At 48.3% G+C, this 123,783-nt stretch overlaps 4 protein-coding genes across 4 annotated transcripts; all 4 read left to right on the forward strand.

Moving 5' to 3' along the window:
- The first annotated feature begins 8,695 nt into the window (after window positions 1-8,695).
- Window positions 8,696-57,123, forward strand: F11R (F11 receptor). The gene is made up of 10 exons (XM_074938740.1): window positions 8,696-8,854; window positions 35,346-35,405; window positions 44,310-44,423; window positions 47,592-47,747; window positions 49,876-50,078; window positions 50,164-50,266; window positions 51,456-51,563; window positions 52,294-52,303; window positions 53,583-53,631; window positions 55,929-57,123. Exons 1-10 carry the CDS (start codon window positions 8,797-8,799, stop codon window positions 55,962-55,964), a joined length of 897 nt encoding a protein of 298 aa, XP_074794841.1. The 5' UTR covers window positions 8,696-8,796; the 3' UTR covers window positions 55,965-57,123.
- A 4,644-nt stretch (window positions 57,124-61,767) lies between these two features.
- LOC141977211 (interferon-inducible GTPase 5-like) lies at window positions 61,768-63,075 on the forward strand. Its single transcript, XM_074938579.1, has one exon. The coding sequence runs from the start codon at window positions 61,768-61,770 to the stop codon at window positions 63,073-63,075; it is 1,308 nt and encodes a 435-aa protein (XP_074794680.1).
- A 12,626-nt stretch (window positions 63,076-75,701) lies between these two features.
- On the forward strand, window positions 75,702-90,543 carry LOC141977038 (intelectin-like protein). The gene is made up of 8 exons (XM_074938247.1): window positions 75,702-76,049; window positions 77,326-77,389; window positions 78,154-78,312; window positions 81,125-81,372; window positions 81,774-81,932; window positions 82,695-82,815; window positions 86,786-86,889; window positions 90,054-90,543. Exons 2-8 carry the CDS (start codon window positions 77,332-77,334, stop codon window positions 90,204-90,206), a joined length of 1,002 nt encoding a protein of 333 aa, XP_074794348.1. The 5' UTR covers window positions 75,702-76,049; window positions 77,326-77,331; the 3' UTR covers window positions 90,207-90,543.
- An 8,940-nt stretch (window positions 90,544-99,483) lies between these two features.
- On the forward strand, window positions 99,484-114,336 carry LOC141977028 (intelectin-like protein). Its single transcript, XM_074938236.1, has 8 exons — window positions 99,484-99,831; window positions 101,109-101,172; window positions 101,938-102,096; window positions 104,909-105,156; window positions 105,558-105,716; window positions 106,479-106,599; window positions 110,579-110,682; window positions 113,847-114,336. Exons 2-8 carry the CDS (start codon window positions 101,115-101,117, stop codon window positions 113,997-113,999), a joined length of 1,002 nt encoding a protein of 333 aa, XP_074794337.1. The 5' UTR covers window positions 99,484-99,831; window positions 101,109-101,114; the 3' UTR covers window positions 114,000-114,336.
- Window positions 114,337-123,783: the final 9,447 nt, after the last annotated feature.

A 123,783-nucleotide genomic window follows, 5' to 3' on the forward strand; every position in this document is an offset into this window, starting at 1 on the left:
ACCCTCGTCTAGAGCATGACAAGCATCCCCCGGAGTTGTTCTGAATAATCCACGTGTGTTGTCACATCCTGGCAAAAGTGTCTCCCCTCTGCCAGTGGGAAGTGGAACACAACCATCGTGTGGCACCTGGCAGCTGATCGCAGCAACTCGAAGGCTCTGCTCCAGAGAGCCGGGGGGAACAGGCACCTCCAGAACACAGGGAAGTTTGGTTCTTTTTAAGCTATGATCTAAGGTCTTGTCTACACAAGAAAACTGCAGTGGTTTAACTTAAGGTGTTGTCTGAAACTGATTCAGTTAAATTGCTGCAGACCTCTCTCTGGACGCTTTTATTTCAGTTTAAGAGCAACTTATTTTGCTTTGGCTTAAGTCAGGTTTAAGTTAAGTGCAAAAAGGCATTAAACAGAACTAAAGCCTAGACTACACAGTAAAGTTATAGTGGCAGGGGTGTGACATCCCCCCTCCCCCCCCCTCCGGCAACATAGGGTATGTCTACGCTACGAAATTAGGTAGAATTTATAGAAGTCGGTTTTTTAGAAATCGGTTTTATATATTCGAGTGTGTGTGTCCCCACAGAAAATGCTCTAAGTGCATTAACTCGGCGGAGTGCTTCCACAGTACCGAGGCTAGAGTCGACTTCCGGAGCGTTGCACTGTGGGTAGCTATCCCACAGTTCCCGCAGTCTCCGCTGCCCATTGGAATTCTGGGTTGAGATCCCAATGCCTGATGGGGCTAAAACATTGTCGGGGGTAGTTCTGGGTTACATATCGTCAGGCCCCCGTTCCCTCCCTCCCTCCATGAAAGCAAGGGCAGACAATCGTTTCGCGCCTTTTTTCCTGAGTTACCTGTGCAGATGCCATACCATGGCAAGCATGGAGCCCGCTCAGCTCACTTGGACAATTAGGAGCACATTAAACACCACACGCATTATCCAGCAGTATATGCAGCACCAGAACCTGGCAGAGTGATACCGGGCGAGGAGGCAACGTCAGCGCGGTCACGTGAGTGATCAGGACATGGACACAGATTTCTCTGAAAGCATAGGCCCTGCCCATGCATGCATCATGGTGCTAATGGGGCAGGTTCATGCTGTGAAACACCGATTCTGGGCTCGGGAAACAAGCACAGACTGGTGGGACCGCATAGTGTTGCAGGTCTGGGACGATTCCCAGTGGCTGCGAAACTTTCGCATGCGTAAGGGCACTTTCATGGAACTTTGTGACTTGCTTTCCCCTGCCCTGAAGCGCATGAATACCAAGATGAGAGCAGCCCTCACAGTTGAGAAGCGAGTGGCGATAGCCCTGTGGAAGCTTGCAATGCCAGACAGCTACCGGTCAGTTGGGAATCAATTTGGAGTGGGCAAATCTACTGTGGGGGCTGCTGTGATGCAAGTAACCCACGCAATCAAAGATCTGCTGATATCAAGGGTAGTGACCCTGGGAAATGTGCAGGTCATAGTGGATGGCTTAACTGTGGTGGGGCCATAGATGGAACCCATATCCCTATCTTGGCACCGGAGCACCAAGCCGGCGAGTACATAAACAGTGCTGCAAGCTCTGGTGGATCACAAGGGACGTTTCACCAACATCAACGTGGGATGGCCAGGAAAGGTACATGACGCTCGCATCTTCAGGAACTCTGGTCTGTTTCAAAAGCTGCAGGAAGGGACTTTATTCCCAGACCAGAAAATAACTGTTGGGGATGTTGAAATGCCTATATGTATCCTTGGGGACCCAGCCTACCCCTTAATGCCATGGCTCATGAAGCCGTACACAGGCAGCCTGGACAGTAGTCAGGAGCTGTTCAACTACAGGCTGAGCAAGTGCAGAATGGTGGTAGAATGTGCATCTGGACGTTTAAAGGCGCACTGGCGCAGTTTACTGACTCGCTTAGACCTCAGCGAAACCAATATTCCCACTGTTATTACTGCTTGCTGTGTGCTCCACAATATCTGTGAGAGTAAGGGGGAGATGTTTATGGCAGGGTGGGAGGTTGAGGCAAATCGCCTGGTTGCTGGTTACGTGCAGCCAGACACCAGGGCGGTTAGAAGAGCACAGGAGGGCATGGTACGCATCAGAGAAGCTTTGAAAACCAGTTTCATGACTGGCCAGGCTATGGTGTGAAAGTTCTGTCTGTTTCTCCTTGATGGAAACCCCCCGCCCCTTGGTTCACTCTACTTCCCTGCAAGCTAACCACCTTCCCCTCCTCCCTTCGATCACCGCTTGCAGAGGCAATAAAGTCATTGTTGCTTCACATTCATGCATTCTTTATTCATTCATCACACAAATAGGGGGATGACTACCAAGGTAGCCCAGGAGGGGTGGTGGAGGAGGGAAGGAAAATGCCACACAGCACTTTAAAAGTTTACAACTTTAAAATTTATTGAATGCCAGCCTTCTGTTGCTTGGGCAATCCTCTGGGGTGGAGTCGCTGGTTGGCCGGTGGCCCCCCCACCGCGTTCTTGGGCGTCTGGGTGTGGAGGCTATGGAACTTGGGGAGGAGGGCGGTTGGTTACACAGGGGCTGTAGTGGCAGTCTGTGCTCCAGCTGCCTTTGCTGCAGCTCAACCATACACTGGAGCATACTGGTTTGGTCCTCCAGCAGCCTCAGCATTGAATCCTGCCTCCTCTCATCACGCTGCCGCCACCTTTCAGCTTCAGCCCTCTCTTCAGCCCGCCACCTCTCCTCCCGGTCATTTTATGCTTTCCTGCACTCTGACATTATTTGCCTCCACGCATTCGTCTGTGCTCTGTCAGTGTGGGAGGACAGCATGAGCTCGGAGAACATTTCATCTCGAGTGCGTTTTTTTTTCTTTCTAATCTTCACTAGCCTCTGGGAAGGAGAAGATCCTGTGATCATTGAAACACATGCAGCTGGTGGAGAAAAAAAAAGGGACAGCGGTATTTAAAAAGACACATTTTATAAAACCATGGCTACACTCTTTCAGGGTAAACCTTGCTGTTAACATTACATACATAGCACATGTGCTTTCGTTACAAGGTCGCATTTTGCCTCCCCCCACCGCGTGGCTACCCCCTCAACCCTCCCCCCTCCCCGTGGCTAACAGCGGGGAACATTTCTGTTCAGCCGCAGGCAAACAGCCCAGCAGGAACGGGCTCCTCTGAGTGTCCCCTGAAGAAAAGCACCCTATTTCAACCAGGTGACCATGAATGATATCTCACTCTCCTGAGGATAACACAGGGTATGTCTACACTACGGAATAAGGTCGAATTTATAGAAGTCGGTTTTTTAGAAATTGGTGTGTGGCTCCCCAGAAGCGGCCACCTGTCCCTAGACAGAGGCATGGCTAGGCGGCTTTGCGCATTGCCTCTGCCCACGGGTGCCGCCCCCACAACTCCCACTGGCCTGGCATTCCAGGTTGGGCGGGGCAGCGTGGAGACCCACCTGCCGTGCTTCCGCCTAGGAGCAGCAGGGACAGGTCGCTGCTTGCAGGGAGCCGCACAAGCTGATCACCCCCAGATCTGGCACCCCAAAACCCCTCCCGTGCCCCAATCCCATGCCCCTAGGCCCCTCCTGCACCCAACCTCCCCCCAATCCCCAGCCCCGCATCCCCTCGCACACCCAAACTCCCTCCCTCTCAGTTAACCGGAATTTTTCACTTACCGGCATCCCCATTCCCCCAACATGCCAGACAAAAAAGCTTTTACTGTAAATATGTATAGGCTAATAGTTCTAAGTCTACAACAGTAAACTGTTTATTCAAATGAAAAGTTTTATTTGGGGATTAGAGATATATTGTCTTCTTAAACTCAGAGGTGGCAATGTGTTCTAGTTCTGCAGCAAACCACATTGATGAACAGAATTCAAAGCATTAATCTACTGAATACTTTTTTCCCCCCGGTCTTTCAGACCACCAAAATAAACCCTGATATTTACCCAGAAAAATGATTAGAAGTTTTTTGCACTGAGTTTCACCTGTTTTGTGGTTGTGGTAATAAACACTGATCAATTCCCATGAAAAAATAACAATGTCCACAGTACCTGGGAGGTGAGCCCCACTGTCCCCCTCACCACAAGTAATACTGTAGCAATCAACACATCCTGTAGGGGGACACAGAGTACCAGAGAAGAAAAACAGTATCTGAACTTTTGCAACCCCTCACTCCCTCCACCTTTCTCTGAATCAGGCTGACGGGCGCTGGCTAATGGAAACCAGTGGGATAACACAAGGCATATGTAACATGGGTAGTACCTGGGGCAGGCGAGAGGTGCAATATTGTGTCATTGGGTGGGAAGCTAGATCAGCACAGCAACATCAGTCTGGAGTGTGGGTTCTTCTGCAAAGTTGAGGAAAAGCCCTTTTTTGAATTAGTTGTGGGGGAGGAGAGACCAGGAAAGGGCTTTTCCATTGTAAATAAAAATTATGGACCTATTTTCATGATGCTGCTTAATCAAAACCAGCCGAATTATAATGCCACAGCCTTTGGTAGCGAAGCTAAAAGGCGGTGGACAGAGGGAGCACAGAGAAAGAAAGACAGGAATATGGAAAATGGAAGGTGGGGATAGAGAGAGAAAGAAGGGAAGAGACATGCAAAATTGTATTGTTTTAACAAAAGGTGTAATGAAAAATATGTTTTGTTAACCCAGTGCATGAGGGTGGGTGGACACCCTTAAACCCATATATTCCTCAGATCGATTTAACTGCAGTCAATTAGACCTGGGGGTAACATTTTCAAAAGCACTTAAATGATTTAGGAGCCTAAGGCTGGGTCTACACTAAACAGTTTTGCCGGCATAGCTATGAGTGTGAAAAAAATTCACATCCCAATTGACGTAGCCATGCTGGCAACCCATCCCATGTAGACGACTCTTTTGCTGGTATAGCTCATGTCATTTGGGGGCTTAACGATAGCAGCAAAGGAACACCTTTTGCTGGTATACACTGCAGATCCACTAGGGGACTTAGACTGCACAGCTCTGCTGGTACAGCTCTACCGTCCAGCAGAGCTTTTGTAGTGTAGCCTCCAGATTGCCTGGTGTATGCACCGCTCACCTAAGTGGAGAAGCTATACTGGTATAAGCACCTGTACCCTGGTATAACTGCATCTATTCTAGGGGGCATTTGCCACTTTAACTATGCTGACCTAGATAAAGTCGCAAAGCTTTTAAGTGTAGACAAGGCTGGTGGCACTTAGGAGCCTATATCTCACTGAAAGCTAATTTTGAAAATGGGACTTAGGACTTCTCCATCCAGGGAGGTATTCCAGAATAGCTATTCCTCTTTAAATGTACACTCGACCTCAGTCCAGAATAACTTGAATGTGCAGACAAGCCCTAAGTCACTTAGGAGGTTTTAAAAATGTTAGTCCCGGCTACATACCATGTTGTACCAGTTTAGCTAAACCTTATTATTAATGATGTTTATTGTGGTGGTGGCTAAGAACAACCAAGAATGGGGCCCTATTGTGGTAGGTGCTGCGCAACCAGAGAGAAGTAGACAATCCCCACCCCCAAAGAGCTTACAATCTAACTCAGTGGTTCTCAAACTTTTGTACTGGTGACCCCCTTCACATAGCCTGCCTCTGAGTTTGACCCTCCTCATAAATTAAAAATACTTTTTTATATATTTAACACCATTATAAATGCTGGAGGCAAAGCAAGGTTTGCAGTGAAGGCTGACAGCTCACAATCCGCCATGTAATAATCTCGTGACCCCCTGAGGGGTCCTGACCCCCAGTTTGAGAACCCCTGATCTAACTAGACCAGACACAGAATAGGGGAAGGGGTAGAACACATCAGCAGTGTGTTTGCACAGCACCTAGCACCATGTGAAGTGATAAGATTCCCCTGTATGATGTTATTAGAACATGCTCCAAACCCACATCTCTGCCCAGGCAGAAGTCGGCAAATAGGTTTGTCCTAAACAAAGGTGTGTTTGCCTTAATTTGCATTTAAGCTGTAAAGAGTTATCAAGCAGAAAGGGGCAAGAGAGGAAACAAAAGGAAACCTGCATGTCAAACACAGGTGACAAAACCCAGCAGGGAATATCCTTCGACACAGACTCTTTGTCTCCAGTTTCTTAGCTGGAAATGTTTTTCAAGAGAGGGACTGAAACTATTAAAAGGAGAGACAAACACCCCAAGGGACCCCCGTCTCTCCCATCCATCTCACTCTTTGTGCCTAACAAAACAAAAGAAGCAGCTGTTAGACTTCAGGGGAGGGGTCCCGACCTTGAAGAGTTTGGTCAGTAATGCTGTTGGAAGCATGTGGTGAGAAACTTTGCTTTAGATCTAATACAGTTTGTTTAGTTAAGCACTAGAAAGCATTTGATTATTGTTTTTCTTGGAACCATTTCTGACTCTTATGCCTTATTGCTTGCACTCAAAATCTCTCTCTTTGTAGCTAATAAACTTGTTTTATTGTTTTATCTAATCCAGTGTGTTTAAGTGAAAGTGTCTGGGTAGCTCCATTTAAGGTGGTAAACTGGTCTATATTATTCCCTTAAAGCAGGGGTGGGCAAACAATGGCCCGCGAGCTGCCTCCGGCCCACCAGCCATTTTAATCCGGCCCTCGAGCTCTTGCTGGGGAGCGGGGTCTGGGGCTTGCGCTGCTCCGGTGCTCCAGCTGAGGGGCAGGGTCAGGGGCCACTCCACACACTTCTGAAAGTAGCGGCATGTCCCTCCTCTGGCTCTTATGCAGAGGCACGGCCAGGCGGTTCTACTACACACTTCCTAGTCCACAGGCGCCGCCCCTGCAGCTCCCATTGGCCGTGGTCCCTCTGAGGTAGAGCAGTGCTGTCATCCCCACTGTACAGAGGGGAACTGAGGCTCAGAGCGGCTAAGTGACTGGCACAAGGTCACACAGGAAGCCTTTGGGGCAGGGAATTGAAATTGTGTCTTCCAAGTCCCGGGTTAGGACCCTAAACATGACATCATTGTTTTGACTTCTCGTTTTGTTCTGAGAACATTGAAATGTTTCATTTTGATAGGGTAAAAACATTTTGTTTTCATTTTGACTTTCATATTATAACATTAATTTGAATATAATATTGATAGGGTATTTCAGTTGAAGTTTATATAGAACAACATAATAATAATAAACCCAAACACTATAGCAGAAGTTACCCTACAGAGGATAACACGATCAAACATAGTAATTATTACACACATTATTATTCAGCCCAGACCTGAAGAAGAGCTCTGTGTAAGCACCAAAGCTTGTCTCTCTCACCCACAGAAATTGGTCCAACAAAAGATATTACGTCCCCCACCTTGTCTCTGTAACAGGCAACAAAAATTGGGGCCTCATCTATATTACAAGGTTTTGCCAGCCTGGCTAAGTTGGCCGGGAGTGTGAAAAAAATCACACACCCTACTTAACAGCTATGCTGGCAGAACCCCCGGTACAGATGCAACGATATCGACAGAAGAGCGCTTCCATTGGAATAGTGACTGCAGTTTGGTGAGGTGGTGCAGCTACGGCCCAAGAAGAATTCATTCTGTTGGCGAATGCTGCGTCTAGACTAAAAACCGGCCAAGGAGCTGTAGTGTAGATGGCCAGAAAGGAGAGAAACAGAGGGAAAGAAACAACAAAGAAAGGCAGAAGGGAGGGGGCAGGGCACACTCAGGAAGGAGTTACAACCCAACCTGTCAATTTATTCCCCCACGCCTATAAAGTCTGCCCATAAATCCATGACCTGATTGCAATGGTCTATATAGCATCTGTGCATATGAGGTACTGTATTTCATTTGTTACATTACATGATGATGGCTCGGCAGGATCAAAACGTTTCGAGGTCCCCGAATGGAATGTGTTCGGACTTTCCGTTCCACGGAGAACATTTCCCAAATGTCTGGATTCCCCTGTGGGAGGGAAATGCTGTTTCTCCGGCTGGCTCAGACCCGCCCGCGGGGCCCCGAATGGAGACAGGGCCAGAGCCTGAGGGGGAGGAGCCTCTCCCCAGCACCCAGCCTCAGGCCGCCCTGTCACACTAAGACCAGGCGGCAGGGCGGGGCGCTGGGCCACCAGGGGCAGGGAGAGGGGCTGGGCTTGGGTCCGGGGAACCATGGGGTGGGGAGTGAGCTGGGCCGGGGCTGGGCCGCAGGGGCTGGGGAGGAGGGCTGGCTTGGGCGGGGCAGGAGGGAGAGATGACCTGGCCAGAGGGGCTCCTGGCCACGGGGCGGTGGGGAGGTAAAGCCTGGGTGCAGGGACGGGGGAAGGGGGGGACCTTGGGCCACAGGGAGGTGCAGGGAGGGGGGTGAGCTGGGCCGGGCGCTAGGCCAGTGGGAGGAGGCTGCGTGCAGGACACGGGTGGGGGATGAGCTAGGCTGGGGGCAGCGCGGGGGGGGCAGCTTTCTCCCAGCGGCCTCTCTGATTTGGGGGGGCCCCAGTCCCTGGGTGCAGCCCCGCCCCCATCAGCGCCGAGCGGGGTCGCGTTCTTTGGCACAGTCCGGGCCAGTGGAGCGGGCTGAGGCCTCCGTCACCATGACAACCTGAGCCGCCTGGCGGCGGGAGGGCAGGGCCTTGGGGCGGGGACTAAGTTCACGGGGGCCTGGTGAAGGGCCCTACTGGTAACCAATCAGGGCGGAGCTGTAGGTGTGATAGCCAGTCAGGGCACAGGGCTGACGCCATCAACGACACCGTACCGGAATCCAATCAACACCTGGGGGCGGGGTGCACGGGGCGGTGAGCGTTGGCCGGGATCCAATGGGGGCACAGAGGGCGGGGCCTCACCTGGCGGAAGGGCGGGGCCTCACCTGCGGGCCGTGAGCCGGGCCGGGTGGGGCTCAGTCAGGCAGCGGCGGGCGTCGCCTCTCGGAGTTCCGTGGGTCGCGGGGCGATGGCTGGGCCCGGGGCGTGGGGCCGGCTCCGCTTCGTGCTCCTCAGCGTCAGCTCCTGTGAGTGCCGCGCCGGGGGCAGGAGTGAGGGGGCTGGGCGGTGAGGCGGGCAGGCAGGCAGGCAGGCAGGCGGGCGGGCGGGCGGGGGGAAGGGGGCGTTGGGCCGGGAGGCGGGCGGGCGGGCGGGGGGGAGGGTAGAGGAGGGGGCGTTGGGCCCGGAGGGTAGAGGAGGGGGCGTTGGGCCGGGAGGCGGGCGGGGGGGAGGGTAGAGGAGGGGGCAGGGGCAATGGGGCGGGCGGGGGGGAGGGTAGAAGAGGGGGCGTTGGGCCCGGAGGCGGGCGGGGGGGAGGGTAGAGGAGGGGGCAGGGGCAATGGGGCGGGCGGGGGGGAGGGTAGAGGAGGGGGCGTTGGGCCGGGAGGCGGGCGGGGGGAGGGTAGGGGAAGGTGTGGGGGCAGTGAGGAAGGGGGCAGGATGGCAGTTCAGGAGCTTCACCACCCAACGTGATAAAAAGTGATGTTACATGGGGCTGTGTCTGTCTCTCTCTCTTTGAGGTGTTGAGACCCCCGCACCTTGGGGCTGCCTATGGCTGCCTTTGCTCCCGGGTCTTGCTCCTTGCTTCACAGGTTGCTCGTTTTGTTGCTGAGCCTCCTTTTCTCAGCTGAGTCCCCACCCTGCATTGGCCCATATTGCCTTTGGGGTTTGAGGATTGTGCTAAACATTTGGTGCTTTGAGTTTGAACCTCTGTAAAGCCCTCACCAGGCCCCTTCTGGGCAGATAAAAGGCCTGGGAGGGTGGAGGTGGATTTTTAGCGATGCTTCATTCTGAATTTTTGCTTGGTCTGAAATGGGGGAAGTTGTTTCTTTCCTTGTGAGTTAAACGCTGTTTGTAAAATGCTGTTGATTCCTTATCAGAGGCATGCAGAGGGGCCTGTGCAGACATACTGATTGCAGGAGGCTCTGTTTTCACAATGCTCACAGTTGGAGACCTGTTAAGTCACAAATCCTAGATGCCGCTAAACAAATGTCCTTTCCTGTATTGACAAGAACACCTCAAATTCTGGAAACTGGAATCACTCTAGAAATCCAGTTCGGTCTTCACCATTGAGGCTATTCACTTCTTGCACTTAAACAATGAAAATTAGTTGTATTTTTTTGGGTAGTCTTTCTGCCATTGTTCCAGTGTTTTCATGCACTTGGCATGTTTGGATTGCAAATACTGCTGGGAAAGCTTTGTTTGTTTAAAGCTGCTGTTCCCTTTGTGCTGCTTTTATGATGTATAAGAGCAGCCTGAATGTCGTAAAGTTTCAAAGTCTTGTCTTCCTTGTCCTTGCTGGAGGATGAGAGAGCTGGAGTTTTCTCAACCAAAAGGGTGTCTGAATCTTCTAGAAAGAGCTATTAACTCAAATCTATCAGGATTTGCTTTAAATAGGTGTTTTAATTTTGAAAGTTCTCAAGCTATTACTATTATCCAAGCATCTAGGAGCCTTAGTCACAGACCAGTTTTCAGAGTAACAGCCGTGTTAGTCTGTATTCGTAAAAAGAAAAAAGAAAAGGAGTACTTGTGGCACCTTAGAGACTAACCAGTTTATTTGAGCATGAGCTTTCGTGAGCTACAGCTCACTTCATCGGATGCATAGCATCAGGATGCTATGATAGAGATCCTGGTCTGTGCATCCGATGAAGTGAGCTACAGCTCACTTCATCGGATGCACAGACCAGGATCTCTATTGTGCTAAGCCGTGTACAAACACAGAACCAAAAGACGGCTTGAGCTGATACTGGCTAGACATCCACAAGGCAATATCAGAGAGAGAGGCTGAGATTTGGACAGAAGGCAACTGATCTGAAATAGACCTAGGTCTGAGCTGTCAGTGTAGAGATGGTAGTTGGCAACTTGTGTTTGCAAATAATATCAGTTATAAGGTTTCAGAGTAGCAGCTGTGTTAGTCTGTATTCTCAAAAAGAAAGAGTACTTGTGGCACCTTAGAGACCAACAAATTTATTTGAGCATTTGATGCATCCGATGAAGTGAGCTGTAGCTCATGGAAGCTTATGCTCAAATAAATTTGTTAGTCTCTAAGATGCCACAAGCACTCCTTTTCTTTTGGCCAGTTATAAGGTATAGAAGAAGAGAAGGGGACTAAGGACAGAGCCCTGTAGAACTCCCCAAAAAGCTTGGGGGGAGGGGGACCTACTGAAGGAGTGATTAGAGAGGTAGGAGGAGAACCAGGAGAGGACAGTCAGGGAAGCCTAGGAGGGACAAGATTTCAAGAAGAGGAGCGTGGTCAGCTATGTCAAAGGTGGCTGATAGGTCAAGGAGAGGATGAGGATGGAGTACTGATTCTGAGCTTTGGCTAAGAGGAGGTTATTAGAGACTTTGGCGGGAGCAGCTGAGTGCAAGGGGTGGAAGCTGGATTGGATAGGGTCTAGGACAGGTGGTGCCAGCCTCTTTCGAGGCCTCGCCCCTGCTCACTCCATTCCCCCCTCCCTCTGTCGCTCACTCTCCACCACCACCTTCACTCACTGGTTCATTTTCACTGGGCTGGTGCAGAGGGTTGGGGTGTGGGCTCTGGGGTGGGGCCGGGGATGAGGGGTTTGGAGTGCAGAAGGGTGCTCTGGGCTGGGGCCAAGGTGTTCGGCGTGTTGGAGGAGGCTCCAGGCTGGCTTCGGAGTGTAGGAGATAGTGGCTCTGGGCTGAGGCAGGGGGTTGGAGTGTGGGAGGGGGTATGGACTCTGGGTTGGGGCCAGAAATGAGAGGTTCAGGGTGCGGGAGGCAGGTGAGGTTTGAGGGCGGGGCTCTGGGGTGGGGCCAGGGATTAGGGGTTTGGCGTGTAGGAGGAGGTTCCGATCTGGGGCAGGGGGTTGGGGCACAGGAGGGGCTTCGGGAGGGAGTTTGGGTGTGGGACGGCGCTCAGGGTTGGGGCGTGGTGAGGGGTGTGGGCTCCAGGCAGCACTTACCTTGGGCAGCTCCCTGGAAGCAGTGACATGTCCCTCGCCTCCTAGGTGGAGGCGCAGCCAGGAGCTGCAGAGCCGGTGCTCAGGGCGGGGGCTGCACATAGAACCCCCCTTGGCCATTCCTCTGCCTAGGAGCCAAGAGACATGTCGCTGCTTCTGGTGAGCCACATGGAGCCAGGTAGTGAGCCTGCCAGCCCCGCACCAACCGGACTTTTAATGGTGCTGACCGGAGCTGCCAGTCTCTCTCTTCAACCAGGCTTTCTGGTCGAAAACTGGACACCTGGCAACCCTAGCCTCTTCCTGGTGGGGCGGGGGTGGGGAGGAGGGGCTGAGGTGGGCCAGACAGAAAATTGGGGAGCTGTGCCCCCGCTCGCCATGAGGCCCTACCTCCAGCCAGGTCCGAAGCTGGAGCTGGGCAATATGGGGCACTGGCTGCTTGCAGCTGGCAGGAGCTGCCTGGGTGTGGGGACCTGGCTCCAGGGCCAGCAGAGCCCTCGGGGAGCAGTGATTGGGGGGGGTCAGGGTCCAGGAGCCTGGGCCGGAGTGGGTCAGTCCAGGCCGCTGTGAAGAGCTCCAGCCTTTCACCTGCCTTGGGCATCATGTCCCAGCGAGCGGGGACACAGGCCGGGGGCTACTGTCAGGCGCGCACCCCCCTTCACCCCGCTTGGCCTTACTTCTCCAATGCTGCTGGAGCGGGATGCCCAGCCAGCAGCCTCTGCTCTGCCTTCAGAGCTGGGTGGCTGGAGAATGGCAGCTGCTGGGGAGGGCTAAGACAAATTTTAGGATGGCTATAGGCCCTGCAAGCCCTTCTCCCCTCCCTGCCAGTACTGGCCCTGGTCTAGGATGGAATTGGAGGAGAGGAATTCCAGCCAGGGATTGTAGATCATGTATTCAATGAGATTAGAGATAAAAGGGAGAGAGGAGATGGGATGGTAATGGGTGTGTGGGATGGAGTCAATGAGGCAAGTGGAGGTGTTGGAGAAGGAAAGAAGATGAGACACTTCTGTCTGTGATCAGGGAGAAGGAGGAGAGAGTTGTGAGGTGGAGGGGTAGGTGAAGAAAAGGCAAGCAGATGGGAGAGGGAAGGTCATGTCAGATTTTTGTTTTTTGTTTTCCTGGGAAGAAATTGATAAGATCCTGTGTCAAGAGAGAAGCAGAGATGCGGGAGGAGGGGAAGGTTTGAGAAGTGAGTCAAAGGGTAGGCTACACTGCTGGAAAAAGTGTATTAATTCAGGTTCACTAATTTGGGTTAAAATAATAATGAAGACACTTGTCTTTTAGCTTGGATTAGCAGTGCATCTGAGGCTGCCCTATAGACTTTAACTCAAGATGCTAACATGATGCCGAGTAGTAGTGTTTTCGCTGCTTTTTTATCGTAAATTAGCTAACCTGAGTTAAGAATACACCTCTAGTTTGTAGTGTAAACATACCCGAAAGTGGTGAAAAGGCAGCTGGGATTAGAGGCATGGGATTCATTTAAGATGGAGTAGTAGAGTGGTTCATGTAGGAAGATGGTAGAACAGGAGAGAATTAATTTGTAGTGCATGCAATTAGCCTGGTCATAGCCAGGGCCGGATTAAGACCTTTAGAGGCCCTAAACACTGAAAAGATTATGGTGCCCCCTCATAAGTAATTCAAAATAAAAACAATACTATTCCGTAAAATATTTTATTTTTTGAAATGACACAAAACGTACATGTATGCTGGAATTAAAATAGCTTCTTTCTAGATTTTCTGGTTGCAAAATTCTGGATAGGTTCACTGAAGCTGACTCAATGAAGCATGTCCACTTCCATACACAATAGGGAAAGTGAACCAAGTCTGTCCTGACACATTGTTGTTCTCTGAGGGTTTTTTATTCTTTTCAGCTGAGAAAGTGTGTTCTGCAGAGCAGTTAGTAATCATCAATGTTAGAAAAATACGTAGTGTAATCTGTACATTTGGAAATACACATCGTATTCAGTCTTTCAATATTGTGTCATGAAGATCAACGTGACTGAATTTCATTTTTCCTGTTTCATTAAACTTTGCGCGCATATAACAGTGGAACGGCCATACTTCTCCACAGAGATTCATGTTCAAGTAAACAGGGTATGAGTCAACTAGCTTTTGGGAACCTTGTGAATATTGTTCGTCAGATAAGTCCATATCGTTTAGAAAAGAAAATCTACTTGATACTTCTTTGTACACTTCACCTCTCCTCTTCATATGAGCTTCAAGTGTATCGATTATAGTGTAGTAAGTAGATACGCGAAATTTGTCTCTAGGATTCAATGCCGTTTCTGTTGCAGTGCTATCATTTGGTTGTTTTTTCCTGATTCGCTTGTGGGACTGGGCTTCTTTGTAGTTAGTATCAGGCAAGATATCTTTTGCTAGGTCTTCAGATCTTTCAAAATCTTTCCTCAAAGTGTGTAAGTGGTCTGCTAATGATTGACAGAGGTCTGCACATGTTTTCAAATCCAATTCTTTTTCTTGGAGAGCCTGACTTGTGTGGTAAAAGGGTTGTAAAATTTCATTCCACATGGTCAACATGAATACAAACTCTATTTCTTGCATCTTGTTCGCAATGTTTGTATAGTTTCTCCCTTTTGTGATTGGTCCTCAGCTATAATTTCTAATGCATCCACAGCCTTTGAGTAGGACTCCAGAATTGCACTTGTTGCCACTGCATGTGCCTCCCAGTGAGTATTAGAAAGAGATTTCAACACACGATCATTGCCCAAATGTTTTAAGAACTGCTTTTTTTGAAATATCAAATCAAATTTAAAAAAAAAATTTTTTTTTTTTGGTGCCCCCTGCTTTGCTGGTGCCCTAAGCATGTGCTTAGTCTGCCTATTTGGGTAATCCAGCCCTGGTCATGGTGGTTTTGCCAGGAACGCACCACAATGCAAGAACAGGAGTGGAGGAAGCAGAAGTTGGGGGTGAGCATGGGTGGGGTGTGTGTGTGTGTGTGGGGGGAGCAGCGATAAATTGGCAGGGAGGACTTTCAGATGGAAGGGGGTGAAAAAAGTCAAAGTGGATAAGTGAAGAATGGAGGGAATCAACAACCATTCTAGAGGAGAGGGATGAGAAGTCATGGAAAACAATCAGTTTCCTTTAAATAGTTCTGGTTAATGTCAAAATCCGGTTAATTCTCTAGTGAGTCAGTGAGTGTGTTAAGCTCTAATCTCTCATGTAAAAAAAGCAAAAAACAAAGCCTATTATTAAAACACACATCAATTAAGGCCTTTTTTGTGCATTGTTTCTTCTTTACAATCAAACACATATTTGACCCTTTTGTAGGTCACTTAAAAAACATTAAACCCTGCCCGTTTCCACTGAATTTCTAAAAAATCAATGGAAATTTGTGATTTTAGTTTTTAAAACGTACTTTTTAAAGAAAAACAATTTGTACTTGTTTAATTTCCTGGGTCAAAGCTGACCTGCCAGCCTCCTTTTTAAGGTAGCCTCTATTTCCATTAAAAAAAAACAAAACCTCTTTTCAGTCTTACGTAATGCATGTTGCATGTGTGTAAACTTAACTTTGAATTAAAACTTCAAATAATTCCAGAATGCATGTGTAGCTCCTGCAATCAGGTTTGGCTTTTGCCCCCCTTTTCAACTTCTGGATGGTATTCTTGATGAAGTCAGACAAATTGACCACTTCTCTGTTCTAAAACCTCCCAGTTGCTTGTAACCATCCATTTTGATTAAATCATGGGGGCTTGCAGTCTCCTTTGCACATGATGCTGTTTTAATGACATTCTTATGATGTGTGAGCACTGGCTCCTTCTCTCCATTAATGACATGCTAGTGATAATGGGTTAATAAACCTGTGTGTCTGTTTTTCCTATCATGCTTTCTCCCATGTTTGCCCTTTACTTGTGAGAACAAATCCTCATTAAAATTTGAAAAGTCACCACCTTATTTCTTTTAAATCCATCCTTAATCTATCTTTGTGAAACCTATTGATCACTACCATGTGATGCTGGCTAGAAATAGTGATCGCTCGTGAGTACTAAGATTGCTGTTACCACTAACCTAACATCCCTTCATTCTCCCTCCTGTCTTGTTTACAAGTCAAATCTTTTGTCTTAGACTAAGCGTTCTGGGAAAGGGACTGTCTGATTTGTAAAAAGAAAAGGAGCACTTGTGGCACCTTAAAGACTAACACATGTATTTGAGCATAAGCTTTCGTGAGCTACAGCTCACTTCATCGGATGTCCGATTTGTTTGTACCTTGCCTAGGACAATGAGTGGGGCTCTAATTCCTGATAGAGGTGCTTATAACAAATGCTGACTGCAGAAGGCTCCAGTCTGTCCACACACAGAATCAATACTTTTGTAAAGTTGGCTCCAAATTAAAATTAAGAACTGCCATACTGGGTCAGACCAAAGGTCCATCAAGACCAGTATCCTGTCCTCTGACAGTGGCCAATGGCAGGTGCCCCAAAGGGAATGAACAGACAGGTTATCCTCAAGTGATCCATGCCCTGTCACCCAATCCCTTCTTGCTCATCCTGTCTAATAGCCGTTGATGGACCTATCTTCCATGATAAAGATGTTTCTTAAGTGCGTTAAAAAGCACTTAAAGTAATTTTTCCTGTTTTCCTATAATGTATTTACAGATTTAATCTCTTTAAAACATTAGTAATAAGGGCAAAATGCTTGACTGTTAATGGTAGAGGTATCAGCAGGGTTGTCTCAATAGTGCAGACAGAGGGCAGGAGTTTCAAAAGGATGTAAGAACCTCTGGAGAAACTGGTGGTCTAGGCTGAACAAGTATTGATGGGGTCCTGTTAGGACAGAGATCTTGCCTTTCGCTCCCTGAGCCTTTAAAATCCCCAGAGGGAGCATGCCTCTCTTTCATAAACCTGAACTTTTCATCTGCTGGGGACATAGTGACACAGAGATTGCTGACCCAGATGTTGGAGGGGATCAATAGGTTTCCCAAAGATAGATTAAGGATGGATTTAAAAGAAATAAGGTGGTGACTTTTCAAATTTTAATGAGAATTTGTTCTCACAAGTAAAGGGCAAACATGGGAGAAAGCATGATGGGAAAAACTTCCTTTGGAAGTGCAAAGATCTCAGTAGTTAGTCTCATGCAGGGTGGAAGGATAGCTTATTAGATAAGGCTCTGGACTGGGAATCAGGAGACTTGGGGTCAGTTTCTTACTCTGCCACAGGCTTCTGGTGTGACCTTGGCAAATCACTTAATCTACCCTGTGCCTCAGTTCGCCATCTGTAAAATGAGGATAATAGAGCAGTGTGAGGTTAAAATCCACTGGTGGTTGTGAGGAGCTCAGATATAACTACCTAGATCTGCTTTTGCTCTATGGATGTTGGTGTTCCGGGGTGTGGATTTTGGAAAAAATCTTTTTATAGCCAATCTGGGTTCATCATACATGAAAGCAAACCTCTGTAGCTCAGACTGGAGAAATGAGCACCACACTGCTGCTTCCAGTGCCTGGGTGGAAACGGTGTGGCTGAGAGCCAATCCTACATCCCAGTTTGCCTTCGGAAACTGTAAACTCAGTTATATCTCACTTATATTAAACCTGGCGCAACCGTGCAGGTAAAAATCTATTAATGGATTTTAACCTGCTGCTGAACGTAGCCAGAGGTGTGGTACAGACACAGGTTGGTGTTGGAAAAGAGGTGATCAGTCCCAGGGACTATTCCTGTGGGATTTGCCTTCCCCAGTGTAAGGGGAGTGAGGTATGCTGATATGAAAAAGCAAACTGAGTCCCTTGTTGCTCTCAATTCCATAAACTAGTCCTTCCATAACCCCTCATCATCATCTGTGGCTCTTCTCTGAGCACCCTGCAATTTGAAAAGTGTAAGTTACTATGGAGAGGCCTCCTGTGTGAAAGGCTTCTTGCCCCAGCAGAGCAAAGAACAGCCTGTCTTGTTTACGCAGGTTCCCAAATGACTCAGTCTCGTCTGCCAAACAAATTCAGAAACCATTCATGCTGCTTTGCAACTCCTGAGCTATTCTGAGCTCTGCCTATTGCTGTCCAGAAGAGGTATCACCCTGTGCTACTTTCCAGCCAGGTCTGGGTATTGTAATGATCACTGGAATCTCATTACAATCCAGCAAAGTCAGGCACTCCATGGCCCTGCTTGACTTGTGCTCTAGCCAGTCCCCTCCCCACCATGCTCTGGCCCTGTGTTGTGGCTGTACCCCACCCTTGCTTAGGAGTTCTCCATGTGTGTGACCCATGCTAGTGGCTTCCCCCAGAGCAGTGAGTGCCTGGGGTGCACTAGTGGTGAGTGTGGGGCCTATGGCTTAATAGCTGCTGCTCCTGCTGAAGGCTGTCTGCAGACTCAGGTAGAAGTTGCAGCATTGCTTACACTTGGGTTGTATTTTCTGGGTCTTCTAGAGGGCTAGCACCATTAAATAGAAGCTGAGGCCCATGGCATGTAGCTGGGGGTCTGTGCCTCAATTCCTTCACATGCTCTTGTATAAATAGAAACCACAGGAAGTGTCTTGCAAGTGGAGCGCATCATGGGCTGTGACAGATTCAGCAAACATGGCACTGCTCTGAGGGGAGAGGTGGGGCAGAGGCGACCCCGACAAATCGGCAAGCCAGCCATAGCCAGATAAGATGTCCTGCTGGCGCTTGCAGAGCGGGTGGATGGGTTTTGGGTGGGTGCGGAAGGAGGCTCTAAACTTCTTGGAAGTGCCTGAGTGTCAGTTTTAAAGAGTTTCAGAGTTACTGCTCTGTCGCTATGGGTGGGAGGGGATCTGAGCTCCTCTTATTCCAGGCTCTGTTAGCTGTAGCAGGAAGGCAGCACAGTATCAGGGCCCTTTTTGGAAAGTTTAGTTTGCAGCTCTGAGGGATAGAAACCTAATTTTCTTAAGAACTAAAGAGTAGCTTCTGCAAACATGACTGGACTGGCCCCTCCCATAGTAGGGATGCTACTCGTTGTAGGTGAGAGCATTTTTCTAAAATGGACACGTTGGCGCATGGGGAAGGACCAGTTCTGTTAGCTCGGGGCACATAGGAGAGGCTATAATCTGCTCTGCTTTGGCCAGGTCTAAGCATAAAAGGCTTTGCCAGCGTAGCTATGTCGGTGTACTCTGCTGGCAAGCGCACCTTGTGTTCATACAGCTTATACTGGCACAACTGTGCTTTTGCTGGCATAGCTGCTTCTAGCCTCCCTGAGTGAAATAAGCTGTACCAATAAAGGGCACTTTTACCAGTATAGCTGCTTTTGCTGACCCACCTGTGTTGGTCACAAATCACACCTATTCACGCCCCTGCCTGACGGCTTGTTGTGTAACTCTGGCCAGGGTCTGGTACGTGGCTCCAGGCAGTGGCCAGGACATGACGCTGAAAAGGGAGGATAAAGCTTCTTAATGCATCTCACTAGTTGTGCAATGCTATTTATGTACATGGGAGGGGAGAACAGGAGAGTTTGCTTCCATAAGCTTCAGGGGAGCAACCTGAGTCTGCTTGAACAGTTGAGAAGACCTTGATGAGTCACCCAGCAAAAGACCTGGTAGTTCCCGGGACAAGTCCGGTGTTTGAGTGGCTCTGAGTCGATCTCAGCTCTGTTCATGTTCATGTTCTTCTTGTATGCTGCTTTTATGGGTTTATTTTCAGCACCATGCTACTTACTGTTTATGGTGCAGCTAGGTGGAGCGCTCTCCACTGGCTACGAGAAACATTTCATTGAGCCAAACACTTCCATATTGCTCCCAGCCTCTGTCATATTTATATACAACTGGTAGGTATTAATGATTTACAAAACACCTGCTGGTGTAGCAACTAGGTACTAATGTATGCTTTTGTAAATAAGCCAACCTATCAAGTGTATTGGCAGCTTTCTTCCTAGGAATGAACAAGTGGCCCAAATGCCAAACCAAATAAATGCATCTTCACTTGTGCCCTGAAGGATGCTGCGCTCTGGCTGGTTGCCAGGGGCCATGTGTTTGGAAAGAGATCTCCCTCCTTTTCTGGGAAGAGCAGTCCCAGAAACTGACAGCAAAAGAGCTGAGGGAGGATCATGATCTGAGTCCCAACATGTTCCACAGTCAGGTCATGGAGTGTGACCATCATCTTGGCCATGAATAAAAAGCTGATGCAGAGATTTGAACAGAGAAGTTACATGCTCAGAGCCATGCGTTGGTGTTGATGACTAGCCTTTGATTGCACTTCTGGAAAGGTTTTGAGAAGCTGGTGGCTATTCAATCCCAAATGCACAGAAACATCCCTGCCATGCTGGGCAGGAGTTGGCTCAATTACTTATACCCTTCCACTTAACCCTGGTGGAACTACTTAACTCATCTAGTTGAACCAGTGCAAACCCCACGGTAAATACTCAAACTAAAATTAGAGTGGCTTATATCAATTTAGCTGAAGTCGATTCCTTCCTAACTCCAGCTAAACTGAGTTAAAGCAATTCTTAAATCCGAATAAGTGTGTCTACATGGGGTTTTGCACTGGTTTAATTACATCTGTTTGTAAACCAGTGTGGCTATCTCATACAGGCAAGCCCTTGGTCTGGAGCTGAGCTGAAAACCCATAGCTGAAGCAACAGTGATACAGGATTTAAAATGCCTTTTTGCTAATACATGCCAGACATCTATTTCACTTGGGCAGGGTAAGCATGGATTAAGGGCTGTTTAGGGTACCTTAATGGGTAATTTCTGTGTTTAAAAACAAGTTCCTGGCTTTCAAATCTGTATCAGCAGCATCTTGCCCAGTTTTTCTTTCCTAGAGTTACTGCTGTTTTTATAGACTGAGGGCTCTGCACTTCACCATTCAACACAGTCCTTATGCAGAACACCTAAAAGGCAAAAAAGACTGTCTACTTCAGGGGTTCTCAAATTGGGGGTCGGGACCCCTCAAGGGGTTGCTAGGTTATTATGGGGGGGGGGTTGTGAGCTGGCAGCCTCCATCCCAAACCCCACTTTGCCTCCAGCATTTATAATGGTGTTTAATACATAAGTGTTTTTAATTCGGGGGGGGGGGGGGGTTGCATTCAGAGACTTGCTATGTGAAAGGGGTCACCAGTACGAAAGTTTGAGAACCACTGGTCTAGTTGTGCCTTCCCCTCCCTCCACACACACTGTCCTTAGTGGGACTATCCTAGAGCTGCAGGAAGCAGTGACATTTAGTAAGCTGCTTATCCCAGCATCTCTGGTTAATATGTAGCTGCCCCTTACCTCACTAGGCCAAAGTTAAATTGTTCCTCTGAGGGCTTTAAACACTGCTTTATCATCAGGCTCCAGAGAATGAGCTAGAGCAGCTGTTGTCAAACTGGGTCACAACCCAGTTTTAATGGGGTCACCAGGGCCCACGTTAGATGCCAAAACCCCGCCACCCAGGCCGAAGCCAAAACCCAAGGGTTTCAGCCCTGGGCGGTGGGGTTCAGACTACAGCCCGGCTGCCCAGGAATGAAGCCCTTGGGCTTTGGCTTCATCTCCCACACCCAGGGCAGCGGTGCTCAGGCTACTACTTCAGCCTTGCATGGGGGGCTGTGTTTTTGTTGTTAGGAAGGGGTTGTGCTGCAATGAAGTTGAGAACCACTGAACTAAAGCAAAGGATGGATGGGCCCTGTCTACACTAATTAAAAACATCAAAAACATTTTCCAATACTGGTGGTAGCACTGGGAGTTTTAGTGTAGACAGGTTGCTGAGGCTTTTAATACCATATTGGTTGGACTTGCTCTGAGTGGATCTGCAAAAACCAGATGTGCTGTACCAGTGTTAGCAATGAGAAGCAATCTGGTAAAAAAAAAATCCCTAATGTAGACAGGGCAAGCAGGGCAGTAGCTGCTGCTGAGCAGAGTGAAACTGAGGACTCTAGTGGGCAGAGGCAGCTTGGCTGTATCTTGAAATCCTGGCTGTTGGCAGAAGGTAAGAGTGGGAATGGATAGTTATTTGATCAGTGACCCTTCCCCCAGTACAGTGACACTAACCATAAATGTCCGGGGAAGGAATTTTCTGCTGAAGGGGAGGAGGGTTTATAAATTTGCTCTGGGTACTGATCAAGGGAGCCTAGGTTATTAAGTATTTTTGGGCTACTAAATTCCCTTAAACTCATGAAAGTCCCAGGCTATGGTTGAAAACTGAAGGCTGCCTTTGAAAGGGTAAATCATTCCAGGTGGGCCCCTCTCACTCTGGGCCCCTTTCACTCACCTTCAGTAACAAAGGGATCTTCTGCTGAGTTTCAGTTGTTTTTTTGTGTTAGACAAAAACCAGCCAATGTTAGCTGGGGTAGTAAAACCCATCTGGAGAAGCAATAAACAGCAACCTGTCTACACTAAAACTCCCAGTGCTACTACCAGCACTGCCCCTCCCAGGCTGGCCAGCTGAACTGGACAGATGACAGCCTGGCTGAGTACACCATATGCCCCAGGGTATTTTCCATCAGGCCGGTGGCATATTGGCACTGTCACCTTCTTCCCCTGCCCTCTGAGGCCTCCCTTTGAGCCTCACTGCAGTCCACACCCAAGAGGGGTATGAGTTCCGTTTTCTGTCCCCCCTCTCCTCTGGCATATACTTCTGGGCCACACCAAAATGTTTCCTGTGGGGCCCCTCCCTTGTTTTGTTTCCCTCTTTGACAATCTGGCCACCCAGAGCAAGGCCTGCTAAAAGCATTGCCCATCTACTGTTCAGCAGCCATGTCTTAGGATTGTCTGCAGGCAGGGCAGCATGAGAGGCAGTTGCTAGGGTTCAGGTCTGTTGAAAATGGCTTGGTTTAAATGATTACCTCTTGCACTGTGGACAAGACTTAAACCTGTTCTGGAAACTGAGTGATGTTGCATATAGACCATTGCAAGGAGATCAGCTGGGAGGGAGTTGCTCACTGGTAGTAAAGTACAGTCCTTGTGACTAACTCACCCCACCCTTGCATGTTAAACAATGTGCATCAGTTATGAAAAATCACATTCTTCCTTGTTGTTGCTGCTCTGGAGGAGGTGGCTGGGAGATGAAAATGGCTTAGTATTTTGTGTGTGTGTGTGAGAGCGTGCAGAAGAAATGTATTGGTGTCTTCCAGGATGCAAAAATAATCCCAGAACGTGCTGCTTCTGTCTGCAAAGACACAACACAACCATGGTGCAACATGCTCTGGCCACTAACACATTTAATCAGGGTTAGTGGTGAAAACTGAGCTTGAAGCGAATGCAGAGAGGCAGAGAATCCTGAGCCCAGGCACTGTGATAGGAAACATCTTCCTGAGGGCTGTGACTATGTTGGCAAAAATGAGGGTCACCACTGGTGCAACTCCAGTGGTGATAGCAGTAGCAGGAATTGTAGTGTAGGTATATGATCTACAATACAGCTGCCATCACTTCTCCAACGGTGTGAACTAGGAGGTCCCAGGGCTTGATTGTGCCTCTGACAATTTATTTTGTACACTCCTTTGCTAACATAGAATTTAACTGGGCCATCTGGCCATTCAGTTGAACACCTTACTGAGGGTGGGAAAGGTGGGTTCACACTTTGGCTGCTATTTGGCTGGAGGCAGGGCAGGGCTAGATATCAGTGTGCATTGTGCTGCTTTTCTGTTGCAAAGATGCAGCCTTCATGCTCCTTTTTGAATGTGCATGAAGTTAATTGCAGAGAAACCCTAAAATCACAGGATCTGACTTGTTCCACTGGTGGGATGTTCTGGCCTGCTTAGCTAAGGGTATATCTGGAAATTTCTCCCTCCTCCTCCCACAATTCTTCGGTGGAGAGCGTGAAAGAGAATTCTCTCCCTGGTAGAAACGGCTCACCTCTTCTTCCTGCTGAGATCTTTCTCAAAGGAAAACCCACTGGTTTCCTTTTAGAAAACAGGAGGTAGGAAGAGGGGCTGGACAAAACTGCCTCCCTGAAGAAGAGCTCTGTGTAAGCTCCGAAGCCTGTCTCTCTCACCAACAGAAATTGGTCCCGTAAAAGATACTACCTCCCCCACCTGTGTCTGGCTTCTAAAAGGAAGCATTTCTCCTGACAAATCTACTGTCAGGGGAGCAATTTGTTGCCCTTTGTCATGTGATTTGAACTGAGTTGCTAAGTTCCTTGGGGTTTTTCTCCTCACTGTTGTGATTTGACCAAGGCAAATCGAGTAGTGAGTCATTCACTCTCTGCTGGCTCCATGGCTTCAAGCTAGGAGTTATCAGCCAGTTGAATCTGTGCCATGCCCCATCCATCTCACCTGACTGGTAAATTCAATCAAACACTGAGTAAAGCATGTCAGGGCAGGATGAGTCATTACCAGTGAAGAGCAAAACAGCCAGATGCCAGGCCGCTCTGTGACTAGGGTCACAGGATTAAACGGAGAAAGTATCGGGACACATGGGGGAAGCCAAAAAAAAAAAATATCAGGACAAACGGCGTCCTGACCGTGCATTGGTTGGGATGCGGGACAAAGACCTAAAAATCGGGACAGTCCCGATTTTTATCGGTACTTCTGGTCACCCTATCTGTGACATATAAGCAGAAATACCTCCTCTCTGAATTAACCAGATGCGTATTCCTTTAGACTCTGCACGTTTGAATAGAGCCCCATCATCATGGGACAGATAAGGGGGTCCCTTGTCGGTGGATCCGCAAAGGGGAGCATGAAGAGCTATAGCTCTTCAGCTGCTATTAGGGCACTGGACAAAGCTGTCTCCCTTATCTTCTGGACTGGAAGTCAACATTCCTGGGTTCTAATCCTGGCTCTGCTACTGGTCCGCTGTGTAATCTTGGGCAAATCTTTTACTGTGTCTGTAAATGGGGAAGATAATGACCTCCCCACCCCATCTTTATAAAGTGTCTTAATGTCTACAGATAAAGTGGTTTTAAGTGCTAAATTGCTGGTCCCCAGAGAAGGTAAGGGGAGTCCCTAATTCAGATCTGAATTGTACACCAATCCGCCAACACTCTTCAGAATCCTTTGGTTAGTGTCCTGAATGAAATATGGCTATTGAATGACACGTGTTGATGCTCTGATGTGTCAGATCCACATGCTCAAGCCCTGGGAATGTGCAGCCTGACAGGTTTTGGTATGGAGGGTTTCCAGTTTGACTCTGTACTGGGAACAGAATGAGTGACAACTGCAGGAGGGTTTGGGAGTCTTTCCATGGTGTGCTGTTAATCCAGTCCAAGATGAGTGGAGACTATGCAGTCATGATCTCTTGTGGTCATGCAATATTGGACTGTTCTAGCTGAGCTGTTCAGAGGCACCCACTGGAGCAATCATGATCCTCTAAACACTTTCAAGCAACGGTAACTAAGACCGTCCTCTGGCACTTGAGTTCTCAGCATTGCCAGCCCCAGCCATTCAAAAGCCATGGACCAGGTCTCCCCAGACCAAAAGATTGTTTTAAAATTAGTGAAATTTTAAATAATTTGAGTGATCTTTATTGGCCTTCTGGTTTTTTAGCCTTGAGCTCTTCTCAGTGACCATTGTTAAGAACTGAAAGTGGAGGTTCTCTTGTAACCACCTGGCTGCAGGAGTTGGGGCTTTAAGAAAAATACCAAATATCATGAGACTAGTAAAATTGCAAGAGTTAGAAATACAGACCCCTTAATCCAAGGGCAGCTCCCACAGTTCAGTCCATGGGGAGTCCATTCTGTTTCAGACTGTTGCCCTTTGTGCAGGGAAACAAACTGAGCTGTGATATCACTGGCTGGTTCAGAGCATCCACAGGAACTCCTTGTGCCATGCAGTCCGGGTATGGGTTTGGCAAGAGCCCCATTTTCAAATCTCTAGAGGTTGTCCTACAGCCTTTAAGGCCCCATGCACAGTTTGCTCTTTCCTTCCAGGCAGGGGTATCTCTAGGATGTTGCGAGAGCAGCAGTGGTTGGCTGGAGTATAAACATGTTGGATGCTGGCGTTTGTTATGCAGCAGTGATTGATGGGAAGGCTGGCACACTCAGTGGGGAGTTATCTACTATCCCTGGTACACTAAATAGCACGTCAGTGCATAGGAGTGGTGGTGTGATGACATGCAGGTAACACAACGGCTGTTTAGGTAGCACTCTCCATGCTGTCCTGAGTGCTGGCTGTACCTCTGCAGTGGTATACTCTCCCTCCTACCAGCCTAATTAATACTTTGTTTGAGGTGCTGTTATATTGAGCGAGATTAGGAGCTTAAATATATTTGGGTAGAATAAACATGCCATCTTTTGAATCAAATTTTATGTAAAGAGCTTTGGAGTCCTTGGATGGGGAAGGTACCTAAGGTACAGGTACGAAGTGCTGTATTGGTGGTTATCCAGCACCTCATCTGAAGGGAAATTTCACTCAATTTCTTTGTGCTCAGAGTCCTTCACAGTTTTTCTCCAGCATTTCATAAAGCAGAATGGCAATGGATCTGGTGCCCTGGATACCCACCTCTGCCTGCCTAGTAATGGATTGGACATGGGTCTGAAAAGGTCCCAGGAATGTCATTGACCTGCCCTTGCTGGGCAAGTGAAGCTGCATTATGCAGGTCTTTATCCTTGCTTCTGCTTGGCAACCATTTGGGGTGAAAAATTAAATGACTGGGTGACCTGAAACAATGGCAGCTTTAATTTTTTTGGCATGCCTGTTCCATCATGTGCTGTTTGTAGTTTTAGAGCAGAATGACTCATTTGACCCTTCTTGGGTCGATTATGTGTGGCTGTCTGTCTGTCCCCACCCTGGTTCTACATCAGCTATTGGCACTGCCTGTGAACTAGTAAGTACCCTCCAACTCCCAGGAACCAGCTTGTAAGGATTGTCATTTACTATGTGTTCGTACAGTCCCTATCACAGTGGGGCCTGTCCTGGTGGTGTCATTTAAATGTTACCATAATATAAATAGGTGGCTGTGTGGGAAGGGGCAGCTGGCAACTTAATTTTTAAGTGTACTGTGGTAACACCCACAGATTCTAAGCTGGATTGGAGCCTCAATGTGCTGGGTGCTGCACAAACAGCATAAGAATGGCATCCCTACCAGTGCAAGAGCTTAGAAGTGTCTCTAGTGAGCTGAAATGGCACTGTGGTGCCAGATTTAAATGTACTGGATCAGGCTTAGGCAAGTGTGGGTGCAGCCAGGCATTTGTCATACAGAGATTAAATGATGTCTTAATCACCAATTCTGAGTTGTAGCCATTGTGCTGTATTACAAACACGCCCAGAAGGCTTCAGAGGTTATTTCCCAGCAGCTGTGTGTAAACCCTGGGGAATAGGCTCAATATTTGCCTTTCAGAAACCCTAAACCATCTTATTCTGTTGGGCTGAATGAAATTCAGGGCTGGCACATAACCTACTCTTACAGACTAGACTGTGACTGCCTGGTATTTAAAGGTCAATCGGCTCAAGGGAACTTCTGCTTTTCAGGAGCAGCTCTGACTTTCTAGTCCCGAGAAGTGGGACTGGGAACAGGGCAGTGGTTTATGATGCAGTACGAATGGATGGGTCTCTGGGAGCTGGCCACTAGGAGCCCTTTCAAGTTCAGTTGTATTGATTCTCTTGCCTGTAGAGTTGAACTCTTTATGGATCTAACGTTGGAATGTGGTGAGGAAACTGCATGGAAAAACAGTAACTACTTCTTTTTTTTTTTTTGGTACTGCTGAAATGCCTAGAGGTCCCAACCAAAACTGGGCCCTTGTTGTGCTAGGCAGTATATGTACACACAGTCTCTGCCCTGAAAAACTTAAAATCTAATAGGACAGAGGGGTGGGAAGGGAAATAGAGGCATTGAAGAAAGGTGATTCTCTTGAGGTTAGAGCAGGTCAGCAACACAGCCTGGTATAACCCAGGAGTCCAGATTTCCAGTTTAGACCAGTCTGCTAGTCCACACTACCTCTCAGAACTAGTGCATCAACATATGCTGTTGTGCAGACATGCTGAAACCAAAACAGACTGGGTATCTTGAACCCCCTCCTTTCCAAACCTATTTATATCACTGCTGATGATCTGTAAAAGCCATAGGGTTAGTTTGGCATTTCCTGGTTCAGCTAGCCAGTTTGTTTCAAAGAAAAAAAACAAAGAATCTCCCAGTTTGCTGAGCAGACAAACAATAAGACTTCCAGGCCTCCTTCCTTTACACTTCCAAACAGTGGCCTCTTGAATTGTGCTGTCTCAGTGGGAGGTCTCTTATAAACTGGGTTACCCTTGATTGCTGAGAAATGTCTATCATTTGTGTGATGGAGAGGTTTGGATCTTCCTGGGAAGTGCCTGAGGGGAGACAGATTAATTACAAAATAGGGCTTTGCTCTCTACCTTTGTATCAGCTGGAATCCCGGATGCGGGAACTCTGAAGAATACCAAGTAAAATCTCAACTCCTTTGTCCTCCCTCTCCTCAGCTTGCAGCAGGATTCTCACTCTACTGATTACAGTCAGTTCATGGTAACATCTTACTTTTAATTAACAGCCTCTTGTTTTACATCCACAATCGATTCCTGGCACAGCTGAGACAGCGGCTGCCTGGGTGGAAATGTGTGCCTGCATGTTGAGAGAGTTAATGGTCTCAATCCCGTTTCTTACGGGGCAGATTGGTTGAGGCCCCTTTGAAAGTTTGCCCCCCAAGATCTTCATACTTGAAGGGTTATAAAGCACAGGGGCAGACTTTCATTTTCTTCCTTGAGTGACTTTTTAGGTGCCTCTTAGTTCTCTTGTGCTGGAGGGGCTCCCTTAGTGGGCTAAGCCATGGGGTTTAAAATACCTACTCCTTGGAACTCCAGGTTCAAATCCTCATGGGGGTCAATGCAGCCACTTGTCCTTCCAAGATTCTTAGATTTTCACTTGGACCTGGTATTTCTTCCCTCTTAGTGCAAGAGGAGGAACAGATGCTGCCCAGGCTATGGTCTGGTGTGCCATCACTATTCAGGTCTAGCAAAGCCCTTTAGCAGATCAAGGCTCAGGGAGGCCTGAGGTCTTTGGTATTTCAATAATAAAAAAACCCCCAACCCGCTATTCTGAAAAGCTGTAACCTCTTCTTGCATGGGAGCAGCAAGGGGCAAAAGCAAATCGCTTGTTCTGTTCTGTTTCACAGCTCACCTTTAAAGATGAGTTGTAGGTATACTGGGGTCGGGGGTAAAGCAGAAGCTGCAGGGAGCTGATGGAAGTAATTTGTCATGGTACCTTATTCAATGAGGTCATTTCCTGTCCCAGAGAGAGAGTTGCTGCATCTCCTAATTCACTAGGAGTTGCACCACCAGCTCAGTCCACCAGCCTGTGCTACCAGGATATTTATCTTCCTCCCTCCCCCCCCACCCCCCGCCCCGAGGAATGCTCAAATCGATGCTTGAATGCATCCAGCACTGTTGCGTTTGCTTTGAGCAAGGCTAGCTGCCATACACAGGGCTGTCCCTAGACATTTTGGTGCCCTACGCAGCCCCTCTGCGGGAGGCATCCCCAGGCCTCTGTGGGGGGTGAGGGGGCAGGAGCAGGCTTGGGGGAAACTGCCTCCCAGCACGAGCCGGCGGAGTGGGTTGGGGCCGGGTCGCTCCACTTCCTGTCGCCTGGTGAGTGCGGGGCAGGTCCGTCACTGTACAGGAAGGTGCTCCCCCATCCGCCCAACTGCAGTGCATCTGGACCTCCCAGAACCCCCCAAGCCCTCCATACCCAAATCCCACTCCACTGAACCTCGATGCCTGCATCTGGAGCCCACCTGCACCCAGATCCCCTGCCTCTGGACCTGCACCCAGACCACCCCCCACTGAGCTCCCTGCACTCAACCCCTCACCCTGACAAGCCCTCCCCCTCTGCACCACCTTGAGCCCCCACATCCAGACCCCTATGCCACTGATCCCCCACACCCTCAGCACCCAGACCTTCCTGCTGAGACCCTCGCACCCAGATCCCCAACCACTTTCACCTGGAAGCCCCTGCAGAGTCCCATTGCCCCTGTACCTGGGATCCCCCCGACTGAGCAGCCTGTGCCCAGATTGTCCCACACAGAATCCTCTCATCCGACTACAGGATCACCCCACATTGAGCCCCTCCACACTTGGCTGAGCCTGCCTGCCTCACACCTGGTGCAGAGGGGCAGGGTCCTAGGGTGTTTCGGGGTAGGCCCAGACCTTGTGCTGTGTCAGGGTCGGGTGCAGCCTCACCACTGAGTCTGTGCCCTGTGGGTGTGAGGTGGGGAGGCTGTACGATGATCTCCCACCTTCGTACAACCAGTGGCCTGTGCTCCCCAGTGCCATGCTGGAGCCTCTGCATTTATTTATTGATAGATAAAGCTTGCAGAATTTTAAAATATTGTGTGCAGAATTTTTAATTTTTTGGCACAGATTGCCCTCAGGAATAACAGGCAGATGCTCTTTAATGTAGCAGGCAAAGGCAGAATGCCAGATTTGAGGACTAGAAAGTGAAACTTGAAAAATTCAAACCAGAAACAAGAGGCACATTTTTAACAGTGAGAGGGCATATCGCCCACTGGGACAGTGAACCAAGAAGTTTGGTGGGTTTTCCGTCGCTTGAAATCTTTAAATCATGATGATTGAGTATCTTAAAATATATGCTAAAAGAAAAGGAGTATTTGTGGCACCTTAGAGACTAACACATTTATTTGAGCATAAGCTTTCGTGATGAAGTGAGCTGTAGCTCACGAAAGCTCATGCTCAAATAAATGTGTTAGCCTCTAAGGTGCCACAAGTCCTCCTTTTCTTTTTGCGGATACAGACTAACGTGGCTGCTACTCTGAAACTTAAAATATATGCTGTAGCTCAGTTACAAGGTCTCGGACTTGAGACAGGAATTGCTGGGTGAAATTCTAAGGCCTGTGCTTTGCAGGAGGTCAGACTAGATGGCCACACTGACCCTTCCAGCACTTAAAAATCTATGGTCCTGTGTCTTGTCTTCCAAAGAATAAAGAGTCCCTTATGCCACACAGGTTGCTATTAATGTAGTAAGATATCTCCTTTTGTGTACACTGAAAAATGCCACTTCTGTGGTTCACATTCTGAAACATTGGTGCAGGACCAACCAGTGATGGATTTACTCCCACAAATGTTTCTCTCAGGGAACTGTGTGGCAAGGCCACTGGTACAGCAGTCCTTGGAGGGTGTGCTATGTGTTATAATTTGGACCTAGGCACGGTGGCATGTCTTTATGGGTTATATCTGTTTGTTTAATTGTGAAATGGTGTCTTCATGTTGTTGTGTAGACTCCAGACTACTGCTCAGGCCGAAACTCGCTGACTCAAAGAACCCCTACTTTGTGTGTGAATTCCATTGATTGTCATCTAGCTGATTCAGTTTTCCATGTGATTAGTACTGCATATTACTGGTTTTCACTCTCTAGTTACTTACTGACTTTAATCAATGACTAATTTGATTTGCCCCATTTCCAGCCTTTTGCTGCCACTTAGCAGCCATTTTTTCAGACTGCTGCTTAGGTTTTTTTCTGCCTGGTTCAATTTACAGCCATAATGTCCATTAACACTTCTTCATTTTACACCTCTGTCATTTCTCTCCTGACTTGCTGTCCCCCCCCCATCCTGCTCTTTGTCCCTGGTGGGCCGGCAATACTGATACAGTTAAAATCATTTAACTTAAGGTATACCAAAGAACCAAAATGTAGTGAAACCTGATCATGGGACCTTAAAACTGTCTTCTGCTTACCCTAATCGTCATTGTGTCACAGGCCTGAACACTGCAAGAACCATATTTAGAGGCAGCTGTGAAATGTATACCTTAACTTTGTGGTCAGGAAAAATAACAGGATACAGCTGTTAGGGAACTGTTTCTATCCTGGTAGATACTAGGCTAAGTCATAGTTTCTTAGCACTGCGACATAGAAGGAAATGTCATAAACATGGGTTTCAGAGTAACAGCCGTGTAAGTCTGTATTCGCAAAAAGAAAAGGAGTACTTGTGGCACCTTAGAGACTAACCAATTTATTTGAGCATAAGCTTTCCTATGCATCCGATGAAGTGAGCTGTAGCTCACGAAAGCTTACGCTCAAATAAACTGGTTAGTCGCTAAGGTGCCACAAGTACTCTTTTTCTATAAACATGGGTGGCTCATGGGCAGATTTTATGATCATTTAAATTGGTTATAAGGCCCCGTCTACAGAGCAGCCCTGTCACTGTTCCCGGTTACAACATAGCTTTTCCTCAGAATAATCCAGTCAACGCCACCAAATGTAAACCATGCTTTGATCTTGGCTGTTCCCAATGGGCTGTGTAAGAGCCTTCGCAGACAGGGCTGAATCCTCCCAAGACCTGTCTCTGCTACAAAGCGGAGCCATGATTTAGCTGTCACCCTGGTATGGTTGTGGAATCAGTGGGGCTTTAGATTGTGAACTTCCTAGGGAGGAACCCTGTCTTGTAAACCTCCCCCACACTTATGACACTGTAGAAAGCCACCCCTTGTGAGAAGGGATTTTAAGTATAAGAATACTTACAGATGGGGAAACTGAGGAACTTGTGTGAGTTGCCCAAGGCAGAGCCAAGACTAGCACTTAGCAATCAGGCATCCAAGACGACTGCTACTGTAGAAGCAGCCCGTCCACTTGAGGCACACACTAAATGTGTCAAGCTTCAGAAGCACACAAGATCACTAGCAAGTCTTGAATACTCATGCTGGTGGGGGTTGGTAACTTGCCTGCAAGTCGTAGGCATCTGGAGGAAACAACCCCACAAGGAACTGTAAAACAAGTGGGGAAGCAGGTACCATAAAAATCATTAAAAACCTGCCACACTGCTGGGGAGTTAGGACACCCATGCCAAAGCAGCATGAGTTCCCAGATATGGGGCCCTGTATAAAGTCCTGTCTTGTGTAATCTGTTCCGAACAGAGTCTGAAATGCAGAGCCTGATGACTAAAGACTGGGGATTGGTGGGGGGAGGTGTCTGAAAAATGCCAAGCTAAGTTTCATTTGACAGATATGGGCTAGGTTCCCTGTGAAACTCCTGAACAAAGTGGGGGCTGCGTGGGAGGAGATGATACAGAACAGGTGGAACAGGAAATTCCACCAGGCAGCCTATAAAAGCCAACTGAACTTCTCTCCCTTGTTCCACTCCACCCCCTCCCTGTTTAATGTACAGCTATCTCTTTGCTGGTTTTGGTTCTTATACACTGTTCTTGCCCTTTAGTTGGGGACACAGTATCTTTCACATCACTTTACTGGCCTACTCCCTTCTTCCATTTTGGTAACAGCTTTGCTTGATTATTTTCTTCTGGCAGAGCAACTGTTGGGGAAATTAAGATGTCACACTTGGTTAGCCTGTCTCAATCTTCTACTGCAATTAATTCAGATTATCTTGTCTATGCCGCTTGTGCTATGGATTGAAAACTAGCAGGGTAATAAATGACAATGTGGTGGGATTGACTCCTGGGTAATAGTGACACGGCCAGATACCTAGATAACTGTCTAGTTGGGTGCCACAGGGTTGGGTCTTATCTCTAGAGAATTGCACAGGACTGGTGGCCTACGATTTGGGTTGTGTCCCTGGCTTTGTCACAATCTTGTTGTGTAAGCCTAAGTAAGTCACGTATTGGGTCTGGGGTATTGGGGATTTGTGTTTTGGTAGCATCTAGGAGCCCCAATGTGCTAAGCACTGTACAGACATGGAACAAAGGCTATTCCTGCCCCAAACACCTGACAGGTAAAGTACCTCTGTGTGCTTCCATTGCCGCTTTATAAAACAGGGCCACTTGCTTACCCCATCCCATGGGGTTTGGAGAGACTCGGAGGCAGAGACTTGCCAAGCCATGTCGAGGGGATTTTGGATGCCCAGTGCCCATTACAGTTAGTCCCTTAGGCAGCTTTGAGCATCTTAGTCTAAACTCTCATGTTTGTAAAGCAGAAAATGCTGTAGATCTTACAAATTAAAGCTCTGCAATTGTCTCCTATATGAGAGAAAAAGTATGTTAATGACATTCATATGATGCTAAATCAGGAGAAGTAGCAAACAGTAGCGAGGGCAGAGAAATAGCATAGAGGGACCCAAAGAGATTTAAAAACAAAAGGAGAATAATCTTATAAAACTGCAATCTAATCTGAGGTTAAACATATTCACTAGGAACTAGAAACCTAGAGAGCAGTAATGCTGAGACCCAAAGTTCCTAGCAAACAGTGAAATAGGCATGCAGCTAAAAAGGCTAATGTTGTTTTAAGCTGTGTGTGGAAGCATCTAGTCTCAGGCTATGTCTACACTACAAGCACTTCAGCGGCACAGCTGCAATGCTGAAGTTATGCTGTTGTAGCATAGACACTGGCAACAGTGACAGTTGTTTTTTTCTGTTGCTGTAGTAAATCCATGCTCTCATGAGGCAGTAGCTGAGTCTACAGTGTCTATACCAGGGTTTGTCAGCTTAACTATGTCTTTCTGCAACATAACTTGGTCGAATTGAGGTTTTAGGTGTAGACCAGGCCTTAGAAGCTCTCACTTTTCTGCTCTGTCTAACTAGGTGGTGTTACCGTACCTGGAATACTGTTTTCACTTTGGAATGTGTAACACTTCCTGTATCTCACTTCCTGGAAGGTGTAACACCTGGAGTTCTTGGAGATGAGTGAGAAATTATCAGTGGTCCAAAGGGATGAGCGGAGGAAAGATTAAGAACTACTAGTTGACGCATTGCCAACTCTACATGGCTTTTGGCCTTTCTCACTTTATCCCTACATGTTCTGACCTCAATAAGGTAGCTTTCCTTGTTGATCCCCCCCATCTTCCACTCCTTGTAGGCTTTCTGCTTTTTCTTCATCACCTCTCTGAGATGCTTGCTCATCCAGCTTGGTCTACAACTCCTGCCTATGAATTTTTTCCCCTTTCTTGGGATGCAGGCTTCTGATAGTTTCTGCAACTTTGACTTGAAGTAATTCCAGGCCTTCTCCGCCTTTAGATCCACAAGTTCTTCAGTCCATATGACATATGAAGGAGGCCTGGAAAGACCTTTTTCCCACCAAAAAAACCTGCTTTGTGATTTTACCTTAACATCAGGGATGTCAAGTCAGGACTCCCCTGGTTTTGCTGCAGGCCTTCTAGGAGGTCTCAGGTGTTTGCTGTGAGCTCTGCATTAACTGCAGGAGTGAGTGTGGAACTTTTAACAGAGGCTTCCTTTGTCCAAAATATTAGTCATAGATGCCTTGGGCTGTGTGGTCCGCCTGCCCCACCCTTTGGGAACTTGCCTCTCCCTCCCTGGGGAAGAGGAACCAGCCTGTGCACACTTCAGTCAGTTTTGGCTCTTTCTTGGTGGATCAGAGATAAGCTGAGTGGTTTTGTGTGGGGAGGAGGAGTGCTGCTGAGACTTGGGGAGGCAATCGGCAGGGGGTGGGCGGAGTGCGCGCAATTGTTTAAAGAGGAAGTGGGGAAGAAATTTGTATCTGTCTTGTCTTCAGATTGTAAGCGCTTTGGGGCAGGGACTGTCTTCTGCACACATGCAGTGTCTAGCCTAGTGGGGCCCTGATCCTTGTTCAGGGCTGTAAGGCCTTAACGAATACAAACATTTAACTTTGTCTTAACAAACACCAACCAGAAAGCAAAGCTTGAAGCAGTCTGACTAAAAACCCCTTGGCAACTACTATAAGGCTAAGAAGAGTTCTCCAAGAAAATGAGGTAGAAAAGAATGTTCTTAAGGTGTTGATCCTTCATAGGAGAGCTGAATCTCTGTGGGGTTGAGCTTGGTAGCTGTTCTGCTGGCTCTGGGATCACTTGGGTTCTGTGGTTTGTAAACAAACATCTATCCTAATCGTATTTTTTCTCCTTCCCATAGGGTCCTTGATATCTGCCCAGGTGATGGACACAAAAACCATTCAAGTGCCTGAGAACAACTGTAAGTGTGGAGTGCTAAATTAATAGATTCAAAGGCCGGAAGGGCCACTGTGATCTAGTCAGACTCCCTTGATAACACAGGCCATAGGTCTTCCCTGAATAAATTTCTGTTTGAACTAGAGCAGATCTTCTGAAAAAACGATTGATTTAAAAATTGCCAATGATGGAGAAGTTATGTTGATTGCTGTCCTGTGCAGTCAAGGTGTAGTTCCACCCACTGGCCTTTCCCAGCTGGGGAATGATCTCTGAGGGCTGCTCTACACTGAAAACTTACATTGGCAGAGCAACATCTCTGAGAGGTATGAAAAATCCACCCCCCTGAGAGATAGCTATGCCAGCCTAAGCCCCGGTGTAGACAGCACTAGGTGAATGAAGAATTATTCTGTTGACCTAGCTACTGCCTCTCAGGAAGTTGGGTTAACTACAGTGACACGAGAATCCCTCCTATCGCTGTAGTGTCTATGCTCAAGCTCTGAAACTTCTACTGTGGCCTTGCTTCCTTCGAGCAAAAGTCAGTGCAGTGATCTTTAGGAGCACTGATAGCTCTGAGCTCACAAACTGCAAAGATTATCCCTGGGTTGGTTCCTGCCAGCTGGTTTAGTTCAGTTGTTTTCAGCTTTGTGAAACGGGCCCTTGTAAAGCACCAGCTAATATATATAAAAACTGGTTTAGATGTGATTCTGTTTGCACGTATTGAACATGATCTAGTCATGACCACTTGTTCCTGAGATGCTGTAAGGTCAGTTCTTCTTCAACTTGGCGTCCGTGTGGATTCCACTGCAGCTGCATGTGCATCTCGTCGGCATGAGTTCGGTTTCTTTTGAATAGCTGTGCTTGTTGGAACCGCTTATCTTCTCCCCGCTCTTTCCTGGCCCCTTCGTGCTCCTGTTTGAGGGCATAAAAGGTAGAGCAGACGCAATCCTCCCTCACTGCCCTTTGATGCCCATGGCAGCAAGACAGGACTGAGCGAGCATCTGACCTAACTGTGAACATGGTTATTTTTTAATCAAATTTGTGAAAAAAATCTTCATCTTCACACTCCTTTCATGTGGATATTTTAAAAAAAAAAGTTACTGAGGAACCCCTCCCCCTGCCACATCTCATGGCAGACTTCAAAATCTGTCTATCAAGGATGGACAAAGTCAAGGCAACTTCTGCCTGTGGGAGAGCCACCTTCTGGATGGGTGCTCTGTGGTCAAGTCCTTTTCGTCCAGGGTCACTCTGCTCAGGCTGCATATGCTGGAGCAGTCCACATGGGTCACTTAAGACACAAGTGATAGCCACTACCACTGTGAGGCTAGTTAAGCAGTTATTGGCCAGTGCTCTCTTGAGCATAGGTCATGCTCCAGGATCGAGTGCTGAAAAGAAAGCGAAGAGAATATTGGCAGAGCTGGCACAAGTAACTACGATGCCAATCACTTCAATATTGGCAAAGGCCTCTGCGCTGAAAGCCGCGGTACTGACACTCTTGGCAAGGACAGCCCTGGTGTCCGCATCGGTCACTCTGGCGCTGGCTTCCCAGGCAGTAAAGCTGGCATGCGTGTCCGTACATAAAGATGAGACGCACTCGTGGGACTGGACAGAGCCCATATATAGCACCAAATTTGAAGGAAGGTCCCAGAAGGAGGAAACAAAACCTCTATTCAAAGGTCAGAGCATCTGAATCCTTGACACAGGCCATGAGGGACCCAGCACCAATCTTGGCACAGTTCTCTGCTCTGGGGTAATCTGGATCCCGTCCAGACATGTTCCCTGTGCGGCCCCAATGGCACATTGCCTGATGACACTGCTGTTGGAAGATACACTCCTCCTCACCTAACCCATGTACTCCTCCTTGCTCAAATTGAGTAAAGAGCCCCCTCTTCCTTAGGGGAGAGAACCTGTAACCGGAGTCGCAGGGGGGGCCAACTGAGGTCACTCAATTAGGGTGAACTGCAGAGAATGGGGCAGACAGCCCCAAAGCTGGTGGATATTCCAATACCTACATTTTACCAAACTAGCACAAAACAGCTTCTATAACCCCTCACTGGTTACCCAGAAGCCAACAACACAGTTCCCTTAAAGCAACCCAGCCTTAGGCCTCCACCCAGACACGCAAGTCAAATATAATGAGGATTACTGAAAATCTTATTCATCATATAAATTTCTACTGAAAGCTTATGCTCAAATAAATTTGTTAGTCTCTAAGGTGCCACAAGTCCTCCTTTTCTTTTTGCGGATACAGACTAACACGGCTGCTACTCTGACACCTACCTCCCAAGAGTTTTCAGAATTTGTGCACAGGTTATAGTCCAATGTTTATATTCAGGGTGGTCCAGTCAGGACTAGGATCTCAATCTTGGGTTTAAGCTTCCCCTGCATGAAGCATCAATCAGATCTGAGATAAAAAGGATTGGGACCCAAGGCATCTTTTTGCAGTTAGGAGTCCTTAGGTGACCAATAGGCAATCACGGATACTTTGAAGTGGACCTATTTCCTAAGCATTACTGGTAACGCTTTGATTTAGTTGGTGTTGGTCCTGCTTTGAGCAGGGGGTTGGACTAGATGACCTCCTGAGGTCCCTTCCAACCCTGATATTCTATGATTCTAATTAGCTACACGGTTTTACATAAGGCAGTTTATCCGTTAGGCAGTCTATCACAAACTTTAAAGTGACACATAGCCAGTGACATTATTTCACCCAAGACCCATCTAAATGTTAATATTCCCTTTTGATCTCTGAATCAACAGCTGTAGTGACAGACAGGAACTGACTGTTTACATGACTAACATTAAACAAGATACAAGTAAACATACAATTCGTATCGCCTTTAATTTCTAACAACATAGGCTAGAACTTTGAAATGCAAACCTATCTACCATGGAATGGCCCTAATTACCATTCAAATAATCTTCTAACATGTCTCTAAAGGTTGGCTTTGGGTTATATAGCCTGCAAGCTGCTTAACCCTTTCTGGCCATGTGTCATACTTTGTATAAGATTTGCTGCACTTATATAACAGTGGTAGCAACAATGGTTTGCATGGTCCTATTTTAATCAGACAATGTCACAGATCCCAAGGAGGTTGCTGGGGAGCCTAGTACCCATATGACGTCACCTTATCCTTACTGGGGACCATCAGCTCTTGTGTCTGGGAGCAAGATCCCTCTCCCATGTTTCCAGAAAGGAAGCAATCCTGTTCCCCAGTGGCATCATTAACCAAGCCACCCACATCAGAACCAAACGTGGGCCCACAAGAGCAGGAAGCAAGGGAGGGATCACAACGACCCCCGTCTCCACTCAAGGACAAGGCAGTGACACCAGCCCCAGTCCCAGTTTAAAGCTTTTCAAGACCTCCTTTCCTGCATTGCAGAGACCTTGGATACCGAGACTACATTTATACAAGAGAAGTCTTTATTTTGAACACCATGATGCTGGCCAGAATCACCCTTCCTATTAACAAGGGGCTTCTGGAACCGGCTAAAGGACTGTGGCAAATGCTGGGCACTTTTCCTCCCTCTTTGACAAGGGTGGAGAACAGATACCAGTGCCCCCAAAGGGCTTTGAACACACACATGTCCATCCAAATGCAGAATTCCTGGCTGTTGCGTCAGGAACAGGAGAAATCACAGTCCACAAAAGGCATGCCTAATGACAAAGACCCCAAAAGTTGGATCTCCATGGACACAAGGCATACTCATCAGCCTCCCTCCAGCTGGCAAATTACCAGGCCCTGTTCACCAAATACACCTTTCTCATTTGGGAGAGGGTCACTCCCTTCCTATCCAAGATCCCTCAAGATAACAAGGACAAGTTGAAAGAAGAAATCAAGGAAGGCCAGATGGTAATGAGAACATCCCTACAGGCAGCCAAGAATGCATCTCATATGGCCACTGTCATCACTACGAGATGGGCCTCGTGGGTACAGGCCACGATAGAGGGCCTGCCCTTTAATGGGAGGGAGCTCTTCAACCAGAAAACAAAGTATTCCAGTCCCTCAAGGAAAGCTCTGTGGTTCTTAGGGATTTGCACACCTAAAGGAACCCTTACAAGTAGCAGCCCAAGCGGAGAGACGGGTCACCATCCTACTAGTGGGCTCGACAGCCAGAGTACACACACAGAAAGAATCCCAGATACTCCTGGGGGCACCCATCTTCCATCACCTCAGTGCACCAGACTCCCTCTGAGGCAGCAGATTTGACAGGAGCATTGGGAGTTGCATTGGAGTCAGCGTGGAGCCTGCATCCACCTTCAGGAACCGCCTTGCCCCTTTCCACTGGGCCTGGGCAGCCATGAGAGCCAACAAATGGGTGCTAGAAATTGCCCATGGCTCCCCAATCCATTTCCCCACATTACCCCCTGCCCCATCCTTCTTCAGAGATCCTTGTCATGAGAACCTATTACAGACAGAAGTGTACTAGTTGCTTCAAGCCATAGAAGAGATGTACTGGGGAAGAGGATTATACTACAGTTTATATACCTTATTCTGAAGAAGAAAGGAGTTTTTGTCCTATCCAAGCTTCATCCTAGACCTGACAAGATTGGACACATATAAGCCCAATTCAGGATGGTAACGCTTGCCTCCATCCCATCTCTTCAGTCTCAAGGCTGGTTTGTGGCTCTCTGCTGACAAGACACGTACTTCGACATAGCCATCCATCCGGCTCACAGGAAGCACCTAGGACTCACAGTGGGGCCCCATTGTTATCAGTGCAACATTCTGCCTTTTGGACTCTCCGTGGCACTGAGTCTTCACAAAGTGCCTCGCGGTAGCAACAGCCCGTTCACGTTCACGTTTACCCTCACCTCGACAGCTGGATGATCAGTGGGCAGATCCCAGGAGGAAATGGCGGAAAGCCTGGACTACACACTATCCCTATTAGCTCACCAGGGGGCCCAGCTGAGCGAGGGAAAAAATCTCTTATCCCACCACAGGCAATAGAGTTCCCAGGAGCCTTGACTGACTCTGGATCGGTCAGAGCGAGCTTTCCTGGAGACAGGTATAGTCTTGGGATCGAATCAAACCAGACTGACAGTGCAGATGTGTCTGGGGCTGTGGGGCCATAGGTTGATGTACACATACATAACACCGCTTGCCAGGTTTCACCTGCGGCTACTCCAGCTCCTGCTCAAGTTGGTCTTTTTCCCCAGTAAAACAAGAAGGTTGTGGTTCCGCCACAAGACGTAACAGAACTGAGATGGTAGGAACCCCAGTGCTCTGCTCTGCCCCCGCCCTGGTAAGGACTTTAATCGCAGATGTATCAGAAACATGTTTGGGAGCCTACCTATACCGTCTACAGATGCAAGGAACTTGTTACCCAGGAAACTCAGGGCTCCACATCAGTGCCCTGGAGCTCAGGGCCATCAGGCTACCCTGCACACCACCTTCCTACCTGCTCTCTCGAACTCCACAGTGCACATCCTGACTGACAACACTTGCGACACACTACATCAACAAGCAAAGAGGTGCACACGTGTCTCCCCTATTGGGATGCCTTCAAGCTCTGGACACGGTGCTGCTGACACCGGATAACCCCAATATCTCTCCATCTCCCAGGAGTTGGCAACGACCTGGTGGACTTGCTGAGCAGAAAATCCATGGCTAGTCGGGAGTGGTCCCTGGAGAGATGCATGATAGAGCCAAGATCCCACTACTGGGGAGCTCCTGTGGTAGGCCTGTTTGCCACCCAGGAAAACACTAAGAGTCAGCATTTCTGTTCCAAAGGGGGCAGGAGCCTGGCATTATTTCCCAACACTGTCCTTCTGCAATGGAGTCCAGGTATCCTGTTTGCCTTTCCTCCAATTCCCCGGTCCCAGCATGATTTCCAAAATCAAGAGACCAAGCCCCAGTCGTTCTGTAGCTCCCAGCTGGCCCAGGCAGTTTTGGCCAATGGATCTTCTGTCAGTGTCCATTCAGCCACCAATCCTGTCCAGACCTGATCTCCCAGCATCCTGGCCAGATACTCTATCCAGACCTGAAGTCTCTGTACCTGACTGCCCAGATGTTGTTTGGGTGAATGACACAGATGGACTGCTGAGACAAGTCCAGGAGATCCTTATACAGACCATTAGCTTTTACGCATTGGACTTAGCTGCCAGGGCAGACGTAAAGTTTGGGAGAGCAGTATTACAATCCCTATTCAACTGATGCAGTTGGCTCTCTTCGTTCCCGCTGTCCAGAGGGGACACTGATGGCCAGCCACCTACAGTGGAATCGATACCGATACTTTCAGAAAACAGACTGGTTCCTACCCTGCGGTAACTGTGGTTCTTCAAGATGTTGCAGTCAGGATGGATCCCACAAGCCACCTTCCATCACCAGTTTCGGAGTCATCCGCTAATGCGGGCTTTGAGTTGTGAGGGAGCCGAAGGACGTGCGTGGCCCTTGTTAAATGATGTTGGAGGCTGAAATGTCGTTCCCTTCAGACCATTCAGGCTGCTGCTCAGTGCTTCTGTCCTTGGAGCTTCAGTGTTATCAGTACTAACAGCAACTAAGGCAGCCTGCTCATTCAGCAGACCTCTGTTACTCGTAAAGAATGACCATCGGTAGGGTGACAAAGGCACTCAGCCAGGTTTATTGTCCTCAGGGCAGTCCTAGTGCCCTGGCTCTGTGGTTGCAGGCACACTAACACATGAGTGCCCAGTCAGTAGCAGGAGTCTCTGCTGTCCCGAGGTCACACAAAGGGTTAAGGCGAGTTACCCCGACACTTGTAGACTGAGATAAATAACTTACGTACCACCTTACGTGTTCCATGACATCTGCTTTTTACCTCCCATTGTTCCTGATATCTTGGAAAAAAACATCCCTATTCAGTATTCTGTCACACCCAATCTAGTACAAGATCAGATGATTTATCTGTAGTAGCTGGAATATATTTACATAAATATCTAGTGCCTAGTACACTAGCAACAACTTTGACAAATTCATGCACTGAATAGTGAACTTGTAAGTATCTGATTTAATACACGGCCTGATTTTGGCTCACAGCCTCTGGTTCAGGACACAGATCTTGCACCAGGCTGAGTGCTCCAGGCTCTCTCTGCCTATTACAGCCCCAAACAGATACTGCTATTCAAAATATCTGAACTCATGCATATGAGACGCATGTGCACCTTCTGTGGGATCCACACTGACGACATCTCAAAGAAGCACAGCTGCTGTAGGGTAAGAAACTGTTCTCTCCAGTAGTAAATACACGTGGAGTCTTTCTGCACTCACCAAAACTACTGTAGTATTACTTTGAGTACTGAATCTTTGAAATTCAAGTACTTCTTGCTCTAGAGATTCCAGTGTCCATGTCTCAGACGAAATGTAGATGAAAGTTTGGGGCTTAATAGCTGTTGTATCGGAGCATATTGATGAGTTTCAGGGCGGAGATGATGCCTGAGCGCAAACAAGATGACTGAATTAGTACAAAAAGAAAAGGAGTACGTGTGGCACCTTAGAGACTAACAAATTTATTTGAGCATAAGCTTTTGTGAGCTACAGCTCACTTCATCGGATGAATTAGTACAGAATCTGGAATGGCCTCTGGCAAGTTGAACTACTAAATCTAAGGTAGAACTTTCAAACGAAGTGCCTAAGCAGCCAGATTGTCAAATATATTTAGGTGCTTATTGATGCAGATAGGTGCCTAGTGGGTGTTCAAAAGCACCTTGGTGGGCTAGAAATGTAACTCCCATTGGTTTCACTTTTACAAATCCTAAAAGGTGCCTCCCTGCATCTTTAGGTACCTAAATACCTTTGGAAAAACTGGCCCTAAGTGACTTAAAAGCTCCTAAATCATTAGGCATGTTTTGCAAATGTTACCCCTAGGTTTTTTTTGTTAATGTCGGTTGCCAGTGACAACTCCATCTCTAATTTCCCAGGCATTCAAGAAGGAGCGGAACGTAGCTCCACTCTGCTTCGGGCTGCCAATATGATGTCAGTTTTCTAATTTATTGTTAATATTGGATTCACACTTACCAGAACACTGATTTGTAATCTAGTAAATCTCAATGAGTTCCCAGTAGTTTCAGATACAGTACTTGTCCCTGTTAGTTTCTGCAGCTTCACAATCAATTTCCTGTTTTAAGTTTTCATAACTGAATTTCTCCCCTTTTGCTGATGGAAAGACCCACATAAACTGACCACACAAGGCAGCATTGAAATGGACTATACCCAAAGTGCTGCCAAATGCACGAAGTGAACGAAAAAGCTTGTTAATGTTTTTGTTCCAGTGATTTTAGTATTGCATGTCAGCAGTAGGCTGCATTTTCAGACCACGTGACGTTAACATGGTGGCCCTCAGGAAATGGTAGATTTTTTTTTTTTAAGGCCAGAAGGGACCATTAGATCATCTATTCTGACCACCTGCATCTGACAAGCCAGAGAATTTCACCCACTTAACCCTATATTGAGCCCAATCACTTGTCTGGTTAAAGCATCTCTTCCAGCAAGGCAGCCGGGACGGATTTGAAGGCATCAAGAGTTGAGGAATCCATCACTTCCCTGGGTGGTTCCAATGGTTAATCACTCTTTTAAAAACGATACAATATTGTGAACAGATCTGACTTTTTCCAGCCATTGGTGGTTCTTCTGCCTTTCTGTGCCCAAGAGCCCTTTAGTACCTGGTATTTTTTTCCCTGAGAACATACTTGTATGCCATAATCATGTGATCTCGCAATCTTCTTTTCAATGAACTAAACAGCTCTTTAAGCCTCTCACTGTTAGGCATTTTTTCCAACTCTTGGGATTCAGGAAGGATGATCCCTTCACGCTACGTGGTAATTGGTCCTGGGTATAAATGAAAATCTGGCTCCCAGTCCCTTTTAAAACAAATGTTGTTGGCTTAGCTCTGCCAGGTGTTTACAGATAGGATCTTATTACATGACATTACCTTTAGGATGCGGTGCCAATGCTGACTTATTGCTGTGTCTTTCCAGCAATTGAAATACCCTGTGCTGCATATGTATCGCAAAGCGGAACACCCAGGGTCGAGTGGAAGTTTGAAAAGGGCTCTTCAATAGTGCTGTTCTATTATGATTCCAAATTCACAGGTACGTGAGTCCATTGTACGGAGTATGTGAGGGCCCCTTTACGGTTTTTGGTCCAGGTGTTGGATAAGCACAGGTTATACCAGCTGGTTGCAGCATCTGAGGCAGGGTGGATTATTTTAAATCAGAGCGCTTTAAATGATCGATTTTTATCCTGTTTTGCATTTGTACTTTTTAGTTATTTTCAGTGGTGGCTTTAGCAGGGTGGATGGGTTCACTTGCACCACAGGTGTCATGAAACAAAGGGTGCAAAAACAAATACATTGTTTCCCAGCCGTATGTGAATGGCAGGCCCCAGTGGGTGGAGCCCGCCCTGCACCCATCCTGGAACATCAGCAACTCCATGCACCAGGTCACAATGCCTGGTGTAGGAAGCCAGGCCCAGCCTTGCGAGACAGCAGCCACCGCTGTAGATAGGGTTTCCAGGTGTCTGGTTTTCGACCAGAACACCCAATGGAAAAGGGACCCTGGCGGTGCTGACCGGGCCATTAAAAGTCCAGTTGTCAGTGCATTGGGGCTAGCAGGCTCCATGACACGGCTCCTGGGAAGCGGCTGGTATGTCCCTCTGGCTCGGGGCTGGCCAAGGGGGCTCCGTTCACTGTCCCCACTACAAGTGCTGGCTCCGGCAGGGGCGGTGTCTGCTGGTGGGGGCAGCTCACAGAGCCACTTGGCCACCCCCAAGCTCAAGGGACATGTTGTTGCCACTTCCCGGGAGCTGCCTGAGGTAAGCACCGCCCAGAACCCGCACACCCTTCCTCCACCCCCTGCCCCCCATGCCCCAGTCTGAGCCCCCTCTCGCAACCTGTGAACCCCTCATCCCTGGCCCCACCCCACCCCTTGGCCCCATCCCAGAGCCCCCTCAAGTACCCCAAATCCCTCCTCCCCATTCGCACCCTCTCCTGCACTCCAACCCCCTGCCCCAGCCCAGTGAAAATGAGGGAGGGAGGGGGGATGGAGTGAGCAGGGGTGGGGCCTTGGAGAAGGGGTGGGGCAAGGAGGTTTGGTTTTCTGCGAAAGTTGACAACCCCAGCTGTAGGGATGAGTGTGGGGCAGACTCACTCTCCAGCCCGCTTCACCACACCAGGGCCGGGATTAAGGTTTCAGTGCTGGGTCAAGGAGTGCTGCTGCAGGTGGTCGGTGCCCCCTCAGTAGCTTAGTATAGTTCACCTATTGAATCGGGAGGCTGCCTCCACCCCCTGGTTATTTTCCTAAAGAAGCGTTGATTTTTAGTAATTGGTATTCATTAAAATATGTTCATTTGCAACTAAATATAGCTTTACCCTAAGTTTGCTGGTGCTCTTTGCTAAGCAGGTGGATCCACATTTTGTTAAGCAATTATATAGCTTAACATACATTTCTTCAAATTCTTAAAGTTTACATTTTTTTGTTTGAAAATGGGGAATTAGGCATTTCTTATTTACTTGATTACCTTTTTTGTGTGTGTGTGTGGGGGGGTTGTGTCAAGCTCTGTTTGGATGGAGATCGGAATTCAAATAAGGCACAGTCAGCATTTAAACATTTTTTTTTAAGCAGTTCATAGAATCATAGACTATCAGGGTTGGAAGGGACCTCAGGAGGTCCAACCCCCTGCTCAAAGCAGGACCAATCCCCAACTAAATCATCCCAGCCAGGGCTTTGTCAAGCCTGACCGTAAAAACTTCTAAGGAAGGAGATTTCACCACCCCCTAGATAACCCATTCCAGTGCTTCACCACACTCCTAGTGAAATAGTGTTTCCTAATATCCAACCTAAACCTCCCCCACTAAATGAAACTATCTTACATGCACTGAATAAATGAGAAAAGTTTGACATTTGTTTAACAAATCAGTTTTAAATGCTAAAGTATTATCTCTAGTTTAGTGAATTGAACTGATTTGTTTCTGGTGACCATGGCAAGATTTTTAGAGCTAGTAATCTCATTCCCTCACACCTGCTTTTTATTCATAGACTGGAAGAAGAAGTTTTTCTGCTTTTTCAGCTCCCAGTCGGTTTAATGAATGAACTAATCATTCAGATGAATCAGTTAATAAATGGAAATAGGAAAAAAATATTCTCTCTGCACGTGCAGAAGAGGCTACTGCTGGTTTCAAGACTTTAGCCCGTGACTTCCACCAGTTGAGTGATCTGATTTTCTATAAAACTTCATCAGTGAACATACTGTTCATTTAAAAAAAAAAAAATTAATTTAAATGATAGACAATAGTAAGTTTTTGGCCTTAATACTGGTTGTAGTAATTTCAAATTTAATTTTTAAATAGGTTTATCCAATTTAAAATCCAATTTAAATTACACTTTTTTAATCATTGATTTTTATCCGCCCTGATCCGAAGTGAGGTCTTTAGCTTGGGTCCTTCTGAACCAGTTCAGTCTGTAACTTCCCAATATGGGCAGGAAGCCACAGAGATTGGCAGCAGTTACCCCGATTCAGCTACTCTTTCCCGCAGTGCAGTGCTTCATCTGGAAATTAGCCAGAAGCTCCTTCTCCTAGTAACAAAGCTGGACCCTATGGGGTAGGTGTTTCAGGAATCCCAGCATGCACTGATGGTACCATGGCTGAGCTATGCTGTACACATGTGCTGAGGTGTTACGAAGACAGGTGAGAACCATCCTCTGTCCTAGTGATGGCTTCGTCAACTTCTGTAGACCCTTTTGTTGCTCAGCCATGTCAGCTGAACAGTTTGAGAACAGTCTTTTAATGTGACTGGTGTAACCACACACCGCGTTCTAGATTGCTCTGCCTGGAATCAGCTTTACCACTGCTAACTAATTTCTTAAAAGCACTGAGCACTCGTGGGAAGAGCTATGAGGAAAGAAATGGGGTGGAATAACCTCCTCACTAACTAGTTCATATCTACCAGCAGCATAGCATAACAGAACCCATCCCTTAAACCCTGCAACAAACCCCTCTATCCCCCGGCCAGCTGTGATTGGGCTGGCTTAGCTATTGGACATAGGGGCTTGTAGCTTCCTCCTGCAATGGGGAGACCTCTTGTTGTATTTGAACTGAACCGAACCCCATTTAATCAGCTCTTCTCCTTACCCTTCTCTCTGCTCTGAGGCTGGTTTTTGGGGCTCTCCCCTTCTCCACACCAGCAGCCTGTTCTGGCTCTCACCTGTATTCCTCCACTTCCAAGCGCTCTCAGGCTCTCGCTGTCTCCCCTTTCTCTGCAGACCCCTACAAAGGCCGTGCTCAGTACACACCCACAGGCATTCGTTTCACTTCGGTGACTCGGAAGGACACGGGGAAGTATATCTGCGAGGTCCTCTGGACCGGGAGCGGTGGCAGTGGTGAACTAAGAAAGTCAGAAGTTGACCTCATTGTCCAAGGTACTAATGCCTTCCTGTAATTACCACTTGGGACCGGTTGCCATGGCTTCTAGTCTCGGTGAGGGGGGGCGGCCCCTTGGGGCATGTGGGCAAGGAGTGTGTTTTCATGGAGTTTAAGATCAGAAGGGAGCATTATGAACTTCTAACCTGCGTGGTACAGACTGGGGAACCTTGCCAGTGACTCCTGCCTTAAGGAGGTTATTATTTTTCCCTGCTAAAAGATGCCATTGAGCCCAATGGCTTATTTGAACAGAGTTGCTCTCTGCACAACATGGCATCGTCAGTGGATAGCAAACTAGCCTGAGGTCACTGAAACAAGACTTTCCACATTGGACTTAGACTCTAGGGAAGCCTCAATTGTCTGAACCTGGCTATCTGAAATTCTCACCCATGTCCGTTGACCATGGACCTGCAGGGCCAGAGCGGCACACTATTGGAGCTCTAGGGCCTTCCTGAGAGCAGCGTCAGTCCTGCTGGAATAGAGCCATGAAATAAGGCTGCTTTGGGCAGTGGCAAGTATCCTGTAATCAAATCAGGCTAGCCAGGTTTGAAGAGGTGCCCTGGGGAAAGCCTAATGCCCGGATTATCCAATGGTTTCAAAAGACTCCAGTTCTGTTGGCTCTGCATCTTCAGAACTGTTAAACACAACTAGTTATCGAGGAGTGCCTCCCACGGGTCAATGCATAGTCCATTAGGTGGCCATGAAGAAACAATCCTAGCTACACGAGGGCACCATTATTTCTGTAACACGCACTCAGGAAGTCTGACACTGTAACTGTTCCCCCTGCTGACATGGGCAGGTCTATGCTTATGTTGCATTACATACTAATGGCTTTTAAGCAGAGATCCCCTTCATACATATGTGCTGTCAGTGCACTTCTTCACACCTTGAAGACTCACTGTCAGCACCAATCTGAACCTTGGGTGTATTGTCTGCAGAGACCAATGGAGACCAGTCCTCACCCCAGAAATGGTCCCTTCATGGCTGGGCTGAGGCCCCTGGCAAAAGATTAGGCGGGGGAGATTGCACTACTTTTACCATGCCTGCTCTGTGGCCGTACCCAGCGTCTCACTCTCAAATGCTGTCAGTCTAGCACCTTTCACCAGTGCTGCAAAATCATCACCGAATGGGAGCCCAGTTTTGGACCAAACTCTGTTTCCTTCCTTCAGGATCGCAGTAGTTTTGGTCAAACATTTTGTTTTGACAAGTTGCTCCATCAAAGTGGGATGGACACTGGCTTCGCCCACACAGCCAGCATCGCACCTTTCAGCTGTCAGCAGGGGGGCTCCTAGTCAAAGTGTTAATTTCTGGTCAGTGACACTTCTCGCCACATGCAATTGCCATTTATGTTGAACGCTGTGCACCTGATTCTCCATCTCCCTGCTCCTCGTACAGTCGTTTGCACCAGAACACAGTGAGCTGCTCTGATTTAGTTGCATTCCACACCCATTCTGCAGTGCTGTAAATGACTGCCCAGGGAGCCGGGCAATGGAAGTTCCAGCCCAGCGAGTGCCATTAATCCTCTATTGAATTAAAGTGCAGCTAGTTCAGAATCCGCACAAGGAAATGCTGCTCTCTGTGGAATGTGTCCAGGAGATGAAGACAATAGTGTGGCTGGTTTTTAAAGAAAAGTCCGCCACTATCTGTAGCTGTGCTGACATGAGTATAATCAAGCTTCAGGGCAGCACAGGATCTCTGCATGGGTCAGGAAGGAACCGCTTTTCACTCCTTCCCCATCGCAATTAAAGGTGCATTATTGGGGAATGACAGTTACACTGGCCTGAGCTCTGGAACTTCACTGATCAACTCTGGAGCAGTGCCAAGAAAGCCCTGCCAATGGAAGAGGGCCCAGCCACTGACTTAGTTCATGAGCCAACGGACTATCAAGCTAGACATGGATTCTGCTTTCCATTTACTTCACTTAAAAAGATCTGGCCATTTGTTTGCCTTCGTGTCACTGAGCAGGTCCTCTAGTCTAATCCAGTCGGTCATGGGTTAATAAGCGCAATTTAACAAATGCGAATGACCGCGTCTTGGGTGTGTTTAGGACGGGGGGGTCACAGTGGTGGGTTCAAAGCTCTGTAAGGTCATCTGTAACATGTGCCTCTTTGCCTTCTCCACTGGCAGTGCCTCCCTCCAAGCCTGTTGCCAAGGGGCCCACCTCGGTGACAATCGGAAACAAAGCTGTGCTGAAATGTGTGGAGACAGATGGGTCTCCACCTCCTACCTTCCAATGGTACAAGGACGACATCCTGATGCCCTCCAACCCCAAGATCAATGAGAAATTCAGGAACTCCTCCTACACAATCGACACCAAGACTGGAGTGCTGGTACGCACGGGGGAGGGGGCTGCCTGACTCGTGGGGAGTTTATGCCTCTGTCCATGCCTCCCTCACGCCTTCTTTCCCACTCCAGACCATTGAGCCCGTAACCAGCTTCGACACGGGGGATTATTTTTGCGAGGCTCAGAACAACGTCGGGACCGCTCAGAAATCTGAAGCCATCCACTTGGAAGCCAGTAAGGAAATGGGGGCTTGCAGAGCCTGCGTGTGGGTGGGTGGGTGTGTGTGTGTGGACGTCCACACTGGGCTCTTTGGAAGTCACTTGCAAGCTTACAATAGCCAGTACTGTCACTGCCCCTTCCCGGCCTCCTGCAGCTACTTCCTGTACTGGCTGCGGTAGATTAAAGGTTGGACAGTGCCCAAGTGTCTTGATGGGAAAAGAGGCATGTGCTCTGCTGGAGGGGGTGGGGGAGAGCCTGGAACCAGAAGCCCATTGGGCTGCCCTGCTAAAAGAGCACCCTTCGCAGAGAACTGAGTCTCCTGAGAGCTGACAAGTGGTTCTTGGCATGTCCCACCTCCTACTTGACCTCTGGAGCTGGGCCTCCATAGAGACAGACCCAGAGGAGGCTCCCGCCCTAGCCTAGTGCACCCTGGGATTGGGAGTGACTGAGGTTGGGGATAGTTGTTTACTGGGCCCAGCTCTGGTGACAAGCATTCCAACCGTCCCCTCCTCTGAAAAGCTACCGTGCCGTCAGCCCCCGTTCCCTGGAGCTGCCCAAACCATCCTGTTTTCCACCTTTTGGTCTGGTTTTAGCCCTTTATAACATTAGGAACCACATAGCAAAGCAGCAGACGTGCTCGCAGGCTCGTCCCACGCTAGGCTGGCCGGGGAATATTGCCGTTCTCAAACCCTGCTCTTCCTGCTGCCACTTGCAGATAGGTGGAAGCAGCTAGCTCTGAACCCAGCTGTGTGGCGAGGGGCTGGTGACAGCTAGGCAAGAAGAAATGGAGCTGGAGCAGGCTGGGAGCTGTCGTAGTGTGAAGGGAGCCTGGCTCAGACCTGTGAGTGGGACAGCAGCAGGGTTATAATTACAGAACCCCCACTTGAGATAACTAGCCCAGAGCTTCTCAATCTGTGCCCCGCACAGTGCTGGCTGGGAAGCTGGCGGGTTCCCCGGGGCAGGCTTCTCACCCCTAGCTGCTTAAATCCATTAAAGGTACCTGAGACTGGGTGATTCCACCTTGAAGGAAGGTGGGGCCCAGTCTCCCCTGGGGACTGCAACTAGACAGGTTAAATCCTTTGCTGGTGTCACTCTCCCACGGGGGCAGTTCCAGATGTGAAAGCATTTGGGATCCTGTGGCATGCAGGGGGATCTGTCCACATAAGATCTCTGCATGCCGCACTGATGTCTTTCTCTCACCCAGCTGAAGTCAACGTGGGCGGTATTGTGGCAGCTGTGGTCGTGCTGCTAATCGTGCTGGCACTGGTTGCCTTCGGGATCTGGTTCGCCTACAGACGTGGCTTTTTCAGCAGTAAGTATTAAGCTACCCGCTTGGGCTGCGAACAAACCTCTCCCTGCCCCCTTCCACTTGCACTCAGCCACTCCCATGACGTAGGTCGTTCCTCTGAGCCCCCATCAATTCCCCTGCAGAAGCTAAGGCACACGCCGCTGGGCAGGGTGCCTGGCAGACTGGGGCAGGCTAATGAGCTCTGGCTGCTACTGCTGCTGAAGAAACTATTGGGAGGAGCCATTGCGTGGCAAGGTGTCTCTGCGAAGGGGCATCTACGCAGTGGGCAGAGTCTCCTGCTTGCCAGGAGCTTGAAGGCTACCTGTGATGCAGCAAACCTCGGCTGCCTTTCAATGAGGAGGGGCTGCCTGCAGAGTTCTTGACCCTATTGGGCAGCCCTCCATCAAGCCCCCCTTTGACTCAAGATGGAGCACTGCATGCTGGGAACTGTAGTTCCTGCCGGCTGCCTCTCTGGATTAAATGGGGTCCCCCAGGCTGTGGTGCAGAGCTTGCTTGGCTGTGTCGTGGTCAGGCCTGTGGTCCCCCCTTCTGTGAATCTGTCTCTCATCCCCATGCACGTGTGGCCTGTCTGCTCTTGGCCCAGCCAATTGAGTGCACTCTGAAAGCAGCATGGCCCCCCGGAAGCCTGTGTTGCTGCCCACTGTAGCAGTGCCAGGGTGCCACCCCTTGGAGATGGGACGTGTCGCTCGGCTGCCAACATTTAACCGTCCCGTTTCTTCTTTTTTCCTTCCAGAGAGAAGAGGGTAAGTGGAACCTCGCACTCTGTTCAAGTGTGCGCCTTGTTCTTTGTCCGTCCTCCAAGCCTCTTCCATCCCTCTTGTGCTCCTGGCCTGCGGAGATCCTTCTAGCGCTGTGGAGTGGGTAGAGTATTCCCCTAGGGAGCCAGGACTAGCCAGACTCTGCCACCTCCTCCGTAGCAGTTTAAATGCAGCCTGGAATCTCTTCCGTGCAGCAGGTAGAGTGCAAGGTGCCAGAGCGTACCCCAAGCTCCTCCCCCTCACCCCGCTGTGCCCCAGAGTAGCTGCTGTGTGACACGTTGCTGGCCCCCCCGCCAGGTGGGATCTCTGGGTCTGGAACAGTGGGGAGACTTTGACCTTTCCTCTTGGGCAAGGGCACATGTTTCTGCTGTCCCCACCATGGGTCGCTCCTACCCTCTCAGGTCCACACTCCCCTGTCCTAGCTCTATTCCATCCGCATCTTCCAGCTGAAGACAGGAACCAAGCCTCCATCAATGCAGTTTTCCCCACCCGAATGGGTCAGCAGGTGGCATCTGGGTGGAGCACTGTCTTCCCCTGTTGTCTTGTGTCCCCACCTCTTGCTGGCCTGGTGAGCAAAAGGCTGCAGAAGGGTCAGAGCAGGGCAGTGTGTTGCCTCCAGACCATGCCAGGCACAATCTCCTTCCCCTTACCCAAAAGAAGTCAACATCTCAGGAGCGAATAGCACTGGCATGAGCTTGAAAATTCCCCCCCCTCCACAGCTCTGCTCATGTACCCGATCCACAGCCCCACACTTACTTGGCCCTGGACTCCCCTTCCAGTTCTGCCAATACCCCTCAGTCCTGACCCTCCTCAGCCCTCACTTCTGTGCCAGTTCTGCTCCTGGCCTGATTATACCAAGTTACAAGCTGGTTCTAACATGGGAACTGAGTAGATCCCAAAATCTACTTGGCACCCAAAGCAGGCTGGGTATCAGGATGAGGCCTCTTAGCTGTGTGCTGGGTATCGGATGGGGAAATAGGGATGGAAGGAAGCATCTCTCCTACCAGAGCTGGGGGGAGGCTGTGTCTTGTCTGGTGGGGGTTGGGAGAGAAGGGGCAAATCAGGCACCTCCCGTGTATCTTTTGTGAGAAGTTTGACATAGCCTGGTGATTAACAGCAGCTGCCTGCTAACTTGCTTCCCCATCGTTGCTGGCTGTCTGGCCCAACACTGGCGGGGCACAGTGGCACAGCTGGTGGTTGGGGTGGGGTCCGAGGGGTGATCAGCCCTTGTGAAGTGTCTTAGTTTAATTCTTTCTCTTTTTAGCAGCACTAATAAGCAAGTTATCTACAGCCAGCCCTCCAACCGGAGTGACGTAAGTAGAACTGCCAGCCAGGCAGCTTTGCTCTGGCAGCCCAGAAAGTGTCTTGTCCCCAAAGAAATAACTTTGTTCCTGGCTTCTTGAGTGTGAGGGCTGCAATCAAATGGCCTGCAGGCTGGCCTGCAGGCTGGAACTGGTGTTTTGGCAACACCTTAGAGAGGCAGGGTGTAACCCAGCCGCAGAGCTGGGTTACAGCAGTGACCTACCCACGGCTTGTGGGCTTTATGGAGTGTCCGAGACGCACCTCGCCCAAAACCGCCCTATCACACTCACCTGTATGACCTTGAGCATGTCACTGAGGCTGTGTCTACACTTAAACAGCTAGCTGCTGTTCTTCCATCGACCTAGCACTGTCTACACCGGGGGTTAGGTCAGCTTAGCTACATGGTTCAGGGTGTGGATTTTTCACACCCCCGAGCAACATAGCTGGGTCAACTTAATGTTTTGGAATGGACCTGGCCTTAGTCTCTCTGGCCCAGACCCACCAAGGTATTGAGGCTCCTAACTTCCACCAAAATAGAGCCTAAATACTTCTGTGGATCTGTGCCTCAGGTACCCAGTTCCTTGTGCAATGGGGATAGTGAACCCTGAGTCAAGCCCATTCCTTCTGGCTGAGCGAAAGCATCGGGCCAGGGGCATCCTTGATGCCACTAGCTGAGGGAGAATTAGTTTTCTTCCCCCCAGTTAGAGAACTAGTCAGTCTGGCGCTTACCAATGTTGTGTGGAATTAAAGAGCAACAGCCCCCGATTTTTAGAATGAAAACCGTTCCCTCAGACACATAAGGTGGGGTAAGGTAGCTCCAGTGCATTGCTTGGCCATGCAAGCCATTAAATCAAGGACCTTTCAGTAATGCTATGCCAAGCTCCTGACTGACCTTATTCATGTGGTAAATAGGCAAAGGCCCTCAAAGTGAAACTCCAATGCAAGAGTGAAATTGAATGACTAATCATTGCAGTGAGAAATAAACAACTAATTTTAGTGTCTGGAATTTAATTAAACAATCAGCCGGAGGCCATTCTGAGAGTCAGATGGAGACTGGGACGCGGGAAGTGGTGTCTGCACGCTGAGTCCTTTGTCGTCAGACTGGGGGTAACACTTTTAAAAGCACCAAAGTTCTATTTTCAAAAGTGACGTAGGTACTTAAACGCCCCACGCGCCAGATCCCTAAGGGATGTAGGTGCCGAAAGATGCAGATAGGTGCTTGGGTGCTTTCGGAAATCTCCCTCGGTGTCTATCTGCATGTTCAGGCACCTAAATGCCATTAAAAATCTGGCCCCAAGCACCTCACCACTCTTGAAAATGGGACTTAGGAGCCTCTTAGACAGGAGTTTTTGCACAAAAAATGAAAGGAAAATCATGTCTTTGCTGAGAGCCCAGCACCATTCGCTGGTCTGGGGTAGGGAAAACAGGAGTTATTGCTAGTGGTAAAAGCCAGAGTCAGGATCTGGGAGTTAAAGGGTTCTGTGCCCAACTTGGTCCCCTACACCTACTGTACCTCCACTTAGGCATTTGTTAAATGGATGTAATACGTCGTCATGGTGATTCAGTTGTTTGACAGCCTGAGATCCTTGGCTCAGGTATTACATACATGCAGTTGGTGCGTTCTGCTCTGTAAAGCAGTGCAGCCACTCGGGCCGCTTCCCCAGAATACAGGTAGATCTCCCATGGGCTCCACACAAGGCACAGAGGGACGTGTACTTGACAAGACCCAAGCCCTGTGTGCTAGTGACACGGACTGATGCTGGAGATGGGCTGCGGGAGGAGTTGCGAAGTTGATTCTCACACAGGACTGGAATAACAGGGGGTGTTGCCAGGCCAACTTTCTCCTAAGTGAACAGCCAGCTCTTCCCTGACACATGGCAGCTTTGCAATGAGAGAGGTTGAGCCCATAAACATAACTTCACCTGCAACCTAGTCTGTGCTTCTACCCAGGAAACCCAGTGCTCTCCTGCTGAGCCACTTGGTGGTAGCTGCAGTGTTAGACCTGCCCCCAAGAGCTCAGGCTAGGTAGACAGGCTCGACAAATAGGGTGGGAGGGGAAACAGGCACTGAAAGCAGAGGTGACTTGCTCAAGGTGGGAGGCAGAGCAGGGACTTGGATCCAGGTCTCCTGATTCCCAGCCCAGTGTCCTCGTTGCTGGAACTCGCTGTTTCTCCTTGGCCACCCAGTGCCATGAGCTTTTCTCTCCAAGGGGCTCAGGGATGGGGGCAAAGGGAGCAGGTTTGTTTTGAAGGATTCACTGTAATTCATGTACATGGGAATTCACTGTGTCTTTCTTTCGCTCCCCCAGGGAGAATTCAAACAGACCTCGTCCTTCCTGGTGTGACATTGGCCCTGGCTTGGATCCCCCTCTCCTGCCGACATCCTGCCCCTTGCCCCATGAACTGCTGTAAATGTTCTGTGTGAATTACTGTAACATTGCGATTTTAACTGTTTTTTTTAAAGTTACACCTAGTGCCTTTTTAGTCCTGTTCTAGACTCTCCCTGTCCTGTAGATCCGTGGGGCTGGAGTCTTGCCCTCTGCGCTGCAGGCAACTTCGCATAAACCAGCGTTATTTTCCTAAGCGACAGATGACAAACCCAGCTGCTGAACACACCCAGCAGAGGGGCTCCCCTGCCACTTGCTGGCGTTGCAGATTGCTCACCCTGCTTTGGGGATGTCTGCTAGCACCAGGCTTTCCCAAGGAGGGTGAAATTCAGCCCATGCAGCAGGCCAGTGTGAGACCTTTGCAGCATCGTAGTGCCACTTAAGCCTGTCGGAGGGTTTTATGCTGCCAGAGGTGGCAGGCTGGGGAGCCCTGGTTATGCTAAAGCACTGAATGTAGGGAATGCAAATATATTTTTGTGACTGTAGAAGATTGTGTGGTCCCCACCGTCACTGCTATACTAGTGTGTCAGGATGTCATCTTTATGGTGTCTGAACTGGTTGAATTCTACAACTCAACTACATCCCCCCCGCTGTCTGTGTCCCCTCCCCCCGAAAGTGTCCCCATTTTTCCACTATCTGGTCACCCCAACCTCAGTATGAATGGCAGGAGTCTTGAACCACCACACATCTGGATCCACTGAGAAATACTTGTAGGGAACGAGCCTGTTGCAGGAAGCGGGAAAGGGGCTGCTGCAAGGCTGCAGTAGATGGTGCCTCATCTGTGGAATCTGTATTTTTCTCTTGCGGGGCTCCAAAGCAGACTGGATCGGTTACCAGGAATAACGGAGGTTGGAATCAAATCCTTCACTTTGTTGGGTCACAGTATGTAACCACCCTGGCAAGAGCTCTTCAGGAGGCTGTCCTGCAAGCAGAGGCTGTAGGGCCAGACTCCTCTCCCAACAGCTGGACAGATTTAACTGTGCGGCTGCTTTTTATTACAGTTCAGCAAGAGAAACCTTCCCAGACCTTAACTTGAAAGCCTGAGACACTGTAATAGTCACTTTTAAAACCACTTTAAAATACTTGTGTAATTTTATCTATTTGTAACTGGAAATAAACCCTTTGGTTTGAGTTCAGTCTCCCTGAACTTTTGGAAGGAGGAAGGTGGGGCTGGCTTGCTAGGATGTGGAGTGGACTGCAGCTCTCCTGCCCCCTGCTGGTCAGTGGTAGAACTGGAGGGACTGCACAGTAGTTCTCTGCATCTAACACAGTGGTGACACTCAGACCTCAGTGGTTCAGGAGCCAAATTAGCAATCAACAATAGTACTCTTCATGTTTAAACGATATGATGGGAAATGTTGAGTTTTCATATATTCTCACAGCAAAATGACAGACCAAGTATTTTATCAACTACAATTGGTTAATAACCTAGTAAAAGCATCCTGATTGGTGGTTCATCACACGGAGTTTTAATGTCATGTGCTGCACAGAGCCTCAGGAGACCCAGTAACAAGCCTCTTGTGAACCTGTCTGAGGATCACTGAGATCTAGCAGTTGTGTTGGCACCTGAACTGGGGGCACTGGGACTCTCGACGGATTCAGGTTGAATTCAGCATAGTTTTGGCTGAAAAGAGGGTTGTGGTTTTTTGTTTTTTAAAGTCAATGTTTCAGTTTTTTATTTAGGAAGTGTTTATTTAGGAAGTGTTTTGGTTTCTAATTCAGCCAATGTAAAAAACACCAGAACGTGGCTGAATTGAAAAGGAAAACTCAAATTTCACTTAAGCCAACCAAAATGTTTGTTAATCCAGAGCAAGAATTTTTCACTTGGACAACATTTTTTTTTTAAAAAATTGGATTTGGTTTGACTCCAACCTGATTCTTCCCCAGAATATATGGTTCAGTCCCCAAATAAAAACATCCATTATTTGCTGAACTCTGGTTAGCAGCACTCTCCCTACCCCTCTGTTCACACAGGTGCTAATGGAAGCCTGGCTGGGGAGAACTGGAGGTCTCTGGCTGGGACTGTTCTGGCAGATGTCAGGCCATGTCTACACTAGCACTTATGTCAGCAAAACTTTTGTCACTCGCGGGGTGTGAAAAAACACGCCCGAGTGACACAAGTTGCTCTCCCGCTGACAGAGCTACTGCCGCTCGTTGGGCTGATTTTCTGATTTCCACAGGAGAGCTCTCTCCTGTTGGCATAACGCGGCTACACCATCAATCTTACAGCAGCACAGCTGTGAGCTTGTAAGTGTAGACATGGCTTTAGTAGCAGGTGAGCTTCAGCATGTTCCCTGAAATTTACATCCATGTGTGGAATGAATTTATGTGCACCACTATGGAGGTGATGTGGGGCTGAGGGGTTTGGAGTGTGGGAGGGGGCTCCAGGCTGGGGCAGAGGGTTAGGGTGTGTGTGGGGGAGGGGGAGAGAGGGCTTCGGAGTGCGGGAGGGGATGTGGGCTCTGGCTGGGGGGAGGGGGGGCGGTGCTGGGGATGAGGGGTTTGGGATGTGGGAGGAGGCTCAGGGCTAGAGCAGAGGGTTGGGGCGGGGGGGATGAGGACTCTGGGTGGGGCCGGGGATGAGGTGTTTGGGATGCACAACAGGGCCCTGTTCTCTACTGGCCCTCAGACATGACCCTCACACACAGCTCTGTGCTGGAGTCCTTGGCTCGACCTGGGGCTGCATGTCGCCTTTCCCGCTGCCATAGGTGCTTGAATCAGAGCAAGTCGGCTCCACTTTGATCGAAACAAGGCTGCAGTGAAACTGGGGGTTTGGGGGATCCCTATGCAGGAGGTGAGAGGGTAAGGCTTGCATCCCTGTTGTGCCGTTCTGGTCAGGACTCCCAGAACCACAAGCCATGGTGTTACCCTTCTGCCTTAGCAAGAGTGAGCTTTGCTGGAGATTATACGGTGTCTCAGCTCCCTGCTCTGCCAGGCTGTCCGTCTCACCAGCAAACGCCTCGAGAATGCCAGCCTTCTCCTTGCCTTGCAGGTAACATTCAGTGAACTGCAGATCCCCAGAGACGTCTCTGCATCCAGTCCCTCTCCCGGGATGCTCACAGAAATTAAGTTCGCTGTCTCCAAAGAGACTAGGCACACACCAGCCTGCTAGGCCAGCTGAGAGCTCACTTTATGCTTTGATTTAGTTGGTGTTGGCCCTGCTTTGAGTAGGGGGTTGGACTAGATGACCTCCTGAGGCCCCTTCCAACCCTGATATTCTATGATTCAATGGATCAGCTCAGAGATGGTTGATAGGAAAACTCAGAAGTTTCACAAAGAACCGAGATTTGAGGAAAAGAGGCGACTGGTTACAAACAAAGCTCACTGTCTGCTGCCTAAAACTTAATTTTAGCAAGTTATGATCTTTGCCTAAGCAGTTTTCTCACTTAGCTCCTGCCTTTCAGGCCAAGAGGATCCGCCATTCACAGGCACCATCCTATGTCCTCTGAGTGGTGGATAACCAAAATGGCTTTTTGCCTCCTTGTCTTTGTCTTGAGCCAGGAAGCCTTTGGGGGAGGGGGCACAAACTCAGACCTGAAGCAAGTTCACCACGTAGTTTTCTCTGCTGCTTGATGGCTTTGTTTATCTTATATGTAAATATCCTTTCATTGGGCTCTGCCTGTCATCAAGCCGCTCAGAGGGGAACCCACATTCCCTGGTCTGGGGCAGCCTTGCTATAGGCACTGCCTCCCAAACACAGTGTAAGAACATATTGCCAGCACTCATACATCATTCTTTATATCCACACTCTGCATGCATCACGTGATTTTCAGGACCAGCCTGTCACCTGTTTATGGATGATACTTTCCATGACACCTTTTAGATACATATTAGGACAACAGGCCTAGGGTGAATTACAGGAGAGTGGGCCCTTTGCCAGAGGGCACTGAGGGTCAGACTGGTGGAGAGCTCGGGGATTGCAATCGGGATCTTCTCTTATGGACTCTTATTTTCCCTTTGGAAAGTCTCTAATAAAGGGCCTCATTCCTGGTCCTCTCTGAGGAACAGTCCCAGACCTGGAGAGCCAGTGGGGCTGGGCACCCCAGCCCACAGCAACTGCTTAGCCCCACCCTGCATGGGCTGATTTTCTGCAGCTGTCACTGAGCCCCTTGATGCAAATGAGCAATGAACACAGTGGATCACCACACGGCTGCTGACATCACACATGAAGGCTCAGCCAGCCAATCAGCATGTGGCTATAAGATGTGAGCATGTTTCCATGGCAGTCATGGATGGTGCTGCAGACACCCCTGGGGATAAGATGCTGGGGCAGAGCCAGGGACAGAGGCCAGCCCGCTGTGAATGGGAGTAACCCGCTCTGAGGTGCAGGCAGAAGCCTGTTCCCTGCTGGTGTATTAAACAACCCTAGTCAGAACCATCTCTGCACCCAGAGCTCCCTTGGGAGGGCAGGTGGGTGAGGGAACTGAGGGACTGGGAATGAGGACACCTGGGTTCGATGTACAGCTCTGGGAGCAGAGTGGGGTCTAGTGATTAGAGCACAGGGATCTGGGATGCTGGCCTCCTGGGTCTATACCAAGCTCTGGGAGGTGAGTGGGAGTCTAGTGGTTAGAGGGGCTGGACTCTTGCCTTCAGCACTGTAACTGTCAAGAGCAAGGAATCATCCCTCAGTCTGACCCTTGGCTTTCATCTTCTCTCAGCCCCACTGGGAGTCACCCACTTTCCCTGATGACCCTTCCCGGTTCCGTGGAGCTGGTCTTGGTGAAAGGTTCCTAGTTGCTCATTACCTCACACGTAAGAGGCTCTGCCAAATTCACAGTCACAGGATTTTAAAAATCATAAATCTCACCATTTCAGATATTTACATCTGAAATTTCATGGTGGTGTAACCATGGGGGTCCTGACCCCAAAAGGAGGTGCGGGGGTTGCAAGGCTTTTGTAAGAGTGGGGTCACGGTATTGCCACCCTTACTTCTGTGCTGCTGCTGGCAACGGCACTGCCTTCAGAGCTGGGCAGCCGGAGAGCCACGGCTGCTAGCCGGGCGCCCAGCTCTGAAGGCAGCGCTGCCCCAGCAGCAGCACCGAAGCAAGGGTGGCCTGGTAGAGTATTGCCTCCTTACTTCCTTGCGGCTGCTGGTGGGGCAATGTCTTCAGAGTTGGGCGCCTTGTCAGCAGCCGCTGCTCTCCGGCCACCCAGCTCTGAAGGCAGTGTAGATGTAAGGGTGGCAATACTGCGCCCTCCCCACAATAGCCTTGCAACACCCCCCTTCCCCCAACGCCCTTTTGGGTTGGAACCTCCAGTTTGAGAAACACTGGTCTCCCCTGTGAAATCTGTATAGTATAGGGTAAAAGGACACAAAAGACCAGATTTCAGGGGGAGGGAGAGCAGATGTCACGGTCAATGACATTTTTCATGGCTGTGAATTTGATAGGGCCCTACCCATACAATCTCCTACCCTTTGGCTCCACTTCTGCTCCTGCTTTGAGCCCACGCTCCCCCTCCCAGCCAGCCCATGCTGGTGTCTGATGCTCTGGGAAGCCAGAGGGGCGGGAGTTGCCATAGGCCAGGCCAGAGGAGATGGAGGCTGGGAGGGGGGATCCCAGCAGAGTGGAGGTCTGGGAGCTGGGGAGAGGCAGGAGCTGTGATAGCCTAGGCTGGAGGAGATGGAGGCCAGGGTGAGAATCTCAGCTGAGGGGAAGCTGGAGGTCAGAGGGGAAGGAGCTGCCATTGGCTGGGCCAGAGAAGATGGAGACTGGGATGGGGCTGGGTCTCTGGGAGGAGCTACCCAGAGACAAAGACCTAGATGAGGGTTTCAGCGGTTCAGCATTCCCAGGAACTCACACAAGAACTGGCCTTTCCCTCTGTAAGGCAGGGGCTGCAGCAGCTTGCCGGAGCTGACATGGCCTCACAGAGCAGTGAGGGCATCATCAAGCTGTCGAGGGAGGAGCTGGAGGCCCTGAAATCTGCCTTTGAGGAGGGGAGCCTCACTGCAGTGGCCTCCAGGCTGCAGGAGATGCTGGAGTCGCTGGAGAGCATCCAGCTGGACATGGGCATCACGGGCGAGACTGGCGCTGGGAAGTCATCCTTTGTCAATGCCCTGCGGGGCCTGGGCGATGAGGATGTAGGTGCTGCCCGCACCGGTGTGGTGGAGACCACCAGTGAGCCGACTCCATACCAGCATCCCCGGTACCCCAACGTGACTATCTGGGACCTGCCAGGGATCGGCACACCCGATTTCCACCCTGACAGCTACCTGGAGCAGGTCAGCTTCTCGCGCTACGACATCTTCATCATCATCGCCTCGCACTGCTTCACCGCCAACCATGCTGCTCTGGCCCGCCACATCCAGGCCATGGACAAGAGCTTCTACTTTGTCCGCTCCAAGGTGGACGTGGACCTGGATTCCTCCCTCAAGCGCCGGCCATCCAGCTACAGCGAGGTGGGGGTGCTGCAGGAGATCCGGCAGAACTGCCTGGAGGGTCTGCAGGCCCAAGGCATCCACTCGCCCCAGGTCTTCCTCCTCTCGGCCTTTGATCTCGGCAAATACGACTTCCACCTCCTGGGGGAGACGCTGGAGAGGGAGTTGAGCCACCACAAGCGGCATGCCTTCCTGATGGCCCTGCCCAACATCTCCCTGCACATCCTGGAGAAGAAAAAGGCAGCAATGTTGGAACACATGTGGCTGGTCTCCACCGTGGCCTGCGGTATCCATGCCGCACCCATCCCAGGGCTCCTGATCTCCTGCGATGTGGATGTCCTGGCCAGGACCTTGCAAGGTTACTGCAAGGGCTTTGGCCTGGACGATGACTCTCTGGAGAAGCTGGCAGCACAAATGGGGCAGCCGGTAGAGCAGATGAAGGCCGTGATCAAGTCTCCGTTGGCCAAGGAGATCTCCAACATCCTGGTGGTGCAGTTGTTGCTACAGGCAGGCAGTGAGGCACCTAAGCTAGCCAAAGAGGTGCTGAGCTCTGTCCCGCTGCTGGGCTCGCTTGCATCCGGAGCACTGTCTTTTGCCACCACGTACAAGATGCTGAGGAGCTTTGTGAATGCGGTGGCTGCTGATGCCCAGAGGGTGCTTATTAAAGCCTTCAACTTGGATGCTAAGAAGTGAGCCAGAAAGGAGGAGGAGAGAGAGATCGAAACACCTTTCATGACCAAAATCTCATGCCAGGTGCAGACAAGATCCTGGCATCTCCTGGAAATCCCCTGAGCTTCCTACCTGATGTCAGAATTTCATTTCTGAGCTGGATATAAAATCCATGATTGAATTTCTAAAGTTTCTGCTGCATTTGTTACTTTGCTATTTAAATGTCAAATATCAGAGCCGATTCTGCTGTCACTGACACTGGTGCAAATCAAGGGTGTGTGTGTGTGTGTGTGTGTGTGGTATACCAGGAGTAACTCTGTTGTAAATACTACACTGTAAACCAAAAGTAAGTCCATCTTAAATGTGTCATCATAAACTGTGGGTAATTCCATTATAAATAGATACTTCATTGTAAACTAGTCATAACTCTGTTGTAAATACACAACTGTAAACGAAGAGTAACACAGATGTCAATGCTCTGTTGCAAACCAAGGGTAAATCTACTGTATACCAGGAGTAATGCTGGTATGAACCAGGAGTAACTCTTGTACATACAGTATATTGTTATAACCTGGGGTAACCCCATTATAACTAAATGGTTTATTGTAAACTGGATGTGATTTTACTGTAACTACTCCATTGTAAACGGGGTGTAACTCTGTTGTAAACCAGAAGCTGTAAATATTCTGGGCCAGAACCTCAGCTGGGGCAAATTGGGGGAAAGCTCTACTGAAGTCACTGGGCTGTGTGGCCTATTGGACTGAAAACTACAGTTTTATTCCCAGCTCTGCTGCGGCGTGACCATGGGCAAGTCACTTCCCCTCCCAGTGTCTCAGTTTCCCAACCTGTAGAATGGGAATAATGATGCTGACCTCCTTTGTGAAGAACTTTTTGAGATCTACTGATGTAAGAGCTAGTGATTACTAGCACAGAAAATAACAAGAAGTGAGGATCTGGCCAGGCATTGTAAACCAGGAGTAACTCCAGTGTAAATGAGGAGTAACCACTCTGAAATGGCAGTAAAGCCAGAGTACAGTGTGTCAGAAGCAAGGCAGTCTTTTCTTTTGGGGACGGGAGAGTGGGTGAAAATGAAGTAAAGTTCTGTGACCCCACAATTAATTAGCAAAACTTAAATATGTCCTTAGCTTTCATATTGCTGTAATGAACAGTATCGAAGCAGAGTCCAGTCTACAGTGTAGAGGAAGGAGTGTGGTCTAAGGGTTAGGGTAGATAGACTGATGATCAGGACTCTGGGGTTCTAGTCTCAGCCCTGGGAGGCAGTGAGGGTTAGTAATTAGTGCAAGAAAGTGGGATTCAGGACTCCTGGGTTTGCTTCCTTCCCCACTCTACCACTTCCTCATGTAGGAGAGTCACTCCATCTCTTTGTGCCCTGTTTAACTCTTTAGGAGAAATGGGGATAATTTTCATATTTACCCAGCTCTCTAATGTGTTTTAAGATCGTCAGAGGAACGTCCGTGTTGTTAATACGTACCATGCACTGAAAGTCCCCTTAGTTAGTTCCTGCCTAGGGCTTTGGCCCAGCCACCCTGGGAGGATCTGTATGAGTTTAACCCCAGACATTCACTTGGGATCAGAGTTGGTCGAGAAATGGACTTTCCCTCCTGTGGGGAAATTCTGAGATTTTGAAACAACCTACCTAGGCAATTTATTCCAGTGCTTAATCACCCTGACAGTTAAGAATTTTTTCCTAATGTCCAACCTAAACCTCCCTTGCTGCAATTTAAGCCCATTGCCTCTTGTCCCAGTCTCAGAGATTAAGAAAAACAACCTTTTCCCCTCCTCCTTGTAACAACCTTTTACGTGCTTGAAAACTGTTATGTCCCCTCTCAATCTTCTCTTTTCCAGACTAAACAAACCCAATTTTTTCAATCTTCCCTCATATGTCATCTGTTTGCCATGGAAAGTGCTCAGGTGCTACGGGGCAGGGACTAGTATTTGTTCTTTGTTTGTACAGCCCCTAGCACAGTGGGGTCCTGCTCTATGACTGAAGCTCCTCAGTGGTAGCATAATACAAATCATTAATAATGGTGATAGTGATGGGAGGCAGTACGAACGCCTTACGTTGTGTAAGCCTACCAGAGGCTGGGCCAGGTCAATCAGGGTTGTACTGTCTACGCACATTCCCAAAGCATGTACTCAGCAAAACTGCTAGCCATGAATTTTCTCCTGTGAAATCGCTTTGCAGACTCAGTTTGCCAACTCCTCTTCATTTGCTTTCTCAACAACTACACAGAAGGTTATTGTCACAGTTCAGGGCAACTGCACCTGGATTCTCCCTCGATGGTCCCTCGAGGGCAACTGCTCTAGCCTTCTGCATCCTCAGCCACCACCTCTCTTGGTCAGAGACCTGCATCTCTCTCTGTCCTGACCAGGGTATTTCCAGGCTGCTCCGTTCTCTGCTTACACTGTGATATCCCCAGCATGCCAGACTGCCTAACCAGGCCAGCGTCTTTGCTTTGTTTTCTCTTCGAGGGCTATGAACAACTGTAATTGCCAGCAGTCACATGTTATCAGATTGCTCTTTATAAGCAAGTACATTTATTGGTAAGATGAAAGCATTGCAGAGAAAGACATATCAAACCAACACAAGTTCCTATATGTATGTGTCAGTTGTTGTGTGTACACCCCGTTTCTGTGGCCCAATTTTCATTAAACCAGCTTTCCTCTATTCAACTTCAATGGGCTCAGTCCACCACTTTAACATGAAATGAACCAATCAGCCCTTAAGCTCCAGGGCCTGCAGTCTTTTTGTGTCCCCCTATCAGTTCCCTGGAGTCAGCTAGGCCTGCGGCTGTTTCCTCTTCATCACTGCAGACCTTTCTGTTCTTTCATAGCTGGGCTTGTTTTCCTTATGGGGCCCAGCTGTGGGTTTGTCTCCATGAGTGGCAGTTCTGGCAGCGGTACTGGGGTGTGGTCAGCCTGGCTGCCTGGGAGCAGGGAAGGCTCTCTTCTGCCTGTGTCCTGCCTGGGGTTTGTAAACCTCAGGACAGCGTGCAGAAAAATTTCCAGTCACCTGTCAGGCTTATGGGACATCAGTAGGCCAAAGTCCTTTCAACCCTTTGCAGGAAGGATTGGGGCCCCTCTTGGACAGAAGGTCTTGTCTGTTTGCTGGATGAGAAAGAAGGTCCTGAGCCAGTTGAAACTCAGATTATTTATCCACCAGTCCTTTCTTTGTCTGTTGGTCTCTGGAGAATCCAGTTTGAACTAGTATCTGGAGCCTCCCCAGGTGATGGTACCTCTCTAGAGGCGTTACAATCTGAATGAATTTGCCTAATCATGCCCTGTAACGGGGTTCACTCACCACTCTGGAGCTTCCTGCTGGTTGTCTTGGGAATTAGCTCTGCATGTTAGTGCGCAATCTTTGGGTGGTGCCTTGCTGCCATCACTCCTGCTCTAGGACCCAGGTCTCTCCAAGGACCGCAGCATCCTCTTCAGTGACACAGCCCTCCGGCTGTGCCATGCACTGTGCTCCCTCTTCCGGGAGTCCGCTGTTCAGCCACTTCCCCTAGTGGCTACTGCAGTGAATTGTCTGGCCACTTCCTCGTGGCCCCAGTATCCTCCTTGCCCTTGCCTCAGGACTGCAGCCTGCAAACCCCAGCAGCCAACCAGGAGCTATCTGTCGCTCCCCCAGTCCCTGCTAGCGGCACTGCTCTGTCCAGGGTGCTGGCAGGCATCAGAAATGTGGGCCTGCGGCTGAGCCTGCCTCTGGGCAAACTAACAAGTGCAGCTGGCCTGTAGTAGGCTGCCTGATTGATTGCTGGTGAGTCCGCAGACTGGCTCTTAAACCCAGCAGCAGCTGTTCAGTGCACTCGCCCACAGCTGTGATAGCTCCTGCCCCTGCTTGTTCCTAGCCTTAATCCTGCCTTCCTTTCCTCCAGGTAACCTGGTCCTGACCCTTGCTCTGGTGTTTGGCCTCTGCCTATGACCCTCGGCTCCAGTTTCTAATGCCTCTGTCCTCTCTAACCACTGGGCCTGGTCACAGCCACCATGTGCCCCAGCAGCCTGCAAGGCAGGAGCCTGGGAGCTGGAATTCCTAGGGCTTCCAGGCTACTGAGGATCTGGGAATGTGGAAGGCCTGGGGTCTCCTGTAATGGAGCAGCCGGCCAGGTGGGCTGCCCCAGAGGTGCGGAGCCAGGCAGGCTGCTGAGAAACAGGGAGTCCGAAGCAGGGAACAATTTTCTGATGAAAATTTCTCATGGAAGAAGTTGGTTTTGCGGAAAGTGACTGTTTGGTCTGAATGTCATCCCAGTGGGAAATCCCCACCAGCTCCAGTCTCCAGCCTTCACAGTTGCAGAGAAAACCTTCTACTGCAGCCTGTGCGTGCCCTAAAGGCTCAGAAACCAGCAGGCCTATAGAGAGATTCCCATGTCGCCTGTTCAAACAAATCTCATGGTTTTTCAGCCAGTCTCATGATTTTTCTTTTCAAAGGTCTGATGCGAGAGTCTTGAGTGACTGGGGTTCGTGAAGCTGCAAATACTTGGCAGCTGAGCTCCCATTTTGGAAAATGAGAACACTCCTGCCCCTCTCCCATCCCCTGTGCCATATGCTGTGCATTCATACATTACCCTTACCCCTTCCGCCCCAGCCCTTTGGACATGCCCCTCACTTTAGTAAATGATCCTGTAATTCTTCATGCCCTGACCCCCTCCCCTGCTTCCTCACACACTTTGATGAAATAGTCACAAAGATTGGTATGCTCGGAATTAGCATCCATTGAAATGCATGGGGCAGTTCCTCCCTCAGTTACTGTTTCAGGCTCTCTGCAGACCCAAGCAGATGTCCCTGCACTGGGTAAACTTGGGTCACATTGTCTAGGGTTTCTGCACAGTTGGAACAGCAGGAAGCTGTTTATTCAAATACAAACTGAGACTCTGCAGAACAATTATGAGGGTTCTCTGCACCCCCAGCCTCCAAGATCCCTAGGTGGGTGTGACATACCAGGGTACAATCTAGACTAATGAGTAGCTGTGTCACCCCTGCCCTGAAACTCCCAGTGCCTCTTCTAATGCCTTGCTGAAGTAGCTCCCACCTGGGCTGCTCACAAACAGCCTTCCAGCATGCAAGCCATGCCCTGAGTGTCAACTTTTTCTGTCTTTCAATAAGAACCGGTTCGCTCTTGCACAGCACATCTTATCCGCAGATCTCCCCACACTTCCCAAAAGGGATCAGTGTTGTCATCCCAATTTACAGGAAAAAAAAACAACAACGCATCAAGAAGGGAAGAAAGTTCTGCAACTGCAGCCTACCAGCCACACTCGGGTTACACTCTGGCTCTCACCAGCCTTAGTTATACTGCAGAGTGACCCCAACACGCTCCCCGATTTCTTCCCAGAAATGAATCATAGAATATCAGAGTTGGAAGGGACCTCTGGAGGTCATCTAGTCCAACCCCCTTCCCAGAGCAGGACCAATCCCCAACTAAATCATCCCAGCCAGGGCTTTGTCAAGCCTGACCTTAAAAACTTCTAAGGAAGGGGATTCCACCACCTCCCTAGGTAACGCATTCCAGTGTTTCACCACCCTCCTAGTGAAAAAGTTTTTCCTAATATCCAACCTAAATCTCCCCCACTGCAACTTGAGACCATTACTCCTTGTCCTGTCATGTGCTATCACTGAGAACAGTCTAGATCCATCCTCTTTGGATCCACCTTTCAGGTAGATAAAAGCAGCTTTCAAATCCCCCCTCATTCTTCTCTTCTGTAGACTAAACAATCCCAGTTCCCTCAGCCTCTCCTCATAAGTCATGTGTTCCAGACCCCTAATCATTTTTGTTGCCCTTCGCTGGACTCTCTCCAATTTCTCCACATCCTTCTTGTAGTGTGGGGCCCAAAACTGGACACGGTACTCCAGATGAGGCCTCACCAATGTCGAATAGAGGGGAACAATCACGTCCCTCAATCTGCTGGCAATGCCCCTACTTATACACCCCAAAATGCCATTGGCCTTCTTGGCAACAGCAGGCCAATGGATGTCCTGTACTACCCAGCCCTCTCCTGGAAAGTGCAAAATATTTTAAGTCCATTATTCCTTAAAGGGAATAATATGCTGGCTTATCATTTGAAATAGGTATTCAGACATTTCAATTTAAACACAATTCAATCAGATAAAACAGTAAAACAAGTTTATTAACTACAAAGAGGTGGATTTTAAGTGAGTACAAGTAATGAGCTAGCATCTAGAGTAGTAGGGAGTCCGACCATACCTCTATTACTCTAGGGCAACCCGGCCAAATTGGAGGCGGTACCGCAGCTATAAGGCACAAGAGCTGGCACCCCGAATGCACTGCTGCAAAACTCTCCTGCCAAATAAGCCACACAAAGCAGAATAAACCAGGAAACTGAGCACAGACTCATGCATCGGTCTCACCAATGCTCACAACCCAAGGTAGCACAGGATGAAAAACGGAAAATGAGTAAAAGAATAGTCCAATTATTTGTTGCAAGTCACAACACAAGAACACTATAATCTGATCTGTACATTGATACTTACATTGAATTCACAAAATCAATAAAAACTGATGTCATCAGGATATGCCAAACAAGAAGAACAAAAGACCTTGTTGCACAATAGAAAAGCAGAGAGCAAGTATTCCTAGGAATATTATTCAACAACAGAGTAAGGACTGGAGGTGTTGATTCATTGTCAGGAAAGAAACAGTTCAAGAATAGTCAGCTGCAACATCATATCATCCCGGACAGCAGTTCTCATGCTTCAGAGAAAACAAAGGAGAATGATTAAAATTATTCAGGTGTATGCTCCCATGCAACAAGCAGAAGACGAAGAAACAGAACATTTCTATGAAGAGCTGGAGGAGGCAATGCAGAGCCACCTACGCAATCATCCAAGGGGACTTCACTGCAATAGTAGGTGAAAAGGAGAGTGAGAATGAAAAGTACGTGGGAAAATTCGGTAAAAGTATAAGAAATGATCACAGAGCACATCTGGCTGCATATGCAGAGGCAGACCATCTCCACATAATGAACACGATATTTTAAAAAGAACAACGTCAGCAGTGGACATAGGAAAGCCCGGATGGAGTCACACTGAATCAGGTTGATTATGTATTGATGGATGCCAGAAGAATCTTCAATGATGTAGCAACAATAGGAGAATGAATCATTTGCACAGGCTCAGACCACCATATGTTGCACTCAAAACTATGCGTTGACAATGCCTACAAAGACTGAGCCAAGAGAAGCCAGAAACTGAAGCAAAAGTGGCACTTTTTGCACAGGAACTGAGTGAAATGGACCTCGAATATAAGGTCAACAAGGACATTGATGAGGACTATGAAGAGTTTATCTTGCAGATAATCTCAGCAGCTAAGAAGGCAAAGGCATTGAAAATGCTGGGACGCAAGCAGAGGATCAGCAAGGAAACTGAATCTAATGGCAAGGAGGGCATGCATGAAATTAGAAGGAAAAAAGGGTGAAGACTACAGAACGCTGTGCAAAGAAATTTGTGTGAAGATCAAAGAAGACTACGAAGACTTTAGAAAGAAAAAATTGAGAGAGGTGGCCAAAAAGAACGAGAGTCTGAAGAAGGTAGAAAGAGATGTTAGGCTGAAACAGATTATTGCGAAAATGGTGAAAGGACATTGGAAAGGAGCAAGATGAACGAAACATGTACAAAATTCTACGATCTCTACTCCTTGCATGTCAATGTCCAGTGTACACCATCGAGGCAGCAGGTTATAGAAGAAGTTCCAGACATTATGTGGGAAGAAATCGAATATGCAGCTCATAACATAAAGAGAGGGAAGAGCCCGAGAGTAGACGATATTTGGCTAGAATATCTCAAAACAGGGAAAGATACTCTCTCCAAAGCATTGGCACAACAGTTCACCATCTACATCAATAGCAAGTGTGTTCCAGATGCATGGAAGAAATCGAAAACAATACTATTGATGAAGAAAGGTGATCTTAAAGAATTGAGCAACTACCGTCTGATTACACTCCTCTCACAAGTGTATACGGTTTTCACCCGCGTCATACTTAATCGGATTAAGAAGGATCTTGAAATGCAAGAAAGCAGAGAACAAGCTGGTTTCCACTCAGGGTATTCGACAATTGATCACATCCACTCAATTCAGCAGCAATCGAAAAATGCAAGGAATACAAAGTACCGTTGTGTATTGCATTCGTCGACTACAAAAAGGCATTAGACTAGGTGGAGATTAATGCTGTACTCAATGTGCTCAACAAAATTGGGATTGACCCGAGGTACGTCAACATGCTGGAAGAAATTAACCGCAACTGCTCACAGAGATAACATTATTCTATGCCCCCTGCATTATTACTATACGTAGAGGACTCGGACAAGGCAACACAATTTCTCCAAAGCTGTTTGCAGCAGTACTGAAGTTGCTGTTCAAGAAATTGAACTGGGAAGAAGGAATCCAAATTGATGGAGAACAGTTAACACATCTTTTTCTTCACTGACGACTGTGTAATATTGGCAAAGGACACAGTAGAACTGGAGAACAAATTGCAGCAACTGCAAACACTTTCGCATGATATCGGGTTGGAAGTGAACACGTCAAAGACTAAGTGGATGTGGAAGGAGCATTGTGCAGAAGGAATCATCACTGTAAATGGGAAAATAATCAAGGAGGTCGACAAATATATTTACCTGGGTCAGTAGCTGAACAGCGACAACTCATTTGAAAGGGAATGCAGTAGGAGGAAAAAGGCAGGGTGGGCAAGTTTCAATAAAATAAAGATGTCTCTAACGGATGATGAACTGCCCATGAAGAAAGGAAAGAACTGTTTAACTCCACTGTTCTGCCAGCAATGTTATATGGAGTGGAAAGCTGGTCAACAACAAAAGCCGAGGAAGAAAAATTCGCTGTCACCCAGAGACCAATGGAAAGGAGAATGTGATGTTTCACTCCATATTCTTTATGAAAATATGCTTATGATATGAATATGACATAACTGAGATGTACTTTATGCAAGATGGGTCTCGTAAGAGATCATTGGAAAGGTTCTCATTTACTGAATGTGATTTATCCAATTTGTATGCCTGTATAATTTCTGTATCTGAAGTTAGGAATATTGACTATGTATCTGTATTTCAGCTATGCTACTTTGGGTGACACCCACTGCTAACACTTCAGGTACAACAATGGAAAAGCCAGACAGAGCGGATGGCCCATCAACGAGGACAATGGACTGTGAAAAAGCTTGGCCTTCCTGGGCATGCTCCATACTGCCACTGACTCATGGATGCCGTGATACTACAGAGTCAGGTGGTCTTGTCACCTGATACTAAACATTACCTGGGACTTCTTGTAACTTTCCACTGTAAGGGAAAGTGGGAGTCAAGTTTGGAAAACAAAGGATTCCCACCTTACGTAAATCCTATTTAAGGGTGGGGAGTGAGGCAAACGGGACCTCTCCTCTCCATGGACTGTCTGCCCAAGAACAAAGACTGCAGGGAAGGCAAGGGGGGAGTCCAGACTGAGACAGGGGTCCAGTCTGAAAAGGAATATAACTGGAACTCTGAACCACAGAAACTTTGCAACTTGCCTAAAATAACATTTAGGGTGAGAATTTACATTTTGTAACCTGTTTCTTAAGTATATTGAGCTTAGTTGGTGTATTTTGCTTTATTTGATCAGTAATCTGCTTTGCACTGTTATCTCTTATATTCACTTAAAATTCACCTTTTGTAGTTCATAAATGTATTGCTTGTTTGTCATATAACCCAGTTTATGTAATTTCTAACGGGGGCGGGGGGGAGAAGTTGTGCATATCTCCCTCCACATTGAGGGAGGGGGCGAATTTCATAAAACCTTTGGGTTTTTGTATCCCTTAAAGGGAGTGGGCACCAGGGTGTTGGGGCAAGCCCCTAAGGCTGAATCCTTCCAGAGCGGATCTCTGTCTCTCTGTGCAGCTGGGTGTGGCCCTGCCTGTGTGCTTGGCTGGAAGAGGTTTGTGAGCCTAACCCAGCAAGGCCAAGTAAAGGGGATCCAGGCTGGCTCAATAGGCTGACTCAGTGGCACCCCAGCACACCAGGTGACACCCCAAAAGGCCCAAACTCATGACAGCGAATGTGTAATGCTCAGTGATCGCATACCGAACGAGGAGATCAGAAGGCATACAGAGGTGACCGATGTAGTGCAGGCGACGTACAATGCAAAGTGGAGATGGGTGGGTCATGTAATCCGCAGGCAAGACAATAGGTGGACAACCCGCATCAGTGACTGGATCCCCAGAGACCACATGTGACCGCTGGGAAGACTGAAAATGTGTGGGGCCAATCCCATGACAAAACTCTTTGGCCAGAAATGGGAAGAACGTGCTCGCAACAAAACGGAATGGTGTGGTGTTGACTTTCGTTCGTGGAGGGATGGAAGAGGACAAGCCGGACAAAGGTGAGGTGACTAGTAATGAGGTATAAAAGTCAGAAATGGTTACACGAAAAATAAAGAAATTGCTGACTAATGCCTAACTTAACAAACTATTTCAGAGTGAGCAAAGTGTCTCACCACATGTTGTCAGCAGTGTTACTCACCAAACTCTCAGGTCAGGAATCCTCCACCAGAGTCCAACACTTGCTTCCTTTTTCTCTTCAGGTACAGTGAATGTATTAGCCAGAGAAAGGGGGAGGCAGGGTTCCTTGGCGGTGTTTGTCCATCCTTGTTATAGTTTCAGTCCCCCTCCTGAAAAACCTTTCCAGCTGAGCACTAGGAGACAGTCTAAGCGGAAGGATGGTCCTGGCTGCCTTTTTCACTTGTTTGATCTTACTTTGTTTTCCCTTCCTGTTTGATTACTCTGTTTACTGCTTAAATGCAAATTAAGCAGAACACACAGTCCTTTGTTTTGCCTACTTCTGCTTGAGCAGGGCTGTGGGGTTTTGAAAACAGGTTAATAATATCATACAGGTATGACGTTCCCCTCTGGTGTTATCTGGACTGGTGATCTGCTAGGTCACTCCAATCCTTCACTCTGGAGCCAGCCTTACCCTGTTCTACTGTGAGAACAGGGCTGTTCACGCACAGCCTCTGGCATGTAAGCTGCTCCTTGGATTGTGCAACTGAATGACGCTAGCCAATATCTCCGGTCCAGACACAACCCTTGGAACCTCCATCTTGCAGTGTCCAGTTATGCCCGCTGGATGCTTCAAGCTTACATGAGTTCATCAATTTAACAAAGAAATTGATATGTACCAGGCTTGTTATCCCAAGTGGAGTCTCTGACACGCCTCAAACCAAACTCACTGCTTTAGGTAGAATAAACAAACAGATTTATTAACTATAAAGAGAGATTTTAAGTGATTATAAGTCAAAGCACAACAAGTCAGATTTGGTCAAATGAAATAAAAGCAAAACGCATTCTAAGCTGATCTTAACACTTTCAGTGCCCTTACAAACTTACATGCTTCTCAGCCATGCTCTTCATCCAGGCTCTCCCCTTTGATCAGCACTTCAGTCGCTTGGTGTGGTGTCTGTAGATGTAAGTGGAAGAGAGAGAGAGAGCATGGCAAATGTCTCTCCCTTTTATCATGTTCTTTCTTCCCTTTTGTCTTTGCTCCCCACCCCACTCCAGAGTCAGGTGAGCATTACCTCATCGCAGTTCCAAACTGCCCAGAGGAAGGGGGTGACTTCCTCGAGAGTCTAACAGATTCTTTTGTTGCTGCCTAGGCCAGTGTCCTTTGTTCCTGTGAGGATGGGCTGAGTTTATCCCATACTGCCTCTCAGCTCCTGGAGAGTTTTTGCCTGGGCTTATTTTAAGCCATGAGGATAAATTTTCAGCCTCATAACTATATACATGAAATTATAACCTATAACCTTACTATAACATTACTGTAACAACAATGCTCAGTGCATCATGAGTCTTCCGAAGACACCAGACATGACAAACTTTGCATTGGATACCACACAATCATTTTACGAGGATGAACATGGGGGCGCTGGGTGTTCCCCCAAGGTACAGAGCGTCACAACAGGAGAATCTTATAACTTCATATACAGTGTTGCCACACATATTTTATCAGGACGATGCTGACTAGCAAATTATGAGTTTTCAAATTGTTCAAGACATGCCATGTACAAAATTGTTACAGTACTGTGTAGCGTGTGAACACAAGGGTATATTCTGTCATAGTGGGGCACTGACGCACCCCACGCATTGAGAAACACTGGACTAAGGGATGTTGGTGAGTAGCTGGAGGACTAGAGCAGAAAGGGTATTGTGCTGCAAAGAGGAGGCTGTGCGATCCAGTGGGGAGTGGGAAACAGGAGAGCTGGGTTATTCCCAGCTCTGCTGGAGACTCAGGAAAGTTTCTTCCCTTCTTGGTGCATCTTTTTTTTTCCGGTAAATTGAGATAACGATGTTGATCCCTTTTGGAAAGCACAAGGAGATCTGTGGATAAAAAATGCTCTGCAAGAGCAAACCGTTCTTGAGAGACAGGAAAAAAATTAAACGAATTGTTCTGATTCCTTGATTGTTTTTAGTGGCTGGAGTTATTTCTGAATTCCAAGGGCCAAGGTGCTGTTTCAATGAAATAACAAAGTTCCTGTTTTAATCTGCTTCTTTATTATAGCAGTGAAAGATCTAGAGAGCTCCGACATCCTTGTGGCTTCATTGGGACAATTCATCTCCACCGCCTGAACCAATATTCAGCAGCAGCATGCAAATAGTCAGTTGATAAGTTGATAAGGCCAGGCCTGCCATGTGCTTGTGTGTAAACATGGAGTTCCCTGGCTGGACTGGGGCGTGAAGATGAAAGACGAACTAGATTTGACCTGGTCTAGGTGTTCACTTGAAACCTTCTCCCCAACCCCCATGTGTACAGATAATGCTGGTGTTTGTTAGTTGTGTTTGCTTTTAAAAGGTCACTTTCGCTTTTGGTGCTTTATTTAAGGCAGAGGGGTTGGTGCATCAGAGGAATAGCTCTGTCTCTCCGTGTGAAGAAGTTTCTGATACTGAAATCTGCATCTGAAAACCTCAGACATTGGAACCACGGACCAGGTGAGTCCTGACCCTCTCTTCAGTGTGTTACATTGTGAGTTAATGTGGAAATTGTATATATATGTTAACTTGGCAAATAGTAGCTTTAGAAAGCCCAAGACCTTGTTGGTTTCTCTATATCTGTAAAATGAGGCTAATGCTACTGAGCTGCCTTGTAAAGTGCTTTGAGATGTACTCATGAACAGAACTAGGCATTATTATTACACAGCATCAGCCCGACTGGCTGCCCAGCACCATAGTACACATGAGCCTCAATGGACTTATCCTCAGAGCACCCAGTGAAGTAGGAACAGTTATCACCCCTATTTTACAGGTGGGGAGCTGAGCCCAGAGAGAGCACATCACCTGCCCGAGGAGTCAGTGACAGAGGGGGAATTGAACCCAGCTCTCCTGAATCAGAGCCTTAACCACAAGCCCCACTCTGCCTGCCTTTAGTACTGGGTAGCTGTGCTGCAGGGCCCTTTGGCTGGGCTCGTGATGGTGTGGCCATGCAGTGTGCAGGCAGATCCCATGGCATGAGTGAAATGTGCTAGAGTCAGTTCTTCTGCAAAGCAAGGAGAGAGACTCCTAAAAAAAGTCTGAGATGGGACTTGGGTACTGATCCTCTCGCTTCCCTTCTCTGGACCTGATCCCAGCACTGACTGGAGCCATTCCATTGTGAGGCATTCCATTGACTTCAAGTCAGGCCCTCTCTGCCTCGGTTTCCCCACCTGCAAAATGGGTATAATGAGACCTGTCCACCCTACAGGGGTGATGCGAGGCTCAGTTAGGGTGACAAGATAGCAAGTGTGAAAAATCAGGACGGGGGTGGGGGTAATAGGTGCCTATATAAGAAAAAGTCCCAATTTTATAGGGACAGTCCTGATTTTTGGGGCATCTGGTCACCCTAGTTACCAGAGGGAGTGCAGGGGGAGGGCTTGCTCTGTGCACATGATGCTACTTGGATTCCTCCCAGTGCCCCGTACAGCACCATGGTCCCCGGTGCTCCCCTCCCAGCCCGGATCACCTCAGCTTCCAACCCCATAAACCTGTCACTGAGCCATCTCTGAAGAAGGAAACTGCTCTAAGGATGTCACAGCAAGGCATCCCCACTCCGGCAAACTCCCATTGAACTCAAGGGCTGCAGGGTCTCAAACTTTCCTCTGGGGTGTTAGTGTCATGGGCAGGTTATGCAGAGAGTCAGCGCAGCCTGGGATCAGGAAGATTTGGGGTAGAGCCCTCCCACCCTCCAGCCTGGCTATTAACCAGCTGATCTACTGTTTTCCCTGCTGCAAAGTCAACAATGAAACAACTCGCTCTCCTGCTGCTCCTCATCCAAGTGACCAGGGGCCGCCCTTGCGGTAAGTGGCTTTTTTTCCTTTCCCTTCTGGAAATAATTCTCCCAAACCCTAAGGCAGCCTCCTGCCAACCAGAACTCACCCTGAATTAGCTGCAACCATTTTCTTCTGTCCATGTTCCAGGGCCAAGGTTTTCAAAGATGGGTGCCTAAGGGTGGTATTATTAATTACTGTGATAGCGCCTAGGTGCCCCAGTTCTGGACCAGGACCCCACTGTGCTAGGTGCTGTATATTATCTATTAGGTGTATTATGGTAGTGCCTAGTTGCTCCCACTCAAGCCAGTTCTACAACGTAGCCCCTATTTGTAATTTTCAAACTTATAAAGATCTTCCGCTACTGATTCAGGGATGTGAAATAGTTCTTAGATGTACCTCTTACTAAAAGCATCAGTTCTACTTTATATATAGACAGGTGTGTGTGTGTTTGTGCGATTGTGTGTAGGGGGAGGTTTTGCATGTTTGTGTATGTGTGCGTTTGTGTTTCTCTCTGGCTGTATGTGATTCTGTGGCTGGTTGTCTATGGTTGTATGTGTGTCTGTGTGCGTTTCTGTGTTGTGTATGATGGGGGGCTGTATGTGTTCAGTTGTGTGTGACTGATTGTGTGTCTGTGTCTGTGTGCTTGTGTGTGTGTGGTGGTGCTTGTACATAATGTCACTCCCACAGTAGCTTTCCCATGACTGGGGATCTCCGCACTGAGGGGACTGAGGGCTCTGCCATCCTGGCCACATAAATGGTAACAGATGAAAACTCCTCACCCTGCTATGCAGATGGGAGCGGGGGTGCTGCTGCGCTAAAGCTCGCCATCCGTGACCTGCTGGAAACGTGGGAGGACACGCATGTCAGCCAGAGCCCCCAGAGTAACCAGACCTACCAGAGCCTGCCCCGCAGCTGCAAGCAAATTAAAGCCACCCAGATTGGGGCTAGAGGTGAGTGCAGAGGGGGCGTCCCTGGATCTTCAGAAGCTGCTCTGCTTCCGCTGGGTGCCTGCTCCAGACCAATGTAAAGACTAGAGCTGGGTCCAGTCGGTTCAGATGCACCCGGGCATCTCTGGGCTGGCAGCGGGGACACCTGCCCATCCGTGGCCACCGTGGGCAATCGCATTACCAGGGCTGACTCATTCTGAATACATCTAGGGGCTGATTCCAGCAGGGCTGGGACTGATGATGAGCAGGGGCCCTTTGACTGGTGCAAACTAGGGGGAGCGCTGTGTGCTAAGCACATATGCAGGGGGCCCTCCTGTTACCCGCACAAAATTCTCAAAAAGAAAAGGAGGACTTGTGGCACCTTAGAGACTAACCAATTTATTTGAGCATAAGCTTTCGTGAGCTACAGCATCCGATGAAGTGAGCTGTAGCTCATGAAAGCTTATGCTCAAATAAATTGGTTAGTCTCTAAGGTGCCACAAGTACTCCTTTTCTTTTTGAGAATACAGACTAACACGGCTGTTACTCTGAAACAAAATTCTCTGTCACTTCACCACTCTAGGGCATCCCACTTCTACCTAGTTCCTAGGGCTCAAGGCGTAACCCGGTTAATTTAGGCACCTCCTACCCTTTTCCAGTTCTTAGGGCTCCAGGCGAAGAGCACCTAACTTTACCCCTCTGTGGGCTCCGGGATCTACTCCTCCGGGTAAACACACTTTCCCTGTGGACTCCGAGCAAACACCCATACCCCGTGGACTCAGGAATTAATCTTTTGTGGGTTTACTGAGTCCTTTACCAGTGAAAGAGCCTTACACAGTAATGTCCTACTTAACCTCTATTCACTAACAATCACCAAAACAGACTGCACATGGTACACATACTGTGCTCACCACTCCCAATGAGACAGATGAACTTTTCCCTGCTGGCCAGTCAGGATCAGGTCATCTGGGGGCCTACAGTTTCTTCAGGGTGTCATTGGCAGAGTGTTGAGGTCTGGCCGCTCTGATCTTGGGGCTGTGTCCTGGAGTTGGTTCCCAAAGAACTTCCTTTTGGACCTCAGTTTATATAGTGTAACCTGAATCTGACTTAGCTGTACCTTAACCAATCATTTTACTAAAATTTGATTAATCAATCCTAACATATTGTAACAATTCTCTAACCTAATCATCCCACCACCTTAATTAATTTACACCTAGCAAAATTAATTATGTAACAGACAGAAACAATCAAAGAACCTGACTGAGATCATACAGAAAAACAATAGAGAAGTGGGAACCATAAAGATAAAACAATAAAAAAATGAGGATTTCACAACCACAACTCTTGATAAGTGATTTCTTGCCAGACAGGATGCTATCAAACTAAGTTTTCTTTAACCATCATAAGATCTATTTCTTTACCTGGTGATAGTGGGTGACATTAACAGCCCGATATTAAGTTGTTTTAATATAATTTAGACGGAATGTGAGGATGTGACTTCCTGCTTCTTAGCTCATGGCTGCTGCTCTCTTAATATGTCTGCAAACAAAGGCCTTAGGCCTTACAATGTGATTACTGGAAAAGGCTTTATCCTTACATTCCCCGCTGCTGGAGCCACATGAGACCTCAGCTCTCTGCCAGTGCCCTGCTGCTTAGGCCTCCGCCATGCACAGGAGCTGACGGCGGAGAAAACCTTGTCGGGGATCCTGCTGCCTCGTGTCTGGCTGGTCTCCCCCAGCAGAGAATTTCAGAGACACAAGTGGCACAGAGGCGCCCAACTCCCATTGCCCAGCATGTGCCTCTGAAAATCTCCACCCTCCTCCACGGACCCTGGCGTACGTCTCAGCTGAAGGAACGGCGTGCAGTGCAGGACTCCGACAGGGAGGTCAGAGGGTGCAAGCCCTGCTCTTGGGGCTGAGCTATTGAGCTAGGGTTGCCAATTTTGGTTGGATGTATTCCTGGAAGTTTCATCATGTGACTTAGTCTTTAATTCCTGGAGACTCCAGGTCAATCCCGCAGGGTTGGCAACCCAAGGCTGAGCCCCTCCAGCGCCAGGTGACGCCCAGGCCAGGGCGGGTGCTCAGCCCCTTTGACAGTCCGAGGGTAGCCAGTGGGCGGTAGGTTCTTTGCCTGGCTCAGTTCCACCCATCGTGCAGCCCCCAGATGGAGTCACCGCAGGCTTAGGCCCAAAAGAGGGACACAGCGCGGGGACACACACAGCAGGGGGCTCAAAACAAGGCCTGGGGCCTTTCCTTAGCACAAATTGTCCCCGGCCTGGTTCTCAGTTACACTTAGGCCTGGTCTGCGTATGACGTCTGTCCTGGTGTCACTGTGTTGGGTCGGGGGATGGGTTTTTCTTGACATATTGATACTAGTCCAGCCTCAGTGTGAACACAATTATACTGGGGGAAAGCGTAATTCCTTAGACAGGGACAGCGTATTCCACTTTCCATATGGGAATGGCTATCCCCGTATAAAGCCCCTTTAAATCAGTATAAACGGTGTCCACACTAAGGAGTCGTAGCACTGTAACTACACCGGTATCATGAAAGTGCTACAGCTCGTGTGTGGAAAGGCTCAGGCCTTGTCACGCTCTGGGAGTCCCTGTAATTTGCACTCGCTCTCCGCTGCCAAGGGGCTATAGTGCTCCTGGGAATCGGGCCCCTCTGCTCCCAGATGCAGGGGCACGTCCTGCTCCAGTGACTCCGGGTTTGCGTCCTGCTGCAGCGCACTAGAAGCTCCTCACCTGGGCGTGTTTCCCATTTAATGTCTGGCTCTGAGAGGGCCTTTCCCTGGCTCTGGCTGACCAGGTGCTCCCCGCTTCCCACCCCTGCAGACGGGATTTACACCCTGCGCACCGAGAATGGCGAGACCTACCAGACCTTTTGCGACATGACCACCAAGGGGGGCGGCTGGACCCTGGTGGCCAGCGTGCACGAGAACAATGTCTATGGCAAGTGCACCACGGGCGATCGCTGGTCCAGCCAGCAGGGGAGCAACATCAACTACCCAGAGGGAGAGGGCAACTGGGCCAATTACAACACCTTCGGCTCCGCGGTGGGCTCCACCAGTGATGACTATAAGGTGGGATCCCCTTCTCCATGGCCAATAGCTCCCTGCTGGGGAGAGAGGGTGTGTTAGAATGTGGTTGAATGCACATGGGGAGGTGGGGGACACCAGCATGGGGGTTAGATGGGAGGGATGGCCCAGTGGTCAAGGTGCTAGCGAAGGGCTTGGCAGCCCTGGGCTCCATTCCCTGCCCTGCCATAGGCCCCCTGTGTGACCTAGGGTAAGTCACCTAGTCTCTGTGCCTCAGTTCTCCCCCGTACAATGGGCATCGTGCTTCTCTGCCTTGCGGGGTGAGTGTCAGGATACATATACCACAGGTGGTGAGGTGCCCAGATGCCCCAGTGATGGGGGGCAGAGGGAGCGGGTAAGTACCAGGGATATGGCTGAGAGGTTTCAGCTGGGTCCTTGCTTTTCAGAACCCTGGTTATTACGATCTGCAATCCCAGGACCTGTCCGTGTGGCATGTAACCAACAAGACGCCCCTGAAAGAATGGAAGAACAGGTCCATCCTGAGGTACCACACCGAGACTGGCTTCCTGTCCTCAGAGGGGGGGAACCTCCTCAGACTCTACCAGGTGATGGTGCTGAGTCGGGGGCTTTGGAGGGGCGTGTGCAGGAGGGGCTGGGTGGCTCTGCTGGCACCAGTGTAGATGGAGGAGCTTGGTTGGGCAAATTCTCAACATGCTAAAAGCGCTCCATGCTGGGGGGTCAGGGGCTGATAATGGGACAAGGAGCTCTCAACATTGCTGGTGTTTACATCCCAAACCAGCCATCGCCTTGGCACCGATGTGCTGACAGACTCAGCAGAGAGGCTGAATGGCCCATGAAGACCAACCCCACCTCACACCCTGGAGATGGGGGGCCAGTGGACACAGGTGCTTTGGTGCTAGGCCAAGCCCTTGACTCACCCTTGAGCCCCGGCTTTGGGGTTCAGGCATCTTAGCAGGGGCATCTCCGCAGGGCTGGGGGTGCAGGGGCAACAATGCTGGACACATGCTGATTCTCACCTATTATCATTTACTGCCCGCATTGTGGCAGCTCCTAGCGGACCCCCCGCAGACCAGGGCCCCACAGTGCTAAGTGCTGCACGGACCCAGAGCAGAACAACAGTCCCTGCCCCAAATAGTCTGTGATAAATCCACCCCAAGGGGCACCTTGACATGTCATATTCTTGGCCCACTGCTGTGCCCTAGGGCTGGCCTGTGTGAGCAGAGGCACTGACTGAACAAATCACCCAGTAAGCAAGTTTTAGTTAATGCTTCCTTGTCTGTGCTGGAGCTGCCCTGCCACAGGGACAGAAACTAACACTGGATGCTCGCTGCGTTTGTGTCTCCCAGAAATACCCAGTGAAATACGGCGCTGGTGTCTGCAAGACCAACAATGGCCCCGCCGTGCCCGTCATCTACGACTATGGCGATGCCCAGCAAACTGCCAGCTATTACTCTCCAAATGGCCGAAGTAAGTCTGGTAGTGAGTGTGCGGGTTCTGCCTCTCCACCTGCACAGACCAGCCCTGTCCTTCCAGTCTGAATTACCTTTGTTTTAGAGAAAGGGCAAACGATTAAATGAGAGAGAGGATATGGAAAATCTCCAGGAGAGCGCGCAGTGTGTTTTCTCCACTTTAACATGCTACATGGCAACTGAACACAAAAGGGCTCTGGCATGGGGTGGTCTGTGATACCTGGCGAGGGTGTGGCCAGAAGAGGAGACTGAGGAGAGAGGTGATCTGGAGTTTCCAATCTCTGGGAAAGGAGCCAAGGAGAAAAGGCAGGAGGGGGCTTATGCCCTAAAGCTGGTCCTGAAAGGAGGCAGCAGCAAGGGTTGAGGAGATGCCTGCGAGAAGGACCTTCCCTTCCCCCATGACAGACAGACCAGGGATAAGGACGCAGTCTGGGGAGAGCCAGACCAGGGCAAGCCCTGAGAGTCAGCAGGGTGGCAGAAGGAGCCGCTCCACAGTCCAGACTGCGGAAATCTCCAGCTGGGGAATGAGGCAGTGTCTGCACTGGCAGCTCATGCCAGGAGGGGTGTTTTGAGATCGTAGCACTACCCAGAGCTCCTGGGAACTGAAAGGTGCAGTGCACTAAAGACACACGCAGAACAGTGACAGAGCTATGGTCGGCCCAGCTGTGACGGGACAACTGCCCAGCTCCTGTGTGGGACTGGAATTAGAACATAACAATGGCCATACTGGGTCAGACCAATGTTCCATCTAGCCCAGTATCCTGTCTTCAGACAGAGGCCAATGCCATGTGCTTCAGAAGGAATGAACAGAACAGGTTATCATCAGTGATCCATTCCCTGTCACCTATTCCCAGCTTGTGGCAAACAGAGGCTAGGGATACCATCCCATAGAGTCATAGACGATTAGGGTTGGAAGAGACCTCAGGAGGTTATCTAGTCCAACCCCCTGCTCAAAACAGGACCAACACCAACTAAATCATCCCAGCCAGGGCTTTGTCAAGCTGGGCCTTAAAAACCTCTAAGGATGGAGATTCTACCACCTCCCTAGGTAACCCATTCCAGTGCTTCATCACCCTCCTAGTGAATTAGTTTTTCCTAATATCCAATCTAGACCTTCCCCACTGCAACTTGAGACCATTACTTCTTGTTCTGTCATCTGCCACCACTGAGAACAGTCAAGCTCCATCCTCTTTAGAACCTGCTTTAGGTAGTTGAAGGCTGCTATCAAATCCCCCCTCACTCTTCTCTTCTGCAGACTAAATAAGCCCAGTTCCCTCAGCCTCTCCTCATAAGTCATGTTCCCCAGCCCCCAAATCATTTTTGTTGCCCTCCGCTGGACTCTCTATTTGTCCACATCCTTTCTGTAGTGGGGGCCCCAAAACTAGACGCAATTCTCCAGATGTGGCTTCACCAGTGCCGAATAGAGGGGAATAATCACTTCCCTTGATCTGCTGGCAATGCTCCTACTAAGGGAGCCCAATATGCCATTAGCCTTCTTGGCAACAAGGGCACACTGTTGACTCATATCCAGCTTCTTGTCCACTCTAATCCCCGGGTCCTTTTCTGCAGAACTGTTGCTTAGGCAGTCGGTCCCCAACCTGTAGTTGTGCATGGGATTCTTCCTTGTCCTTGTTGAACCGCCTCAGATTTCTTTTGGCTCAATCCTCCGATTTGTCTAGGTCACTCTGGACCCTATCCCTACTCTCCAGCATATCTACCTCTCCCCTCATCTTAGTGTCATCTGCAAACTTGCTGAGGGTGCAATCCATCTCATCATCCAGATCATTAATGGAGATGTTGAACAAAACCAGCCCCACGACCGACCCCTAGGGCACTCCGCTTGATACTAGCTGCCAACTAGACATTGAGCCATTGATCACTACCCGTTGATCCCGATGATCTAGCCAGCTTTCTATCCACCTTACAGTCCATTCATCCAATCCATACTTTTTTAACTTGCTGGCAAGAATATTGTGGGAGACAATAACAAAAGCTTTGCTAAAGTCAAGGTATATCACGTCCACTGCTTTCCTCATATGCACAGAGCCAGTTATCTCATCACAGAAGGCAATCAGGTTGGTCAGGCATGATTTGCCCTTGGTGAATCCATGTTGACTGTTGCTGATCACCTTCCTCTCCTCCAAGTGCTTCAAAATGGATTCCTTGAGGACCTTCTCCATGATATTTCCATGTCCATCCTGGCGAATAGCCATTGATGGACCTATCCTCCATGAACTTATCTAGCTCTTTTTTTAACCCTGTTATAATCTTGGCCTTCACAACATCCTCTGGCAAAGGGTTCCACAGGTTGACTCTGCATTGTGTGAAGAAATACTTCCTTTTGTTTGTTTTAAACCTGTTGCCTATTAATTTCATTTGGTGACCCCTAGCTCTTGTGTTATGAGGAGTAAATAATACTTCCTTATTTACTTTCTCCACACCAGTCATGATTTTATAGACCTCTATCATATCCCCCTGAGTCGTCTCTTTTCCAAGCTGAAAAGTCCTAGTCTTATTAATCTCTCATACGGAAGTTGTTCCATACCCCTAATAATTTTTGTTGCCCTTTTCTGAAGCTTTTCCAATTCCAGAATATATTTTTTGAGATGGGGCAACCACATCTGCACGCAGTATTCAAGATGTGGGCATACCATGGATTTATATAGAGGCATATATTTTCTGTCTTATTATTTATCCCCTTCCCAATGATTCCCAACATTCTGTTCCCTTTGTTGACTGCCGCTGCACATTGTGTGGATGTTTTCAGAGAACTATCCACAATGACTCCAAGATCTCTTTCTTGAGTCGTAACAGCTAATTTAGACTCCATCGTTTTATATGTATAATTGAGATTGTTTTCCAGTGTGCATTACTTTGAAATTCAGTGTTCATAAATGCATCTGCCATTTTGTTGCCCAGTCACCCAGTTTTGTGAGGTCCCCTTCACAGTCTGCTTTGGACTTAAGTATCTTGAGTAGTTTTGTATCATCTGTAAATTTTGCCACCTCACTGTTTTACCCCTTTGTCGAGATCATTTATGAATATGTTGAACATCACTGGTCCTAGTACAGACCCCTGGGGGATGCCACTAGTTACCTCTGTTTACAATTTACCAGTCTGAAAACTGACCATTTATTCCTACCCTTTGTTTCCTATCTTTTAACCAATTACTGAGCCATGAGAGGACCTTCCCTCTTATCCCACAACTTTGCTTAAGAGCCTTTGGTGAGAGAAAGGCTTTGGTGTCAAAGGCTTTCTGGAAATCTAAGTACATTATATCCACTGGATTCCCCTTGTCCACATGCTTGTTAACCCCTTCAAAGAATTCTAGTAGATCAGAGAGGCATGATTTCCTTTTACAAAAACCATGTTGACTCTTCCCAACAAATTGTGTTCACCTATGATCATTCCATTCTTTACTATAGTTTTATCCAGTTTGCCTGGTACTGAAATTAGGCTTACCAGCCTGTAATTGCCAGGATCACCTATGGAGTCTTTTTAAAAAAAACCTGGCGTCATATCAGCTATCCTCCAGTCATCTCGTACAGAGGCTGATTTAAGTGATAGGTTACATATCACAGTTAGTAGTTCTGCAATTTCACATGTGAGTTCCTTCAGAACTCTTGGGTGATAGCATCTGGTCCTAGTGACTTATTACTGTTTAATTTATCAGTTTGTTCCAAAACCTCCCTAATGACACCTAAATCTGGGACAGTTCCTCAGATTTGTCACCTAAAAAGAACGGTTCAGATTTGAGAATCTCCCTCATATCCTCAGCCGTGAAGACCGATGCAAAGAAATCATTTAGTTTCTCTGCAGTGGCCTAGTCAGGAGTTCCAGATTCTTAATCATTCCCAGTTTACACACAGGGACTTAGCTCTAATCCCAGCCAAGCCCCTTCGTTAAGTCATTTCTCTCCACCTGTCCATGGCAAACAATGGTTCTGACCTCCCCTTTTCTGTCACCAGCTGAATTCGTTCCCGGCTACATCCAGTTCCGCGTATTTAATTCTGAGAAGGCGGCCATGGCTCTGTGTGCTGGGGTGAAAGTCACCGGCTGTAACACCGAGCATGTGAGTATCTGACCAGAGTGGGATTAGGGTTGGAGCAGAGACAAGCTGGAGTGGAGCGAATACAGCGGAGTTGCATCTTACGCGGGGGTTAGATTCTAAAGTCAGTGTGTAAGGCGAAAATCACGTATAGTCAAAAAGAGAGAGAGACAGAAGAATGAAAGAATAAAAAAGGGAGAAAGACGACTTCAACGTCATTATGCGCAAACCGGAGTGCCTCAGGATGGCCAGGAGCATTGTCTACGATCAGCAACAATTTAAAGTTAAGTCCTTTCTCTTCAAGGTACCGCGTGACCTCCGGAATGAAACGCTTGTGGAACCAATCCAGAAATAATGCTGCCCTCACCCAAGCCTTTTTATTTGATTGCCAGAACACAGGCAGGAGATTTTTGTTCTTGCCTTTTAGGACAAGGGGATTTGCAGCCCTGTAGTGCAAGCCCTGCTTTATTAAATGCCCAGCCGCATTGCCACAAAACAACACAGTCACATGATCTTTAGCTGCTTTGAAGCCAGGGGCTTGTCTTTCTGATTTCGAAGTGTAAGTGCGGTTGGGCATTTTTTTCCAGAAGAGCCCAGTCTCGTCAGCATTAAAAACTTGTTCGGGAAGAGAGCCCTTTTCTTCGGTGATTTTCTTTAATTGTTCGGGGCAGGCTTTTGCTGCCTCTTCATTGGCAGATGCAGCTTCACCAGTACTCTGCACGTTTTTGAGGTTGAAGCGGTTCCTAAAATTGTTAAGCCCACCTTGGCCGGCGTTGAATTCCTTCTCCTCAGAAGGCTGTCCCCTTCGGCGGGAGGTTTGAACAGCGCGTAGAGGCTAAGAGCCTTTTCTCGCAACATGTTGCCATTGATAAGCACCCATTTACGGTTCATGTCTTCCAGCCATAAGTTTAATGCCTTTTCAGTCTTCACTAAAGTCTTATCACGCACCTGGCTCGTCACCTTAGCAGTCATTGGAGCACTTGATGCCACGGCTTGACGAATTTCTCGCTCGAATCTTGATGGCCTGGATGCTAGATTCGTTGAGTTCATATTTACGCGCCATGTTGGAGACCGACATACTGTCTCTCAATAACTCTAACACAGCCAGTTTTTCCTCCAGCGTTGGAGCAGATCGCTGTTTCTTCGGCTGAGCACCAGATGAAGTAGTTGGCTTGCGTTTAGGGGCCATGTTGTACGAAAAATACGTATCTTTAAACACTAGAATCACACTCAGCGCGGCGAGATGCTCACTGGATTGGTGGGCAGCAATCAATCCAGTGGGGGTCGATTTATCGCGTCTAGTCTAGACGCGATAAATCGACCCCCGAGCGCTCTCCCGTCGACTCCTGTACAGTACTCCACCGCTGCAAGTTATTGTTATTTTTCTTTCGTGTATAGTTGAATTCGTGTAAATTAAACGCGCATATGATGCGACTCCACTGTAATCTGAAAAAAACAACCACCATTTTTTTGTGTCAACCCAAAATGGATAAAAACCCCAAATAGTTGTGGTGGGTCAAACAAAATGTTTTGTTTGACTCAAAACAACCTGGTATTTTTTATTTTTGTTGTTTCTTTTTGTGTGTATTTCCCCCCATTTTTAAAATGAATAAAATAGCTAAATATTCAAACCAAATATCCTCTCTGTCACACACACACACTCACACTCACTCACGTTGAAAGTATTCACTAAATTGAACCTTACTTCAGAAATAGTTTTGGGGGGGAGGGATCGCTCAGTGGTTTGAGCACTGGCCTGCTAAACCCAGGGTTGTGAGTTCAATCCTTGAGGGGGCCTTTTAGGGATCTGGGGCAAAAATTGGGGATTGGTCCTGCTTTGAGCAGGGGGTTGGACTAGATGACCTCCTTAGAATATCAGGGTTGGAAGGGACCTATGATTCTATGAAAACTACATTTTCCAGCAGAAGCTGTTTGTCCACCTCTGCTGTGGAGCTGCCTAGTGTCACTGTTGGAGCTCACTGCCTGTGCAAAGCCTCTTTTTACCTCTGCACTGGCACAGGATGGGTTCAATTTATAGCCCCTGTGCCAGCAGGGTCAGCTGTGCCCATGCAGGCAATCATCCCCCAGGTAGGCTAGGGGGTGCTGATGTTATTTCTGTCCTTTGGGGTTCCATCAAGGGAGGACCGGCTCACAGGAGCCCTTTGTCAGAAGTTGCTGGGGGGTGGGGGTGGATGTGCTGAATCTGTGTGTTTTCTGGTGCATTGGGCCCTCAGTGATCAGCCCTAGCAACTCTCCAGGCTGGACCAGCCAGCGCTGGTTGCGAGCCCACATTTGGTCTCAACTGACCCTTTCTTCTTGTTGAAGAGATGGTGCATCCTGCCAGAGGGGAATCAAACCTGCAGGGTGTTTGCATGTGAAACCTGAGACTTTATTTCAGTTCTAGGGGAAAGGGCCTTTCTAATGGGCAATCCAGTAGCAGGAGCTTGGAGTCGTGAGTTGAGTCCATATGTGCAGATATTGCAGTTCAAGGAGGGGGATAATGCCTGGCCTTTCCCTAACTGCCCATCCAGCCCTCTCCATCAGTCTGTGTTTATCCTCTGAGCAGGATTCAAGCAAGGATGGGCTAGGAGAACACAAGATAGTCAGGGTTACATTGTGAGGTCTTTGGGGCAGGGACTATCTCTCTCTTCTGTCTGTACAGCACCTAGTGCCATGGGGTCCTGGGCCATGCCTGTGGCTTCTAGGTGCTACCGTAATACACCTCATAACTAATGTACAGCACCTAGCATCAGGGTTCTGGGCCATGGCTGGGGGCTCTGAGACTCAATGCAAACAATAAATACTAAAAATAAAAACCCAATGGCCCAAAGCCTCCTGGCCCTGCCCCTTGTGCAGATGTTTACACCAGCACTAAAGGAGTGTCAAATGCTGTCATCTGGGGGCCCTTTGCACCAAGGTAAGTGACTGCACAAGAGCCAGGGCAATGGAGAATCTGGTCCCAAGAGTTAGGAAGGGATTTAAACCCTCATGCTTCAGGGCATTAGCTGACCTCTGACTGGTGGGGGTCAGGAGGTAACTTTCTCTGTGGACAGATTATTCGCCAACTGGCCATTGCAGGGTTTCTTGCGGTTTCCTCTGTAGCAGCTGGCACTGGCCTGGAGACAGGAGGGTGTCTAGATGGGCCCCAGCTCTGCTCCGGTCTGGCAATTCCTCTGTTCTCTCCCCAGCACTGCGTGGGTGGAGGAGGGTTCTTCCCAGAAGGGAACCCGGTTCAGTGCGGTGATTTCGCTTCCTTTGATTGGAACGGCTACGGAACCCATCAGCACTGGAGCGTATCCAAGGAGATGATTGAATCCGCAGTGCTGCTGTTCTACCGCTGAGTCCGGAAAGGCTGACGTGCCCCAGTGAACGACGCTGCTTTGCTCCAGCCAGAGCTATTCCCTGGCTTTGAACGCGGACATCTGCCATGCAAATAAAGAATCTGAAGTGGGCTGGGGTCTCGGTGTGATTTGCTCCCCTTGTGACCGAGAGGCCTGCAGGGCTCTCAGCACTAGTCAGAATGAGATGCTTCTGTAAGTATTTGTAATTATTTACTGTTAGCAATAACAGGAACACTGGGTGTTATTATGTAGGGATCTTCATCCGTAGATCTCAAAGTGCTTTACAAATCAGGTCAGTAGCATTATTCCCATTTTAGATGGGGAAACTGAGCCATGGAGAGGTGAAGTGATTTTCCCAAGGTCACCCAGCAGGCCAGCAGCAGAGTGGGGAACAGAATGCAGGTCTCCTGAGTCTAGTCTAGTGTTTCATCCCTTTGCTCCCCACATTCTCTATCTGTAGTTGCTAGGACCACCTATGATTAATATTCCCCAACTCTTCCCATTCTAAAACTCTGTTTTCATTGCTTATAATTTTGCCAAACTTCAACCCTTTGGGCTGGAATTTCCCTTGTTGGTGTCTGCCCCTGGCTGAATTTCTTTCTTTTCTTTTAACTCAGTGGAAAGGGCTCAGCTGTTACCCAGAATAGTGTTTTGTCCATGTTAAAAAAGAAATTCTGGCAACCTTGTCTTGAAAGCTCTACCCTGCCCCACAAACACTGGAGCAGTGACTTGAAATTTCTGCCTCAAAAAACGACCAACCTGGCTTAGGTGCCTCCCTCCAGCCCAGCATAAATCCCTTTGGGGGGCAGGGCTTAGTCATGACGATTTACTCAGCAGCAGCCCAAGGTGCATTGCACCCCACAGTGCTACCTCGTGGAGGGCAGAGGGGAACAGTCAATCCTGTTCCTCACCCCTCTGGAGACGGGGTCTCTCTGGAGCGCAGGGAGATGGCTCTGCCTCAGCCTCCAGTGGCACAAGGAATTGGGATCTTCCCGGTAGGACCCAATACCAGGCTGTGCCTAAGAGATTTTCCTAGCAAATAAATTGATGCTGCCCTGATTTTCCTTTTCTGCTGCTCTCGCTTTAAGGCTGGAATGTGAAACCAAAGATCTGAGTAGAAGAGGTGAATCCTGCTTCAGGCTTCCCCTGCCAGTGGGACTGGGATGGTTCTGCTGAGCAAGGGTTGCAGGAACTGCGGGCGCTGGTGCAGGGGGTCAGTGAGCCTGGGAGTGCAGAGGGAAGGTACGGAGGCAGAGCAGGGATGAGTGGATTTGTGACTAGAGGGATCCCTCCTGTGTGGCTGCCCTTCATGCTGGTGGTAGGTTCCTATTCCCTGTTACGTATGTGGGACCCTGCATTCCATGGCCCCAGTTACTCAGCGGGGGCCCCTTGCGATCAGCTGAAAAGAAATTCTGCGCTATGGCAACTCTGAATCAGTGGGATATGGAATCTCTGCATCGGTGCCCATCACCGTGGTATCTGAGCCACCAATTGCTCCACTGACTATGGTAATTAACAGACAATATACAACATCTCCATGTAAAGTAGTAGAAAAAAAGGAGACATTAGCAATGTCCTGTGTGTGATCCCAGCACAGCCGGACAGAGGAAGCAAGGAGTGTTAAAGCTATAGGGACTGTATAAAGAGTGTTTCACTGTGAAAAATAAAACTAGTCTTTTAAAATGATCATATTGTTGCCGGCACCCAGTGCCGAGAGGCAAAACAACAGCGGGGGGTTCGTTACCCGGTGTGCGTCACCCAATCATCACAACGGGGTGGAGAAGCGGAAAAGTTTATTTGCAGCTGCAAAAAGGTCCAGGGAGAATAAAATCTCAAATCCTGCACCCAGAGCAGGAAATTACACAGGCTTTTATACATCCTTTCTTCAGCATACTTACCCAATAGCAAGCTGCCCTAAGTATCCATATAGCCAGCCAATCCAGTTACCAGCTAGTTCCCTTGTTTTCTTTGTATCATTCGTTAAACTATACATAAAGCTGCTTTATTCAGCATTGTTCTTCCATATCTGCCCTGTTTGGCCTTGTTTAGTTTCAGGCAGTCTGACTCTGCAACATATTGTTGCAGATCCTCAGCATAACTGCTGCGAGTGTCTCCAGGCGAGGGGGGGGGGGGGCGGCAAGGACACCTGGGCCTAGTGCGAGGGGGCTTCATCGACACTCGTGGTCTTCCATCCCCTCGAGTTACCTAGTGGCCATGCCCCAGTGTCCCCAACAATATCAACTAAAAAAAATACACATAAAATTCCAAATGGGTTTTAAGTCCCACTTTGGGTTTGATATATATGTATACAAACATCATAAACACAGTGTATTTTAATATTATACTGAGTACAGTGCAGCTTTGGGGTCAGATCCTGCAGTCTCTCCTTGGACGAAACACTTCAAAAGGACAGCTGTGACACTGTGGATTGTGCTCATGTGTCGGGCCTGGCCAATATGTGATTACCTGGGCTAGTTAAAGTGGTACAAACATCCTATGTAGATGCACTTGAACTGGTTTAACCTTTACTTAAATTGGGTTAGCTTGTGTTAATTCAAAATTGACAAAAGGAAATGTGAGTGATAAGCCTGTGGAACTCACTGACACAGGAAGTTGTTGAGGCCAAGAATTCAGCATGGATTAAAAGAGGGATTGACTATATCTACGGACAGCTAGAATATCCAGAGTGATCCTAGTTCATGCAAACAAATATTCTGGAAGGAATAGAACCTTCTTGGTTCATGAGACTTAATGTAGGGGGCAGATTATCTCCCAGCTGCCTCTGGCCCGTTTCTGACACCTTCCTTTGCAGCATCTGGTGCTGGCCACTGTTGGAGATGGGGCTGGATTGGAAAAGCCTCAGCTCTGATTTAGTCTGACAACTTCTCTGTTAGTAAATTACTGAATTAGTTCTGTCCTTGATTCCCTCTGTGACTCTAGGCAAGTCCTTCCCACTACCTCAGCCTGCCTTAGTTTCCCCATGTGTTAAATAAGGATGACAATCTGGATGAAATTCTGGCCCCATTGAAGTCAGTGAGAGTTTTGCCATTGACTTCAATGGGGCCAGGATTTCACCCACTGAATCTACCCTCAGCCCTGAGACAAGTCCAAAGCAGGGTTGCCTGAGTGAGGCCTGCAAAACCAGCCCTTTATTACACAGAGCATCTTTCCCTCATGCAAACTGGGCCCCAAACTGCTTCAGATTAGGGCGAGATAATTATGCAGCAGCTGATGACAGCAGCTGATGATGGCTGCAAGCTTTTGTGCGTCATTAAAATTGAATTAAATAATAAAGAACGTGGTTTAAATGACAGAAAACAATAGCATAAGGGCACTGAAGGCTGATCCGAATAAACAGCCAGGTTCAGCTATACAGGAAAGATTGTCCAGGTATTAGGCCAAAGATTACACCACATCAGAGTTGGGATTAGAACCCAGGAGTCCTGGCTCCCAATTCTCTCATCCCAAGACAATACTGCTCAGGTAATCTCTACAGCCTTTCTCTTGCCTCGCTGTGCTGAGGCAATTCTCCTCTGCATCCCACCCATTGCACCAGTGGCTTTTTCATAGCCTGAGCTACACCTCTAACTGGGTTCATAGCCCATATCTTTGTCGCTGGGTGGTGATTTCTAGCAGGGGCGTGTGGGAGAGGCAGCTGCTTCCCTTAGCTACCAACAACATTCTCCAAGTTGGGTTGGATAAGTAGCATTGTTTCCTCCCTCATCATCCCCCTGGATGACCCAAGAGAGATGTGAGCTGACATCCAGGAGGATGTGTGGCATTAGCACATTGTCAACTATGTCAACTATGCGTTGACAATGCCTACAAAGACTGAGCCAAGAGAAGCCAGAAACTGAAGCAAAAGTGGCACTTTTTGCACAGGAACTGAGTGAAACGGACCTCGAATATAAGGTCAACAAGGACATTGATGAGGACTATGAAGAGTTTATCTTGCAGATAATCTCAGCAGCTAAGAAGGCAAAGGCATTGAAAATGCTGGGACGCAAGCAGAGGATCAGCAAGGAAACTGAATCTAATGGCAAGGAGGGCATGCATGAAATTAGAAGGAAAAAAGGGTGAAGACTACAGAACGCTGTGCAAAGAAATTTGTGTGAAGATCAAAGAAGACTACGAAGACTTTAGAAAGAAAAAATTGAGAGAGGTGGCCAAAAAGAACGAGAGTCTGAAGAAGGTAGAAAGAGATGTTAGGCTGAAACAGATTATTGCGAAAATGGTGAAAGGACATTGGAAAGGAGCAAGATGAACGAAACATGTACAAAATTCTACCATCTCTACTCCTTGCATGTCAATGTCCAGTGTACACCATCGAGGCAGCAGGTTATAGAAGAAGTTCCAGACATTATGTGGGAAGAAATCGAATATGCAGCTCATAACATAAAGAGAGGGAAGAGCCCGAGAGTAGACGATATTTGGCTAGAATATCTCAAAACAGGGAAAGATACTCTCTCCAAAGCATTGGCGCAACAGTTCACCATCTACATCAATAGCAAGTGTGTTCCAGATGCATGGAAGAAATCGAAAACAATACTATTGATGAAGAAAGGTGATCTTAAAGAATTGAGCAACTACCGTCTGATTACACTCCTCTCACAAGTGTATACGGTTTTCACCCGCGTCATACTTAATCGGATTAAGAAGGCTCTTGAAATGCAAGAAAGCAGAGAACAAGCTGGTTTCCACTCAGGGTATTCGACAATTGATCACATCCACTCAATTCAGCAGCAATCGAAAAATGCAAGGAATACAAAGTACCGTTGTGTATTGCATTCGTCGACTACAAAAAGGCATTAGACTAGGTGGAGATTAATGCTGTACTCAATGTGCTCAACAAAATTGGGATTGACCCGAGGTACGTCAACATGCTGGAAGAAATTAACCGCAACTGCTCACAGAGATAACATTATTCTATGCCCCCTGCATTATTACTATACGTAGAGGACTCGGACAAGGCAACACAATTTCTCCAAAGCTGTTTGCAGCAGTACTGAAGTTGCTGTTCAAGAAATTGAACTGGGAAGAAGGAATCCGAATTGATGGAGAACAGTTAACACATCTTTTTCTTCACTGACGACTGTGTAATATTGGCAAAGGACACAGTAGAACTGGAGAACAAATTGCAGCAACTGCAAACACTTTCGCATGATATCGGGTTGGAAGTGAACACGTCAAAGACTAAGTGGATGTGGAAGGAGCATTGTGCAGAAGGAATCATCACTGTAAATGGGAAAATAATCAAGGAGGTCGACAAATATATTTACCTGGGTCAGTAGCTGAACAGCGACAACTCATTTGAAAGGGAATGCAGTAGGAGGAAAAAGGCAGGGTGGGCAAGTTTCAATAAAATAAAGATGTCTCTAACGGATGATGAACTGCCCATGAAGAAAGGAAAGAACTGTTTAACTCCACTGTTCTGCCAGCAATGTTATATGGAGTGGAAAGCTGGTCAACAACAAAAGCCGAGGAAGAAAAATTCGCTGTCACCCAGAGACCAATGGAAAGGAGAATGTGATGTTTCACTCCATATTCTTTATGAAAATATGCTTATGATATGAATATGACATAACTGAGATGTACTTTATGCAAGATGGGTCTCGTAAGAGATCATTGGAAAGGTTCTCATTTACTGAATGTGATTTATCCAATTTGTATGCCTGTATAATTTCTGTATCTGAAGTTAGGAATATTGACTATGTATCTGTATTTCAGCTATGCTACTTTGGGTGACACCCACTGCTAACACTTCAGGTAAAACAATGGAAAAGCCAGACAGAGCGGATGGCCCATCAACGAGGACAATGGACTGTGAAAAAGCTTGGCCTTCCTGGGCATGCTCCATACTGCCACTGACTCATGGATGCCGTGATACTACAGAGTCAGGTGGTCTTGTCACCTGATACTAAACATTACCTGGGACTTCTTGTAACTTTCCACTGTAAGGGAAAGTGGGAGTCAAGTTTGGAAAACAAAGGATTCCCACCTTACGTAAATCCTATTTAAGGGTGGGGAGTGAGGCAAACGGGACTTCTCCTCTCCATGGACTGTCTGCCCAAGAACAAAGACTGCAGGGAAGGCAAGGGGGGAGTCCAGACTGAGACAGGGGTCCAGTCTGAAAAGGAATATAACTGGAACTCTGAACCACAGAAACTTTGCAACTTGCCTAAAATAACATTTAGGGTGAGAATTTACATTTTGTAACCTGTTTCTTAAGTATATTGAGCTTAGTTGGTGTATTTTGCTTTATTTGATCAGTAATCTGCTTTGCACTGTTATCTCTTATATTCACTTAAAATTCACCTTTTGTAGTTCATAAATGTATTGCTTGTTTGTCATATAACCCAGTTTATGTAATTTCTAACGGGGGCGGGGGGGAGAAGTTGTGCATATCTCCCTCCACATTGAGGGAGGGGGCGAATTTCATAAAACCTTCGGGTTTTTGTATCCCTTAAAGGGAGTGGGCACCAGGGTGTTGGGGCAAGCCCCTAAGGCTGAATCCTTCCAGAGCGGATCTCTGTCTCTCTGTGCAGCTGGGTGTGGCCCTGCCTGTGTGCTTGGCTGGAAGAGGTTTGTGAGCCTAACCCAGCAAGGCCAAGTAAAGGGGATCCAGGCTGGCTCAATAGGCTGACTCAGTGGCACCCCAGCACACCAGGTGACACCCCAAAAGGCCCAAACTCATGACAGCGAATGTGTAATGCTCAGTGATCGCATACCGAACGAGGAGATCAGAAGGCATACAGAGGTGACCGATGTAGTGCAGGCGACGTACAATGCAAAGTGGAGATGGGTGGGTCATGTAATCCGCAGGCAAGACAATAGGTGGACAACCCGCATCAGTGACTGGATCCCCAGAGACCACATGTGACCGCTGGGAAGACTGAAAATGTGTGGGGCCAATCCCATGACAAAACTCTTTGGCCAGAAATGGGAAGAACGTGCTCGCAACAAAACGGAATGGTGTGGTGTTGACTTTCGTTCGTGGAGGGATGGAAGAGGACAAGCCGGACAAAGGTGAGGTGACTAGTAATGAGGTATAAAAGTCAGAAATGGTTACACGAAAAATAAAGAAATTGCTGACTAATGCCTAACTTAACAAACTATTTCAGAGTGAGCAAAGTGTCTCACCACATGTTGTCAGCAGTGTTACTCACCAAACTCTCAGGTCAGGAATCCTCCACCAGAGTCCAACACTTGCTTCCTTTTTCTCTTCAGGTACAGTGAATGTATTAGCCAGAGAAAGGGGGAGGCAGGGTTCCTTGGCGGTGTTTGTCCATCCTTGTTATAGTTTCAGTCCCCCTCCTGAAAAACCTTTCCAGCTGAGCACTAGGAGACAGTCTAAGCGGAAGGATGGTCCTGGCTGCCTTTTTCACTTGTTTGATCTTACTTTGTTTTCCCTTCCTGTTTGATTACTCTGTTTACTGCTTAAATGCAAATTAAGCAGAACACACAGTCCTTTGTTTTGCCTACTTCTGCTTGAGCAGGGCTGTGGGGTTTTGAAAACAGGTTAATAATATCATACAGGTATGACGTTCCCCTCTGGTGTTATCTGGACTGGTGATCTGCTAGGTCACTCCAATCCTTCACTCTGGAGCCAGCCTTACCCTGTTCTACTGTGAGAACAGGGCTGTTCACGCACAGCCTCTGGCATGTAAGCTGCTCCTTGGATTGTGCAACTGAATGACGCTAGCCAATATCTCCGGTCCAGACACAACCCTTGGAACCTCCATCTTGCAGTGTCCAGTTATGCCCGCTGGATGCTTCAAGCTTACATGAGTTCATCAATTTAACAAAGAAATTGATATGTACCAGGCTTGTTATCCCAAGTGGAGTCTCTGACACGCCTCAAACCAAACTCACTGCTTTAGGTAGAATAAACAAACAGATTTATTAACTATAAAGAGAGATTTTAAGTGATTATAAGTCAAAGCACAACAAGTCAGATTTGGTCAGATGAAATAAAAGCAAAACGCATTCTAAGCTGATCTTAACACTTTCAGTGCCCTTACAAACTTACATGCTTCTCAGCCATGCTCTTCATCCAGGCTCTCCCCTTTGATCAGCACTTCAGTCGCTTGGTGTGGTGTCTGTAGATGTAAGTGGAAGAGAGAGAGAGAGCATGGCAAATGTCTCTCCCTTTTATCATGTTCTTTCTTCCCTTTTGTCTTTGCTCCCCACCCCACTCCAGAGTCAGGTGAGCATTACCTCATCGCAGTTCCAAACTGCCCAGAGGAAGGGGGTGACTTCCTCGAGAGTCTAACAGATTCTTTTGTTGCTGCCTAGGCCAGTGTCCTTTGTTCCTGTGAGGATGGGCTGAGTTTATCCCATACTGCCTCTCAGCTCCTGGAGAGTTTTTGCCTGGGCTTATTTTAAGCCATGAGGATAAATTTTCAGCCTCATAACTATATACATGAAATTATAACCTATAACCTTACTATAACATTACTGTAACAACAATGCTCAGTGCATCATGAGCCTTCCGAAGAAACCCGACATGACAAACTTTGCATTGGATACCACACAATCATTTTACGAGGATGAACATGGGGGCGCTGGGTGTTCCCCCAAGATACAGAGCGTCACAACAGGAGAATCTTATAACTTCATATACAGTGTTGCCACACATATTTTATCAGGACGATGCTGACTAGCAAATTATGAGTTTTCAAATTGTTCAAGACATGCCATGTACAAAATTGTTACAGTACTGTGTAGCGTGTGAACACAAGGGTATATTCTGTCATAGTGGGGCACTGACGCACCCCACGTATTGAGAAACACTGGACTAAGGGATGTTGGTGAGTAGCTGGAGGACTAGAGCAGAAAGGGTATTGTGCTGCAAAGAGGAGGCTGTGCGATCCAGTGGGGAGTGGGAAACAGGAGAGCTGGGTTATTCCCAGCTCTGCTGGAGACTCAGGAAAGTTTCTTCCCTTCTTGGTGCATCTTTTTTTTTCCGGTAAATTGAGATAACGATGTTGATCCCTTTTGGAAAGCACAAGGAGATCTGTGGATAAAAAATGCTCTGCAAGAGCGAACCGTTCTTGAGAGACAGGAAAAAAATTAAACGAATTGTTCTGATTCCTTGATTGTTTTTAGTGGCTGGAGTTATTTCTGAATTCCAAGGGCCAAGGTGCTGTTTCAATGAAATAACAAAGTTCCTGTTTTAATCTGCTTCTTTATTATAGCAGTGAAAGATCTAGAGAGCTCCGACATCCTTGTGGCTTCATTGGGACAATTCATCTCCACCGCCTGAACCAATATTCAGCAGCAGCATGCAAATAGTCAGTTGATAAGTTGATAAGGCCAGGCCTGCCATGTGCTTGTGTGTAAACATGGAGTTCCCTGGCTGGACTGGGGCGTGAAGATGAAAGACGAACTAGATTTGACCTGGTCTAGGTGTTCACTTGAAACCTTCTCCCCAACCCCCATGTGTACAGATAATGCTGGTGTTTGTTAGTTGTGTTTGCTTTTAAAAGGTCACTTTCGCTTTTGGTGCTTTATTTAAGGCAGAGGGGTTGGTGCATCAGAGGAATAGCTCTGTCTCTCCGTGTGAAGAAGTTTCTGATACTGAAATCTGCATCTGAAAACCTCAGACATTGGAACCACGGACCAGGTGAGTCCTGACCCTCTCTTCAGTGTGTTACATTGTGAGTTAATGTGGAAATTGTATATATATGTTAACTTGGCAAATAGTAGCTTTAGAAAGCCCAAGACCTTGTTGGTTTCTCTATATCTGTAAAATGAGGCTAATGCTACTGAGCTGCCTTGTAAAGTGCTTTGAGATGTACTCATGAACAGAACTAGGCATTATTATTACACAGCATCAGCCCGACTGGCTGCCCAGCACCATAGTACACATGAGCCTCAATGGACTTATCCTCAGAGCACCCAGTGAAGTAGGAACAGTTATCACCCCTATTTTACAGGTGGGGACCTGAGCCCAGAGAGAGCACATCACCTGCCCGAGGAGTCAGTGACAGAGGGGGAATTGAACCCAGCTCTCCTGAATCAGAGCCTTAACCACAAGCCCCACTCTGCCTGCCTTTAGTACTGGGTAGCTGTGCTGCAGGGCCCTTTGGCTGGGCTCGTGATGGTGTGGCCATGCAGTGTGCAGGCAGATCCCATGGCATGAGTGAAATGTGCTAGAGTCAGTTCTTCTGCAAAGCAAGGAGAGAGACTCCTAAAAAAAAGTCTGAGATGGGACTTGGGTACTGATCCTCTCGCTTCCCTTCTCTGGACCTGATCCCAGCACTGACTGGAGCCATTCCATTGTGAGGCATTCCATTGACTTCAAGTCAGGCCCTCTCTGCCTCGGTTTCCCCACCTGCAAAATGGGTATAATGAGACCTGTCCACCCTACAGGGGTGATGCGAGGCTCAGTTAGGGTGACAAGATAGCAAGTGTGAAAAATCAGGACGGGGGTGGGGGTAATAGGTGCCTATATAAGAAAAAGTCCCAATTTTATAGGGACAGTCCTGATTTTTGGGGCATCTGGTCACCCTAGTTACCAGAGGGAGTGCAGGGGGAGGGCTTGCTCTGTGCACATGATGCTACTTGGATTCCTCCCAGTGCCCCGTACAGCACCATGGTCCCCGGTGCTCCCCTCCCAGCCCGGATCACCTCAGCTTCCAACCCCATAAACCTGTCACTGAGCCATCTCTGAAGAAGGAAACTGCTCTAAGGATGTCACAGCAAGGCATCCCCACTCCGGCAAACTCCCATTGAACTCAAGGGCTGCAGGGTCTCAAACTTTCCTCTGGGGTGTTAGTGTCATGGGCAGGTTATGCAGAGAGTCAGCGCAGCCTGGGATCAGGAAGATTTGGGGTAGAGCCCTCCCACCCTCCAGCCTGGCTATTAACCAGCTGATCTACTGTTTTCCCTGCTGCAAAGTCAACAATGAAACAACTCGCTCTCCTGCTGCTCCTCATCCAAGTGACCAGGGGCCGCCCTTGCGGTAAGTGGCTTTTTTTCCTTTCCCTTCTGGAAATAATTCTCCCAAACCCTAAGGCAGCCTCCTGCCAACCAGAACTCACCCTGAATTAGCTGCAACCATTTTCTTCTGTCCATGTTCCAGGGCCAAGGTTTTCAAAGATGGGTGCCTAAGGGTGGTATTATTAATTACTGTGATAGCGCCTAGGTGCCCCAGTTCTGGACCAGGACCCCACTGTGCTAGGTGCTGTATATTATCTATTAGGTGTATTATGGTAGTGCCTAGTTGCTCCCACTCAAGCCAGTTCTACAACGTAGCCCCTATTTGTAATTTTCAAACTTATAAAGATCTTCCGCTACTGATTCAGGGATGTGAAATAGTTCTTAGATGTACCTCTTACTAAAAGCATCAGTTCTACTTTATATATAGACAGGTGTGTGTGTGTTTGTGCGATTGTGTGTAGGGGGGAGGTTTTGCATGTTTGTGTATGTGTGCGTTTGTGTTTCTCTCTGGCTGTATGTGATTCTGTGGCTGGTTGTCTATGGTTGTATGTGTGTCTGTGTGCGTTTCTGTGTTGTGTATGATGGGGGGCTGTATGTGTTCAGTTGTGTGTGACTGATTGTGTGTCTGTGTCTGTGTGCTTGTGTGTGTGTGGTGGTGCTTGTACATAATGTCACTCCCACAGTAGCTTTCCCATGACTGGGGATCTCCGCACTGAGGGGACTGAGGGCTCTGCCATCCTGGCCACATAAATGGTAACAGATGAAAACTCCTCACCCTGCTATGCAGATGGGAGCGGGGGTGCTGCTGCGCTAAAGCTCGCCATCCGTGACCTGCTGGAAACGTGGGAGGACACGCATGTCAGCCAGAGCCCCCAGAGTAACCAGACCTACCAGAGCCTGCCCCGCAGCTGCAAGCAAATTAAAGCCACCCAGATTGGGGCTAGAGGTGAGTGCAGAGGGGGCGTCCCTGGATCTTCAGAAGCTGCTCTGCTTCCGCTGGGTGCCTGCTCCAGACCAATGTAAAGACTAGAGCTGGGTCCAGTCGGTTCAGATGCACCCGGGCATCTCTGGGCTGGCAGCAGGGACACCTGCCCATCCGTGGCCACCGTGGGCAATCGCATTACCAGGGCTGACTCATTCTGAATACATCCAGGGGCTGATTCCAGCAGGGCTGGGACTGATGATGAGCAGGGGCCCTTTGACTGGTGCAAACTAGGGGGAGCGCTGTGTGCTAAGCACATATGCAGGGGGCCCTCCTGTTACCCGCACAAAATTCTCAAAAAGAAAAGGAGGACTTGTGGCACCTTAGAGACTAACCAATTTATTTGAGCATAAGCTTTCGTGAGCTACAGCATCCGATGAAGTGAGCTGTAGCTCATGAAAGCTTATGCTCAAATAAATTGGTTAGTCTCTAAGGTGCCACAAGTACTCCTTTTCTTTTTGAGAATACAGACTAACACGGCTGTTACTCTGAAACAAAATTCTCTGTCACTTCACCACTCTAGGGCATCCCACTTCTACCTAGTTCCTAGGGCTCAAGGCGTAACCCGGTTAATTTAGGCACCTCCTACCCTTTTCCAGTTCTTAGGGCTCCAGGCGAAGAGCACCTAACTTTACCCCTCTGTGGGCTCCGGGATCTACTCCTCCGGGTAAACACACTTTCCCTGTGGACTCCGAGCAAACACCCATACCCCGTGGACTCAGGAATTAATCTTTTGTGGGTTTACTGAGTCCTTTACCAGTGAAAGAGCCTTACACAGTAATGTCCTACTTAACCTCTATTCACTAACAATCACCAAAACAGACTGCACATGGTACACATACTGTGCTCACCACTCCCAATGAGACAGATGAACTTTTCCCTGCTGGCCAGTCAGGATCAGGTCATCTGGGGGCCTACAGTTTCTTCAGGGTGTCATTGGCAGAGTGTTGAGGTCTGGCCGCTCTGATCTTGGGGCTGTGTCCTGGAGTTGGTTCCCAAAGAACTTCCTTTTGGACCTCAGTTTATATAGTGTAACCTGAATCTGACTTAGCTGTACCTTAACCAATCATTTTACTAAAATTTGATTAATCAATCCTAACATATTGTAACAATTCTCTAACCTAATCATCCCACCACCTTAATTAATTTACACCTAGCAAAATTAATTATGTAACAGACAGAAACAATCAAAGAACCTGACTGAGATCATACAGAAAAACAATAGAGAAGTGGGAACCATAAAGATAAAACAATAAAAAAATGAGGATTTCACAACCACAACTCTTGATAAGTGATTTCTTGCCAGACAGGATGCTATCAAACTAAGTTTTCTTTAACCATCATAAGATCTATTTCTTTACCTGGTGATAGTGGGTGACATTAACAGCCCGATATTAAGTTGTTTTAATATAATTTAGACGGAATGTGAGGATGTGACTTCCTGCTTCTTAGCTCATGGCTGCTGCTCTCTTAATATGTCTGCAAACAAAGGCCTTAGGCCTTACAATGTGATTACTGGAAAAGGCTTTATCCTTACATTCCCCGCTGCTGGAGCCACATGAGACCTCAGCTCTCTGCCAGTGCCCTGCTGCTTAGGCCTCCGCCATGCACAGGAGCTGACGGCGGAGAAAACCTTGTCGGGGATCCTGCTGCCTCGTGTCTGGCTGGTCTCCCCCAGCAGAGAATTTCAGAGACACAAGTGGCACAGAGGCGCCCAACTCCCATTGCCCAGCATGTGCCTCTGAAAATCTCCACCCTCCTCCACGGACCCTGGCGTACGTCTCAGCTGAAGGAACGGCGTGCAGTGCAGGACTCCGACAGGGAGGTCAGAGGGTGCAAGCCCTGCTCTTGGGGCTGAGCTATTGAGCTAGGGTTGCCAATTTTGGTTGGATGTATTCCTGGAAGTTTCATCATGTGACTTAGTCTTTAATTCCTGGAGACTCCAGGTCAATCCCGCAGGGTTGGCAACCCAAGGCTGAGCCCCTCCAGCGCCAGGTGACGCCCAGGCCAGGGCGGGTGCTCAGCCCCTTTGACAGTCCGAGGGTAGCCAGTGGGCGGTAGGTTCTTTGCCTGGCTCAGTTCCACCCATCGTGCAGCCCCCAGATGGAGTCACCGCAGGCTTAGGCCCAAAAGAGGGACACAGCGCGGGGACACACACAGCAGGGGGCTCAAAACAAGGCCTGGGGCCTTTCCTTAGCACAAATTGTCCCCGGCCTGGTTCTCAGTTACACTTAGGCCTGGTCTGCGTATGACGTCTGTCCTGGTGTCACTGTGTTGGGTCGGGGGATGGGTTTTTCTTGACATATTGATACTAGTCCAGCCTCAGTGTGAACACAATTATACTGGGGGAAAGCGTAATTCCTTAGACAGGGACAGCGTATTCCACTTTCCATATGGGAATGGCTATCCCCGTATAAAGCCCCTTTAAATCAGTATAAACGGTGTCCACACTAAGGAGTCGTAGCACTGTAACTACACCGGTATCATGAAAGTGCTACAGCTCGTGTGTGGAAAGGCTCAGGCCTTGTCACGCTCTGGGAGTCCCTGTAATTTGCACTCGCTCTCCGCTGCCAAGGGGCTATAGTGCTCCTGGGAATCGGGCCCCTCTGCTCCCAGATGCAGGGGCACGTCCTGCTCCAGTGACTCCGGGTTTGCGTCCTGCTGCAGCGCACTAGAAGCTCCTCACCTGGGCGTGTTTCCCATTTAATGTCTGGCTCTGAGAGGGCCTTTCCCTGGCTCTGGCTGACCAGGTGCTCCCCGCTTCCCACCCCTGCAGACGGGATTTACACCCTGCGCACCGAGAATGGCGAGACCTACCAGACCTTTTGCGACATGACCACCAAGGGGGGCGGCTGGACCCTGGTGGCCAGCGTGCACGAGAACAATGTCTATGGCAAGTGCACCACGGGCGATCGCTGGTCCAGCCAGCAGGGGAGCAACATCAACTACCCAGAGGGAGAGGGCAACTGGGCCAATTACAACACCTTCGGCTCCGCGGTGGGCTCCACCAGTGATGACTATAAGGTGGGATCCCCTTCTCCATAGCCAATAGCTACCTGCTGGGGAGAGAGGGTGTGTTAGAATGTGGTTGAATGCACATGGGGAGGTGGGGGACACCAGCATGGGGGTTAGATGGGAGGGATGGCCCAGTGGTCAAGGTGCTAGCGAAGGGCTTGGCAGCCCTGGGCTCCATTCCCTGCCCTGCCATAGGCCCCCTGTGTGACCTAGGGTAAGTCACCTAGTCTCTGTGCCTCAGTTCTCCCCCGTACAATGGGCATCGTGCTTCTCTGCCTTGCGGGGTGAGTGTCAGGATACATATACCACAGGTGGTGAGGTGCCCAGATGCCCCAGTGATGGGGGGCAGAGGGAGCGGGTAAGTACCAGGGATATGGCTGAGAGGTTTCAGCTGGGTCCTTGCTTTTCAGAACCCTGGTTATTACGATCTGCAATCCCAGGACCTGTCCGTGTGGCATGTAACCAACAAGACGCCCCTGAAAGAATGGAAGAACAGGTCCATCCTGAGGTACCACACCGAGACTGGCTTCCTGTCCTCAGAGGGGGGGAACCTCCTCAGACTCTACCAGGTGATGGTGCTGAGTCGGGGGCTTTGGAGGGGCGTGTGCAGGAGGGGCTGGGTGGCTCTGCTGGCACCAGTGTAGATGGAGGAGCTTGGTTGGGCAAATTCTCAACATGCTAAAAGCGCTCCATGCTGGGGGGTCAGGGGCTGATAATGGGACAAGGAGCTCTCAACATTGCTGGTGTTTACATCCCAAACCAGCCATCGCCTTGGCACCGATGTGCTGACAGACTCAGCAGAGAGGCTGAATGGCCCATGAAGACCAACCCCACCTCACACCCTGGAGATGGGGGGCCAGTGGACACAGGTGCTTTGGTGCTAGGCCAAGCCCTTGACTCACCCTTGAGCCCCGGCTTTGGGGTTCAGGCATCTTAGCAGGGGCATCTCCGCAGGGCTGGGGGTGCAGGGGCAACAATGCTGGACACATGCTGATTCTCACCTATTATCATTTACTGCCCGCATTGTGGCAGCTCCTAGCGGACCCCCCGCAGACCAGGGCCCCACAGTGCTAAGTGCTGCACGGACCCAGAGCAGAACAACAGTCCCTGCCCCAAATAGTCTGTGATAAATCCACCCCAAGGGGCACCTTGACATGTCATATTCTTGGCCCACTGCTGTGCCCTAGGGCTGGCCTGTGTGAGCAGAGGCACTGACTGAACAAATCACCCAGTAAGCAAGTTTTAGTTAATGCTTCCTTGTCTGTGCTGGAGCTGCCCTGCCACAGGGACAGAAACTAACACTGGATGCTCGCTGCGTTTGTGTCTCCCAGAAATACCCAGTGAAATACGGCGCTGGTGTCTGCAAGACCAACAATGGCCCCGCCGTGCCCGTCATCTACGACTATGGCGATGCCCAGCAAACTGCCAGCTATTACTCTCCAAATGGCCGAAGTAAGTCTGGTAGTGAGTGTGCGGGTTCTGCCTCTCCACCTGCACAGACCAGCCCTGTCCTTCCAGTCTGAATTACCTTTGTTTTAGAGAAAGGGCAAACGATTAAATGAGAGAGAGGATATGGAAAATCTCCAGGAGAGCGCGCAGTGTGTTTTCTCCACTTTAACATGCTACATGGCAACTGAACACAAAAGGGCTCTGGCATGGGGTGGTCTGTGATACCTGGCGAGGGTGTGGCCAGAAGAGGAGACTGAGGAGAGAGGTGATCTGGAGTTTCCAATCTCTGGGAAAGGAGCCAAGGAGAAAAGGCAGGAGGGGGCTTATGCCCTAAAGCTGGTCCTGAAAGGAGGCAGCAGCAAGGGTTGAGGAGATGCCTGCGAGAAGGACCTTCCCTTCCCCCATGACAGACAGACCAGGGATAAGGACGCAGTCTGGGGAGAGCCAGACCAGGGCAAGCCCTGAGAGTCAGCAGGGTGGCAGAAGGAGCCGCTCCACAGTCCAGACTGCGGAAATCTCCAGCTGGGGAATGAGGCAGTGGCTGCACTGGCAGCTCATGCCAGGAGGGGTGTTTTGAGATCGTAGCACTACCCAGAGCTCCTGGGAACTGAAAGGTGCAGTGCACTAAAGACACATGCAGAACAGTGACAGAGCTATGGTCGGCCCAGCTGTGACGGGACAACTGCCCAGCTCCTGTGTGGGACTGGAATTAGAACATAACAATGGCCATACTGGGTCAGACCAATGTTCCATCTAGCCCAGTATCCTGTCTTCAGACAGAGGCCAATGCCATGTGCTTCAGAAGGAATGAACAGAACAGGTTATCATCAGTGATCCATTCCCTGTCACCTATTCCCAGCTTGTGGCAAACAGAGGCTAGGGATACCATCCCATAGAGTCATAGACGATTAGGGTTGGAAGAGACCTCAGGAGGTTATCTAGTCCAACCCCCTGCTCAAAACAGGACCAACACCAACTAAATCATCCCAGCCAGGGCTTTGTCAAGCTGGGCCTTAAAAACCTCTAAGGATGGAGATTCTACCACCTCCCTAGGTAACCCATTCCAGTGCTTCATCACCCTCCTAGTGAATTAGTTTTTCCTAATATCCAATCTAGACCTTCCCCACTGCAACTTGAGACCATTACTTCTTGTTCTGTCATCTGCCACCACTGAGAACAGTCAAGCTCCATCCTCTTTAGAACCTGCTTTAGGTAGTTGAAGGCTGCTATCAAATCCCCCCTCACTCTTCTCTTCTGCAGACTAAATAAGCCCAGTTCCCTCAGCCTCTCCTCATAAGTCATGTTCCCCAGCCCCCAAATCATTTTTGTTGCCCTCCGCTGGACTCTCTATTTGTCCACATCCTTTCTGTAGTGGGGGCCCCAAAACTAGACGCAATTCTCCAGATGTGGCTTCACCAGTGCCGAATAGAGGGGAATAATCACTTCCCTTGATCTGCTGGCAATGCTCCTACTAAGGGAGCCCAATATGCCATTAGCCTTCTTGGCAACAAGGGCACACTGTTGACTCATATCCAGCTTCTTGTCCACTCTAATCCCCGGGTCCTTTTCTGCAGAACTGTTGCTTAGGCAGTCGGTCCCCAACCTGTAGTTGTGCATGGGATTCTTCCTTGTCCTTGTTGAACCGCCTCAGATTTCTTTTGGCTCAATCCTCCGATTTGTCTAGGTCACTCTGGACCCTATCCCTACTCTCCAGCATATCTACCTCTCCCCTCATCTTAGTGTCATCTGCAAACTTGCTGAGGGTGCAATCCATCTCATCATCCAGATCATTAATGGAGATGTTGAACAAAACCAGCCCCACGACCGACCCCTAGGGCACTCCGCTTGATACTAGCTGCCAACTAGACATTGAGCCATTGATCACTACCCGTTGATCCCGATGATCTAGCCAGCTTTCTATCCACCTTACAGTCCATTCATCCAATCCATACTTTTTTAACTTGCTGGCAAGAATATTGTGGGAGACAATAACAAAAGCTTTGCTAAAGTCAAGGTATATCACGTCCACTGCTTTCCTCATATGCACAGAGCCAGTTATCTCATCACAGAAGGCAATCAGGTTGGTCAGGCATGATTTGCCCTTGGTGAATCCATGTTGACTGTTGCTGATCACCTTCCTCTCCTCCAAGTGCTTCAAAATGGATTCCTTGAGGACCTTCTCCATGATATTTCCATGTCCATCCTGGCGAATAGCCATTGATGGACCTATCCTCCATGAACTTATCTAGCTCTTTTTTTAACCCTGTTATAATCTTGGCCTTCACAACATCCTCTGGCAAAGGGTTCCACAGGTTGACTCTGCATTGTGTGAAGAAATACTTCCTTTTGTTTGTTTTAAACCTGTTGCCTATTAATTTCATTTGGTGACCCCTAGCTCTTGTGTTATGAGGAGTAAATAATACTTCCTTATTTACTTTCTCCACACCAGTCATGATTTTATAGACCTCTATCATATCCCCCTGAGTCGTCTCTTTTCCAAGCTGAAAAGTCCTAGTCTTATTAATCTCTCATACGGAAGTTGTTCCATACCCCTAATAATTTTTGTTGCCCTTTTCTGAAGCTTTTCCAATTCCAGAATATATTTTTTGAGATGGGGCAACCACATCTGCACGCAGTATTCAAGATGTGGGCATACCATGGATTTATATAGAGGCATATATTTTCTGTCTTATTATTTATCCCCTTCCCAATGATTCCCAACATTCTGTTCCCTTTGTTGACTGCCGCTGCACATTGTGTGGATGTTTTCAGAGAACTATCCACAATGACTCCAAGATCTCTTTCTTGAGTCGTAACAGCTAATTTAGACTCCATCGTTTTATATGTATAATTGAGATTGTTTTCCAATGTGCATTACTTTGAAATTCAGTGTTCATAAATGCATCTGCCATTTTGTTGCCCAGTCACCCAGTTTTGTGAGGTCCCTTTGTAACTCTTCACAGTCTGCTTTGGACTTAAGTATCTTGAGTAGTTTTGTATCATCTGTAAATTTTGCCACCTCACTGTTTTACCCCTTTGTCGAGATCATTTATGAATATGTTGAACATCACTGGTCCTAGTACAGACCCCTGGGGGATGCCACTAGTTACCTCTGTTTACAATTTACCAGTCTGAAAACTGACCATTTATTCCTACCCTTTGTTTCCTATCTTTTAACCAATTACTGAGCCATGAGAGGACCTTCCCTCTTATCCCACAACTTTGCTTAAGAGCCTTTGGTGAGAGAAAGGCTTTGGTGTCAAAGGCTTTCTGGAAATCTAAGTACATTATATCCACTGGATTCCCCTTGTCCACATGCTTGTTAACCCCTTCAAAGAATTCTAGTAGATCAGAGAGGCATGATTTCCTTTTACAAAAACCATGTTGACTCTTCCCAACAAATTGTGTTCACCTATGATCATTCCATTCTTTACTATAGTTTTATCCAGTTTGCCTGGTACTGAAATTAGGCTTACCAGCCTGTAATTGCCAGGATCACCTATGGAGTCTTTTTAAAAAAAACCTGGCGTCATATCAGCTATCCTCCAGTCATCTCGTACAGAGGCTGATTTAAGTGATAGGTTACATATCACAGTTAGTAGTTCTGCAATTTCACATGTGAGTTCCTTCAGAACTCTTGGGTGATAGCATCTGGTCCTAGTGACTTATTACTGTTTAATTTATCAGTTTGTTCCAAAACCTCCCTAATGACACCTAAATCTGGGACAGTTCCTCAGATTTGTCACCTAAAAAGAACGGTTCAGATTTGAGAATCTCCCTCATATCCTCAGCCGTGAAGACCGATGCAAAGAAATCATTTAGTTTCTCTGCAGTGGCCTAGTCAGGAGTTCCAGATTCTTAATCATTCCCAGTTTACACACAGAGACTTAGCTCTAATCCCAGCCAAGCCCCTTCGTTAAGTCATTTCTCTCCACCTGTCCATGGCAAACAATGGTTCTGACCTCCCCTTTTCTGTCACCAGCTGAATTCGTTCCCGGCTACATCCAGTTCCGCGTATTTAATTCTGAGAAGGCGGCCATGGCTCTGTGTGCTGGGGTGAAAGTCACCGGCTGTAACACCGAGCATGTGAGTATCTGACCAGAGTGGGATTAGGGTTGGAGCAGAGACAAGCTGGAGTGGAGCGAATACAGCGGAGTTGCATCTTACGCGGGGGTTAGATTCTAAAGTCAGTGTGTAAGGCGAAAATCACGTATAGTCAAAAAGAGAGAGAGACAGAAGAATGAAAGAATAAAAAAGGGAGAAAGACGACTTCAACGTCATTATGCGCAAACCGGAGTGCCTCAGGATGGCCAGGAGCATTGTCTACGATCAGCAACAATTTAAAGTTAAGTCCTTTCTCTTCAAGGTACCGCGTGACCTCCGGAATGAAACGCTTGTGGAACCAATCCAGAAATAATGCTGCCCTCACCCAAGCCTTTTTATTTGATTGCCAGAACACAGGCAGGAGATTTTTGTTCTTGCCTTTTAGGACAAGGGGATTTGCAGCCCTGTAGTGCAAGCCCTGCTTTATTAAATGCCCAGCCGCATTGCCACAAAACAACACAGTCACATGATCTTTAGCTGCTTTGAAGCCAGGGGCTTGTCTTTCTGATTTCGAAGTGTAAGTGCGGTTGGGCATTTTTTTCCAGAAGAGCCCAGTCTCGTCAGCATTAAAAACTTGTTCGGGAAGAGAGCCCTTTTCTTCGGTGATTTTCTTTAATTGTTCGGGGCAGGCTTTTGCTGCCTCTTCATTGGCAGATGCAGCTTCACCAGTACTCTGCACGTTTTTGAGGTTGAAGCGGTTCCTAAAATTGTTAAGCCCACCTTGGCCGGCGTTGAATTCCTTCTCCTCAGAAGGCTGTCCCCTTCGGCGGGAGGTTTGAACAGCGCGTAGAGGCTAAGAGCCTTTTCTCGCAACGTGTTGCCATTGATAAGCACCCATTTACGGTTCATGTCTTCCAGCCATAAGTTTAATGCCTTTTCAGTCTTCACTAAAGTCTTATCACGCACCTGGCTCGTCACCTTAGCAGTCATTGGAGCACTTGATGCCACGGCTTGACGAATTTCTCGCTCGAATCTTGATGGCCTGGATGCTAGATTCGTTGAGTTCATATTTACGCGCCATGTTGGAGACCGACATACTGTCTCTCAATAACTCTAACACAGCCAGTTTTTCCTCCAGCGTTGGAGCAGATCGCTGTTTCTTCGGCTGAGCACCAGATGAAGTAGTTGGCTTGCGTTTAGGGGCCATGTTGTACGAAAAATACGTATCTTTAAACACTAGAATCACACTCAGCGCGGCGAGATGCTCACTGGATTGGTGGGCAGCAATCAATCCAGTGGGGGTCGATTTATCGCGTCTAGTCTAGACGCGATAAATCGACCCCCGAGCGCTCTCCCGTCGACTCCTGTACAGTACTCCACCGCTGCAAGTTATTGTTATTTTTCTTTCGTGTATAGTTGAATTCGTGTAAATTAAACGCGCATATGATGCGACTCCACTGTAATCTGAAAAAAACAACCACCATTTTTTTGTGTCAACCCAAAATGGATAAAAACCCCAAATAGTTGTGGTGGGTCAAACAAAATGTTTTGTTTGACTCAAAACAACCTGGTATTTTTTATTTTTGTTGTTTCTTTTTGTGTGTATTTCCCCCCATTTTTAAAATGAATAAAATAGCTAAATATTCAAACCAAATATCCTCTCTCTCACACACACACACTCACACTCACTCACGTTGAAAGTATTCACTAAATTGAACCTTACTTCAGAAATAGTTTTGGGGGGGAGGGATCGCTCAGTGGTTTGAGCACTGGCCTGCTAAACCCAGGGTTGTGAGTTCAATCCTTGAGGGGGCCTTTTAGGGATCTGGGGCAAAAATTGGGGATTGGTCCTGCTTTGAGCAGGGGGTTGGACTAGATGACCTCCTTAGAATATCAGGGTTGGAAGGGACCTATGATTCTATGAAAACTACATTTTCCAGCAGAAGCTGTTTGTCCACCTCTGCTGTGGAGCTGCCTAGTGTCACTGTTGGAGCTCACTGCCTGTGCAAAGCCTCTTTTTACCTCTGCACTGGCACAGGATGGGTTCAATTTATAGCCCCTGTGCCAGCAGGGTCAGCTGTGCCCATGCAGGCAATCATCCCCCAGGTAGGCTAGGGGGTGCTGATGTTATTTCTGTCCTTTGGGGTTCCATCAAGGGAGGACCGGCTCACAGGAGCCCTTTGTCAGAAGTTGCTGGGGGGTGGGGGTGGATGTGCTGAATCTGTGTGTTTTCTGGTGCATTGGGCCCTCAGTGATCAGCCCTAGCAACTCTCCAGGCTGGACCAGCCAGCGCTGGTTGCGAGCCCACATTTGGTCTCAACTGACCCTTTCTTCTTGTTGAAGAGATGGTGCATCCTGCCAGAGGGGAATCAAACCTGCAGGGTGTTTGCATGTGAAACCTGAGACTTTATTTCAGTTCTAGGGGAAAGGGCCTTTCTAATGGGCAATCCAGTAGCAGGAGCTTGGAGTCGTGAGTTGAGTCCATATGTGCAGATATTGCAGTTCAAGGAGGGGGATAATGCCTGGCCTTTCCCTAACTGCCCATCCAGCCCTCTCCATCAGTCTGTGTTTATCCTCTGAGCAGGATTCAAGCAAGGATGGGCTAGGAGAACACAAGATAGTCAGGGTTACATTGTGAGGTCTTTGGGGCAGGGACTATCTCTCTCTTCTGTCTGTACAGCACCTAGTGCCATGGGGTCCTGGGCCATGCCTGTGGCTTCTAGGTGCTACCGTAATACACCTCATAACTAATGTACAGCACCTAGCATCAGGGTTCTGGGCCATGGCTGGGGGCTCTGAGACTCAATGCAAACAATAAATACTAAAAATAAAAACCCAATGGCCCAAAGCCTCCTGGCCCTGCCCCTTGTGCAGATGTTTACACCAGCACTAAAGGAGTGTCAAATGCTGTCATCTGGGGGCCCTTTGCACCAAGGTAAATGACTGCACAAGAGCCAGGGCAATGGAGAATCTGGTCCCAAGAGTTAGGAAGGGATTTAAACCCTCATGCTTCAGGGCATTAGCTGACCTCTGACTGGTGGGGGTCAGGAGGTAACTTTCTCTGTGGACAGATTATTCGCCAACTGGCCATTGCAGGGTTTCTTGCGGTTTCCTCTGTAGCAGCTGGCACTGGCCTGGAGACAGGAGGGTGTCTAGATGGGCCCCAGCTCTGCTCCGGTCTGGCAATTCCTCTGTTCTCTCCCCAGCACTGCGTGGGTGGAGGAGGGTTCTTCCCAGAAGGGAACCCGGTTCAGTGCGGTGATTTCGCTTCCTTTGATTGGAACGGCTACGGAACCCATCAGCACTGGAGCGTATCCAAGGAGATGATTGAATCCGCAGTGCTGCTGTTCTACCGCTGAGTCTGGAAAGGCTGACGTGCCCCAGTGAACGACGCTGCTTTGCTCCAGCCAGAGCTATTCCCTGGCTTTGAACGCGGACATCTGCCATGCAAATAAAGAATCTGAAGTGGGCTGGGGTCTCGGTGTGATTTGCTCCCCTTGTGACCGAGAGGCCTGCAGGGCTCTCAGCACTAGTCAGAATGAGATGCTTCTGTAAGTATTTGTAATTATTTACTGTTAGCAATAACAGGAACACTGGGTGTTATTATGTAGGGATCTTCATCCGTAGATCTCAAAGTGCTTTACAAATCAGGTCAGTAGCATTATTCCCATTTTAGATGGGGAAACTGAGCCATGGAGAGGTGAAGTGATTTTCCCAAGGTCACCCAGCAGGCCAGCAGCAGAATGCGGAACAGAATGCAGGTCTCCTGAGTCTAGTCTAGTGCTTCATCCCTTTGCTCCCCACATTCTCTATCTGTAGTTGCTAGGACCACCTATGATTAATATTCCCCAACTCTTCCCATTCTAAAACTCTGTTTTCATTGCTTATAATTTTGCCAAACTTCAACCCTTTGGGCTGGAATTTCCCTTGTTGGTGTCTGCCCCTGGCTGAATTTCTTTCTTTTCTTTTAACTCAGTGGAAAGGGCTCAGCTGTTACCCAGAATAGTGTTTTGTCCATGTTAAAAAAAAAAATTCTGGCAACCTTGTCTTGAAAGCTCTACCCTGCCCCACAAACACTGGAGCAGTGACTTGAAATTTCTGCCTCAAAAAACGACCAACCTGGCTTAGGTGCCTCCCTCCAGCCCAGCATAAATCCCTTTGGGGGGCAGGGCTTAGTCATGATGATTTACTCAGCAGCAGCCCAAGGTGCATTGCACCCCACAGTGCTACCTCGTGGAGGGCAGAGGGGAACAGTCAATCCTGTTCCTCACCCCTCTGGAGACGGGGTCTCTCTGGAGCGCAGGGAGATGGCTCTGCCTCAGCCTCCAGTGGCACAAGGAATTGGGATCTTCCCGGTAGGACCCAATACCAGGCTGTGCCTAAGAGATTTTCCTAGCAAATAAATTGATGCTGCCCTGATTTTCCTTTTCTGCTGCTCTCGCTTTAAGGCTGGAATGTGAAACCAAAGATCTGAGTAGAAGAGGTGAATCCTGCTTCAGGCTTCCCCTGCCAGTGGGACTGGGATGGTTCTGCTGAGCAAGGGTTGCAGGAACTGCGGGCGCTGGTGCAGGGGGTCAGTGAGCCTGGGAGTGCAGAGGGAAGGTACGGAGGCAGAGCAGGGATGAGTGGATTTGTGACTAGAGGGATCCCTCCTGTGTGGCTGCCCTTCATGCTGGTGGTAGGTTCCTATTCCCTGTTACGTATGTGGGACCCTGCATTCCATGGCCCCAGTTACTCAGCGGGGGCCCCTTGCGATCAGCTGAAAAGAAATTCTGCGCTATGGCAACTCTGAATCAGTGGGATATGGAATCTCTGCATCGGTGCCCATCACCGTGGTATCTGAGCCACCGATTGCTCCACTGACTATGGTAATTAACAGACAATATACAACATCTCCATGTAAAGTAGTAGAAAAAAAGGAGACATTAGCAATGTCCTGTGTGTGATCCCAGCACAGCCGGACAGAGGAAGCAAGGAGTGTTAAAGCTATAGGGACTGTATAAAGAGTGTTTCACTGTGAAAAATAAAACTAGTCTTTTAAAATGATCATATTGTTGCCGGCACCCAGTGCCGAGAGGCAAAACAACAGCGGGGGGTTCGTTACCCGGTGTGCGTCACCCAATCATCACAACGGGGTGGAGAAGCGGAAAAGTTTATTTGCAGCTGCAAAAAGGTCCAGGGAGAATAAAATCTCAAATCCTGCACCCAGAGCAGGAAATTACACAGGCTTTTATACATCCTTTCTTCAGCATACTTACCCAATAGCAAGCTGCCCTAAGTATCCATATAGCCAGCCAATCCAGTTACCAGCTAGTTCCCTTGTTTTCTTTGTATCATTCGTTAAACTATACATAAAGCTGCTTTATTCAGCATTGTTCTTCCATATCTGCCCTGTTTGGCCTTGTTTAGTTTCAGGCAGTCTGACTCTGCAACATATTGTTGCAGATCCTCAGCATAACTGCTGCGAGTGTCTCCAGGCGAGGGGGGGGGGGGGCGGCAAGGACACCTGGGCCTAGTGCGAGGGGGCTTCATCGACACTCGTGGTCTTCCATCCCCTCGAGTTACCTAGTGGCCATGCCCCAGTGTCCCCAACAATATCAACTAAAAAAAATACACATAAAATTCCAAATGGGTTTTAAGTCCCACTTTGGGTTTGATATATATGTATACAAACATCATAAACACAGTGTATTTTAATATTATACTGAGTACAGTGCAGCTTTGGGGTCAGATCCTGCAGTCTCTCCTTGGACGAAACACTTCAAAAGGACAGCTGTGACACTGTGGATTGTGCTCATGTGTCGGGCCTGGCCAATATGTGATTACCTGGGCTAGTTAAAGTGGTACAAACATCCTATGTAGATGCACTTGAACTGGTTTAACCTTTACTTAAATTGGGTTAGCTTGTGTTAATTCAAAATTGACAAAAGGAAATGTGAGTGATAAGCCTGTGGAACTCACTGACACAGGAAGTTGTTGAGGCCAAGAATTCAGCATGGATTAAAAGAGGGATTGACTATATCTACGGACAGCTAGAATATCCAGAGTGATCCTAGTTCATGCAAACAAATATTCTGGAAGGAATAGAACCTTCTTGGTTCATGAGACTTAATGTAGGGGGCAGATTATCTCCCAGCTGCCTCTGGCCCGTTTCTGACACCTTCCTTTGCAGCATCTGGTGCTGGCCACTGTTGGAGATGGGGCTGGATTGGAAAAGCCTCAGCTCTGATTTAGTCTGACAACTTCTCTGTTAGTAAATTACTGAATTAGTTCTGTCCTTGATTCCCTCTGTGACTCTAGGCAAGTCCTTCCCACTACCTCAGCCTGCCTTAGTTTCCCCATGTGTTAAATAAGGATGACAATCTGGATGAAATTCTGGCCCCATTGAAGTCAGTGAGAGTTTTGCCATTGACTTCAATGGGGCCAGGATTTCACCCACTGAATCTACCCTCAGCCCTGAGACAAGTCCAAAGCAGGGTTGCCTGAGTGAGGCCTGCAAAACCAGCCCTTTATTACACAGAGCATCTTTCCCTCATGCAAACTGGGCCCCAAACTGCTTCAGATTAGGGCGAGATAATTATGCAGCAGCTGATGACAGCAGCTGATGATGGCTGCAAGCTTTTGTGCGTCATTAAAATTGAATTAAATAATAAAGAACGTGGTTTAAATGACAGAAAACAATAGCATAAGGGCACTGAAGGCTGATCCGAATAAACAGCCAGGTTCAGCTATACAGGAAAGATTGTCCAGGTATTAGGCCAAAGATTACACCACATCAGAGTTGGGATTAGAACCCAGGAGTCCTGGCTCCCAATTCTCTCATCCCAAGACAATACTGCTCAGGTAATCTCTACAGCCTTTCTCTTGCCTCGCTGTGCTGAGGCAATTCTCCTCTGCATCCCACCCATTGCACCAGTGGCTTTTTCATAGCCTGAGCTACACCTCTAACTGGGTTCATAGCCCATATCTTTGTCGCTGGGTGGTGATTTCTAGCAGGGGCGTGTGGGAGAGGCAGCTGCTTCCCTTAGCTACCAACAACATTCTCCAAGTTGGGCTGGATAAGTAGCATTGTTTCCTCCCTCATCACCCCCCTGGATGACCCAAGAGAGATGTGAGCTGACATCCAGGAGGATGTGTGGCATGAGCAGATGCCATCTTGAATCATCCCAGGACCAGAATAGTTCCCTTGGGCGCCGTTCCCTGCCTAGGAGGGAGCAGATGGCTGGTGGTGACTCTGCCCAGTGGCCCTAAATACATCCCTGTAACCCAGAGATCCCGAAGCTGTGTGGTGTGGCCCCCTAGCCGAACATGGAAGAAAATTCAGGGGGGCGCAGCTGGGACCCGGGCCAGCCCCCATGGTAGGAAGGCAGCACCACCCAGCTCCATGCCTGGCCCCGGCCCCGGGTGTGACACACAAGAGTGCTGAAAAGTGTGTAAATTTTATTCTCCATCCCCAGGCACTTTAGGGTTATGTGGGTCAGAAGGCGGGGGTCCACTAACTTCATTGGTTACAGTTGTCCAATGAGCAGAGCTGGGCAAAATTTTTGGCTAAAAAAAATCCTTTGTGGGGATTTGAACCTAGGTTCCACACCTTTTAGGGGAGTGCCCTAACCATGGGACTATTGGGTATAAAGGCTAGCCCTCTCCTCCTGAAATTTTTTGCGGGTTGCGAGCCTGAGTCATTGGACCTAGACTCTGAGATTTGGCACCATAGATTTTTCTTTGCAATGTAGACGTACCCTAAGTTACTGATTCTGGTCAGAGTCTCATTCATAATCAGATCCCTTTAGCAGTGAAAAGAGACTTTAAAGGGGGCCTGACTTGGAGAAGCAGTGTGGTCTAGTGGACAGAGCCCTGGCTTGGCCATCAAGAGACCTGGAGACTATTCCTGGCTCTGTTGCTCTCATGGGTGGAATTTCCAAAAATGCCCAGGTCATTTAGGAACCTCAGTCCCATCTTCCAAAGCGACCTAGGAGCCAGGTCTGCTCTGCAACGTGTTGTTGGAATAGTTATGTCTGTCAGGGGTGGGAAAAACCCAGAGCCCCTAACGGCTGCACTTTGCTTGCAAAACCCCCAGTGTAGATGTAGAAAAGGATGTCTGTCAGGATAGATGTTGGTCTGTCAGGTGTTGGTCCTGCTTTGAGCAGGGGGTTGGGCTAGGTGACCTCCTGAGGTCCCTTCCCACCCTGATAGTCTATGGTTCGATGACAGCCATTTGGGGTGGGGAGGTGTTACTAGAGTGGCAGCACTCCTGTCCGCACATGCTGTGTCTGCACTAGGCCGTTCGGCCAGCGTAGCAAAACCCATATAGCTGCATGAGGTGGATACGTCACTCAGGCGCTTGTGGAAATGTTACCCTTTCTGTCCTCCCACCCTTCCTCTGTCTTGTCTATTTAGATCGTGAGTTCTTTGAGCCTGGGACTGTCTCTAGCTGACTGCGTGTCTGCGTTCTCCATCAGGAGCACTAGCGCAGCCATGCTACAAACAATGAACTGCCAGAGAAGTTCAGGGGCCTGAGTGTCAATGAGAATCTGGCTCAATATATTTGCCCTTCATTCACCAGGGCAAATGAAAGAGACATGTTCAAAAGCGATTTTAAAATCTGAATATTTTTATTTAGTAACTTTCTTTCCCAAACAGAGAAAAAAATAGAAGAACATTCTCCCCCCCCGCAATAAAATCAGACTTTTCATGTGAAGTCTTTCCAGTGGATAAAAACACGTCTTCCCTAATTATATATATATTATATTTTTTTCAGTACAGTACGTAATTAACAGGCAAAAATGAACATAGATTTTTTTTTCTTTTTAAACCAAATATGTTAATACCCAGATGAACTAAATGAGCAGTAGCAGGTTTGCTTTAACACTAAGCCGGTGTACGTACATGCCTGTATGTCGGCAGGTCCATATACAAAGTACAGATATCAGTTTGTCATGCCACTAAATCAGCTTTGTTGCTGCTGCTGGTAATCTTGGATTAAAGTCCTTGTTAAAACATCACAGCTCACCCTGACTCCGAGGGGCTACCGACAGCTGAGAATAGTGATAGAAAAAAATTAGCAGTGTCTCAAGGTTTTATGTTTGATTATCATATCGAACTTAAGTGGGCAAGTCCCCTCTTTCTTTTACCTCCTCAGAGGAACATGCTCTGTGCCGTTCATAAAGCAGCTTCCATCAGTGGCTGTGCAGATGGATTTATCAAGGGACGAGGGACACTTCGCCCAGAATTCAAGCCAGCTCAGAAGTGGGGGAAATGTTGGTAAATCGAGATAAATCCATGCTCATATCTGTATATCAGGCCCCAGATTGCATGTCCATTATACATTCTCATTGTAAAATTCTCAACTAGGTGCAGATTTCTTACACCCCATCATTTTGCTCAGATCTGGGGTTACTGTTCTCTATTAGTAACAGTAGTAGTTTTTCCCTCTCACATTTTGTTATGAGCTGCTGCCGAGCTCTCGAGTTGGTCTGAGAACAGGTGAAAACTGTTGTGAAAGTGTTGCATTTTTCCCTGTTTTATTTGGTCAACATTTCAACTTCCGATGACAATTTTTGTCAACATTTCATATTTCAGTGAAACTTTCCATCAAAATTTCAATGACATTTTAATAAAAATTTCAACAATTATTTTCGTCAAAATTCCAGATTTCAATTAAAATCTCCATTGAAATGTCAGCATTTTAATCAAAATTTTGACATTTTAATTAATTTTTTTGTCAAAATGTCAGATATCAATGAAAATTTCCATCTAAATTGCAACAATTTTTTTAAATCAAGATTTCATATTTCAATAAAATGTTGTCGGCATTTCAGTGAATGTTTTTGCCAACATTTCAACAGGTTTTTTGTGCATGTTTCAAATTTGGATAACATTTCTCATTGAAATTTTCGCCCTGGCTCCCCTGAATTTGTCCCTTGACCTTGATGGAGTCTTGTGCCCACTTCTCAACCCTCCGACAACAAAGTGCTCAGTAGTTCTGTTAGATCTCCCTAATAAAATAAAGATTTATATTTCATTTATAGAGATTTATATATTTCAATAGATATTTTATACGGAGAGCAGAGACATTCTCCATCTTTCTATCTTTACATTACATCACTTTGGACACCGTTTCTGCAAGAAACCAGCCCAGTTCTACAACAATGTGGCTCCGAGAGGGAGCCGAAAACTACTCCCCGACCCCTGTTCTGCCTTAGCAGTCACCAGCATCATTGGCCACTTAGCACATGGGCTCCCTCATGCTGGAGCCCATCTATCTCCAAGTGGGCTTGGCTTCTAAGGCATCACAAAGGTAGAAACCATTGGCCTTTAGCCCTTCAGAATCTCAGTAGGGGCGGAAAGGTTCTGATTCCAGGTGGAAGGGTTACCTAGCTAGGCTTGGGCTAAATAGCTAACATGGCAACAGCGTCTGATTGTGTCACTCAACTCCGCCACCTCGTCACCTCCAATATACAGACAGCATGAGTCTGTGTGTCTACGGTGGCTCAAGAAATATGTGCAGCGGAGCTATGGGAAGCGCCAAAATGTGCGGTCTCCCGGGGCTTCTCAAAAACATCTTCTCCACATGCTTCACCTGGCCTTCTGGAGTCGTGTGATTGGAAAACCCCAAACTCAACACCACCGTGGCTTCCACCACAAACCCCAGGCTGGCTTGAAATTTGGCCCCGGTTTGTGAACCAGGGCTGAGTCCTGGGATATCTGAACAAAACCCAAAGCCTCATTGCAATACTTTTACACATCTCTAAAGCTGCGCGAGTGAGGCAGAAGCATTATCTATGGATCTAACTACATACTCTCCCTCTTATATATAATATAGCTATTAATAAAGAACACAATATTTATACAGAGATATGTAACATTATAAAATCTGCCTAGATACACCTTAGTATATATACAAAGAGAGGTGCTATATCTCTATAGAAGTATTGTATGCTAGATTAATACGTGCTGTTAATAATAATATATACAGCACCATTCCTGTATTTGATGGTGCTTTACCGTAAGACAGAAACACTATAAAGAGTGTGTGTGTGTGTGTGTGTGTGTGTGTGGTGTTTCTGTGTCATTGTAAAGCATGTTATTACCTCTCTCTTTTTCACTCCTTACGTGGCCTCCTCAATCCCTGTTCTTGTAAGAAACCAGTGTAGTTTCTGTGTGTGTCTGGATATGCATGCATTTGCATGGATATGCATGCATATATATATATGTGCATGCATGTATATGGGTGTGTACATGCGTGTATATGTGTCAGTGCGTGTATGAGTGTGTATGCATGTGCCGATGCTCTCCATTTTGCGTAGGAGCAGATGGGATTATTTAATTCCCTTTTGTTTATTTGATAGCAGTTTAAAAGAAGATATGACACCCCCTGTCTTTGGAAGCATCTGAACATCTGTGAATGCATGTGTGCATGCGCCCACCCACGTGAATACACTGAGAGATGGCGTGCTATCGGTCAGAGTGCCAGGCTTGTTTCCATGCATGCCCATATGTTACGTCCCTACACACGGATTTTTTCCCTGCACTGTCACGAGGCTGTTAGGATTAGCAGGATGATGGCAGACACACAGTACATGTGGCAAGACATCTATGATTGCAGACACAGCAGAAAGCTCTCCCAGCCCCCTGTCCTGTGGACTGGACCCCTGCCTGGCAGAACAGCAGTGGCCCCAGTCTGCTCCGATTCCAAGTGATGGAGACACCGTTCTGCTCCATCCCCCTCCTTCTGCAGATCCAGGCCAGCATGGGGTCCCTGAGGGCATGGGGGGGGGCTGGCTCTGAGACACTTCCATAGTCTGTGGAAATGAGAGTAGTGTCCCCAGGAGTCACATGGATCAGGAGAATATTCGATACTCCTGCTTCCCTCTTTCCAAAGGACATAACCACGGGAGTGCCTGATCGATGGATGGGAGCTGCAGACACAAGCACAGCAAAGCAGGTTAAAGGACACTATCCACCTCTGAAAGTCCAGGGACTGTCCCATGCCAGTTCTCATCCCATGGGGAGTTGAACGTCCTCTGGATTCTTGCCCGTGCCGGGCTGCAGGCAGTGGTTTGTTGTTATTGTAGGGATGCTCATGAGCGTTGGGTTGCACACGGTGGCTAATGTACTCAATGCTTTTTTTGCCTCTGTTTTCACTAACAAGGTCAGCTCCCAGACTGCTGCGCTGGGCATCACAAAATGGGGAAGAGATGGCCAGCCCTCTGTGGAGATAGAGGTGGTTAGGGACTATTTAGAAAAGCTGGACGTGCACAAGTCCACGGGGCCGGACGAGTTGCATCCGAGAGTGCTGAAGGAATTGGCGGCTGTGATTGCAGAGCCCTTGGCCATTATCTTTGAAAACTCGTGGCGAACGGGGGAAGTCCCGGATGACTGGAAAAAGGCTAATGTAGTGCCAATCTTTAAAAAAGGGAAGAAGGAGGATCCTGGGAACTACAGGCCACCTCAGTCCCTGGAAAAATCATGGAGCAGGTCCTCAAAGAATCAATCCTGAAGCACTTACATGAGAGGAAAGTGATCAGGAACAGTCAGCATGGATTCACCAAGGGAAGGTCATGCCTGACTAATCTAATCGCCTTTTATGATGAGATTACTGGTTCTGTGGATGAAGGGAAAGCAGTGGATGTATTGTTTCTTGACTTTAGCAAAGCTTTTGACACGGTCTCCCACAGTATTCTTGTCAGCAAGTTAAGGAAGTATGGGCTGGATGAATGCACTATAAGGTGGGTAGAAAGCTGGCTAGATTGTCGGGCTCAACGGGTAGTGATCAATGGCTCCATGTCTAGTTGGCAGCCGGTGTCAAGTGGAGTGCCCCAGGGGTCGGTCCTGGGGCCGGTTTTGTTCAATATCTTCATAAATGATCTGGAGGATGGTGTGGATTGCACTCTCAGCAAATTTGCAGATGATACTAAACTGGGAGGAGTGGTAGATACGCTGGAGGGGAGGGATAGGATACAGAAGGACCTAGACAAATTGGAGGATTGGGCCAAAAGAAATCTGATGAGGTTCAATAAGGATAAGTGCAGGGTCCTGCACTTAGGATGGAAGAATCCAATGCACCGCTACAGACTAGGGACCGAATGGCTAGGCAGCAGTTCTGCGGAAAAGGACCTAGGGGTGACAGTGGACGAGAAGCTG

Source organism: Natator depressus, chromosome 24 (assembly GCF_965152275.1).
Source record: "Natator depressus isolate rNatDep1 chromosome 24, rNatDep2.hap1, whole genome shotgun sequence".
Taxonomy (NCBI): Eukaryota; Metazoa; Chordata; order Testudines; family Cheloniidae; genus Natator; species Natator depressus.

Excerpts from the sequence above, each read along its gene's own strand:
- LOC141977211 (XM_074938579.1), top strand. The coding sequence starts at position 61,768 with ATGAGGGTTTCAGCGGTTCAGCATTCCCAGGAACTCACACAAGAACTG.
- LOC141977028 (XM_074938236.1), top strand. The coding sequence starts at position 101,115 with ATGAAACAACTCGCTCTCCTGCTGCTCCTCATCCAAGTGACCAGGGGC. Across the intron at positions 102,097-104,908 it reads CACCCAGATTGGGGCTAGAG|ACGGGATTTACACCCTGCGC; the intron begins GTGAGTGCAGAG and ends CCACCCCTGCAG. Across the intron at positions 110,683-113,846 it reads CCGGCTGTAACACCGAGCAT|CACTGCGTGGGTGGAGGAGG; the intron begins GTGAGTATCTGA and ends TTCTCTCCCCAG.
- LOC141977038 (XM_074938247.1), top strand. The coding sequence starts at position 77,332 with ATGAAACAACTCGCTCTCCTGCTGCTCCTCATCCAAGTGACCAGGGGC. Across the intron at positions 77,390-78,153 it reads GACCAGGGGCCGCCCTTGCG|ATGGGAGCGGGGGTGCTGCT; the intron begins GTAAGTGGCTTT and ends CCTGCTATGCAG. Across the intron at positions 81,373-81,773 it reads CCACCAGTGATGACTATAAG|AACCCTGGTTATTACGATCT; the intron begins GTGGGATCCCCT and ends CTTGCTTTTCAG.
- F11R (XM_074938740.1), top strand. The coding sequence starts at position 8,797 with ATGGCTGGGCCCGGGGCGTGGGGCCGGCTCCGCTTCGTGCTCCTCAGC. Across the intron at positions 50,267-51,455 it reads AGCCATCCACTTGGAAGCCA|CTGAAGTCAACGTGGGCGGT; the intron begins GTAAGGAAATGG and ends TCTCTCACCCAG. Across the intron at positions 53,632-55,928 it reads AGCCCTCCAACCGGAGTGAC|GGAGAATTCAAACAGACCTC; the intron begins GTAAGTAGAACT and ends TCGCTCCCCCAG.